The sequence below is a fragment of the Ascaphus truei genome, chromosome 6, assembly GCF_040206685.1.
Source record: "Ascaphus truei isolate aAscTru1 chromosome 6, aAscTru1.hap1, whole genome shotgun sequence".
NCBI lineage: Eukaryota > Metazoa > Chordata > Amphibia > Anura > Ascaphidae > Ascaphus > Ascaphus truei.
In genome coordinates this window covers 128,466,842-128,580,581 of record NC_134488.1, presented here as the reverse complement: position 1 = coordinate 128,580,581, position 113,740 = coordinate 128,466,842, and the positions used below count along the sequence as shown (strand labels likewise).

The 113,740-nt window shown below is 45.8% G+C and overlaps 1 protein-coding gene across 1 annotated transcript; it reads left to right on the top strand.

Annotated features, from left to right (window-relative positions):
• The first annotated feature begins 54,339 nt into the window (after positions 1–54,339).
• Positions 54,340–87,727, top strand: LOC142497884 (phospholipase A2 inhibitor and Ly6/PLAUR domain-containing protein-like). The gene is made up of 5 exons (XM_075606285.1): positions 54,340–54,481; positions 62,729–62,848; positions 68,448–68,594; positions 83,937–84,077; positions 85,390–87,727. Exons 1-5 carry the CDS (start codon positions 54,430–54,432, stop codon positions 85,578–85,580), a joined length of 651 nt encoding a protein of 216 aa, XP_075462400.1. The 5' UTR covers positions 54,340–54,429; the 3' UTR covers positions 85,581–87,727.
• Positions 87,728–113,740: the final 26,013 nt, after the last annotated feature.

Here is a 113,740-nt window from a genome sequence, read left to right as displayed (position 1 = left end):
GCCAATCATGGTGTCAGTTAAAGTGGGAGATACGGACCAATCAGATACGTGTTCTATGAGGGCAGATTGCATGGCGCCAAGTTGGCGGTCAAGAAAATGGCTCTGCTTTTAGTCCATGTGCAATTCCAGCGGGTCCAATGTACCCATCCCTGGACACTGGCCTTTCTTCCTGACTCTCCGAAGTCCTGGAAAACACACCGGAAATGCAGGCCTACATGCCAATACATGGGTACCCTCTCCCTTCCAGTCTAAGAAAATGGATGTCCAGCATGGGACATGGCTATGAGGGTTAAAGTGTATCTGACCTAGCCCCCTATGCCCAGCAAGGTGAAACTGCAGCCCCACATGTGTAAAAGCACGACATACAATACATGGAACCACTGCTTTCAATTACAATAATAAAGAGTACATTTTGCAAGATTTGGGGAAATGCAGTCATAGGCCATCCCAGTGCCTTACAATAACCATTGAGACCTGGGCAGGGACCCTGAGTAAAGAGACAGTATCATCAGGCTTAACTTTTATTTTAGCAAACATCAAGGAGAAGCACTAACCGCAAGGATGTCTATAATGCTAAATGAAACAATATGTAAGGTGCTGCTGGGAAAAGACTGTTCCCAGTCCAAGAGGAAATTGTTCAAAGAGTATATCAGTGCAACCTCACAGCAAAAAAAGAAATATATATATAGTGATGTACGTTTTTTTTTTTAAAATAAATCAGGTCTGTACTATGAGAAAATACTTGTAGCATTTACAAAAAATGTTTTAAGGACATTTTTAGTGTTTCTAATGTAGGAAGCATTTCCAAAGTGACATCTCCTTTCATTCTGATAGTGCAGCCTCTCTCTAGCAGTGCACCAATTGTATCTAGTAACAGCCCAGTCACATAATATTGCTGGACAACATTGCCCACAATGCTGTGCAAGAACTGAGTTAAAGAACCCGAGCAAGTGATCGATTACAGGAGAACGGATCGATCGGCAGCTTAGCTAATCACTTGTCACTGTGCAGACTGTATTGATGCACATATTGAATGGGGGGAAAATATATATATGTATACTGTATATATATATTTTTCTTTTTTTAAACGGCAGCTTGAACTGCAGCTTTAGAACATCAGAAGTGATGGTAAGAAATACACTCAAATGGAGTGCCCAGACCACAGGCACTTGAAAAAGTATCTCTCGTGGTCCTCTCTACTTTAGGATTTCTCCATAGAAGTTTTATATGTTAAAAAAAAAAAGGGTAGCCTCATTGTGCAAATATGAAAAACATTTATTAAAAAAGTTTAAAAGGGATAAGCACTAACAAATTGCTAGTTCTTTTAGGCTTAGTACAGAGTTTTTTTTGAAGAGCAGCTGGTCTCGGTATAGGGAAGGATCCCTGTCACTATGTTGCTGTCTCCGGATGGCGTCTGAAGTCACTTCCGGGATTCACCATCCGTCACTGGTTCTGTCATCCTACGCGATTCACAGGGGTTTGTATTCTCTATCCATGAAAGCTACCTTAAAAAGCCCTCTCTATTAACCCTATCTGTTCTATTTTTATTACATGTTTATCACCATTTATATAGGGAGGTTCTAGCATTGTTCTACACATTAATTAAAAAAATAATACTAAAAAATATTTATAAAGACAATTAATTACAGCAATTATTTTGAACAACTCTAAAACATTCGATATTGCAGATTAACCCATATAACATTTCAATTCCTTTCTAAACCTAGATGTGTATCAATAAAGGAAACCGGTATGTATTATATATTACGTTTGTTTTTGTGGCCACTAAATAAGAGACCAAAAGATATCTCTTCATTCCTGAATACTTGTCAGTCTGCTGATACTATTTTGCATATTTTATAGACATAAGCAACTTCAAGGGAAACGCCCTATATCATGTGATGTATTATTATATACTATTAACATGAACCCATATTTTATTTCCTTATAAGTTATATGATGTCATCCCCAAGTATGGAACAGTTATGCAAATAGGGGAAACTACAGAAATCGGGTGCCTATTTATTTATACCTCGAAACAGCCCAGGTCTATGTTTATATTGAGATCTGTAGGGATTAATGTTTTAAATTGGTAAATCCCCTTAGTTTCCTCTTGTGAAATGTTCTGTATCCTGTTTCCTCCTTTTGCATTGTGTTCTATTTGATCTATTCCTAGAATGAGAGGTTCACTTAAATGGCATTTCTTGAAGTTGATAGAGACACTATGCGTGTCCAGCCCTCTCTTCAATGTTCCTTCCTCTCTTCAATGTTCACTGATTTTTTTGTTTCAAACATATTTTGGTGTGGCCCACGTATAGCTTGCCGCACGGACATTGTAGCAAGTATATTACATATTTACTGTCACAATTGATAACTATTTTAATATTGAATTGTTCTTGGTTTTGTTCCCATATTTGCAATATCTGCATTTTCCACACCTAAAGATTCCTAATGGTGTTCTATTTGTTAACCAAACTTTTTAATCGTCTTATTTTTTTGAGTACTTGGTGCTACATTCTTTTTGATGCTTTCAGATTTTGTGTAAATTATTCTAAGTGTGATGAATTATTTTAACAAAGGATCTTGTTGTAGAATGTGATGGTACTTTTTTTTTCTTTATACACTACTCTAATAAACAATCTCTATTAGTTTCCAAAGCTTGTTTTTGTGCTGTACGCATGATTTTATTTTCATAATTTCTTTCTTCACATTTATTTACAAGTATTCTAGATTTTTCAATGAACACCTTTTTGTCAACACAATTCTGTGTAATTCGTTTGAATTCACTAAAGGGAATATTTTTAATCCATCTAGAGTGACGGTTGCTGTAAGAGAAAATATAGATATTACAATCAACTTTTTTATAGAAGGTTTTGGTCTTGCTGATTGTCCATAGAAATACCTAGAAATACATAGAAATACATTTGGTCCAAAAATTCAATTATTTCCTGACTGAATTTTGAAGTAAAATTAGATTTTTTTAAAATTTGTATTCATTATTAATAAAAAAGACTCCAGACTTTCAAAGCTTTCACTCAATATAAAAATTACATCGTCTATGAACCTTTCAAGAGCACCAGGTTTGCACCATGCACATCGACACAAATGGTATCCTCCTCCCACTTCCCCATGAACAGATTGTGCAAACCTGGCTCCCAATCACTGAGCCACATAACTGTAATTAAAAATCTTCTTTAAAAAGAAACAAATTGTGGATTAAAATGTATCTTATGCTATCCAGAACACATTTCTTTTGGTCTGTGGAATTGTATTGTATGTCTTTATTTATATAGCGCCAACAGTGTACTCAGCGCTTCACAAAAAATACAGTACAGGGAATTATAATTATACAATATGTGCAGCAAAATCAGACAATAGGAACGGAAATCCCTACCCCGAAGAGCTTACAATCTAAGAGGTTTAATGGGAAACTTACAGAGACAGTAGTTGAGGGAGTAAGAATGTCATCATCTTTATCTAAATAGTACTTAACTGCTTCACATCTTGTTTATGATTTATATATGCGTAGCACCCTTGCGGTATGCTCGACTTTTCTTACTAAATACTGGTCCCTTCAGGGAGGTAAGGGGTTAAATCCATTACAGGCCCTAGTTAATGCAGCTAATGTGAAGTTACTTATTTCATTGATTGCCCAATTTCTATTCTTCCAGAATGTGCTGGAAAGGTCAACCCTTTAGGGAATGACTTAGTATTAACGCCTTCTCTTTTCCTGCCCAGCAACAGGGGTAGGGGAAAGTTATAAATATCTGTGACCTGAGAATATCCTCAGATCATAAGTGGACTCGGGTTGAGTGGATCTCCAGGGCTCCTTGCCCTGTAATAGGGGTAAGCAACATTTCTTGTTTTCTAAGTTAGGGTAAGACTCCAAGTTTAGGGGAGAGACACTAAATCTGGATCCTGCCAGAGCAGGAAGTGGGTTCTTTACACAAAAGGAGGAGACCTGTAAAAGTGGCTGGGAAATTGCTGGGAAAGGTTCTGATTCTGTTTCTAGTCGCAGAGGAAAGACTTTCTTTTCTATTTTATCTAGTTTTTCTTTCATTTCATCTCTAATAGCTGCATTTCATCTGAGAATTTCATTTCCTCCAATCTATTTTTAATTTAAAACATGTGATCTATTAAGAGATATTAGAAACTGCATGATTTGAAAGGAAGAATTATCTAAAGTACGGTTCCACTCATTTATAAAACATTCATTATTTAGATCAAAGGTTGTGAATTAAAAAATGTGTAGCCCCCTATGTATCATTTAAGTAATCATACTGTTCTAATGTGGTCGTATCCCACCACTGTTTAACTTATATCATTATATTTTCCAAATATATATAGTTTTGAATTGTTTTAGGATTTTTACAAGTGCTTTCAGTGTTTTCTTCCTCCGTGCAATTTTTTCCCCTTAATATCCCCCTTAGTGATATTACTTGGTTGTTGATGGTTAGAAGGCTGGAATATATTGTTGATAACCTTCCAGAAGTTTGCTGGGTTTGATGTGTTCTGGAGAAGATTGTCAGAGTAATATTGTGCTTTTGCATGCCTTGTTTGCCTTGTGCACATATTCCGCAGGCATCTGTAGTGATTGAGATCCTTGGTAGTGCCAGTTACTTTGTAGCTTTTCCACAAGGCATCCCTGAACTGGTAAAGGGCTATATGGTCAGTTGTAACCCATGGAAGGTGGGCCCCCCATACCCTTATTCTGCATAGTGGAGCATGGGTATCACAGAGTTTTAAGAACTCGGATTGGAAATAGCTGAGTGCAGAATCAGGGTCGGGAATTAAATCGATTCTGTGCCAAGGGCAGTTGGTAAGGTCAGCCAGAAACTACTGTGGGTTAAAGTTTCTAAATTTTCTAGTGAGGAGAACTTTAGGGCTTGATTGGGCCAGTTTAATTTTCCTTACACAGTACACTATTGCATGGTCATTGAAAATATCAGGAAGGATGCTAGAGGATTGGATTCTGCTGGAATTTGAGGAGAGAATCCAGTATAGCAAGGAATGGTTGCACGATTTCAGGTTTGTCCATGTGGGTTGGGAAATGAGTTGCGATAGGTTAAGCTGCTTGATTTGTATCTGGATTTTGTGGTTTTTAGGGTCAAGCCAATTGAAGTTGAAATCCCCAATAACTAGCACCTCATTCAGAGAGGAAATGGATCCAATAAACTGGGTGTTATCAGTCAGGGATTGTATAGGGGCTTTAGGGGGCAGTAGATGCCAGCAAGCAAGATGGGCTTAGAAAAGGGGAGACAGATTCTGCCAACTAGGATTTCAAAAGATGGTGGGCTTGAGGGGCAATTTAACAGTGTAAATTGTAAGGTGTCTGCAATATAAAATAACACCCCTCCTCCTCTTTGACCTATCTCCTAGAAATGGAGTATCTCTGAATGACAATATTTGCATCAGGGGTTTTAGAGGATAGCCATGTTTCTGTAAGAACGATGGCTTTGGGTTTATGCATAAGGCACCATGCTCTTAGTTCATCCAGTTTGGGCAGGAGGTTCCGAATATTTATATTGGCGACAGATAGCCCCTTTTGGAATTTAAAGGGGGTATTCTTATGGGTATGGACAGAGTTGAAATGGGAAGGCCTGTGTTAGGTTCAATATCACCTGCTAAAGAGAGTAATTTTATGAGTAGAAATTTGAGTAGTTGTTTGGAAGTTGTACATTTGTGGTGTTTGCCATTAGAGTGAGCGGTGGATGGTGTGCTGGTTTTTAGAGTTCTCCACCAACATTCAGTAGATAGAGCAAGGCTTTTTAGTAGTCCAGGGTGTATGGTGATATTGGGTGTGGGACAGGAGGGAGGAGTTTGTAGTGGATAGTGTATTTGCAGCATACATTGATCCCGAGAGGCTTGAGGGTCCAAGTCTTTCCTTCCTTTGACTTCAGTAATCAGCATCTTAAACAATAATGGGAAGAAACATTAACAACGTGTTCGTCAAAATTGATGAAACTTCTGATTATCAATGATGAAGCAACTTTAAAAGATATTAACACTAAAATGGAAACAATAATAAAATATGTTGTAGTTATTTAATTAATAATCCCAAAGAACAAGGCATTACTGGCCAATAATGCCCTGGCTGGAAGAGTTGAAGGCTCGAGGCGAATCACGCTGTGATTGGCTGTAGTATTTTGTGAATGAACTCCAAAATAATATAAGAAGCCCCTAAGCCAATCAATTTTGAGATTTCTGGCGCAAGAAGACGGGCAGGCATTTCAAAAGTGCTCTTGCGTGAATAGCAAGGCATCGGCTTCAGAAAAGTCTGCCCGGAATATTTTCTAAGTCCCACTTTTTGCTGCCAAGTTCTGAGAATTGAACGCAGCGGTCGCGGCTGGAATTTCAAGCCGATTTTAGTTCCAGGACGTTTGGAGCTAAGTCCTGGTTAAGCAAAATCAAGTCCTCTGGACAGTGTTTGCTCACTTGCATGTCGTTTCCCAGAATCCCTAGTTGCAGTGGAAGCATTGTATGCTAAGATATAATGGTGAAAAGCCGGGTTGCAGACCTGTCTGAGATGTGAATGTGCGCACAAGGGATATTTTTATTTGCTACAGATGCAGCGGCCGTTATTGAAACACTTCACGCGGTGTATACCTCGGAATACCCATGTGATGGCGCGCAATTTCTTCCAACCGTACCGCCTTTAGAAGCGAGTGCAGGCGAGTGCAGAAAATGGCATTTTAGTGTTCTGGCTTTTAAACACCTGAAGTTGACACAGTAGCACAGTAATGTACACATTAAAATTCATTCATTTCCTTGCATTTAATTGCACACAATCCATGAAATTCAAACAAAGCAACCGCGATAAACACGTGTGCTTGGGGCGATTGGCCACGTTAATGCTGTGTGGAGTACAGCAGCGCAAACGAAATGGCTCCGTGATTTGTTCAAATAACGTCCGCTGCATCTATATAAAGAAAAAAACTGTAAGAACAGAACATTTTCTGAAGTTTCCAGCAGGTGGCGCAATTACCATACAGACTGTAAGAGAAGAAACATTCTCAAACCTGCAGCAGGAGGCACAATTATCATATACACATTAAACAGGGTGTTACTCAATAGTCATACAGATAAGGAAACATATTTTGTCTAAAGCTGATAAGTAAGACTTTCTGGCCATTATTTTTACCAAAAGAAGGACAACATAAGATAAACAGGCACCACCATTGCAGCTTCCTATTGGCACGTATGGAGCGAGAGATTTGAACCACCATTTTGTTTCCACAAGAGGAGACAGTACCAGCGCAACCTTTACAGGTATGTCATGTGACTCAGGGATCAGGGGGTGCCTGAAGCTGGAAATATTGCATTTAAGATCCCCCCCAAAAATAGAGTAGGACAAGCTCTTTTTATATAGTGGGCACTAATGTATATAGGACTGAGTACTTAGAATAGGATCATACTTTCTCTTGAAGACATAAAGGTCAGTAAAAGAACTAAACTGAGTCCTGCATGTTGTGCACAAACAGAAGAGAAGACCGAGTATTAGAAATATGAGGAAATACTGTTGCGGTCATTTTATTCTCCTACATCCCGTTTTTTTTTCAGGATTTTTTCCGAATGTCACGCATTTTGCCGCGTTCATGCCGCATTCATGGCGAGACAGCGCTAATAGCGCTAATACAATGAAACCGCCCGCGGCGCCTAAAAAAACCGGAACATGCCGCATCAAACACTGCATCTGCCCGCGGTTTTAAAAGTCGCGCTGAAACGGCTGCACGATGCTGAAGGCAGCCGCCACTGCATATGAAAAGCAAGAGACAGAGATTGTAGATCGTAGCAATTAGCAAAAAGGGAACAAACATTGAGGCAATAAGAGATGGATACAATATATTGCAATAAGTGTATAAAAGAGATGATTACGAGCAGTGAGAGACATCATGTTATACAGGCATACCCCGCATTAGCGTACGCAATGGGACCGGAGCATGTATGTAAAGCGAAAATGTACTTAAAGTGAAGCACTACCTTTTCCCACTTATCGATGCATGTACTGTACTGCAATCGCCATATACGTGCATAACTGATGTAAATAACATATTTGTAACAGGCTCTATAGACTCCCCACTTGCGCACAGCTTCGGTACAGGTAGGGAGCCGGTATTGCTGTTCAGGACGTGCTGACAGGCGCATGCGCGAGCTGCCGTTTGCCTATTGGGCGAAATGTCCTTACTCGCGAGTGTACTTAAAGTGAGTGTCCTTAAACCGGGGTATGCCTGTACGAAACTGAAGATTATTTATTTATTATTCAACAAGCTTCTGGTTTGCCCTATAGCAAATAAAAAAAAAAAAGCTGTGTGTGCTGAGCACGCGCATAGTAAGTTAAACTTCTTTGACTTTTGTCACAGAAATTGTATTTGTATTGGTGATGTTTTAATTAAAAATCAAAATACAATTTCATTGACAAAACGCAAATACATTTGACTGACACACATACACACACACACCGACTGACACACACACACACACACACATACACACACACACACACACACACTGACTGACACACATACACACACTGACTGACACACATACACACACACTGACTGACAAACATACACACACACACTGACTGATACACATACACACACACACTGACTGACACACACACATACACATACATACACACTGACTGACACACACACATACACACACTGACTGACACACATACACACACACACTGACTGACACACATACACACACACTGACTGACACACACACACACTAACTGACACACATACACACACATACACACATTGACTGACACACATACACACACACACACTGACACACATACACTGACACACATACACTGACACACACATACACACTGACACACATACACACACTGACACACACACGCATACACAGGGGGCCCGCAAACGCCCGCGTCAGTAGAGGGGGGAATGGCGCCACTGTCAATGGGCGTTAGGAGCGTGTGGGGGGAACGGCGCCGCTGCCAGCCGCTTTTGCGCATGTGTGGCGTCTGGAAGTGTTGCCATGACTACTACGCATGCGAGGCGCTGGCAGCGCAGAGCTTGGTGGTAGCTGAACAGCTCCCCTTGCTGCTTGTACTCCAGTGAGCCCAGCAGCGCATGCGCATGCGCAGGGGGGCTCTGTCTTAGTCTCCACTCCAGCCCGGCAGAGCGCGCAGCTGGGACAGAGAGCGGGCCGTTCCCATCTCCACCTGGGGGAAATTGCGGCCGTTAGGAGCAGCGCCGGCGGATGTCGCGGCTGGGACAGAGAGCCCGGGGAGCCGCTGTACAGTAGCAATGCACGTGGGGGGAATTGCGGCCGTGTGGGGGAAGCGGCGGCGGCGCTGCCGCATCTGATTTTTGGAGCGGTTGGGATCATGTCAGTGTTGGGGTCGGGCTGAGCCAGAACACAGCCCGGCCTCAACTGCCAGCACTGACGTCACATCCGTTTAATTTCTGTCTCCACAATCCATTTTTCCCCAGTTCGAATGCGGTGCCACTAAAGAAGTTTCACTTCAAAAATAAATGGTGAGCCCATTCACATCTCAGACAGGTCAGCAACCCTGCCTTTCCCCATTATCTCTTAGCATTAAGTGCTTTCGCTGCAGCTAGGGATTCTGGGAAATTCATAGGATTTAATTCACTACAAATGTATCCTATCCTGTTTCAACTCTGCACTCTCCCGGCTAAACAAACCTACTTTACTCTAATTCAATAATCAACACTCACAAGTCTAACCCATGCTGCCTTTTCTCTGTCTTTGTCTCTCTATTCAGACCACCGTCTTCTACCTATTTTTCTTCCTTCATTTCATCTCAGGATTTTGCTGACTATTTAAAGACAAAGGGGGATTCCATAAGGCAAGACATCCCCTCCGTATGCTCCTCCATTTCTACAAATCTTCCTAACTCTTCTCCTGCCTTCCTTAACTGTTTTTCTGCTGTCACAGAAGATGTGTCACTGCTGATCTTCTCCCTCTTCCACTTGCCCTCTTGACCCAGATTTCCTCCCATAATCTGGAACCTCTTGCTCCTACTGTATTCTAATCCCTACACTGACACATATTTTCAACTCCCCCGTCTACTCTGGTACCTTTCCCTCTGCCTTCAAACATGCAACAGTTATACCATTACTCAAAAACAGCAAGCCTGACCCTACCTCTCTCTCTATCACCCTGTCTCCTTCCTGCCTTTTGCAACAACTCCTTGAACACTGTGTATTCTCTCGCTAGCTCTATTTTCTCATCTCCTATTCTCTCCTAGACCCTCTACAATTTGGCTTCCGCACTGCTCATTCCAGCCATCACTAAAATAACTAATGACCTGAATGCTACCAAAGACAACGATCAGTACACTCTGCTCATATTGCTTGACCTCTCTGTAGCATTTTATATACCACCCTATTCTCCTTCACATTCTCCATATTCTTGGTGTCCGTAACAAAGCTCTATGCTGGATTTCATCTTATCTCTCCTATTGTACTTTCAGTGTCTCGTTTGCTAACACCTCCTCCGTTGATCTCTCTGTGGGGGAACCCCAGGGATCTGCCCTGGGACTTCTTCTCTTTTCTCTTTACAAAGTCTCTCTACTAGGTGAATTTATCACATCTCTTGTTTTCAAATATCAACTCTATGCTGATGACACACAAATGTACTTTTCAACCCCTGACCTTATACTGCACCTGCTGCACAGACCAAAAGTTTCTGAATGTCTCTCCACTATATCATCCTGGATGGCCCTCCGTCGACTTAAGCTTACAAGTCAGAAACAGAGCTCCTCATATTTTCTCCCAAACCTGGCCTTACTACCTCCTTCTTCATTACTGTTGGAAGCGCTATCATACAGTACACCCAGTATCACAAGCACGCTGCTTATGGGTTACACAACTCCTCTCACATTCTCCTCTCACATTCAAACTGTATCTAAAACCTATAGTTTTTTCCTCCGCAATTTTGCAAAGATACACCCTTTCTTCTGTCCCTCTACTGCTAAAACTCTGACTCAGGCCCTCTTTCTCTCATGTCTCGACTATTGTAAGCTCCTGATGTCCGGCATTCCTCCCTCTCACCTGTCTTCCCTACAATCTATCTTAAACACTGCTGCCAGAATCACTTTACTCTCTCCCAAATCTGTCTCAGAGTCTCCATGATGAAATACCTCTCCTGTCTTCCTATCAAATCCTGTATCACACACACAATTCTCCTCCTCACTTTTAAAGCTTTACACTCTGCTGCTCCTCCTTACATCTCTGCCCCAATTTCTCGCTATACACCATCCCGACTCTTGTCTTCTGCTCAAGAATGTCTTCTATCTACCCCTTTTGTATCTAAAGCCCTCTCCTGCCTTAAACCGTTCTCACTGACTGTCCCACACCTCTGGAATGCCCTTCTCTTCAATATCCGACTAGCAACCTCTCTATCCACGTTTAAGATCAATCTAAAAACCCACCTCCTTAACGTAGCATTTGGGTATCTCTGTGCCAGTTACTATACACTTCATACATCGATCTTGGCCCCTTGCAGATGCACTTACCAGAACACCTCACTAGTGTCTCTGTCCAATACTTACCAATATTATTGTAAGCTCTTTGGGGAAAAGATTCTTGTTCCTAATGTTACTTTTATGTCTGAAGTGCTTTATGTGTTTCACGGAAGACCAGGTTATGTACACCTTTTTACCGGGATCATTCATTGAGCAAAACAAGGTAATTAAATAAATTGTAATTTATTTGGCATAAATTAGTTTACACACAATGATACACAAAATATCTCCTGAACCCAAATCGGCATAAAGTTCCATATGCCACTGCTTTGTTCTCTTCTGAAAACTTGGTCCCTCTGGACTGAGTTAGTCCAAATCTCCTGGCACTCAAATTGGCATAAAATCCCAGCCACATCCGCTTTGATCGTTTCTGAGAACCTGGTCCCAAAAAACTGGACTTAGACTCTGGCTGGCAGGCTTTTAGGCTCAAAATCGAAGCCGGTTGCACTGCTATTCACACAGAAGCAACTTTGAAAAGCTCGCCCACGCTCTTACTACCGGAGACCTCGAATTTGACTAGCTCCTCGATTTTTATAGTATTTTCAGTTACATTCACAAAACTGAACAGCCAATCAATGTGTGGAAACTTTCCCAAGCAGCCAATCAGAGCCAAGCCGGCTAGAAAAGCCTGGTCAGCGGAAAATCCAAAATAGCCAAGAGACATGCTTGTGAGGAGTGACCTTAGGCCCCGCCTCTGTGATGCGACCCATGATGAGACAAGTGACGCATGCCACACTACCAGGCTTGGGGACACCGCATGCACCATGCTTAAGCCCTGCCCCGTTACACGTCCCATGATGTGACGGGCGCCCCGTGCCGCACTACCATGCTGGAAGACACCGCACGGACCACACTCAGGCTCCACCCCTCTGACTTCACAGGTGATGCGCACCACACGCAAGCTACGCACTGCCGCCGCATTATCAAGGGTAAGCGAGGAGTTAATTCCATCTACAATTATCCTCCTCCTGCACTTTTCCCCACCCCTGCCTATTAGTGGACTGAATATGTCAAAGGGGCGGGTTTCATTCATTACCCTGCAGCTGTCTGCTATACTACCATTGGCTACCTGGTCTTTTAATGCTCAGCCAACCCTGCAGTAAACTGTCTGAGCATAGACTTCTGTTTGTGTTATTAGTGTTTGCCTCAAACACCCTGCGGCCATGCTGTTGCCTTGTCTGAACTTGTCTTGCTTCTCTTGCTCCTGTTTGACCTCGGCTTGCACCTGGGCCTTTGTTTTCTCTGACTCCTGAACCTGGCTTGCATTTGGACTTCTACCCTCTGTATTCCTGGACCCAGGCACCGCTCATCAACTATCCAATCTCTCCAATCCTAGACCATGCCAAGTAACATGACCATTCTGATATCTCCTACCCGGACCTGGTTACACGACCTTCACTCAGCACTACGGACTTGGTTGCTCGGTTGCAGGTCAGTGGTTACCAACATTCCCACCTCAGCTTTGCGGTCCTGTTTGAAGTGAGCACTCGTTACAGTATGCTCAGCCCCGCTGAGATGGGTCGAGTCTTGAATCCTTCTGACCTGTTCAACAAATTAGAGAATTAGATCGATCAGAACAGTCGGCGGATGAATAAACTCCAACGGACTGTGCAAAACATTACAGATCAGACACAATGTATCCCTAATGGTCCCCTCCCCTCAGTGATGTCGCCCCCGCAGCCATGTCCATAAACCCAGCCTCCAAACCCCGAATCCCCAAGCCCATCCGCTACGGCGACGAACCGCTTGGCTGTCGTGGGTTCCTGAACCAATGTGATATCCAGTTCGAATTTATGCCATCTCACTTTCTTTCCCAGTGTCCAAAGGTGACCTATATCATATCGCTGCTGGTGGGTGACACCTTGGCCTGGGCTTCACACATGTGGGAGCAAAGGCCGGACCTCACGGGTGACATAGTCCACTACATCATGGAATTCCGCAGAGTATTTGACACCCGGGCGCAAGGTAACAGCTGCTTCTCTGTTTCATATATCCCAAGGCAGCCATCCCGTGGCCCGGTATGCGGTCAAATTTCGGACCATAGCAGCTGAGGTAGGCTGGAACGATCAGGCATTGGCAGTGGCATTCTGGCAATGTCTCTCAGAGAATCTTAAAGATGAACTTACTGCCCAGGAACGCCCCACGGAGCTCATCGGACTATGCATCCGAGTGGACGTGAGGCTTCAGGAGAGAAGAGTCGAGAGAGGTCGATGCAAGCCAGGTACACAGTCTTCCTGCAACCTCTACACAGGCTGCCTTAAACCTCCACTTCCGGATCCGGAGGAACTCATGCAGCTCACACGCCACAAATTGTCGCCAGGAGAGAAACAGTGCAGATGTGATGCCGGACTCTGCCTGAATTGTGGAAATGCTCTGCACCAGGTACTCGCCTGTCACCACAAGTTGGGAAGGATCTCACTGGGAACTATATCTGCCTCTCTACCGCAAATGTCTGCCAGGCTTTTGATACCCATCACCCTAACCGGTGACACCTTCAAGGCCAGCGCTCGTGCCTTTCTGGACTCTGGGTCAGGTGGGAATTTCATCGACCTGGCAAAGAATAAAATTCTGTTGGTGCATTAAAGTCACCCAGCCAGTCTGGAGGCTACAAACTATCCCTGTTCAATTACAGACCAATGACACTCCGGCCGGAGCATCATAATAAAGAGCCTCTCTTCATTTTCCTCCGACGCAGCCTCAGATTCTATTGAAGGGGAGGATGACCAGCGCACCTCGGCATGTTGACGGCAGTCAGCAAGCATCGATCCTGCTCTTGCACCACCAGCAGCCACCTCCTCCGGGGCGGTCATTTTTCCAGGTAAATAAGGCTGTAGGAAGTGCAACTGCTCCGGGGAAAAATACGACTGGGCTGCTATACTCATGTAAAAAAATTGCTTTCTTGGCACATTTAAAAGAAACAACAATGGAACAAACCCCTCTAATGCGTTTCGCGCAGCGTTTTCTCTTTATTTTGTTAAAGCGCAAACGCTGCACGAAACGCATTAGAGGGGTTCCTTCTCTTCTGTTTCTTTTAAATGTGCCAATAAAGTAATTTTTGTACGTGAGTATAGCAGACCAGTTGTAGTTTTCCCCGGAGTAGTTGCACCACCATTTTGGCTGGAGCATGCCGACAGTACAACGATGAAACTCACGGAACAGAGTGAGTACATTTTTATTCAACAACCACTCACTTTCATCATGCTTTCACACATGCAGAGCTAACATTCTTTGCCCTCAAGATAGGGCTAGTTAACCTGCTAGAAATCTGTGCAATATTATTGTTGCAGGGTACATGCAACCACACACGCGGGTTCTCTTGATAAGGCTTCTTTATTGAGCCTTTAAAATATACAGCACACAAAAAGAAAATAGCTTCTCTTCAGCATACAAAAACAAAATAGCTTCTCTTCAGCAGACAAAAACAAAATAGCTTCTCTTCAGCATAGCAAACAAGGCAGCTTTTCTTCAGCATGCAGGACACAGACAGTTCATCACACATGTACTTTGAAAAACAGACCTTATAGCAGTAATCTCTTCAGTATTTCAGTCATGTCTCCTGACCAGCTAGCCTGCATGCGTGTACAGCCTGGGGGTTTTAAAACACCTTGATTATGCAGCTGGGGTCAGACTAATTAAGCAGCCCTTCTCAACTGAAACTTAACCTCGTCAGTGCTGCACTGCAAGCCTAAACATAGGTTTGCCAGGTATATGGCTGGTGACGTTCATTCACCCTGTCACAATTATACATCATGTGATTGCAGTATTGATTACTGACACCTTGGGACATTGCCTTTAAAGTTTATTATACTGTCTTTGGGAACTTATTGCACAGAGAAACTGAACTCAAAGTATTATCATCTGGATTGTCCTCAGGGAACCATCGCTAGGGGGTTCACTACACACGGTTCCCTTGGAGAGTCCACTCACAATTCTGCAGTCCAGTCCGCATACATTTGCAGATAGTCCACGCTGTCTTGTCTCCGCTCAGTGTGGCACAAATTGTAGATAGCCATCAAACAACTCTGCTCCTCCCTGGGGGAAGCTTGTCACATAAGGCTGCGCTTATAGTGCTGGCGACGGCGACGCGTCATAACAAATGCATTGTCACCGGCGCTTATAGTGGACACAACGGCGACGGCGTGACGGAGCGACAGCCCTACCAAAAATCTGGTAGTCAGTTCTATTTGATTTTTGGAGAGACGTCTCCAAATGTGACTGGCTATAAGCCAATCAGGGAGCTTCTCCACCTGTCTGCTTTCCCCCTTGCTGATGTCACTGGCTTTGCAGCCAGTGACGTCTCCAAAATCTAAAATACAACTTTCGCAATGGCAACGGCATTGGATGACGTCATCGGTCGCGTCGCCATCGCCAGCTGTATGAGAGCAGCCTTAGTCTCTGCAACTCACATATTGTGTTGTGGAAGGCCCACACCTCCGTCTGGTCCGGCACGTGTAGTGGCAACACCTTGGGCCTAAGGTAGGGTGTCCCACATCTCCTGCATTTTGAATTCAGGCCCACGTCTCCGCCTGGGCAATCACAGTTGGGACAAATGCACTGGAGGAAGTCTTCTCTATTCACTTGTACTACCAGGAAGCCTCCTGGTGTGTGTATACTGGGATATCGTACACTCCACCATGTTCGTGGTGGTAAGCGGTAAAAGTCTTGAATAGCTCCTGCGACTCACCAACCATGTGCAATTGAAGGTGCAGCAGCTCTTGTCCAGCTACACCCCTAGTGGTGACACACAATAGTCTATTTGCACTGTGCCTCCTCCCCCTGGTGGATCCAGGATTCCAGGCACGAACTGTGGGCACGGCTCCAGCTTTCGCACCGAAACAAGCGATATCTATGGGTGGGGCTTTGTTTTCGTGCCGAACTCAGAAAGGTTTGCACTGAAAAATCTTGCAACTCTGCAAAGCTTACCACGCGGTTTTGGTGAAAACAGCCATTCCATGCTCTGTAGTTCTTTTTCACGGGGATTTGGTCCTCAAGATCCCATAAAGTCCCCTTGAGACACTACACATATGTGGACTATATGAATAAGATGGACAGCGCAAGCTGCAGTTCCATTGGTGGGGAAGGAGGTCCCTTGTTTTGCAAGAGTCCCCTTGCACACTCTACCTGCACTATTTTCCTAGCACATTCCTGGGCAGCCATGCTATAGTCCCCTTCAGGCAATTCTGGCCCCTTAAGACCCCAAAACCCCAGAGACCCTACACATACTTTTCCCAGGCACTTCTCAAGTCGGCATGAACTAGGATTACTAGGATTTTTGGTATTAGAGCCCCCCTGGACCATCAGGACGTAGCTCACACTGCTCAGGTATACTTAGCTAGGGTACAGTGACTGATTTCACTTCTCCCCCAGCTGATATCTCATTCTCTCTCTGGAAAAGCCTTTCCTGATGGTAATCTCAGGAGCGCATCCAAATATAACACATGTTCCCCCACCCTAAGTGAGATTCACTGCTGTAACCTGGTGTTGGTGCTACCTGTTAGGCTCACAGAAGGCCATGGTCATCCGCCGCTGTTGTTGGGGATGGACAGGACAGGCTTTTGGTGCTTGAATAGTTATTTATCGGTGTTGCAGAGCCTCCATTCCCACAGGGCCGATCACAGATAGTTGCAGTCCCCTGAGGAAAAACCTCTCACCCTCTCCCTGAAGAAACTGTAGCCTCAAGCAGGAGTATAAAACAGTAACTGAGTCTTTATTCTGGATAATACAGCAACAGCATACCAACATGTACATTCTTTTCTCTGCAAGAGAGATTACCCCCCACTGGACCCTTTATAACCCAGCGGAGTGTCACATTGCAGATTACTTTTCTCTTGGTCCCTGGACCCAACCCCTAGGGCTTGAGGCCCCAAATGTCTATCCCTGTCTCCCACACTCCCTGAGGGAGTATGGGGTAGGTGATCCTACTTCCCCGAGGGACGGGAAGGAAGGTGAACCAGAGCCCTGTCTCCATACTTCCACACCCAGTCAATTTGGTACTGCAGCTCCTTTTTGTTACCAGGGGAGGGGCTCCAGGTATGGGCAGTACCCAGGCCATAAGCCACCCTCCTGCCACTCAAGGGAACCACTTACTACAGTATGTAGAAATAACCATAACACTGCCTGTGCTGATATATGAACTTACGTGTTAGGCAAGGAATCTAGTAGCCAGGGGCTGCATGGATACACACATAAAAAATGGGAATAAGCCAAATTGATATTAATAAATGGTGGGGAAAGGAAGGACATGGGAAAACAAAGGATGCAGGGGAATAAGGGGGGCAACATTTCGGTGGGTGAGCCCCTTCTTCAAGCCTGTTTCCTATGGTAAAAATTACCAAAGGTACTTCCCTTTAGCCCTGTTCATCAAAAAAACCTCATTAATAACATTAAATAACTCTTGAGAGCACACACCATACTTATCTGAATCAGAATAAGTATAAGCCCTGCTGGGTATAGTGGCTCTATGGGGGCAGCACCTGGGACTGCACACTGTAGGGTAGAGAGCTACTACTGAAAAAAAGTCAAATGTCAGCCTATCTGGAGCAAATCGACCCTATACAAAATGGCACCCTACTTGTACTCTGAGCAGTAATCCAAATGTGGGGATAACCGAGTCAGTCTAACAAGCACAGGAAAGGTCTAAACAGAGCACCACACAAATAAGTCCAATGTACTACGAAACATTGCCCCCTTTATTTTCTTGCATCCTTTGTTTTCATCTGTTCTTCCTTTCCCCGCCTTCCCTTACCCTGTGTTTCTCCCTCCCCTCATGTTGCCATTCTATGCACTGTGCCAAACATATATGTTTACGGTTACCACTCCATATTTGTTGCATATAATCACAGTGAGTGTTTGATTTATTGTTGTTTTGCATCACCATTTACTAAAATCAATGTAGCTTATTTCCATTTTCCATTTTTTATGAATGAGTGCTGGGAACTAATCTATATTGTGTACTATACCAGGGGGGTGCAAATTTCTTCCCTGCACCCCCCTGCCAGCGGTCCCCTCACCCCTGCTCTGGCGTCGGCTCCGGCGTCATGACGTCACGTTGCCATGACCTTGCTGCGTCATTTGTCATCCCTTTGCCATGACGACGGGTGTTAGAAGCTGCCGGAGCCAAGGTAAGTAAGGTTTACAGAGGCCTTCGCCACTCCCCAGCACTTAATTTAAGTGCCTTCAGGAAGGGCGCAGGGCCTCTGTAAACCCCGCGCCCCCCTCAGTCAGTCTTGCGCCCCCCTTGGGGCCGTGACCCCCAGATTGCGCACCGCTGTACTACACAATGTTTACTGTTTTACTACTGTACAAGATGTTGTAATTTCTTTGACAGGGAGGAAGCGTGCTCAGACTTGTTATATTTTCACAATACCTTCCAGAGTTAGAAAGGCTCAATAATGAAATCATCATAGAGACTGATGTATAACAAGTCAGATTTTTTTTTTTCTGATTTATTTCCTGTCCATGACTGACTTCTGTTCTCTTGGCCCTTTAGAAAAGTGATTGTGAAGAAGTCTGCCTTTCCTGAAGCTCAGACCGTGATTTACATGCAAAATATCCCAGAATGCTGCGGGGTAATCCATGTAAGGAACGTCTTATGAAAAATGCTTTTACACTACTCAAGAAATGTCCTTCCAGTGCTGTGTATATAGCTACCATGATTGTACCTAGATTGTACATTTTAACCTCAACCTTGAGCTGCACATCCAAGTTCTGCTCTAGTAGAGAATCATTAGCAAATGAATAATGTTAAGAGCTAAGAAGAAAAGCCATACAGCTGGATGCTATGGGGGTTATTTAGTAAAATCTCCCTTTTTAAAAACTAGAACAAAACTGTGCAAAGCACAACAGTAAAATTATTAAAGAAAATTAGTTTTTCCCTTTGATAAATCTGGTTCTCTTGGCCCGTATTCACAACCTTATATATAGTTGGATAACCCCAAAACTTCTACACTGGTTCTGGGCATTTACTGAGTACCCCACTTAACCTAGGGACCCCTTGACATGTTCTGGGACACCACACATCCCTATGCCCCATTTACTTTTCTGGTTTGTGTTGAAGCAGGGAATCCTAGTGGTGAGTAGCGCAAGCATTTTCAATAGGAGATATTGTCGGAACAATGTGCTTCTATGTATCCGGGAATCAGAGCTGATTCCTGGTTACATTTTTGGAGTATCCAGCAACTCTGGACCCCTGCTAGCCAGACACATTCTGACAAAACTTTCTCCGCAACCCCCCCCACCTTGAAACTCATAGCCCAGCAATCTATCCTTGCTGTCACACTCCGAAAGGTAAAAAACACAAAAATTCTTTATTGTCGCACAATTACTGTTTATGCAGATACATTGGTTAGGTTCAAGAGCTGACACTCTAGAACCCTAATCAAAACATGGATCAGAGGTAACCTCTGCAGTTAAGTGTATGTTTCCTCTGATGGATTTCAAGAAATTCAAATTGCTGCAGATGAACTGGAAACCAGTTCTGCTTTACTATTTCTTTCATATTGAGTGCGTAGTAAACATGTGCTAACTGGTACAAATCTAAATACAGTGGGAGAAAAGTAATACAATCGTAGGTGTGCCCTAAGTTTGCTGTAGGTAAAATACCCAAAAGGATGTTCCTTGAATGATCCAAAACAGAATTAGATTTCTTAATGCTCCTGTTTGTTGCAGCCTCTTCCTTTTCCGTGAAGTACAAATTTGCATGTTGTGAAATGGTGTACGCATCACTGGTTAACAATCTGGACCAGATGTGAAACTTTACCAACAAGATAGGAACATGTGCTGACTAGGTTGGCCAAGGGGTTCTTATCTGCCATCATATTATGTGTAACTGTAGACAGGTCCCCTCTTACTGGACCATTCGGGGTGCGCGCTCGAGCTGTGTGAGGGGCGACTGGTGGCCAGTGGCTCTGGAGTGAACAGAGTGGAGGGCGCCGCCATTTCAGTGGGGAAGCGTCACGGCAGTCATAGGAAATAGGCTCAGTGGGGACTACAGTTCCCAGTAGCCCCAGGGCTGCAGATCACATGGCCCGAACGGCCAATAGGGCCCTTAGGATCTCGGTGCGAAGCAGGAGAGACATTTTGCGCCCTTCGGGGACACGCTGGAAGTCGGGATCCGGACAGAGAGGGTGGAGGTAGTGTCCAGGGAGCAGTGCTCCCCTGGACTAGGCAAGTTTTCCCCCAGGTCCAAGGTAGATCCCCAGAATCACTGTAGATGGTGTATGCTGTGTATGCTGTAGGGAAAGGCCTTAGGTAGGGGCCCTTTCCCAGTAGTGTGTCAGTAAGGGACAACAGCAGCAGGACATTGCTTCTGAAGGGGAAGTGCGGCCTGCAGCCTATGAGCAGAGTAAAGCCACATTAACAGAGACTATCTTAAAGGAGTACAATCCAGCTGGAGGCCTCTCCAGAGGCATCCGCCTACGGATCAACCCAGCAGAGGAACCGGTGGATTGCGGTACAGAATCATGTCGCGGATCCACAGAGTTATTTACATGTTAACCTGGTCTGGACGGAGACCAGGGTGGTATTGTTCATGTGCACAAATGGGCCCCACACACTAAAGGAAACGCACTATCCCACACATACTATTTGGGGGAGGGACTAGCTTGTGGACACTATGGGGTTAAGTGCCCAGGCACTCCAGGATTTTGGGGGTTCCACCCGGGAGGTGTTATTGTGTGGGTGAGGTCTTGCAGGGCCGTGTCATGTTGGATGTGTACTACATGTGCTTAGTAAACACTGTTATAATATACCTGTGTGTAATTATTTTGTATATTGGTTCCGGTGAGGGGCTCCTCCCACTACACTGCGATCCCTCGCCGGTGGAGGCGCTGCACCGAGACGATAAGTATACCCCAGGCTTAGGGTGACCAGATTTTGAAAATGAAAAACCGGGACACACAATTATATTATTATTATTTTTTTTTTTTTTTACATTAACAGTTTATTTATTGTATTACACTTATACTTTACTACCATCAGTCTTTGTTGTGTGTGTGTGTGTGTGTGTGTGTGTGTGTGTGTGTGTGTGTGTGTGTGTGTGTGTGTGTGTGTGTGTGTGTGTGTGTGTGTGTGTGTGTGTGTGTGTGTGTGTGTCGGGTGACCTCACTAAATCGAAAAAAAAAAAAGCCAGATGTGAATGATTCTGAACCCCTTAACCAGTGTCAGGATGCCCCCTCTTCACAATTTCTAAAGCAGCAATCCCACCTGGGATCTTACCTGATCCGCAGTCCCTCAAGGTACTATACTGGAGGGGAGGTGTTCCCTACCTGTCTTGCTATGTCTCCCGTGTGAAACCTGAGCCAGATCTGGAAGAAAGCAGTATAGGCTATTTTGGTGTAGGTACAGTATACGGCAGTTAAGAAAAGACAGAGAGAGTGGGTGACAGACTGAGTGACAGATTTACTATAAATCATTCTTCCTGTTATTACACAGGTTATTAAGAATTTATATTAGCGTTAGGGACCCCTGATATGTGGTCTGCCTTGGCGTTGGCTCAGGGGCTTACAACAATTTTGGCCAAAAATGTCAAACTAAAAGACCATTTTACTTATTAGATATTTATACATATATATTTAGGCACTGTACCGTGTATGAGTCTCACTGGATGTGCTAAAAACTGAGCTTTGTCTGTGTTTTATGTTCTGTCTCTGGTTTTAAGTATATATTGCCATGCTCAGTAGCACTCCTCTGTGACACTCATATGCTTATATATATGTTGTGGTCATTTTGGGGGTTCAATAGGAGCTTGTTAGGTGTCCAGTATGTTTTACAATTCTTGTCCAGCTAGTCATGGCTGATTGGAGGGTGGCAACCTCCTTCCTAATTTAAGCTCACCCCCTCCCACATTTAAATGGTTATGGGCTCACTCCATAGCATCTTCCACTCAGGGGAACTCGCCTGCTTGCAGTTTGGCTGTGACATCTCTAATACAGAGTGCTTTTCCTGGTAATGTACAGGTTAATAAAAGCTTCAGTCAGACTTAGAACTTTGCAACTAATATTGACAGATTTACTATAAATCATTCTTCCTGTTATTACACAGGTTATTAAGAATTTATATTAGCGTTAGGGACCCCTGATATGTGGTCTGCCTTGGCGTTGGCTCAGGGGCTTACAACAATTTTGGCCAAAAATGTCAAACTAAAAGACCATTTTACTTATTAGATATTTATACATATATATTTAGGCACTGTACCGTGTATGAGTCTCACTGGATGTGCTAAAAACTGAGCTTTGTCTGTGTTTTATGTTCTGTCTCTGGTTTTAAGTATATATTGCCATGCTCAGTAGCACTCCTCTGTGACACTCATATGCTTATATATATGTTGTGGTCATTTTGGGGGTTCAATAGGAGCTTGTTAGGTGTCCAGTATGTTTTGACAGACTGAGTGAGACAGAGAGACCCAGAAAGACCCAGAGAGACCCAGAGAGACCAAGAGAGACACAGAGAGAGACCCAGAGAGAGACCCAGAGAGAGACCCAGAGAGAGACCCAGAGAGAGACCCAGAGACCCAGAGAGACTGAGGGACCCAGAGAGACTGAGAGACAGTGAGAGACAGAGAGACAGAGACAGACAGACAGACTGCAGACACTTGGGTGGGTGGGTGACAGATTGCCTGACATAGACTGCCTGATGGGTGGGTGGGTGACAGACTGACAATTGGGTTGACTTCCTGACACTTGGATGGGTGTGTTGGAGACTGCCTGACACTTGGGGTTAGACTGCCTGACACCTTAGACTGCCTGATACTTGGGTAGGTGGGTCTTGGGAGACTGCCTGATACATGGGTGGGTGGGAGACTGCCTGACACTTGGGTGGGTTGGTTGTCGACTGCCTGACACTTGGGTGAGTTGGTGGGTGGGAGACTGCCTGACACTTGGGTGGGTGGGTTGGGAGACTGCCTGACACTTGGGTGGGTGGGTTGGGAGACTGACTGACACTTGGGTTTGGGTTGTGAGACTGCCTGACACTTTGTGAGACTGCCTGACACTTGGGTGACTGCCTGACACATGGGTGGGTGGGTGACTGCCTGACACATGGGTGGGTGGGTGACTGCCTGACACATGGGTGGGTGTGAGACTGCCTGACACTTGGGTTGTAAGACTGCCTGACACTTGGGTAGACTGCCTGACACTTGGGTGGGTGGGTGGGAGACTGCCTGACACTTGGGTTGGTGGGTGCGAGACTGTCTGACACTTGGATTTAGACTGTCTGACAGGTTGACTGCCTGATGGGTGGGTGGGTGGTAGACTGCCTGACTTTGACTGCCTGACGGGTTGGGAGACTGCCTAATGGGTGGGTGGTTTTGTGGGTGTGAGACTGCCTGACACTTTCAGACTGCCTGACCCTTGGGTGGGTGGGTTGACTGCCCGACACTTAGACTGCCTGACACTTTTAGACTGCCTGACTCTTGGGTAGACTGCCTGACTCTTGGGTGGGTGTTAGACTTCCTGACACTGCGTGGGTGGGTGGGAGACTGCCTGACACATTTGGGAGACTGCCTGACACTTGGGTGGGTGGGAGACTGCCTAACACTTGGGTGGGTGGGTTGACTGCCTGACACTTGGGTGGGTGGGTTTTGGGAGACTGCCTGATGGGTAGGTGGGTGGGCTACTGCCTGATGGGTGGGTGGGAGACGTGCCTGACGGGTGGGTGAGTGGGAGACTGCCTGATTTACTGCCTGATGGGTGGGTGGGTGTTAGACTGCCTGACGGGTTTGACTGCCTGACACTTTTTGACTGCCTGACACTTGGGTGGATGGGAGACTGCCTGACACTTGGGTTGGTGGGTGGGAGACTGCTTGACACTTAGACTGCCTGACACTTAGACTGCCTGACACTTGGGTGGGTGGGCTGGGAGACTGCCTGACCCTTGGGTTGGTGGGGGGGTGATTGCCTGACACTTGGGTGGGTGGTAGACTGCCTGACACTTTAGACTGCCTGACACATGCGTGGGTGGGTGGGAGACTGCCTGACACCTTTGGGAGACTGCCTGACACTTGGGTGGGTGGGAGACACTTGGGTTTGACTGCCTGACACTTGGGTTTGGGAGACTGCCTGATGGGTGGGTGGCTGGTAGACTGCCTGACGGGTGGGTGGGTGGTAGACTGCCTGACACACACACACTGGGAGGGGGCACACACACACTGGGAGAGGGGCATCACACAGTGGAAGGGGCAGACACTTGGGTGGGTGGGTTTTGGGAGACTGCCTGATGGGTAGGTGGGTGGGCTACTGCCTGATGGGTGGGTGGGAGACGTGCCTGATGGGTGGGTGAGTGGGAGACTGCCTGATTTACTGCCTGATGGGTGGGTGGGTCTTAGACTGCCTGACGGGTTTGACTGCCTGACACTTTTTGACTGCCTGACACTTGGGTGGGTGGGAGACTGCCTGACACTTGGGTTGGTGGGTGGGAGACTGCTTGACACTTAGACTGCCTGACACTTTAGACTGCCTGACACTTGGGTGGGTGGGCTGGGAGACTGCCTGACCCTTGGGTTGGTGGGGGGGTGATTGCCTGACACTTGGGTGGGTGGTAGACTGCCTGACACTTTAGACTGCCTGACACATGCGTGGGTGGGTGGGAGACTGCCTGACACCTTTGGGAGAATGCCTGACACTTGGGTGGGTGGGAGACACTTGGGTTTGACTGCCTGACACTTGGGTTTGGGAGACTGCCTGATGGGTGGGTGGCTGGTAGACTGCCTGACGGGTGGGTGGGTGGTAGACTGCCTGACACTTGTGACACTTGGGTTTGCGTGGGAGACTGCCTGACACTTGGGTTAGACTGCCTGAGACTTGGGTGTGTGAGCAGGTGGTCGGCTGCCTGAGACTTGGGTTGACTGCCTGACACTTGGGTGGGTGGGAGACTGCCTGATAGACTGCCTGACACTTGGGTAGACTGCCTGACACTTAGACTGCCTGACACTTGGGTTTGGGTGGGAGACTGCCTGACACTTGGGTTAGACTGCCTGAGACTTGGGTGGGTGAGCAGGTGGTCGACTGCCTGAGACTTGGGTTGACTGCCTGACACTTGGGTGGGTGGGAGACTGCCTGTCGGTTGGGTGGGTGACTGACTCACACTTGGGTGGGTGTCTGACACATGGGTGGGTGGGTGACACGTTTGACTGACACGTGGGTGAGTGGGTTGGTGTCTGTATACATGATGTCACTGATCCACACAGGCACTAGGAGGGGGCAGTCACACACACACTGGGGGGGGGGCAGTCACACACACACACACACACACACACACACACACACACACACACACACACACACACACACACACACACACACACACACACACACACACACACACACACACACACACACACTGGGAGGGGGAACACACACACTGGGAGAGGGGCATCACACAGTGGAAGGGGCAGACAGACACACACAGACACACAGACTGGGAGGGCGCAGTCACACATACACACAGACTGGAAGGGGGAGCAGTCACACACACACACACACACAGGGAGGGGGGGCAGTCACACACACACACACACACACACACACTGGGATGGGGGCAGTCACACACACACACACACACACACACACACACACACTGGGAGGGGGGCAGTCACACACACACTGGGGGGGCAGTCACACACACACACTGGGAGGGGGGGCAGTCACACACACACAGACTAGGAGGGGGAGCAGTCACACACACACACACACACACAAACACACACACACACACACACACACACACACACACACACACACACACACACACACACACACACACTGGGAGGGGGGCAGTCACACACACACAGACTGGGAGGGGGGCAGTCATACACACACAGACTAGGAGGGGGAGCAGTCACACACACACACACACACACAAACACACACACACACACACACACACACACACACACTGGGAGGGGGGCAGTCACACTCACACAGACTGGGAGGGGGGTAGTCACACACACACAGACTGGGAGGGGGGCAGACACACACACAGGCGACATGGGGCTTACCTGTAGTGCCACTGTAGGGAGCCAAAAGTAGTGAGGCTTTTTTCCAGTCTGCCAGCAGTTTCAGTTGCCAACTGTGAGCCTTCCTTCTGGTGAACACACACACACACACTTCAACTCACTACTACTCACTACATACGTCCCCGATACTAAGCCCCGCCCCCAGCATATCCTGACCTCCAACCAATCCCCGCTTCTATTCTAAAGCCCCGCCCCCCGGCATCCTGCTATTGGGGAAAAAAAATACTCACGGCCGCCGCATCCTCCTCATGCTGCCGCCTCCGCGCACCGCCGACGACTCGCACACGGGACCAGTCACCAGGGGCAAAACCCGGGACATTTTCGGGACAGACTGTCACAAGGGACAGCCCAGAAAAAAACGGGACTGTGCCGGCAAAACCGGGACGAATGGTCACCCTACCCAGGCTCCCAGTGGCAGAGGCTCAGACCTCATGGTAGACAAACAGGTGACTACAGCACGGGTTGTCTCTTTACTCTGGGGGTACAAGGGCTACGTAACTATAAATGTAGTGCCCCAAATCTGCAGCTAAACGACTCTGATACATTGCACCCTAAATATTCTAGTCTCCTTCGTCTTGCCATTAAGGTGAATGGTCTGTTGGCCTCGTTTGTTTGTCTAAATGCTACTGTTTTTTGTAAGTTTGGGAAGCTTACAGGACCCCCTTAGATTTTTATGACACATTAAACCTAAACATGAACATTATAACTGTAAAAAAAAATAAAAAAAAAATATGGCTAAACAATTTAATGACTTTCTTGCTGACAGGGTTTGTACATGGATATTGTTTTGCAATGTGCTTCATTTATTGCAGTCTATGATGTGAGGTACAGTATGGTACTTTTAGAAAACCGTTTTGCAGTGTCCTGGAATAGGATTGCTTATTTTCTGTGTACCTTTGCAGCTCTCAGGCTACCAGCTCTCCCCAGTTAAGCTACATGCTTACCCTGCCGGTGCCTGTGTATATTGCAACATTATGGTTACAAATAATCCCCTTTACACAGCCACTAGTCAGTTGCCCTGGCAACCTCCCAATGCTTACAGTTGAGATTGGTTTAGCCCTCTCCCCCTGCCCTTCTCTGGTATTGTTATGCCCCTGGGCTTGTTCCTGTCTGGAAAGGAAAGTGCGCTCTCTCTTTTCAACAAGCAGCCATAGTCAGTAGACACTGCTCCCTCAGAAAGGGATTCCTTTTCACCTTCCCCTCAGAGAAGCACTTCCCCCAGAGCAGAACACCTTCCTCTCATAAGGTTATTCTCTTAACAAGAGAAATTTGCAATCCACATACAAGAACCTTTATATTTCTGTTAACTCCACTCAATAAAGTTGAAGAAAATAGAAGGACTTTGTGTGCTTTAAAAATGGGGATGACTTAAGCTACATGGATCTTCTCACATGCTACAAGTGAGCCTGGATCCAGAATAGTAAAATGGATACCTTGTGCTTAGGGATCCAGCACAGGAAAGTGTCAGCTTCTATAGCCATACTGCTGGGAAGCAAGCAGCAATACTACAGCCTTTCTGGAAGATCAGATACTGCGGTCCAGCTTTAAACAGCTGCAGAATACAGAGCAGCACCTTTTAAACAGCTACACAAAGCAAATAGCTTTAATAGGTACACAGGAGCTGCTGCACGCCACACAGATCAGTGCATTATACACAACACAACACTCTGCTATCCTGCCTGAGTCCACACTCTGCACAGCTACACAGTGAGGTACAGCCATCACACCTACCCCTGAGCTGCGTCCACACGGCTAGGGCTGCCAAGGGCCACACCACTGGACATCCGCCAGGACACAGGTCAGAGCCACGGACACCTGTAAGTATAGCTACCGCTGCGCTGACCGTTGCAGGACACCGACCGGTACCATCTGAGACAGTTGTCCATCACTGACACAGACTGCACGCCACATGCACTGGCTAAAGGCCTACATACACCTACAGCATGGCAGAACTCAAACCCTCACCAGACACCAAGCAGGAGAGTGACAGTTCAGACACCACGCAGAAGAGCGACAACTCAGACACTGAGACCGCTACACAAATGCAGCAGACGCAAGAAGGCACAAGGCCTAAGTGGACAGTCACACTGACACAAAAGGGCCGCGAAAAATATGAAGTTGACATTGACGCGAACAGAGACAAGCTAGAGAAGGCTTGAAAAAAACAGACAATGTAGAAATCTGCCATGCGCTCCAGGTTAGATGGAATGGAACAGGATCTGTGTGATCAGTGTAGATCAGAGGGGGAGAGTACAAGGGGAGCATATCAAATAGGCGACATCCAAGGGGAGGAGGTGGGGTAGAGAAAACGGGAGCAGTGTAAGTCCTCTATATCCTCCATAAATACCCTCCAGTGTCCTCCTCCCTCACAGAGATACAGTGCAATGATCTTGATAGCATCAAAGGTACTCACAGGTTCAGGCAGCGGGGAAAACACCTCTCACCGCTAGAAATATATCCAACACAGAGCTACCGTGGTGGGTCAGGCAAAGGGAAAAACCAACCTCACAATGCTCTATATGTGCTCTATTTAGAGCTCCCGCTGCAGGTCTGGCAATGGGGAAACAACCTCTCACAGCTCCCTGTGTGCTTCACTCTGTGATCCTGCTTCCATCTCCTGCAATCAGTAGCACTGCACATCCGCAGTGTAAGCTCCTCCCTCTCACCCCAAACGGGTGCCTCCAGAGACCAAATGCAGGCACAGAAAGAGACAGGCTCCAGGGCACTCACAACTTGATCCTGATCACTTGTTTGATCAAATGAAATGAAAAATTGTGGTCCCAATGTAGAAAAAATTGAAAAATCTTTATTGCAGCATTATGTATGTATTTCTGTGCCTAACAAAAACCAGGACTTGAAATACACAATGTTGCTAGCATTGGCAATTATGAAAAGCAGCTTGAGCAGGCAATAACTCAATTAAGGTCTGAACACTCGTGCTACCGAGCGCTGTCAGAGACATACATCAATTACTTGAACAGGACTTATACCGGTGAAAGCCTGCAAGAACGAGACTTACAAAATAATATTGATCTGACATGTGACAGCCATGTGTGGACCGCTATCGCGGAAGCTGAGAGTAGGAGAAAGGACCTGGCGCAGGAGACCGCATCACAGCGCTCCAGCGCATCGAGCCATTAATCAAGGTCAGCAAAATCAGTGTGGTCTAACGCATCTAGCGATCTGGCTGCTCACGCATACGTAGGGTGACCAGGTGTCCCGTTTTAGCCGCGGACAGTCCCGTTTTTTTAATGGCTGTCCCGGTTTCTTAATGGCTGTCCCGCATTTTTTTTAAATGGCACACCAAATCCAATTTTTGATATCAGGACGCAGTTCACATTTTGTGACAATTGTCAAATACAGGACTTGATTGAGTTATTAAATGATCATCCTGAAACAGGATATGATCCACAAAGCTTTTTGGGCAGTCAATCATCTTAAAAACAAATCTATGTTTCATCCGATGCACTTTACAGGTCATGCGATCAATGTGTTTCAATCAGCTGTAGAACGGGATCTACTACTGCTCTCCCAAGGCATTACCACAACCCAAAATGCTGTCTATAGTTCAAATAATTTGAACTTTACACAAAGACAAGCCATTAAATCTTTGAAAGAAAATAATCTAATTGTGGTTAAGAATGCCGATAAAGGGGGAGCTGTGGTGGTCCTAGACTATGCTTATTATGTTGATGAGGCTTGACGCCAACTCCAGGATAACACATCTTACACTAAGTTACACGTGGATCCAACTCAGTGTTTCCTATTGGAACTATATGAATTATTAGAGTTTTGCAGAATCCTTCAAGTACTTTCGGTACAAGAATATGAATATCTACATACTGTATTACCAATCCGGTTTTACCCATATTTCATCACCTTCCTAAAGTCCACAAGTCCCTTTCTCACCCCCCAGGTAGACCCATTATTGCTAATGTCGGCTCACGGGGGGAGCACTTGTCACAATACGTTAATTATTTTCTTCAACCTTTAGTCACCGCACTTCCTTCTTATCTTTTAGATACCTCACATGTTCTTTCCATTTTTTCTGATTTCACTTGGTCACCCACACATCTTTGGGTCACGTTAGATGTGTCTTCACTGTACACTATTATTTCACACGAAGAACACGGTCTCACAGCTGCACGACACTTTTTGGAATCTGATGCAACACTTGCTCCAGCACTGATCACCTTTTTGCTGGATGCCATCAGATTCCTCCTTACTCATAATTATTTTATAATTGATGGGGGGGTTCTATCTCCAAACACGTGGGACTGCCATGGGGTCATCGTTTGCGCCTTCCTAGGCCAACCTCTTCATGGGGTGGTGGGAACATACCCACGTGTTTGGAGATAGGAACCCTTATCGACATCAAATTATCACATATCACCATTATATAGATGATCTCATAATAGTTTGGTCTGGCACTGTTTCACAACTGCATGCTTTTTTCACTTACCTAAACACTAACACTTATAATTTATCATTCACACACCAATATCACCACCACCGCATACATTTCTTGGACTTGTGTCTTTATGTGGGTATGGATAATCATGTCTATACAAATATTTATCGTAAACCTAATTCAAGGAATACACTTTTGCATGCATCGAGCTGTCACAGCCCCAGTCTACTTAAAGGACTACCATATGGACAATTCCTTCATTTACGAAGGAATTGTTCGACTATGGAACATTTTGATAATGGTTCTTATGACCTTATCCAAAGATTTGTGGATAGAGGCTATGACCCACGATCTGTACAATGGGCATATACTAAGGCCAGGAATAAATCAAGAGATGATCTTATCAATTCTGACCCTTCTAGTTTTATTCATGTGAAACAGAATAATAACTCTACACAAAATGATATTAATAAATGTGAACCGCCATTTTTTATTACTCAATACAGCCGTCAGGCTATGAACATTAAATCAATAATCAGGAAGCATTGGACCATTCTTAATACTGATGTTCTTTTAAAGGACATGGTTTCCATGGACCCCAAATTTGTTTTTCAAAAAGCACATACATTGGGTCACTTGGTCTCACCTAGCATGCTTTCAGATACGAATGAGCACAATACAAATATGTTATTTCCAGATCTTAGGGGGTGTTATAGATGCGGGAAATGTAAGATATGTAAAAATGTCCAAAAAAGTAAAAGTTTTACTAATACAGAACTCACTAAAGAATATAAAATTCTGACATTCGTGACATGTAACACAGACCATGTGATTTACATGATCACTTGCGGATGTAATAAACGGTATGTGGGGTTAACTACCCGCCTATTTAAAATAAGGATGGTGGAACATATTAGACATATAAAAAGTTTGGATATCACACATCCCGTGTCTAATCACTTTAAGGAATGTCAATCTGGCAGTCTTAACAACTTTAAATGTATCATTCGTGAGCATGTCAGATCTCATAAACGGTGGAGATAGATCCAGAGCTCTTTACCAGAGTGAAGCATTCTGGATCGTCACCATAGGCACATTAATACCTAAGGGTCTCAATACAGAATGGGACCTGAAGGTATTTCTGTGATCCTTATAGGTTACTAATGGATATTACTGTATTTTCTGTTTTTTTGCCTTGTTTTTTACTTTCCCTTTTTTATGTTTTTTCTTTTTCTTCTCCTTTTTCTTCCATTGTTTCTTTTCTTTTTCCTTTCCTTATCTTCCTTTTCCCTCTTCCTTGTCTCTTATTCTTTTCCTTCCTCCCCCCCCTCTTCTCTCCCTTACCTTCTCCCTTCCCCTTCCTTTCCCTTTTCTCTTTTTCTTCTTCGTACTGTTTTTATCACTATACTATATTACATTATTCAATTATTGATTTATTTTATCATATTTGCTGTTATGCTGTTATAACATTATGTATTATATCTGTATAAAAAAGATGAATTATACGAACTGTAACAGTATATTTGCAGCTATTTAAGTGGTTGGAAAGATCATCTGTATTCTATAAATTGATTATGATTTCACATGCGTTTTTTCTGTATGTATCAAATGCTCTTTATATTTTTTTTATTTTTTCATTTTATGCATTTATCTGTGGTTATTAGACATATTATATACATATACAATGTTATTCTGCAAGGCATCATGCTAGTACAGACTAATGTATAATGAGATCTTACTATGATTCATATATTAACACTTCTTTCATTAAATTATACCTTATGTGATTACTTGGTATGAGCTCAGTGTGTTGAAATTTGCATAAATGTCTCTTAATCAGGTGCAGCACATTAGTCAACCATTAGAAGGGAGTTATAAATAACACCCTTCCTTCATGTCTTGTTATACTCCTTGAGAAAGGGCGAACTCGCCCAAAATGCGTGGGAGGAGGCCTTTTTGTTTTGTTCCCTAGTATCCGTTTTATGTAGTCTTAATAAATTATTTTTATTCTACCTGTGAGTCTGAATCTATCGGAGCAGCGCTGATATCGATCATCCTACCTTTTGTCTACAATTTCGATCGTGGTTGCGCAGGAAGTGTGTCATTCATCCCTCCAAAGGAACACACAGCCGGGAGCAGCAGAGGGGACGGACCATTGTGAGTTACGTGAACTCTATCCGTGGGCTGCTGCAATTGCAGCCGCTGGCCCCATATGGAAGGCGGGTTTGCAAGGGGCTCTTACCCCGCTTCTCCATAAGGCTATTTTCCTGCACCATATATCTTTTCATCATGCTGGACAGCTGTGGGAGTCGTCCAAGAGGGGACAGACGGTTTCCTTTGGCAATCCCCCAATAAAGGGGCCTGAAACTCGGGAGGCAGGGGGTACCCGGACCTGAAATCAATGTGGTTCAACTACGCAGACCCCCTATTACAATAATATGTTATGAAAATAAAATGAAAGCCTCGCAATCACCTGTAAGGCCGTGGCCAGGCTGAGAGAGTAAGCATGGGCGATTTATGGCCAGTTGAAATTAGCGGAAGTCTGCGCAGGGATGGCGTGTCATGGTGCAAGGCCGTGACGGAGCTGGTCCACCCTCATTGGGCGAACCGGTCACGTGATGCGCCATTGAGCGGCAGAATCAAATATATTTGTTTCTGCAAGAAGGTGAGTGCGGAGAGGTTACGGGCACATGCGCACGCTGCACAGTCTCATTGTGATCATGTGTTTGATCGCATGTCGCATGAGTGCTCAAGCGCGGTCAGCTTCACCCTGGACAAGGCCTATGAGGCGCGCAGGGAGTGTGACTGATTCAGTCTCACTCTTAATCCCGGTAGGATTCACACAACGCAAGTCCCATTCAAAAGCAAGGACCCCCGCTGTGTTGATTCCGATGGGCCATTACACCCTGCTATGGACCATCTTGTGAGTGACCACAAGATGGTCACGGATTTTCCTTGGCAAGCGGTCAAAAACCGGCAGTTGCACCTGTATTATTCCATAGTTTAATTTTAATGCGGTGTATGTAATGTATATTTATTTATTTATAAAATATTTTACCAGGAAGTAATAGAGTGAGAGTTACCTCTCATTTTCAAGTATGTCCTGGGCACAGAGTTAAGACAAATAATACAGGTTACAAATACAGTTATCGATATATGGAATGTAATACAAATGGTTGTATGCAGAGAGCGCTCACAAGTCAACCGCTTGGGAAATAAGTTTCCAGTTTTTACAATATTGTTTGTAATGGTTTAATGTTTTGCACATGTACAGTACAGTATTCACAACGGAGACTGGGACGCAGCAGAGTGGCAGCAGAATTTACAGTACATGTACTGGACAAAGAATGAATACACTTACTGTATGTGAACTAAATCCACGTTATCGGTACAATTTTAATCACTCCTGGGTTTTAAGTATTCTGTAATTGAACATTTATTGCCTTGACTAGGGTTTGCCCGATAATCCCACCCTAACCAATAAAGACAGCCAACAACGAAGTGGATAAAACATTCCACAGATTTTATTCATCAAACAACATAATTCCATCTACTCCATTGCTATTCTGTTTGTGAATAAACCTCACATGTCTTTAACTGGTATGTAAAATTGAACCATCTACCTAGTGTTTTAATCAGAGGGGTGTGTACCGTAGCTTCCTGTGGGTGGGAGGTTGTGATGGTGAGGGGGTAATCAGGCTCACTATAAAGGTTTAATCCATGTATTGGGGTTCAAGAGTGTCAGCTCTTGAGCCCAGTGATTGTACACGCATAAACTGTAATGTGCGACAATAAAGAATTGTTTGTGTTTTTACCTTTCCGGGACTGCCAGCAAGCAGGGATTGCTGGGGTATGAGTTTCAAGGGCGATTTTGCTGAGAAAGTGTTGTCAGAATGTGGCTAGGTAGTCAGGGTCCAGAGTTGCTGGACTCCCCAAAAATGTACGATACATGTAGGCATACAGCCCCGGCAATATCTCCCCTTGAAAATGCTTCCGCGACTCACCGCTAGAGTTCCCTGCTTTAGCACAGACCAGAAAGGTAAATGGGGCATAGGGGATGTAAGGTGTCTCTGTAACTTTCAAGGGTCCCTAGGTTAAGTGGGATACCCAGTTAATGCCCAGGTGACCCAGAACCTGTATAGGGGTTCTGAGGTGCTCCAACCATATATAAAGTTGTGGGGGGATTTTTAAAGTCCCGGTCAGGGTGAGATTCTGGTTTAGGAGCCTGTGTACATATGAAAGTCTAGTTTTCAACCACAGACCCCCAGTAATTGTGTCTTTTCTTATGAAGTTTGTGTATCATTGTGTGTATGCCCTTCATGCGAATAAATTTACAATTGATTTCACTTTCATGTTTTGCTCAATGTATCTTGGTAAAAAAGTGTAAATGCCTGGTCTCCTGTGACTAGGCCAATATATTGGGAATATCTCTCGGGACGGATCTGTGAGGGATTCATTCCGGTCCCTCAATGAAGTTGGCCGGACCGGATCACCGCTGCTTCTGGCTGTCAGTGCGTGGAGAACAACATCTCCTGCCTGTCTCGGGGACTTTCGAATAACAGTGAGTCCAATCTCCGTCGGTGCAGCCAATCATTGAGTGAGGCAGACCTCGCATTGACACCGCAGACTCTATTTGGTGTATTTATTTGGACATCTTCCAGCGATAGTGATAATATTCATTATTTGCTTGATATTCTAACACTTTTGTGAGTGAGCCTTTGTCCCTTGATTTTAATATTAAAATGTGAAACAGTATAACGCTATGATCATGCGCTTTCTTCTTTTTCTTTTTAAGTATCTAGAGGTGGTTCTCCCAAAAGAAAGCAGCAAGAGCCTGGAACTAGATTGGACTTTTCCACGTGGGAATTTTCAAAGGGACTGGCATTTCACAGGTTATTACTGGTTGTATCTGACGCCATTGTTTTCTTTTTTATAACAAAATTAATTTTAGATTTTTATGTCGAGATCCAATTGGTAAATTTGTCTAAATACTAGTGTGTAGATATATATGTATATTATATCAGATAGAGTTGGTGGATATATTTAGTTCAATATCATTACTGGCGCAGTTTGTATTATATATATATATATATATATATATATATATATATATATATATATATATATATATATATATATATATATATATATATATATATATATACAGCACATATGTTATAGTGTAAACACAGAACATACCTGTTGTGTTACACAAGAATGACAAAGGGAGGATGGGACTGCTTTGTCCTGCTGCCATGCAGTTACAGTAGTGGTTACATTTCTCGCCTCACAATCCTTTTCCTCCTACACTCCCTGCCCCTAACCTTTCACCTGATATACACCATCTACTAAATTGTGGGTGCCCTGCCCACCCCATTATGATGCCCCAGCCTAACTGCTAGAGATATTCTTTATATTAAAAATCCCAGAATTCACCAGAACTCACTCAAACTGTACTAAGAATATGGAATCGGACAGCAGGTATTAATCTACCATTTAATTTAAGAAGGGTGAGTAGTCAACAATACATTGAATTACTGGGCACATAAATCAAGCTTTCAAGTTCGATTAGTATAAATACTTTATAACCCAACCATCAGCTGAAACATTTTATTCACTTACACAAAATACTGAATAATACATTTGGTACACTATTTGTGATCCTGTTTTACACCAGTCTTGCAGTCAGTAGACTTTGATACCTAATCCCGTTAATAGTAAAGAAATATAAAAATTCAACATATAGCTTATAGTCTTTTTTTTGGTACAGAATGCATCTCCCACCTCAATTCCCAGACAAAGCTAGTCGTGTCTAGTTAAACGCGTTGGAGAGGAAATCCCTGGTAATCGGCATCTGTGCTAGTAACACCCCCATCTCACCAGCAGCCCATATCCAAGTGGCCCATTATAAGTGGCAAGACAACTGAACAACTGAAGTTTAAAAGGAAGGGCCCCTTACCCTAACAAAAATCATCTTCTCTCCTCAGGTAATATCCCATATCTGAATCCTGTTTGCTTCAACTGTTAATTAAATTAAGCATTGACACCTAGGCAGGGAACACCCTGTGTAGGAAACAATCTGTTTGAATGTGCCTCAGATGTGCTAATTAAGCAGACAGAACCACACTGTCAGGTGACTTTTTAGGCCTATATAAACCCAGTCAGAACAGCTAGTCTGCTTGCAGCCCATATCCAAGTGGCCCATTATAAGTGGCAAGACGACTGAACAACTGAAGTTTTAAAGGAAGTTCAAAAGAAGTGAGGAAGTGACCACCCCAACTGGCCCTGATTCCTGCATGTGAACTACGCTGGAAAGGAGGATATCATCTATACCAGACTGCATCATTACTGCTGTGATGCTGCCTTTACCATTTATATTTGCTGTGACTTCACTTCTTCTCAAATTATGCACTTCTTTTTACCAGTCTCAGTATGTCTCTAACTATTCATATATCTCCATCTCTCCTTCCTTCCCCACTTCTCATCTCACATGAACTCCTTTCTTAACTGCGTCCTCTGACACCACACAGCTATATCCCCTACACTAAAACACCCCCCTACAAATCATCCTCACACATCCTCTTTCTATCCATGCTTCTCCTCCTTGCTTCTGGGGATATCTCTCCCAATCCTGGTCCCTGCCTTATTTCTACTTGCTCTCGTCCTCGCCTGCCAAATGCAATCTCTACTCCTTCTGGTGTTAACCCCTCTAACCTCATACCCATCCCCTGCCACCCTCCCTCCTCTCTCCCTTTCTCCTGTGCCCTCTGGAATGCTCGCTCCCTTTCTAACAAGTTCCGCTCTGTGCATGACTTCTTTCTCTCTCACTCCCTGCTTCTCTTTGCTATAACTGAGACCGGGCTCACTCAGTCTGACTCTGCTCTGGAAGCTGCCCTCTCCTACGGTGGCCTTTCCTTCTCCCACACTCCGCGCCCTGATGGCAGGGGTGGAGGCGTGGGGCTCCTGCTCTCATCTCTCTGCCGTTACCGAACCCTTCCTATTCCCCCTCTCTTGCTTTTCCCTCCTTTGAGGCTCACACTGTCCAGATCTTCTCTCCTCTCCCTGTCCATGTGGCGGTCATCTATCGCCCACCTACCTCTACTCATTCCCCTTCTGCCTTTCTCTCTCACTTTGAATCCTGGCTCTCTTTCTTTCTCTCCTCAGACTCCCCTGTTCTTCTCCTTGGGGACTTCAATTGCCACATTGATGACCCCTCTCTCCCTTGGGCTTCCCGCTTTCTTCCTCTAACCTCTTCTTTTGGCCTTCAACAGTGGACTGCAGCCAGCACCCACAAGGATGGCCACTACTTAGACCTGGTTTTCACTAAAAACTTTTCTCTCTCTGATTTCTCCATTTCCCATTTTCCTCTCTCTGACCATCACCTCATCTCATTCTCTCTATCTCGCTTCTCCCCTTCTCCACCTCCATCTACCCCCCGGTTCTGCAGAAACCTGCGCTCTATTCACTTACCTGACTTTGAGTCCACTTTAAGCTCCTCCCTCTCCTCTCTCAGCTCTGCTACAGACCCTGACAACCTGGTCAGGAACTACAACTCTGCCTTGTCCTCGTCTCTTGATCTACATGCCCCGCTTTCTCTCTGCCGCACTCGCCCTTCTAACCCTAGACCCTGGCTAAATTCCCACACGAGCATGCTGCATTCCTCCACTCGTTCCTCTGAACGCCTCTGGAGGAAGTCTCACACTCTCGCAGACTTCCTTCACTACAAATTTATGCTATCCTGTTTCAACTCTGTCCTCTCGCAAGCTAAACAAGCCTATTTTTCTGCACTAATCAATATGCACAAGTCTAACCCACGCCGACTGTTCTCTGTCTTTGATACTCTACTCAAACCACCCTCAGCTGCCTCTCCTTCCTCCATCTCCGCTCATGACTTTGCTGACTATTTTAAGGAAAAGGTGGAATCCATACGGCAGAACATCCCCTCTGTTTCTTCCTCCCATCCTACACCTCTTCCTAACTCTCCTCCTGCCTTCCTTGACTCTTTTTCCACTGTCTCAGAGGAGGATGTGTCGCTGTTGATCGCCTCTTCTCCCTCTACCACTTGCCCTCTTGACCCCATTCCCTCCCATCTCCTAAAACCTCTATCTCCTACTATAATCCCTACGCTCACATACATTTTTAACTCCTCCCTCTGCTCTGGAACCTTTCCATCCTCCTTCAAACATGCAAAAGTCATACCATTACTCAAAAACAGCAAGCTTGACCCTACCTGTCTTTCTAACTACCGACCTGTCTCCCTCCTGCCTTTTGCCTCTAAACTCCTTGAACGTCTTGTATTCTCTCGCTTGCTCCATTTTCTCAACACCTATTCTCTCCTAGACCCTCTACAATCTGGCTTCCGCACTGCTCACTCCACCGAAACAGCCCTCACTAAAATAACTGATGACCTCCATGCTGCCAAAGACAGAGGTCATTACACTCTGCTCATATTACTCGACCTCTCGGCAGCATTTGACACAGTGGACCACCCTCTTCTCCTCCACATTCTCCATACTCTAGGTATTCGGAACAAAGCTCTATCCTGGATCTCATCCTACCTCTCCCATCGTACTTTCAGTGTCTCTTCTGCTAACACCTCCTCCTCCTCTATTGATCTCTCTGCGGGGGTACCCCAGAGGTCTGTCCTGGGACCTCTTCTCTTTTCTCTGTACACACTCTCTCTAGGTGACCTAATAACATCTTTTGGGTTTAATTATCACCTCTATGCTGACGACACACAAATATACTTTTCAACACCTGTCCTTACACCTGCCGTACAAACCAAAGTTTCTGAATGTCTCTCTGCTATATCATCCTGGATGGCCCTCCGCGGCCTTAAACTCAACATGGCTAAAACAGAGCTCCTCATACTTCCTCCCAAACCTGGCCCTACTACCTCCTTCCACATTACTGTTGGAACTACAATCATTCACCCAGTAGCCCAAGCACGCTGCCTAGGGGTCACACATTCGCCCCTCACATTCAAAACATTTCTAAAACTTGTCGCTTTATCCTCCGCAATATAACAAAGATACGCCCTTTCCTCTGTTGCTCGACTGCTAAAACTCTGACTCAGGCCCTCATTCTCTCCCGTCTTGATTACTGTAACCTCCTGCTGTCCGGCCTTCCTGCCTCTCACCTGTCTCCCCTACAATCTATCCTTAACGCTGCTGCCAGAATCACTCTACTCTTTCCTAGATCTGTCTCAGCATCTCCCCTCATGAAATCCCTCTCCTGGCTTCCGATCAAATCCCGCATCTCACATTCCATTCTTCTCCTCACTTTTAAAGCTTTACATTCTTCTGCCCCTCCTTACATCTCATCACTAATTTCTCGTTATGCACCATCCAGACTCTTGCGTTCTTCTCAAGGATGTCTTCTTTCTACCCCCTTTGTATCTAAAGCCCTCTCCCGCCTTAAACATTTCTCACTTTCTGCCCCACACCTCTGGAATGCCCTTCCCCTCAGTACCCGACTAGCACCCTCTCTATCCACCTTTAAGACCCACCTTAAGACACACTTGCTTAAAGAATCATATGAATAGCACTGTTGATATTCTGAACACGATACATAAAGCTTGGCCCCCTGCAGACGCACTTACCAGAACTCCCTCCTACTGTCTCTGTACGTTCTACCTTCCAATTAGACTGTAAGCTCCTCGGAGCAGGGACTCCTCTTCTGAAATGTTACTTTTATGTCTAAAGCACTTATTCCCATGATCTGTTATTTATATTATCTGTTATTTATTTGATTACCCCATGTACTGCTGCGGCCAAGTTTATTCGAGCATTTGCCCGTTCTTGGCCGCAGCAGTAGCCTGGCGCGCGTCCGAGGGTGACGGGCGCGCGCCGAAGCAGCGGAAGAGCGCCCTCCGATCGGGGCGCTCTCCCTACCGCTGCCGGGTCCGCCGGGTCCCCCGGAACCCCCTGCCGCCGTCCCGCGATCGCGGGACACCAGGGCTCCCTCGGGGAGCCCTGGACGCGCGTGCAGGGGGCGCAGGCTCCCGAAGACGCGTGACCGCGCGTCTATGACGCGCGGCACGCCGAGGGGCGGCCACTAGCAAGCCGGGAAATCTCCCGGCTTGCGGATCTGGCCGATGCGCAATAAAGCGTGTCGGCAGTGTATTACTACTGTGAAGCGCTATGTACATTAATGGCGCTATATAAATAAAGACATACAATACAATACAATACCACCATGCTCCATTATGCTCCATGGCACTGCAGGAGACACTCCAGAACCGTTGGATGCCATGAGGAGTGAGGACGAAAAGGAAAACACTGTAGTGTGAATCAGAAGCATTGGAGGGGAGGGTAAGGACTTAGGAGATGGCTTCAGAGTGGGCTAAAATGGCATTTATTGCTAGTACACATTGTGAGTTCATTTTACTTATTTTTATCTTTTTTATTACATTGCTTGATATGCTACACTATTGGAGCATTTTTCTGCGCTTTGTTTCGGGGTCTTTTATTCTCTAAAGTAGGGCTGAACAGAAGGAAATATGAATCATATCCCACAGCTTTGACATGCTCACATACTATCTATGTGAAAGGGTACATGATCCTGGTTAAAGAAACATACAGTATAGCAAAATTCAGAAAATTTATTTTGGCGGTAAGCATCTGAAACAGGCAACCTTACCAATATGTTTAATGTTACAAAACTGCAATAAAATCAGTGTTAAACGAAAAACGGAATTTTGATTTGACATGGATTGTATTCTTCCAGACAACCAGTTTCACAATGAATAATTCATACAACAAATTATATAATATAAATTAATTAACATGGTAACACCAACCGGGTTCCAAAAATTAATCGATTAATCATGAATACAATTTATTGAAGATAAGCCAAAATATATTTTACTTAATAAAGTCTCCACAAGACACTCTGGGGTGGAGACAATGACAGTTCAACATCAATCTGTGCCAACAGGCATTCATAAATGCAGTGCATGAACACAGACACTAATAATAAGTGAAACACAGAATAAAAAGTGTATACACAAATGTACAGAAAGTTATCAAAGTCATTAAACAAATGATTTCCAAATAGAACAGTGATATTTGTATTTAACAATAATTAAATAAAAAGTTCTCAAATATTTACATAAGATGGACCACTTCAGTGTTAATGATCCTTCCACCATACTTACATTTATTATATATTCATCAATATATTTATATATTTGGATAATCTACATGTTTAAAAAGTAGATAATTATCTGCAGATCATCCTCTAGCAGTTATAGCACTTTTTGCTATTTGTGTGTTATGAATGTAAATAGAAACAATGGGAGATGGAGTCTTCTCAAAAGAGTTTACAAACTTGGCAGTGTTACAGTAGCTGGATACAAACAAATACAATAAGATATCATGTACTGTAAGACAGGTGTGCTCAACTCCAGTCCTCAAGCCCCTCCAATAGATCAGGTTATAGGTCAGGATATCCCAGTTTCAGCAAAGGTGGATCAATCAGAGGCTCAGTCAGAGACAGTTCAGCGCCTCCATCCCATGAGGATCCTTCGGATTGCAGGATGGTCCCCACAGGCCATGCATCTTCCCAATAACCACACAGCATATTGGGTCTAACAGCAGGTTTATTGCATGTACAGGATGACATATCTCATTCCCTAGAGCAAACCCCCAAGGCTTGAGGCCCCAATAGCCTCTCATCCCTCTTATTAGTGTAGCCCCTTGTAAACAGAACGGGCTATATATCTTTCTCCTACTGTGGTAAGTCCTGCTAAGGGCAGGCCCCAGTAGTAATCATGGGTTCCCCCCCTTCAAGCCCTGCCTTGAATGATAGATTCAAGCCCCTGACTCTGCTGCAGGCCTGAGACAGAGGGGAGGTTCTGCTGACATCATGAGGGGTGGGGCTGACTCTATTTAGTTGCCAGTTCCTGTGAGTGACAGTGAGTCTAGTCTGTGCTCTCCTGGGAGTTGGAGGTGACAGTCAAGTCTGTGTTGTCCTGGGAGTTGGAGGTGACAGTATAGCTGTTCTGTCCTGGGAACAGAAGAGAGAGAGAACTCTGGCCTATGAGTTTGGAGAGTGAGCAGAGGCTCCAGTGGACCAATGCCCCTCACCCTGATGAGGGGGTGATGGGAAGTTTCTACCCCCATCCGGAGGAGACCCTCTAAGGTGGGCATTGGGGTATTGAGGCCCCCACAGACCATCCTGTCGGAGTACACACTTGGAGGGAAGGAGAGGAGGAAAGGCCTGTACACAGTTGGAGTGTCGTGTGTACTGTTGCTGCTGTGTGCTGTCACTACTGCTGGAGAGAGCTAAGAGACAATAAAGAGACCTTGCTGATTTTACTAGAGACTGTGTGATTCTGGAGCATCCATCCTGGGACCAGGGTTATTTCTTCTATAAGGGTCCTACCCCATATCCCTGGGAAGTTATAGAGGATGGAGGCGCTGCACCACCACTAAAGAATGAGGCAACTACCCCAGAAGCCTGGTCCTGTGTCCCCAACAACATCGCGGGAAGCTCAGGCCCTCCTGTTACTGGCAGGTACGCACCACTCACGCACGTCTAGCCAGCCCTCACACACCCTAGATATAGCATCTGTGTCTGGGGGGAGGGAATATGGGTTACATTTGGAGGCGAGCTGCTGAGATCCAAAACAGGACAGGCTTACAGCGAAGCGGAACGGGAAGAGTAGAGTGCACTCTCCTTGCAAGTGCTGAGGAAAGTAGGGCATGTCAGACCGGGGGTAGTCATAGGAGCGTGAATTGCCGCTCCCGCACAGTACGCCCTGGGTGCCCTAAGCGGTTGGCGTAAGATGGGTGACTAGCTATAGCTGTCCTAGTCCCTTGAGGCAGATAGTTTGAGGCAACTGGGGGGGTTAGCCTGCTAACGTGTCCAGGGACCATGGCCCAGGGCCCGCACTATGAGTGGCCAAAAGTAGGGACGCCAGTACTTAGGGAGATGCCCGCTACACTAGCCAGCACCCACATAAAATGCACCACAGAGCACTTGCAGGAACAGACACCGAGTACAGTAAACAGAGGAGGAGTTCTGCCTAGCCTGGGGTATGCCACCTCCTACTAGTGGGCAACAGACAGAAAAGAGCATGCAGAGAGCACCAGGGGGTGTTAAGGAGCAAGGAGAGGTCAGTCCGTGTCTAGGGACGAGTTACACCGTAGACACTGAGAGTAATGCACATTTACATGTGGTGGGCTCAGCAAAGATGGCGGCCATCACTACATGTGCTCCGCGGAGCAAAGAAGGATCCAAAATGGTGACAAACGCGCCATCAGTGGCCCAGCAGTTAGCAGCCGACCTAAAATGGCGATTCCCGCCAATCCTGGAGCACGCACGTGCCACGTGCAAAGAGACTGTACGAGAAATGTGGCGGGAGATGTGCAGGGGTTTGGCGCCAAACCCAGATCCCCTGCAAGAGGAGCGGAGCGAAAGCCGAAAGCCCACCCACCTGTGCTGTGACTGGCCAACAAACCAGGCCACATCACACTGAAAGAAGGAGTGCCCCGCCTCTTGTTTCCACCAGAGGGAGGGGGCACAAGGAGAGCCAATCAGGAGCGTCCTCCCCAGCGAAGGGAGGGACAGGAAGCGAGAGCGAGGAGCTTCACTTCTGCCTGGCATTTGAGGAGCAAGGAGCTGAAACATTGAACTGTCCACCCCTGAGCTAAAAATGTCCGAACTGAGCACCACGATTTACCAGCTACCAGGAGGCTTACTGATAGTGGAGGTGGAGGGCCACGAATACCTCTGGTGTCTGTGCGTCCACTGCGGGATACCCGGAGCGGTCCCAAGCACTAAGGCACGATGCCCTCAATGCGGCACGTACTACCTGTGGCCTAATGAGCCATGGCCACTGATCGAGACCCCGCGGGGTGCCTCTCCGGGAACACTAACGGAGGTGGCGGAGACGAACGACGAGGCTGCCCTAGTTCTCCGCTTCAAGCACGCGGTAAGAACCAAGGCCCAGCCAGCTACAGAGCCGACAGGATCGTCGGCAGAGAAGAGCGCGACCGCAGTGGAGGTACCGGAGCGAGCCAGTTTCCCGGTGACTCCCCTGAGGAGGAGCCGATTGTGATATCTTCCGAGGAAGAAGTTGGCGTACCATCGGTGGCAATGCGCCTACCGGCAAACCACCCCAGCGGTAACACAGAGGAGCATACGAGTCCAGACACCTTCCAAAGGCGAGCACTGGTGTGGCCTGAGGCCCGTAGAAGTCCCACGGCCGTAGTGACTCCCAGTGCGGCGGAGACAGCGTCCGAGATGACTCAGGAGGACCCCAAGATCACCAGCCAGCAGCGGAGCGGTAAGGAGACACCACCACCCCCTTACTCCTGCCAGGCGAAGACAGAACCTGCAGAGGACGAGAAGGAGAGGCTTGTGGCCTACTTGCCCGTTCGCGGACCGGATGGTCCCCCACCGCCCCTTCCGGTCTTCGACGCACTTCCGGTGCGTGACCACGGAGCAGATGGAGATTCCGCGGGCACCGGTGAGGCCGTCACTTCCAGGTCCGCCGGTAAACGGGGCCGGGAGCACTGTTCTCCCCATGGAGAGTAGCCATGGCAGCTGCAATGGCCACCCTGAAGAGCCAAGGCCCATCCAGAGCAGCAAGAAGTATGGCAGAGAAAGCACCCAAGAAAGCGCCCATTGGTCGCGGTATTACCCGCTTGCTGGACACTGATTTGAACATTGCCCCAGCCCCAACCCCTAGCTCCATCGCCCCGGCCATTGCCCCTGCCCCATCACGAGTGTTGCCACCGGGACCTAGCGGGGATAAATTGAGCAAGTACCCCAAATATTCCAGAGATGTGCGGGACTGGGAATTGAGCGACGAGGGGTCTGATGGAGAAATACCTTATGCCAATGTTATACGTGTGCCTAACCCTGTGCCTTTTTCTCCTGCAGCTAGAGGGAGGGCCCGAGGGTCCCACACTCCAGCAGAGGCTGGGCCTGTCAGTGATGTGGTTCACAAGATGAACCCTACAGTGTGTATCAACGCCAAAGGGAGGAGAGATTGCTTGCGCTCTACAGAGGCGGGGACGTCTGGTGTCTCATCCCAGGCAGAGTCCGAGGTAGAGCACACTAGCCATTCATCAGAGTACGAGCACCGTGACAAGTGGTGGGCACCCCTGTTCACTGGGTACCACGAAGGTATGGACCGTACGCGGTTCCTGCTCATTAAAAACAACATAGTTGATTATTGGTGGGCGGCAGGTGCCTTTACTCCACAGGAGGTGGAGGACGAGATAGAGCAGAAAATCATTCTGCCCAAGGGCCCCAGTATATTGTATGACGAGATTGCTCCTTTAGAACCAGAGTTTTGGGTACTGCCAAGCAGGGCGGGTCACCGAAAGCTCACTAAGTTGAGCCGAGCAGACAGAGCCATAGTGGCTAGATATAGGCAGTCCCATGGATATGAATACCCGTATGTGCCTGAACCCATAATACAGGAAATAGAGGAGAACAGAGACAGTTGGCTCCGAGAAGCCGTACAAGAATATCTACGAACAAAGTTTGGTAAGGCAGGTTACCATAATGAGGACAGGATCAGTGAGTTGGTCAGGATCTGGAGTATAGGACGGTGCATATACATGCACAGTGTGATATATCGGCCAGAGCATGGGTCGGTACAGTCTTTCTTTGTGCCTATCACAGACCACAATGGTAGAAAAGTAAGGAAACCTGATCCAAAGCATTACTATTAGGGTTCTCCCCGTTGGGAGTAACCGGTTGTATTACTACCTCATGTGAGCATATGTTATGACTAACAAACTGCCATGATGTGTTTTGTTTCCCAGGTTGTTCACCGCAGGATGGTACTGCTAAAGTTAGGTCCAAGTGGGGACCATTGGATTCCACCAGAGGGAGAGTGTAGCCCCCTGTAAACAGAACGGGCTATATATCTTTCTCCTACTGTGGTAAGTCCTGCTAAGGGCAGGCCCCAGTAGTAATCATGGGTTTCCCCCCCTTCAAGCCCTGCCTTGAATGATAGATGCAAGCCCCTGACTCTGCTGCAGGCCTGAGACAGAGGGGAGGTTCTGCTGACATCATGATGGATGGGGCTGACTCTATTTAGTTGCCAGTTTCTGTGAGTGACTGTGAGTCTAGTCTGTGCTGTCCTGGGAGTTGGAGGTGACAGTCTAGCTGTTCTGTCCTGGGAACAAAAGAGAGAGAGAGAACTCTGGCCTATGAGTTTGGAGAGTGGGCAGAGGCTCCAGTGGACCAATGCCCCTCACCCTGATGAGGGGGTGATGGGAATATTCTACCGCCACTCAGAGGAGACCCTCTGAGGTGGGCATTGGGGTATTGAGGCCCCCACAAACCATCCTGTCGGAGTACACACTTGGAGTGAAGGAGAGGAGGAAAGGCCTGTACACAGTTGGAGTGTCGTGTGTACTGTTGCTGCTGTGTGCTGTCACTGCTGCTGGAGAGAGCTAAGAGACAATAAAGAGACCTTGCTTATTTTACTAGAGACTGTGTGTGATTCTGGAGCATCCATCCTGGGACCAGGTTTATTTCTTCTATAAGGGTCCTACCCCATATCCATGGGAAGTTATAGAGGATGGAGGCGCTGCACCACCACTAAAGAATGAGGCAACTACCCCAGAAGCCTGGTCCTGTGTCCCCAACAACATCGCGGGAAGCTCAGGCCCTCCTGTTACTGGCAGGTACGCACCACTCACGCACGTGTAGCCAGCCCTCACACACCTTAGATATAGCATCTGTGTCTGGGGGGGAGGTGGGGGGTTATGGGTTACATAAGGAAAAGGGTATACACGGTACCATAACCACCCACCTCAGAACACACTCAGGGAAATGTGTGAATTTAAGTCATTTGAATATATTGCTTATTTATTACCACATCGTATGTGTTGTATAAATCAATGTTTTGGAGGTATATGTGTCAATGAATACTCTATTAAATAGACAATATGGGGCTTATGTACTAAGGCAATTCTGGAGTAAAAGTTGTAAATTGCATAATTGTGCACCATATGTGTCAACTTGTTTTTTTGGGGGCATTAAAGGGGGTGTTACATAGTGAACTAATTATAATAAGAGGTTTTCAATTCTGCACCAATGTGCGTCCATTTTAAATTGCGCTAAAAAAAAAAAATATCAGCCAGGTCGGGAGTCACTTAACTTTTTTACTTAGAAATCTGTGCCTTATGTAAGGAACTGGAACAACACATTTGGAACATACTGTATGAGGCAATTTTGGAGCAAAACTGGATCAGTGCATCAAAATAAGTTTTTATCTGCAATGATATACAGTATAGACCCCAAGATCTCTCTCTTCCTCTCCAGAAGACGTAGTTTTCCCGGGTTTGGATGGCAGTAAGGCTAAGATATAATGGCACATTATTGGAACTAATGTAATGCTGTGCTACAATAACGTGACACTAAGCCCATCCATGCTAATAAGATATACAGTACAATGGCTGTGGTTTTTGTATATGTAACAGGTTTTCCCCCACCCTCTGGGACTTCTCCACTGCTGCAGGGTGTTATGTGCTGCTCACCTGCTGGTTTCCAGGATGCTGAGTTGTCTGCGGTGGTATTGGTACTCATAGGACAGGCTTTAGAGTTTGGTCTTCTCATCATGGTGCAGCGCCTCCATTCTCCACAGGCCCCAGTAGAACTGGGTGGAGTCCCTGCAGGAAAACTCTCTCTGTACTTCCCCTGAATAACTGCACACCCAGGCAGGAGTATATAAAAGCAGGAACAGTGTTTATTCTCTCTCAGAATACAGCATACAAACTGGTAACTGAATTCCCTCCTCTGGATGGTCCCTGGAATCAACCCGGGAGGCTTGAGGCTCCAAGTGTCCATCCTCAGCTCTTCCCTCCACCCCTGATGGGATGAGGGGTAGTTGTCCCACTCCCCTAAGGGAAGGGATGGAAGGGATCAAAGCCCTGACTCCACACTCCCAGAACTCCATCAGCACAGAGCTGAACTGCTAAATTTGGCTGTGCAGCCCCTTAAGTACTAAGGAGGGTAAGTACACTAGACACTTGAGAAACAGCTCCCTATATGGTGCACCAAAATCGTGCTAAGACGTAATTTTTCATTACGATTAATTTCAAAAGAATTGGCACTAGAAGATATACCAGCTTAATAATTCATTAAAAAAAAAAAAGATCTACTGTAGGCGTTACAATAAATAGACCTGTCCGGCTAAGTAAACATCGCTAAGGGTGAATGATATAATTACGTGCATGTGCTGCACCCAGTAATGTTTTTAAGGGAGTTTTACGTATGCAAATAATTTCTAACACACCTCATGGTGATATGCTAATAAAGCAAGTTGATCCCAATCTGCTATCTTGCATTAAGGGCGCTTGTGAGTGCTTGTTTGATCCCATAGTGTAACGGGTGCTCACCACAAATAGGATGGGACCGCGAGGCTGAGGTGGGGATGTTGGTATACACCGACCTAAACCACGAAACCATGTCCGGAGTGCAGAGTGCCAGTCGTGTAGCCGGGTCAGGGTAGGAGAGGTCAGAATGGTTGTGATACTCGCCGTGGTCTAGGATTGGACAAGATGGATGGCCATTGTGTGTAGCCAGGTTCCAGGAGTAGAGAAGGTGGGAGTCCAAATGCAAGCCGAGGTCAAGGGTCAGAGAAGGCAGCAGTCCAGGTACAATTCGAGGTCAGGGTACTTGAAAAAGGCCAGAGTGCACAAGGCAAAGGAAATGCAGCAGGGTGCTTGAGGCAAGCACTACGTCACAATAACAATGGTTATGCTCAGCCATTTGCAGCAGGGATGGCTGAGCATAAAAGGACTGATAGCCAATGGAAGGGCTGCTCTAAGCTGTAGGCAATGAATGATTAGACATATTCTGTCCACTGGTAAGCAGGGGTGTACCGCAGGCGTGGAGTCATTGTGAATAGCATTAACCCTTCACATGTCCATGGCAACGCGACACCGCACGTAGTCGCCTCAGCACGAAGAACGTTCTCTGTGGCATCAAAGGATGAGCCTTAGCCCGGTCCTGGTAGGGGTATCGTGGCACTTGCACGCAGGTTCCGTGTTAGGCGCATCACCAGAGACATCATGGGGTGCATCACAAGGGCGGAGCCTAAGCCTGATCTGTATGGTGTCCATCAGCCTGGCAGCACGGCGCCTGTGTGCAACCTCAGTGTGCGGCACGTCACCGAAGCCCAATCCGTACACATTGAAGGCTTAAACCGGATGTCTCTGTTCAAACCTCCTTTTGAAAGGGCTGCCTTAAGTTAGTTTGAATTCAAACCCATATACTGGTGTATAGATATATACCATATACAATATCCGTTAGCCCAAGGTATTTGCTAAGTAAGCTAGTTCCCCTAAGAGTAACCTCAGGGGAGACATATATACAGATTGGGGAAATATGACAGCATATAGTCCTAGTGAATCAACCTGTCAATGCCACGTTCAAGGCATTTCATAATACGTTATAATGATAGTGTAGACATATGACTATATACTGTAGCTCTAATGTGGCCAATTTAACACCTATTATGTCTATTGCATGTATATTGCAGGAAAAGTATCAGCCCATTATTCAATAAGAAAATCCCTTACCTGTAGTGAGAAATAAAAACGGAGTGTTTAGCTCCTATGGCCAGTAGAGCAGCAGCTCAATAATACCCGTTCAGTGACTTGGATGAGAAGTTAAAGTCCTACTTTGAGTCAAATACTACCATGATGGTGCTTTAACTCGATCACGCATCTCAGAGCTCCCTGCGGCAAACCAGCTTGTGTGAACGCTGTACCTGACGTACGTTTCAGCGTGGAACACACCTTTTTCCTGGGGTGGGCGTTTCGGCGTCACTGTCCGCCTCTTTACACAATGGGTTGCTATAGTAACCCGTGTGGCGCTTAATATGGTGAGTTAAACTACAGTGCCAGTACTTGTTTGCTGCGGGGGTATATTAAAGTGCTGTCTGCACCAGACCAAACGTCTCCTTACAGATAAACAAGAGATGCTAGTACCGATACCTGGTTAATGATATTGGAATGATTCAAGATCAAGAGATACTGTGTACACAGAGAATACCAATCACAGAAAAGGGCTAGATACAAAAGCCTTTGTTTAATCCCATAGGGCTCAAAGTATTGAGTATAGATCGATTGCGACTCGCATTGTAACAGTGCCTTGTCCCAATCACCCCTTCTTATGGATTGGGGGATATGATCAATACCTTGGAACGTAATACAGCCTGTGTCCTCGGCATGTTTGTACCTAACATGGCGTGACAATGTGTGTCAACAGTTTCTAATACTGTAGTTCCCAGATGTTCAAGAATCCTTGTTCTATATTCCCTCCGTGTTTTGCCTACATATTTTAGACCACATATGCAAGTGGCAAGGAAGATGATGCCAACTGATCTGCAGTTTATGAAATATTTTTGGTGGAATATTTTGCTGCCGCCCCACCATGGGGGGGGGCTAACCTGCTCACCGTGACGCACTACCTTGCGGCCCCATGGCCGAAAGCTGCTGCCCTGCATGCGGGCCCCGACTACCCCTAGTGCATTGTGCTGCTGTACCCTACACGGCTGTGCCCAATCCACCACACGGACGCAGGGGGCAGCCTTGGCACCTGACGCCTGTCTAGCGCATGACGCTGCAGTGATGCCAATGCCCTGTCCGCTACTCTTCACTCGCCTGTTCACAAACAATGCGCTCAGCTGGTCTAACCAACCCTCATCAGGGTTCACCGCCTCGACTTGAAGCAGACTAAACTGTTCGGCTATCGACGCCATCGCTGCTGTGGAAGAAGCTCTCTGAACTGTGCATGCTTAAGCTCTCGGAACTGTGCTCATGCCTATATAAATCCGCTGAGATGCACGCTTGCAGGACAAAGACTGATCTAAATGCAGCACTAAGCTAGTGCAACTAGGTTGGCCACGAATCCAAAGAGGGGAAAAACGGAGAGATCACAGCTAAGCGAGAGGTCCAGTCAGGAAGGTCTGGTCAAACATCTGGAGGTCCGGTCAAATGTCTGGCAGGCAGAAAACAGGCTATGCTACCTGCCAGCCTGGCCTTAAGTAGGCCCCATGCAACCCCTCCCCTGGGCAGTGGAGGGAGAGGTGGAGGTGGGCCAGCGAGGAAAGGTGTAAAGATACCACGCCTGGGATTGGCTGGAACTCATCCTTACAGAGCTTTTGGGTTTCCACCTGCAATCAAGTAGCACCTGCTTCTTGATACCTCCTGTGCAGCTTTGGCCTGATTGGCTTCTTGTGCTATTTAGCTGTTGCCTTTCCCCCGGGAAGTTGCTGAACATATAGCAGAGATTGCCAATGGTTTGTGTTAGAATGCTTGCAATCGACAAAAAGACCCAGGTACACCCAGGTACATGCTGGATACATGCCTTAAACTTGCCTTAAACTAGTAGCCAAGAAGTCTGTCCTGCACTTCAGTGTATTGGGCAAGTCACCTTGGGTGTCTCAGACACTGGGGCAGTGTACGAGGGAGCTCAGCGTGGCCACAGAGTTGACCGGTGCAGGGGGATGTTAAATCTTACCTCAGCTGCATCTCCGGTCTGGGACCCGCTCACCTCGTCTGCTCCTGCGTGCTGCCGTCTGGAGTGTCAGGATACAAGAGAGGTTCCTCTGAGGGGGAGATTGCGGTGTAGCCCTTGTGTGTCATTGTTACAATAAAGTTGATTGAAGAACATCCGGGAGCTTCACTGACTCAGGCATGCGCAGTTGCGCCGAAACCTCTCTTGTTGCCTTAAACTAGACCCAGCATTTCTGCATTGATTAATGGTCCATCAGATTAACAGCGGGGGTCCATGGCAGTCCCATTCAAACTGAATAGGACTGCCAGGGACCCCTGCTGTGTTACTACTATGGGTCATTAGTCAATGAAAAAATGCCTTAAACTTGCCTTAAACTAGCCAGGTTACACCCAGCACATACCCAGAATGTAACCGGGCTAGTTTAAGGCAAGCTTTAGAATAGTCGTGGTCTTGTCTGTAGCTACATAGTTACATAGTAGATGAGGTTGAAAAAAAGACGTACGTCCATCACGTTCAACCTATAGACTTTGCATTCTTTCTGCAAGTAACTGTGCTTGCCACAGATGCCTCTGTGTGGCCTGACTTGGCCTCGTTGTGCCCTAGTGTCTTCCTTATAACCTCCTGCTTCCCAAGGCCTTCCTGCACAGTATCCCCAGTGCTACTTACCTTATTCCTGGCAGACTTTGCCTTTGCCGCGCTGAAGTGGCTACACTGACGTCAGACAGAAGGTAAGTTTTGCAGTTGCAGGGGCCTCACGCGATCCCCCGGCATTTAATTGAAATGCCTGGGGAAAGAGTGCGGGGCCCCTGCAACTGTCCGCGCCACCCCAGAAAAATCAAGCGCCCCCACTTTGATCACCGCTGTTCTATGGGATCAATCAAGCACTAAGAAGTGCCCTTAATGCAAGATAGCAGATTGAAATCAACTTGCTTTATTACCATTAAATGGGAAATTATTTGCATACGTAACACCCTTATCAACATTATTGGGTGCAGCACATGCACGTAATTATATCATTCACCCTTAGCGATGTTTACTTGGCCGGACAGGTCTATTTATTGCAACGCCTAGATTTGTTTTTTTAATGAATTATTAATCTTATAGCTTCTTGTTGCAATTCCTTTTTTATTAATCGTAATTAAATATTACGTTTTAACACGTTCATACATTATATCTTAATTGGGATTTTGGTACACAATATAGGGAGCTCTTTCTCAAGTGTCTAGTGCACTTACTCTCCTTAGTACATTTCCTCGCAGGCAGCACATTTTCCTTATTTGGATAGGTTAGAGAGAGGCTACCATATTTTACAGTCCCTTAAGTACCATGGGGAGGGTCCTAGGTCTGAGCCTCTGATTTGGCAGAACACAGACCTTAGGCCCAACCCCCGTCACTCAAGGGAGCTGCTTACTGCAGTGGAAAACCCGGATAGATCCTAACACTGCCGGTGCAGGTACCAGGTTTATGTGTTAGGGAGGTCAGATTAGTAGCCAAATAAAGACACATTGCTACATATATAATTAGCGTTGAGAGTACACATTAACCTCAAGGGGGAAAATGTGCTAGTGTTTTAGATATTGTCCTCTTATGAGCCCTGATGTAAAGTAGCTTTGTAATTCCATTCCTACACATTAAAGCATGTGAGTTTTTTGTCTCCCCAATATTAACCCAATTTTAAATGAGAGTGTTTGGTTTCAATGAAATAAGGTGAATGTTTCTAAAGGTTCCTGCACATGCTCCTCTAGCACTATTTCTAAATCAATACCGAAAGCTTCCTGCAATCTCTTACTAGAGAACTTGTTTTACTGGTCCACGTTTAAGTTCCACAAATTCATATTCATCATTTGTATCCTCCTCTGCATGTTTGTGATCTCTTTCCTTCTCCACCTTCTTTACCTGTATAAATAAAAGATCCTCTGACTAGAGTTCTGGCTGCATTAATATCACACCTATCTGCAGTGACCTGTCCGGAATCCTCTCATAATGAGATCCCTTCTGCAAGTTCTCTGTGTCCTCTCAGCTCTTGTAGCGACAGGTAAGTCTGTTTCTACTAAGAAGGGACGTGCTACTGTGCCTGAATTTTGTGCTGTTTAACTATTTCAAAGGGACAGATTACTAGTAAGCATTATACAAAATACATAATTAATCCCTTTGTTGCTGGAGCTGCATTTAAGAAGTATGGTTTGTGCTCCGGTACAATAAAGTTGGCAAAAAGTATTATTTTATAATCTGAGATTAGCATTTTCTGATATTCTTATAAGAGTAATAATATTATATATGTAGGGGCATTGAACAGCCGTGGTTAACACATTCCCTCCATTACAATGTATAGGAGATAATTATACATGAATGTGCATAAAGGCAGATAATATATAACTGTGAATAGTGTATCTCAGGATGCAGGTGATTTATTATTACCCATGTTATGGATAGGAATGTAAGAGCCAGTCCTGTTACGGGATGCAACACATTCATTAAAGATCCCACCAGCAGTGAAAAGGTTAGTTTTGTTACCATCATAAACCAAAACCACCAAACAAGAACCAACACATGAGTTAGAGTTAATGGTGCACGAGATTTACAGGTGGGGGAGAAGTTTTAGATACAGATACAGATATATAATAACACAAATAAATTCTATAGAGGAGCACACGGGTTTACCAATGAAAAGTTTATTAACACGAATGATAAAAACCGGGGAGAAAAAATAAAAGGGAGGGGAATCCCACAAGGCTAATGCAGTGGGAATAATTAATGAGCAGCTGACAAAATACAGTGTCAATATATATGGCAGTCAAGGTAATCTTCATATAATACAAATATGGGACTAATAACTGGTATAATAATAGTTACCATTATAAGTAAGTAATTAAACCAGAATAAAATGTGCATATTAATAATGCAGAGTAAGGCACGGGGACCAGGCGCACACAGAGTATGTGCAATCAATGTCCCTTAAGTGTGTATAGTGCCCATAAATAAGAAAAAAACTCACATACAAAGTCATAAAAACAACTGCAGAAATCACAGGGGAGGTGCCTGCAGATGAAATAGTCTCCAAGCTGGAGTCAGGGCAAGGAGAAAGCTTTTATATGTTCTCTCCTGTTTTTATCATTCGTATTAATAAACTTTTCATTTTTTCATTGGTAAAACCGTGTGCTCCTCTATAGAATTTCTTTGTGTTCTTATAGTATGCCCTTCTTGGGAGCACCACCAGCATACACCACTTGGTGTTGACTAGCTGGTTCCTGGTACCTCATATGCTGGCATGCATGCGGTATCTCCTCTGTGTGTGTTACATATATCTATAGATATTATGATGTATTTTGCATCAGTTTAGCAGCAAGAGGACTTTTGATAAATAGTGCCCATTGTTTTTAATAAATTTCACACTCAACTTTACCAGCTAAACAATTTGATAAATGATCCACAGGGTGTTGTTTCCAATAGATGGCTATGTAGAAGTTATGATATTGTATGTATGTCTTTATTTATATAGCGCTATTAATGTACATAGCACTTCACAGTAGTAATACTGTACACATGACAATCATATAAATAACAAATAGTACAAATAACAGATCATGGGAATAAATGCTTTAGACATAAAAGTAACATTGTAGAAAAGGAGTTGCTGCTCCAAAGAGCTTACAATCTAATTGGTGGGGAGAACGTACAAAGACAGTAGGAGGGCATTCAGGTAAGTGCGTCTTCAGGGGGCCAAGCTTTATGAATCGTGTATAGTATTAGCCACGGTGCAACTCATACTGCTGCAGCAGACTTTATTCTAACAAATCACCGGTTTGTCCCTGGCTTGTTCCTGGAATGCGATACTGTTCATGCCCGGCTGACGCGCGGTCGATGTGTTAATTGATAATGGTTCAGGATTTAATAGGCTGCAATGCTTCGTGTGTCCGCCAGATGGCATAAATTCATGAATTGTAATGCAGTATATATATATATATCTATATATATATATATATATAGATATATATATCTATATATATATATCTATATATATATATCTATATATATATACACTGTATAACAACAACCCCTATAACCCCTAACATACAGTACTGTACACATACTGTACAGTACTGTATATGCACATCAATGATACTATGGGCCGGCGGGGGCGAGATGTGTTTGTAGCAGAGAGAGATCCGCTGCTCTCTCTGCGCAAACATCGGCACATTCAAAATTATTTAAAATACATTTTATTCATAGTGTAGATGTGCAGGGGTCTCGGGAGCTGAACCACATTGGTTTCAGGTCCGGGGACCCCATGCTTCCCGAGATACAGGCCCCTTTATGAGGTGCCGGTATCCCTCTTCATTTAAAGGTCCCGATCACGTGACCGCAGCCTGTAAACCAAGCAGAGGGATACCGGCACCCCCTAAAGGGGCCTGTATCTCGGGGAGCAGGGGGGCCCCAGACCTAAAACCAAAAAGTTTCTGCTCCGGAGACCCTCTGCACATCTACAGTATAAATAAAACACATATATAAATAAATACTCGATCCTTACCTTTGCGGCTATGTGCTATGGTAGCGAAGCAATATTTCTGTATTTTTAATAATATTGTACAGTGAGCAGGGGGTTCCCTGAGCCAGAAATCAAAACTCAGGGGACCCCCTGCTCCTGCACAATATTATTAAAATACAGAAATGCTGCTTCATTACCATAGCTGATAGCCGCTAAGGCAATGAAGGGGTTAACCCACCGTGCCCGCTTTATTGTGGGTAGCGGGGGTGGGTGAAGGGGTATTTGGCCCTTGGTGTGAGTTTAGGACTTGCGGGGGGGTTGCGAGTGCACTTAACCTCTTCACGACCATAGCAGTTAATACCGCTACGGTCATGAAGGGGTTAACCCCTCCCGCTACCCCCCCGCAAGCCCTAAACAACCACCGTTGGGGCTAATACCCCCTTCACCCACCCCCGCTACCCACAATTAAAAAAATTCACACACAGCAGCCGCCCAAAAAATAAATAAATAAATCTAAATAAATAAATAAATGAATATAAATAAATACATTTAAAATACATTTTTATTCATAGTGTAGATGTGCAGGAGGTCTCGGGAGCTGAACAGCACTGGTTTCAGGTCCGGGGACCCCCTGCTTCCCGAGATACAGGCCCCTTTATGAGGTGCCGGTATCCCTCTGCATTTAAAGGTCCCGATCACGTGACCGTGGCCTGTAAACCAAGCAGAGGGATACCGGCACCCCCAAAAGGGGCCTGTATCTCGGGGAGCAGGGGGTCCCCAGACCTAAAACCACAGTGGTTCAGCTCCGGAGACCCTCTGCACATCTACAGTGTAAATAAAACACACACATCAATAAAGAATCGTTCCTTACCTTTGCGGCTATGTGCTATGGTAATGAAGCAGCATTTCTGTATTTTTAATAATATTGTACAGTGAGCAGGGTGTTCCCTGAGCCAGAAATCAAAGCTCAGGTGGCCCCCTGCTCCTGCACAATATTATTAAAAATACAGAAATGCTGCTTCATTACCATAGCTGATAGCCGCTAAGGCAATGAAGGGTTAAGGCAGAATAGCATGTTTAATTGGGGACGTTTGCCCCCAATAAACATTGCAATAAACAACATACAGTACACCCCCTGTGTATTTAAAATACATAAACAATAAATACATTAAATACATATTTTTAATGTGTGTGTTAAACCTCCCTGCCTTGACTGTAATCTGTGTAAGACCCCCTCCCCCTATTGTGTCGGTTAAGCTTCCCTGTTTTGACTAATCTGTGTAAAAAACCCTCCCCCTTTTGTGTCGGTTAAGCTTCCCTGCCTTGACTAATCTGTGTAAAGCCCCCTCCCCCTATTGTGTCGGTTAAATCTCCCTGGCCTGTGTTTCTGTGAGTGCAGTGTATGTAAATGTGGGGAGGGGGAGGGGGAACCCGTGTAAATATAATGCAGCGCCTCACTGCCAATGGCCCAACCCGTGAGGCCTAACCACACCCACACCCACACCCACTACCCACTACTCACTATCCACCTGCCCATGGCCCCTCCGCTGCTGCAAAACAGAGACAAAAATTAAAACATCCAAAGTAATGTCCCCTAACCCCTTAATCACCATAGCGGTTATTAACTGCTACAGTCATTAAGGGGTTAACCCACCCTCACCCTCCACTCGGGACGCCTACAGTACATACCCTCCCACACTAACCCCCCACCCCGTCAGGCCTAACCACCCTCACCCACTAACTACCCACAAGGGAGGCCTACCCACATACCGTTGGGGAAACCCCCACCCCCCCCCACCCCCAGTACCCACAATAAAAACAATATAGAGCCCCACAATAAACATCATTATATTTATTAAATACATTACCCACCCCCTGTGCCCCCCCATAAATACAAGATTTATCCTTTTACAAACAGGGTTCATAACGCAGCTCCACGCGAGTCCCCGGTGGGTTGGCGGGGCACCTGGAAAGACTTACAGTGTACCAGCAGCCCTTTTCAAACAGGTTCTGGAGGCCTGCTGGTGGGTCCCGCCAGCACCATGGCCCCCATGTGGTCTCCTTTGGTCACCGTGGGCCACAATTGGGTCCCCACGGTAGGCCCGCGGATGTCTGGGAGCCCTGGGTCAGACCCACAGGTGTCTGCGGGGCCTCGGGTGGTTCCCACGGGGGTCTGGGGAACTCACGAGTGCTCACTACGGGTCCGCGGTGCCCCCACAGAAGTGAGACCACACATCATCATCCCTGCACCTACGGGTCGGCGGTGCCCCCACAGAAGTGGGACCATACAGCTTCATCCCCGCAGACTACGGGTCGGCGGTGCCCCCACAGATGTGAGGCCACTGCTTCATCCCCACACGTGTCACCCGTGGAACCACCAGCCTGATACCCGTGGGATACCCGAGGAGATCCACAGGTGGTCTCCAGAGGTCCTACGCAGAACCACGGAACAAACCCTGAATGTAAAAAAAATAAACCTGGCCTATACATTCAATACATACACACACACCCCCCCCCCCAACACCTACAGTACAATAATGTGCAAAATAACTATTATCCAGATATGGATAATAGATTAATTGCCCATTATTAAAAACAGTAACTAGCATATTCAAATAAATAAACTACTACTGACCTCATAAATACGAAGTGTCCGTAGTCTGCGGGGATGAAGATGTGTTGTCCCACTTCTGTGGGGGCACCGCGGACCCGTATTGAGCACTCGTGAGTTCCCCAGACCCTCGTGGGAACCACCCGAGGCCACACAGACACATGTGGGTCTGACTTGGGGCTCCCAGACATCCGCGGGCCTACCGTGGGGACCCAATTGTGGCCCACAGTGACCAAAGGAGACCACCTGGGGGCCATGGTGCTGGCGGGACTCACCAGCAGGCATCCAGAACCTGTTTGAAAAGGGCTGCTGGTACCCTGTAGGTCTGTCCAGGTGCCCCGCCAGCCCACCGGGGACTCGCATGGGGCTGCGTTATGAACCCTGTTTGTAAAAGGATAAATCTTGTATTTATGGGGGGGCACAGGGGGTGGGTAATGTATTTAATAAATATAATGATGTTTATTGTGGGGCTGTGTATTGTTTTTATTGTGGGTACTGGGGGTGGGGGGGGTGGGGGTTTCCCCAACGGTATGTGGGTAGGCCTCCCTTGTGGGTAGTTAGTGGGTGAGGGTGGTTAGGCCTGACGGGGTGGGGGATTAGTGTGGGACGGTATGTACTGTAGGCATCCCGAGTGGTGGGTGAGGGTGGGTTAACCCCTTAATGACTGTAGCGGTTAATAACCGCTATGGTGATTAAGGGGTTAGGGGACATTACTTTTGATGTTTTAATTTTTGTCTCTGTTTTGCAGCAGCGGAGGGGCCATGGGCAGGTTGGTAGTGGTTAGTGGGTGTGGGTGTGGTTAGGCCTCACGGGGTGGGCCATTGGCAGTGAGGCGCTGCATTATATTTACACGGAATCCCCCTCCCCACATTTATATACACTGCACTCACAGAAACACAGGCCAGGGAGATTTAACCGACACAATAGGGGGAGGGGGCTTTACACAGATTAGTCAAGGCAGGGAAGCTTAACCGACAAAATAGGGGGGTGGGGTTTTACACAGATTAGTCAAGGCGGGGAAGCTTAACCGACACAATAGGGGGAGTGGGTCTTACACAGATTACAGTCAAGGCAGGGTGGTTTAACACACACATTAAAAATATGTATTTAATGTATTTATTGTTTATGTATTTTAAATACACAGGGGGTGTACTGTATGTTGTTTATTGCAATGTTTATTGGGGGCAAATATCCCCAATTAAACATGCTATTCTGCCTTAACCCTTCATTGCCTTCGCGGCTATCAGCTATGGTAATGAAGCAGCATTTCTGTATTTTTAAAATATTGTACAGGAGCAGGGGGCCCCCTGAGCTTTGATTTCTGGCTTAGGGAACCCCCTGCTCACTGTACAATATTATTAAAAATACAGAAATGCTGCTTCATTACCATAGCACATAGCCGCAAAGGTAAGGAACAATTCTTTATTGATGTGTGTGTTTTATTTATTCTGTAGATGTGCAGAGGGTCTCCGGAGCTGAACCGCTGTGGTTTTAGGTCAGGGGACCCCCTGCTCCCCGAGATACAGGCCCCTTTTGGGGGTGCCGGTATCCCTCTGCTTGGTTTACAGGCCACGGTCACGTGATCGGGACCTTTAAATGCAGAGGGATACCGGCACCTCATAAAGGGGCCTGTATCTCGGGAAGCATGGGGTCCCCGGACCTGAAACAAGTGTGGTTCAGCTCCCGAGACCCCCTGCACATCTACACTATGAATAAAAAATTATTTTAAATGTATTTATTTATATTCATTTATTTATTTATTTAGATTTATTTATTTATTTTTTGAGCTGCTGCTGTGTGTGAATTTTTTTTATTGTGGGTAGCGGGAGTGGAAGAAGGGGGTATTAGCCCCAACGGTGGTTGTTTAGGGCTTGCGGGGGTGTAGCAGGAGGGGTTAACCCCTTCATGACCGTAGCGGTATTAACTGCTACGGTCGTGAAGGAGTTAAGTGCACCCGCAACCCCCCCGCAAGTCCTAAACTCACACCAAGGGCCAAAAAACCCCTTCACCCACCCCCGCTACCCACAATAAAGCGGGCACGGTGAGTTAACCCCTTCATTGCCTTAGCGGCTATCAGCTATGGTAATGAAGCAGCATTTCTGTATTTTAATAATATTGTGCAGGAGCAGGGTGTCCCCTGAGTTTTGATTTCTGGCTCAGGGAACCCCCTGCTCACTGTACAATATTATTAAAAATACAGAAATGCTGCTTCGCTACCATAGCACATAGCCGCTAAGGTAAGGAACGAGTGTTTATTTATATATGTGTTTTATTTATACTGTAAATGTGCAGAGGGTCTCCGGAGCAGAAAAGTTTTGGTTTTAGGTCCAGGGACCCCCTGCTCCCCGAGATACAGGCCCCTTTAGGGGGTGCCGGTATCCCTCTGCTTGGTTTACAGGCCGCGGTCACGTGATCGGGACCTTTAAATGCAGAGGGATACCGGAACCTCATAAAGGGGCCTGTATCTCGGGAAGCAGGGGGTCCCCGGACCTGAAACCAACACGGTTCAGTTCCCGAGACCCCCTGCACATCTACACTAGGAATAAAAATGTATTTTAAATAATTTTGAATGTACCGATGTTTGCGCAGAGAGAGCTGTGGATCTCTCTCTGCTGCAAACACATCTCGCCCCCGCCGTTCCATAGTATCATTGATGTATATATATACAGTACTGTACAGTATGTGTATAATACTGTATGTTAGGGGTTATAGGGGACGGCTTCAAAGACAACAGCTCGCAAATGCCCCCATGTGTTTTTACACGGCATTGCAGTATTGCAGCCAGCGGGAATAAAATGCTTAAATCACAGCCGGGAAAATAACGCAATACACCCCGGCCAAAAACGGTACAAAACCGCACATCACCGGGATATTCCGAAATTCACGGAACTAGCCGAGTTAGAATAAAGTGTGTCGCCTCTGTATACTTCTTTAAGCAAAGGTGTCTTAAGGTGGGTCTTAAAGATGGATAGAGAGGGTACTAATTGGGTATACAATAACAAATATACAGTTAAGTAAAAGTTGTACGCTAAAAATTTTTTTTTCGTGGTATGTGCACTATGGGTTGGGGGGCTGCTCCTTTTATTTGTCCTGGGCCCCAAGATTTCTGTTGGTGGCACTGTATAAAGTTATCGACTCTGCCTCTTTCTGAGATTTCAACTAATGACAAAATATGTATCTTTCAGGTTATTCTCTCTCATGTACAGTGTGTTCAAGTTCTAATGAACCGGCGTCGTGCACAGGCCCCTCCATGACCTGCCCTGCTGGTAACGTTTGCGCTACTTTGGTCAGGCTTTCCAACCTAGGTATGTTGTATATGTCAATTATTTTAATGTGAGGTTCTTTCATTTTAGAGGAAAGAAAATTAGATATATTTCATATATCAGTCAATTGGAGATTAAACGAGACAGAAGATGTTTAGTTACAGTGAGATTTCTTTGAGAAACGGGAGCGATCTCAAAACCCTGTGACAGAATAATAATCAGATACATAGCACAGCTCTGAGGAAATAGCAAGTGCCACATTATATTAAGTACATAGCCTAGAGCAGGGGTGGGGAACCTTTTTTCTGCCAAGGGCCATTTGGATATTTATAAAATCATTCGCGGGCCATACAAAATTATCAGCTTAAAAATTAGCATGTTATATTTGGTCAAACATTTAATTAACTCACCACTAATGTGATGGCTGGAACTGCTTCTCTTTGGGTGACTGACTAACTGGGTGACACTTGGGTGGTGGTTACTCTCTCTCTCTCTCTCTCTCTGACACACTCTCTCAGAGACACTCTCTCTCAGACACACTCTCTCAGACACACTCTCTCAGACACACTCTCTCATACTCAAGCAAAATCCTACTGAAGGTTCCAAAGACAAGTGTTAAACTTGAGTGGCACTCAGTTGAAGTGAGTGATGCTTGACAGGACTGCGGACACGGCAGTCAAGTTCAATGCACCGAGTGAGTGCGACTTAGTCTTCCTGAAGTAGAAAATTGCAAATTGAATACAAATACTCCAAATACTACCTGCACCGAAATCCATCACCAATGATGCTAAACAAGAATGACAATCAGCTGCAAGAAGTGACAACTTGAAATGCATGAGGGACGGTCTGACAGCATAGATCACACTGAGTCATTTTACGGGGCACAGATCATTGGGGGGGGTGTCTGCAAAAGTTAATCATACAACAACATGAATACTACCTCCATGGTAGTATTTTCTGAAATACTACCAGTGCCATGCGCTACCGCAAGGAGACCCAGTGCCATGCGCTACCGCAGGGAGACAGTCAGAGATCAGGGAGGTTAATGCATGGCTAATAAAGTGGTGCAGGAAGGAGGGGTTTGTGTTTTTAGAGCACTGGGACTCCTTTTCTGAGAGTTGCCATCTATATTCTAGGGACGGATTGCACCTCAATGAATAGGGATCTTCTGTGCTAGGGGAGAGAATGCTAAAAAGGTTGGGGGAGATTTTAAACTAGGATGGAGGGGGGAGGGGAATGAAACAGATAATGAACTAAATGGAATAGATGAGGATACAAGGTGGTATGGAGGTAGAATGAGGGCAAGTGCAAGTTTGACCAGCAGTGAGACACCCATAGTAAATACAGATAATACTAGAAAACTTCTAAAGACTAAACCAAGTGGGAGCAGAAAGGAAGGAGCAGATAAGATAATAGTACAGACCGAAAAAAAAGTTAAATGCATGTTTGCTAATGCAAGAAGCCTGACAGATAAAATGGGGGAGCTTGAATTAATAGCTGCAAGGGAGCAGTATGATATAATACTGTAGGCATTACTGAAACATGGTGGGATGAAACTCATGACTGGACAGTTAATTTAGAGGGTTATTCTCTTTTTCGTAATGATCGAACAAATAGAAGGGGAGGTGGAGTATGTTTATATGTTAAACCAGATCTAAAACCTATTATAAGGGATGATGTTTATGAAGGGAATTATGAAAATGTAGAGACTTTGTGGATATAAATTAGAAGTGGACGTAAAAGTATTAAGAAAACGTTTGTGGGAATATGCTATAAACCACCAAATATCTATGAGATTGAGGAAGCTAAAATACTTTTGCAAATCGAAAAGGCATCAAAACTGGGTCATGTTTGCATAATGGGGGATTTTAATTATCCAGACATAGACTGGGGCAATGAGATTAGCGTTACAACAAAAGGAAACAGATTTGTGGGGGTGCTTAAAGACAATTATATGACCCAAATTATTGAGGAACCAACCAGGAGAGGGGCAATACTGGATTTGGTCATATCAAACAATGTAGAAGTAATAACAAATATTCAAGTCCTGGAACATTTGGGTAACAGTGATCATAACATGGTCTCATTTGAAATAAATTATCAAAAAATAGATTTCTTGGATTCAACAAAGACTTTAAACTTTAGAAAGGCAGATTTTAATAAACTGAAGTCTAATCTAGTAGTAATACAATGGGCTGATGTTTTTGGAGGGAAAAATGTAGAAGATAAATGGGCAGTCTTTAAAACATTGTTAGAAAAGCACACTTATCAGTGTATACCCTTGGGTAATAAGTATAAAAGAAATAAGTCAAAACCAATGTGGCTAAATAAACAGGTAGGGGAGGAAATGGACAAGAAGAGGAAGGCGTTTAGATTCTTTAAGTCAGAAGGGACGGAGACATCGTATCAGAATTACAGTATAAGGAATGTAACAAAAATTGCTAAAGGGCAATCAAATTAACAAAAATGTATAATGAAAAAAGGATTGCAATAGAAAGTAAGGCCAACCCTAAAAAGTTCTTTAAGTTCCTTAACAAAAAATGAGAAAAGAAAATATAGGACCCTTTCAGTGTGAGATGGGTAGGCAGATTATTGGAGATAATGAAAAAGCTGAGGTATTAAACAATTTTTTTGCCTCTGTGTTTACCAGGGAAGAATCAAGTTCAATAGTAGTGCCGCAGGAGGAAGCCACAACCTCCATATTAATGAACAATTGGTTAACTGAGGAAGAAGTTCATATGCGACTTGAAAATATTAAAGTAAATAAGGCACCTGGCCCCGATGGCATACATCCAAGAGTTCTCAAGGAGTTAAGCGCAGTAATAGCAAAACCATTATATTTAATATTCAAGGACTCCATTTCCACAGGCTCAGTACCACAAGATTGGCGTAAAGCAGATGTGGTGCCTATATTTAAAAAGGGAGCTAGAACACAACCGGGAAATTACAGACCTGTAAGCCTGACTTCAATAGTAGGGAAACTACTTGAAGGTATAATACGGGATAATATTCAGGAATACCTAATGGAAAACAAAATTATTAGTAATAGTCAGCATGGATTTATGAAGGATAGATCTGGCCAAACTAACCTTATTTGTTTCTTTGAGGAGATAAGTAGGAATTTAGACCAGGGTAATGCAGTTGATGTGGTCTACTTAGATTTTGCAAAGGCTTTTGATACGGTTTCACACAAGTGGTTGGTGTACAAAATAAAGGAAATTGGACTCAGTAATAATATATGCACCTGGATTGAAAACTGGTTAAAGGACAGACAATAGAGGGTTGTCATAAATGGAACTTTTTTAGGTTGGGCTAAAGTCGTGAGTGGAGTACCTCAGGGATCGGTACTGGTACCCCTGCTTTTTAACTTGTTTATTAATTACCTTGAGGTTGGGATCGAGAGCAAAGTCTCCATCTTTGCTGATGATACTAAATGGTGTAAGGTAAAAGTATCAGAGCAGGATGTAATTTCTCTTCAGAAGGACTTGGAGGGACTGGAAACGTGGGCAGGTAAATAGCAAATGAGTTTTAATACAGATAAATGTAAGGTTATGCATTTGGGATGCAAGAATAAAAAGGCAACTTACAAATTAGATGGAGATATATTGGGGGAATCCTTGATGGAGAAGGATTTAGGAGTGCTTGTAGATTACAGGCTTAGCAATAGTGCCCAATGTCATGCAGTAGCTGCAAAGGCAAACAAGATCTTATCTTGCATCAAACGGGCAATGGATGGTAGGGAAGTAAACATGATTATGCCCCTTTACAAAGCACTAGTAAGACCACACCTTGAATATGGAGTACAATTTTGGGCACCAATCCTAAGAAAATACATTATGGAACTAGAGGGAGTGCAGAGAAGAGCCACCAAATTAATAAAGGAGATGGACAATCTAACTTAGAAAAGAGGCGTCTAAGAGGGGATAAAATAACCAGTGGTCGACAAATCACCAAAAAATCTACTCGCCGAACAAAAAATCTACTCGCCACCTAGTACCACACGTGTGCTGCTTGGGCCAATAGGAGCTCGCCACGATGTTAAATCCACTCACCCGGGGCGTGCAAATGTATAGGTTTGTGTAACACTGATGATAACTATATAAAATATATTCGGGGACAATACAAGGAGCTTTCAAAATAACTATTCATCCCACAGGCAGAACTAATGACTCGGGGCCATCCCTTAAGGTTGGAGGAAAGGAAATTTCACCTGCAACAAAGGAAAGGGTTCTTTACAGTAAGGGCAGTTAAAATGTGGAATTCATTACCCATGGAGACTGTGATGGCAGATACAATAGATTTGTTCAAAAAAAGTTGGACATCTTTTTAGATGGGAAAGGTATACTGAAATATACCAAATAAGTATACATGGGAAGGATGTTGATCCAGGGATTAATCTGATTGCCAATTCCTGGAGTCAGGAAGGAATTAATTGTTCCCCTTATTGGGGTTTTTTGTTTGCCATCCTCTGGATTTTAAGTAAGTATAGATATAGGAGAAAGTATCTGTTGTCTAAATTTAGCATAGGTTGAACTTGGTGGACCTATGTCTTTTTTCAACCTCATCTACTATGTAACTATGTAACTATGAAGTCAAAGAGACCAATGATGCTGGGATTAGGTGTCACTCAGTGACTAAATCACAGGGCTAGCGGTGTGCCAGGGCCCTCCTGCCCTCCCCCTGTCAGGGCCCTGCGTGGCTCCCTCTCCTCTTACACTGAGGAGCAGGTGCCATCCTCTGCAGCTGCTGCCCGGTGTGGGGAGGAGAAGGAGAGTCGGTAGGGAGGTGTCTCTCCCTCCGCAGACTTGCTCTTCCATCCCCCAAGCCCCACTCCTCTTAAACCGCCCCCCCCGGAGCGCTGCTTACCCGCGCCACCCTGGTGATACTCAGGTCCTTCATCACCACCTCGAAGGCCGCAATCTTCCCCTCCTACTATTCCGCCTCCTCCTCCGGTGGCTGCTGCTGTGGACGTGCGTCGAGGGGGGATCGGAGCATTGGGGGAGAGTGTGGAAAGACAAGCTTGTTCGGAGCAGGGGGGGTGGAAATCAGAGTGGGGGGAGTGTGGACAGGCACCTGCTTGTTCGGAGCAGGGGGGGGAATCGGATCAGGGGGATTGGAGCATTGGGGGGAGTGTGGACAGACATGTGCTTGTTCGGAGCAGGGGGAGGATCGGAGCAGGGGGGGGGGAAATCAGGGCAAGAGAGGCATGGAGAAGTACTTTCCACTTGCTCCATTCAGGAAGAGGCGAGCCTCACTTTGCAAGCTCGGATAGAGCTTGGTGCAGGCCCCCAAAAAAAAAATCTTGTCAGCGTGCCAACATGCGGCTGCCAATCTGAAGAGCGGAGTTTTTTTCCCCTCCTTTCTTGCAGGCGCATCGCAAGCGCGCTAAATCCTGTCACCCAGTGGTAACCGGGCGACGGGATTTATTGAGGGGCATGGCCGCGCAGGGGGCCCATGCGGCCAGGCCCCCTTACTCATGGGGGCCGGACCAAAATATTTCAGGTTCCCCACCCCTGGCCTAGAATCTACATGTTAACATTAATCATGTGTAAGAAGTGGTTAACCAATTTACTATAAAAGTTTTTTGCTGTATCTATTTCAGTCAGTTAATAAGAATTCTATTTTCATATTTTGTCTATAGGTGGAGTAGAGGATTTATCCTTGTCCAGAGGTTGTACGTTACAAAGCAAGTGTGGAATAACTGGGAGTTCTACCATTTCTGGAATGAAGATCAGGTCGGGCACCTCCTGTTGTTCTACTGACAACTGCACTCCGTCAATACCCACCTGTAAGTGCCTCCGTGTCATTATTTACCTAACTATATGTGCTATCACCACGAGATCTCAAGAGATATTGAGTGAAGAACCCCACTTGTCTGCACTCTTTACCTAAATATTGGTGTATTACTCCTAATTGCCAAAGGCTGCACAAAAAGTCCCTGTCGGGGTTTTCCTCTTCCTAACGGGCCCGTATTGCCCGTTTCCCCTAAAAAAGAGGCAGATCTTTGGGGTAATGGGAAGGGGAGACCTGTACTGGTACTACAGTAGGGTATTCTGGGTTAACTTCACAATGTGTGGTTTCAGTTTCACTCTCCGAAACCTCACAATCAGTAGAGGTTTCCTGCGCTTGTGAGAAGTTACGTTTTGTTTGACGTCTTGATTTAAAGTTAAAGATTTTAACTCTACCACCAGGTACAGGTCACGGCAATGGGGACGACGTGTGCCCCAACATATGCCAACCTGTACCTGGGATGGTGGGAGGAGACAATTGTCTTCATGGAAGACCTTGAAAGATATCTAATATTTGTGGAGTTGTGGGTCAGATATATAGATGACATTTTGCTAATTTGGAGTGGGACAGAAGATTTACTGAAGGAATTTGTCAAATGTCTTAATCACAACAAACGAAATCTCACATTAACATACCAAGTGAGCAAAACTCAACTGGATTTTCTTGATATTACTTTATCAAAAACAGATACAGGCAGCTTGGCAACTAGTATCTATAGAAAACCAACTTCCACCAACACGTTACTAATGGCAACAAGCCACCACCCAAGACATATCACGGATAATATCCCAATAGTACAGTTTCTGCGCCTTAGAAGAAACTGTTCATCTCTATCCGAATTTAAGATACAAGCTAAAGATATGACAGCTAGGTTCAACGAACGAGGTTACGCAAATAAAATCATAAAGAAGGCCTATTACCGTGCTCTCACATCTGAAAGAACAGCATTACTTGCTAATAAAAATAAAGAAGAGGCAACAACAGATAACATAATTAGGTTTATTGGCAAATTTAATAGTCAATTACACGAGCTCAGACAAATTTTAAAACAACATTGGCATGTTCTACAAGAAGATCAGGATTTGTGCAAAATTTTACCAACAACTCCAAGCATGTGCTGGAAACGCAGTAGGAATATAAAAGATAGACTAGTCCATAGTCATTTTCAATCCAAACCCAGCAAAACCTGGTTGGGAGAAAAACCAACAGGTTATTATAAATGCACAAGATGTAAAGCATGTTCTGTCATGAAAAATGCCAAAACCTTTTTGAAACTCACAAAAACACAGACCTACCTGATAAAGGAGTTTATTAACTGTCAAACCTGTGGAGTCATTTATTTAATGACATGTGAGTGTGGGAAGCGGTATGTGGGCAAAACACACAGACTGTTTAAAACTTGTGTCCTTGAACACATTGGAAATGTCAGGAATTCGGTAGATACACCATTGGCCAGACATGTTATTGAATTTCACCAAGGGAATCCAAATGTGATGAGTTTCACTGCAATTGAACATGTCAGCAAAGTCCACGGAGGGATGACTGGGACAAAATACTTCTCCAACGAGAATGTCGATGGATATTTCTATTACAGTCCCAGTCACCCTTAGGACTCAATGAAGGATTTCTATATTCACCATACCTTTAATGATTTCCCTCCATAAGGGACAATTCATCCATTTTGTGGGGACCCAGGGTATACAGTATTCATCACAGGATCCGTATTGACCCTAGGGGCGGATCATATAAAGGTGCATACATTCCTACACCCTACATTCCCACCCTAAACAAATATTATCTAGTAACAAATTGATTCATTCATTTATTTATTTATTTATTTTCACTGGTCAAATCAGATGAGTGCCTGTTTGAAGAGGGAAATTACTACACTAAAGATAGGTCCGTGACATTAAGTCATTTATGTTAACCCGTTCTGAAAGGGTTAATTTACCACTGAATGTATTTGACTAATTCCTACTAGCCAATAGCAGCCAAGCGCTTCCTTTAAATAGTTGGTTCAGAATTTGAGGAACAGACTCCTCCCCCTGAAGAAGCGCGTTAATCGCGCGAAACATATGTTGGGTCGGACGCCACGCGAGTGACGTCATAGAGGAGCGGCAGTACATGCGGCACATGCGGCTGATGCGGAATCACACCAGCTACACTAGCTAAACACGGCTTGTATACTCTCTCCTTCTGCTGTTTGGGTTCACCGCAACCCTTATCTGTATAGGCACAGGCTCTAACATATGCTGGTGACCTATTAGGCTGAGGATTGTTCAGTGTATACATACACAATCCCATTGCAGGACCAATAGTTCTCTATTGTGTAGCTAAACAGAAGCTAAATAAGAGACCAGTTATACTCTTAATCTGGGCATATTGTGTTACCCTGCATTACTTGGTCAACTGTATTAGTACACACTGGGTAGCATGGTAGTTACAATGAAAGGTACAGTATGTGTATTCACTGGCCACTGCAATTCAAGTGGTGATTCTTTGGCATTTATCAGCTATTATAGTGCATATGTGTGGTCTTTGTGCATCTGTTGCAAATTTTGTGTTGCTTTGAACGGATACATCTACTACAGTTAATTTATCTGTGTCAGTTGATGTCAACCTAACATCATTGTATACGTTTATGAGATTAGCAACATTTTGCATTTAAGTTACTAATACCGCAGAGCCTATGTGAACGCAGTAGGGGAAATGTAAATCTCTGACTACAGCACCACAGTAGTAAATTAATCAAACATTTCTTTTGTTCCCACTCCCCCGCTACCACATGGGGATTTTTTAACATTTTAACATTTATTTTAACTATTGAGTGTGATATTTTGATGTATTAAATAATTTTTTGTTTTTCGTCGGTTCCATACCCTGACAGGGACTTTTTGTGCAGCCTTTGGCAATTAGGAGTAATACACCAATATTTAGGTAAAGAGTGCAGACAAGTGGGGTCCTTCACTCAATATCTCTTGAGATCTCGTGGTCATATATGTTACACCTCCATGCACCTACCTTATTATTTACAGGACCGTAATATATGTATAGGTGAGCGGTTGAATTTCTCTTCTATGTCTGTGCTATCGCCAATAATCTATCTGTGCCAGATTGTATTTCTCTTCCCTTCAGTGTGACTTATGTGGCCAGGTCCCCTTTGGCTTCTTACCTCTTTGGTGGCTGAAGTCAGAAATGGAGGCTTGGGAGAGCGGTAGCGGGTGCGTCCGCCAATATGCCAGGAGTTGCGGTGGGGGCTAGAGTGGCAATCTGGTCACAGGAACCCCTCAGTGCAGGCTGCGGCAATCTTGTTAGAAGCCACGAATGCACAGTACACATTGCGCATGCGCACAAGGGTACAACAGCCCGGCGGCCATTACAGAGCTTGTGCATGTGCTGAAGCACAGGAGTAGGGGCGGCCATTACCTGATAGGGCTCCGCAGGGACTACAGCCCCATCATGCACAGGGGCTGAAGAGCATGTGAGACAAAACAGCAAATCGGGCTGCAGCAAGCCCTTGCAAGCAAGAAAATACATTTGGTGCGCTTGGAGAGCCACACCAGTCAGAAGAGAGAGCTGGATCAAGCATGTAGTGTCTCGGGGCTTTGAAACTAGGCCTAGAATAGCCTCCCTTAGGCCCCAGATAGGCCCTTACTTACAGTAGCTTGTAGTTGTTTCAGAGAAGGCCCCTTAGATAGGGACGCTTCCCCATGTGCTGCCTAGTGTCAGGGACACAGTGAAGACACCGCACGGTGATTACGGTCGGTTGTCTGGGACCAGACCACCTCCATCTAAGATACTGTGTATGGTGATATTATCCATGCCGGAATTCACCCCACGTGGAGGCAGACACCATCACAGACGATAATGTTGGATTAGACGGATCCCCTTTATTAATCTGCATTAACCGTGTGCTGGAGCCCTGGGCAGGTACCAAACTAAGTGCACCAACACTCCATGGGATAGTGGTATCTCCTACACTTTTGGGTGGGCCCTGACATTGTGGGAAAAGGACATAAGTGTATTGGTGCCAAGCACCCTATGTACTTTGGGTATTATACTGTGTGGTACAGGGTACTGTTATTGTGTGTTCAGTAACGGTTGTTAGTATATACTTGAGTGTGTGTCTCATTGGTATTGTTCCTGTAAGGGGCTTATCCCACCAAGTTGGGATCCCGTGCAGGTGGAGGCGCTGTCACCAGACATATAAGACACACCCCAGGCTCGCAGTTGCGAAGGTTCAGGCCTCCTGTGAGCCACAGGTGACACACCACACACACCATAGCTGCCTTTTCTCCTTAAGGGTGGGGGAAAGTGCGTTACATTATGAGGCGCTGCTGAGATCTCAGAACAGGGGTGCCCTACTCATCAGTCAAATTGTCAAACCAAGTTAACAAGGTGGTCATGGCTTCTCAGCAACAGGTCCACAACTGGTCCTTAGAATATTGCATACCCCTGCGCCATGTGATCGCAGTGGGAGGAGTCCCCATCATTACGTCTATAACTACTGTCTGCGACCACGTGAGAAACTCCCCGGGTCTGGCCATTACCAGAATCCTAGGATGCAAACTTGATGCCGATTACCTTGCTAGTACCGTATTACTGGTCACTGACCACAAGATATGCTTGGAAGATGCCCCTCAGGCCCTAAACCAATCAGAGGTCCTGCCCGAGGTTTACCCACTAATATACCCCAGGCTGTCACCTTGCATGGCCGCGTCCATTCCGGGGACCCTCCTCAGCGGTCCCCTATTATGCTGAAGCGTCCACCTCTTCCCACAGCCCGTCAAGATGGATGGCCGCAAGTACACCAGTCCGAGCAGACTTATCCATCTCCAGGGTCACTTTCACCTTAAGTGTGATACCCGGGACATTCACAGCCAGCCGCTACCAGAGTAGCCCTGTGAAAACTCCTACTCAGAGCCATGCAATGATCCCCAGCTGCGTGGCAAGTAGTCTCATTCCTGTCTTAACTCCTGCAGCCTATCCCAGTTTATGCTGGGGCCGCGCCTACCCTCCGCCCACTGTCCTCATTGGCTAGTCCAGCCTTTAAGTACTTCCTGGTTACTCTCATGATTTTCTCAGTATAATCCTATGTAGCCTTGTGACGCTCACTTCAGTTGTGCTTTTCTCTAAGTTTTTGACTTGCAGTTAACCTTTCGTATACCAACTTGGCTTGTAAGTGAACCCCTTTGGATCTTGGACTTTGGCTTACCCTCGACTACGGACATCTCTCCAACCCTTTTCATGGCATAAGGACTCGGACTACTCTACTCTCTACAATCCCAGACCACGCTTACGTCCCCCTACTATCCTGCTCACTCCAATCCAAGGACCCGGCAAGCATACGGCATATTCTACACTCTCCAACCCAGACTCGGCAACGCTAGACTATCTGCCTTCCAGGCATGCAACCGCTGCTGCAGGTGTGTGGTTTTGTACTTTCCCACCTCAGTGCCGGGGTCTTGTCTTGTTTGTGGGCAGCGCGAGCGTTACAGAATGCTGAGCCCAACAAACATAGACCTCCCTGAGTTGGGCCCAGCCCTGTCCTCCATTACTGAACACTTCCAGAATTTGGATAAACAAGTCACCTCTGTGGCCCAAAAAGTTGCCACAATCTTGCTCCATCAGTCCCAGTCTTGAATTCTCAAACCTTCAACTTTGTCCACCTCTTGTCCGGAGCCCAATGTTCCACTGGAGCCACAACTCCCTACTCCTAATCGCTACACTGGTGACCCAGATGGGTGTCGAGGATTCTTAAATCAATGTGATATTCAATTTGAATTAACGCCTTCTCGCTTTTCTTCCAACAGAGCTAAAGTGGCTTATATTATTGCACTCTTAACTGGTGAGGCATTGGCCTGGGCTTCTCCCATCTGAACTTCCACAAAATTTCACAAATTTAAAAAAAAGAATTCAAACAGGTGTTTGATACCCAAGGTCGTAAAATTACTGCTGCATCTTCTTTGTTCCACATTTCCCAGGGCCACAGATCCGTTGACAAGTATGTTCTAGAGTTCCGGACCATCGCTGCAGAGACGGGCTGAAACGATGAGGCTTTATCTGCAGCCTTCTGGCAAGGAGTCTCGGAAACTCTGAAGAATGAGTTAGCCACTCAGGAAAGACCTTCGTGGTAGAGGATCTGATAGCGTATGTATTAGGGTGGATCAACACCTTCAGGAAAGGCGGCTTGAACGTCTTTATTCTCATTCCCTCACTCCTATGCCTCCTATCCGCAGTTCTACTCCCACCGATCTCCCAGCTCTTGAGGCCCCAGAACCCATGCAGTTAGGAAGTCATCAGCTCTCCTACTCGGAGAAACAGCGCCAGAGAAATTAGGGTTTTTGTTTCTACTGTTGGACACCTGGTGCGCCGCTGTCCTACGGAGCCGGAAACACCAACACCCAATAAAGGTGTGGGGGAATCTCATTGGGTACAATTTCTTCTACTCCCCCTACAAAGGGTAAACTACCGAAAAGGATTATGCTTCCAATCCTCCTTGAGGGTCCTGGCTACAGAGTATCCGCGTCTGCATTTATCGACTTCGGGTGTGGGGAAATTTTGTGGATCAGGATTTCGCCAACAAGCACAACATCCCTATGATACAGAAGTCTGAACCTGTCGGTCTCGAGGCTATTGATGGAAGACCTCTCCAGCCAGCCTTCATCTCCTTGGAGACAGCTGTTCTTTTACTCTCCACGAATTATGGTCATAAAGAGGAAATTTCCCTGGACGTAATTCTTTCCCCTTCTGTGCAGGTAATCCTGGTTCTACTTTGGCTACAGCGACACAACCCTCAGATAGATTGGACTGATAACAACCCTATACAATGGGGTTCAGCCTCTAAGAGACTTTCTACGTCTCCGGTTCAAGGCGTTGCTGGTCTAGAGACCACTAAACCTGGCAACCTTTCTCTTCCTAATGTAAACACAGAATTCCTTGATGTATTTGATAAAGTTCGATCTGAGTGTCTGCCCCCATATCGTCCTTTTGACTGTCCTATTGACCTTAAGCCCGGTGCCATTTTCCTAAAGCAAGGTCATATCCATTATCTCTCCCGGAGACTAATTCTAGGTCTGAATATATTCAAGAGAATGTAAAGAAAGGCTTTATAAGAAATTCTACTTCTCTCGCCGGAGCAGGCTTCATTTTCGTTAAGAAGAAGGATGGGTCACTTCATCCGTGTATAGATTACAAAAGTTTGAACAAGATCACTCTGAAAAATCGCTATCCGTTGCCTCTTATTTCAGAACTTTTTGATCGCCTGCAAGGCGCTACCATTTTCTCTAAACTTGATCTCCATGGGGCTTATAATCTTATACGCATACGACAAGGAGACAAATGGAAGATGGCCTTCAATACACCCGACGGCCATTACGAGTATTTAGTTATGCCCTTTGGACTTTGTAATGCACCTGCGGTTTTCCAGGAATTTGTGAATGAGGTTTTTTGTGATGTCCTTAACACTTTCGTCATTGTGTACTTTGATGACATTCTCATCTTTTCTAGGTCCTTCCTGAACATATTCAGCACACTAAGTTAGTCCTTTCTCGTCTTCACGAGAACCATCTCTATGCCAAAATGGAGAAGTTTATGTTTCACCAGAGACCTCTTTATTTGGGTAAATTTTTTCTGATAAAGGTTTCGCTATGTATCCTGAAAAACTCTGGCGCTCTCTCTCACGATCACTCTCTCTCGCGCTCCCTCTCTCTCACGCTCCCCTCACTTGCGCGCTCCTCTCTCTCGCGCTCCCCTCACTCGCGTGCTCCCCCTCTGTCGCGCGCTCCCCCTCTGTCGCACGCGCTCTCTCTCTCTTGGGTTCTTTTTCTCTCGCTATCCCTCTTGCACGCTCTCTCGGATGGGCTCTCTCACGCATGACCTCTCTCTCGTGCTCTCTCTCGCATGCTCTCTCGTGCTCTCCCTCACTCTCTCACACTCTCTCTCTCTCGCGTACTCTCTCTCTAGCTCTTGAGCACACTCTCTCTTGCGTGCTCTCTCTGTCTCTTGCGCACTCTCTCGTGCTGTTTCGTGCGCGCTCTCTCTCTCTCGTGATCTTTTTCTCTTGCTCTCTCTCTTGCACACTCTTTCTGATGGGCTCTCTCTCGCATGAGCTCTCTCGTGCTCTCTCTCGCGTGCTCTCTCGTGCTCTCCCTCACTCTCTTGCTCTCTCTCGCTCACTCTTTAGCTCTTGAGCACACTCTCTCTTGCGTGCTCTCTCTGTCTCTCACGCTCTCTCGCGGTCCCCCTCTCTCATGCTCCCCCTCTCTCGTGCTCCCCCTCTCTCTCTCTTGCGTTTGATCTCTCTCTCTCTCGGTCGCTTTCTTTCTCTCGCTTTCTCTCTTGCACTCTCGCATGGGCTCTTTTCTCTCTCGCGTTCTTTCTTTCTCTCTGTCTCTCTCTGTCTTGTGCGCTCTCATGCTCTCTCACGCTCATGCTCTCTTGTGCTCTCTCGTGCTCGCGCTCTCTCGCATTCTCTCGCGCTCTTTCTCACTCTAGCTCGCGTTCTCCCGCTCTCTCCCGCTCTCTCTCGCAATCTCTTTCTTGCGCTCTCTCGCATTCGAGCTCTCTCTCTCATGCTCTCTCAAGTGCTCCCCCACTCTCTCGCACTCCCCCTCACTCTCGCGCTCCCCCCTCTCTCGCGCTTCCCCCCTCTCTCGCGCTCTCTCTCTCCCCCTCTCTCTCTACCCCTCTCTCTCTCTACCCCTCTCTCTCTCTACCCCTCTCTCTCTCTACCCCTCTCTCTCTCCCCCTTTCTCTCTCCCCCTCTTTCTCTCCCCCTCTCTCTCTTCCCCTCTCTCTCTCCCCCTCTCTCTCGCGCACCCCCCTCTCTCGCGGTCCCCCCTCTCTCGCGGTCCCCCCTCTCTTGCGCTCCCCCCTCTCTTGCGCTCCCACCCTCTCTCGCACTACCTCTCTCTCTTGTGCGCTTGTGCTCTCTCTCTCTCTCTCACTCTCTTGCACTCTCTCTCACATGGGCTCTTTTTTTCTCTCTCGTGTTCTTTCTCTCTCACTCTCTCTCTTGTGCTCTCTCTCGTATGCGCTCTTTTTCTCTCTCTCACGCTCTTCTCTATCTCTCTCGGCTTCTTCTCTCTCTCTTTCGTGCTCTTCTACTCTATCACTCTTTCTCTCTCTCCCCAAACTCTCTCTCCCTCTCTCTCACTTTGTCACGGAGTGCTCACCACAAACAAGATGGGCCGAGGTGGGGATTAGATAAACACCATCCCACAGCCGTGTGTGCACATCTGGAGTGTAGCCGGGTCAGGTTAGAGAGGTACGGATAGTCGAGACACTTGCCAGGGTCTAGATTGGAGAGGTTTGGGTCGTTGCAGGTACTATTAGCCGAGGTCAGGGTTGGAGAGATGAGAATAGTCGTTGTACGTATGCCAAGGTCAGGGTTGGAGAGATGCGGATTGTCGATGTAGCCGGGTTCAGGGTTGGAGAGATTAAAATAGTCGTGGTACGTATTCCAAGGTCAGGGTTGGAGAGATGAGAATAGTCGTGGTACGTATGCCGAGGTCAGGGTTGGAGAGATGTGGATTGTCGATGGTAGCCGAGGTCAGGATTACAGAAGAGCGGAGTCCAAGGGATAGCCTGGTCAGGAACAGAGATCAAGGAACAGGAGCGCAAGGAAAGACAGCAGGGACAAGAAGAGTGGTGAGCCAGTGGGCTGGCTGAGAATATAACAGGGAGAAGAGCCAATGAATGAGGAGCAGAGCGGAAGCGCGCCGTCAGCGCGGGCTGTGATTGGTTGCAGTCACGCAGGAGACAGGTGAGAGCCGTACAGCAACAGCTGGTTGATGATGTGGAGCAGCCACTTGTTGAGCATTCGTTACATGCGCGCGGCGTGCTGACGTCACCCCCGCATGGGCACAACATAGATGCGGGACCAGGAAACTCTGTATATATGTCTGCGCGTGATGCGCACGCAGTCCGGCAGCTGAAGGAGGATGGATCCGGTAGTGCACTGCAGGGAGAGGGAGCAGCAGAGCACCCGATAGCAGAGTGAGGCAGACAGGAGGTGCGCAGAGGTTGGTGAGTCTCTCTGTCTCTCTCTGTCTCTCTCTGTCTCTCTCTGGCTCTCTCTGTCTCTCTCTGTCTTTCTCTGTCTCTCTCTGTCTCTCCTTGTCTCTCCCTGTCTCTCCCTGTCTCTCCCTGTCTCTCTCTGTCTCTCTCTATGTCTCTCTATGTCTCTGTCTCTCTCTCATGCCCCAAACTCTCTCCCCCCCCATAAACAAAATATCCCATACTCACAATACCCCTCTCCCATACACATAATACCCCCATACACATAATAAACTCCCACACAGATAATAAACACCCCACACACCATAAACACTGCCCCCCCAATAAATATAGAAACCCCTCTCATCAATCATAACCGCCCACCAGGGCTCTACCACACACATACATAACACCCCGCTTTCAGGGCCCCAAAAAACACGTGCATACCTTGGGAGAGACATCTGCTATGGTGCAATGCCAATTCGTATGTTGGGCCCAAATCCTGGCGCGCATGCATAGACAGCTTATAACGGTGGTTGGGCCCCAGCAGTCTGAAATGCCTTCTGCGGGAGTGGGGTGAGGGGGATGCAGAAGTTGGGCCATACCTCTGGCCAGACCCAAACTCCAGCACCTGCTGGCCAGGCCCCCCGCAGTCATCTATTTTCATAACTCTGTGCCCAGGACATACTTGAAAATGAGAGGTAACTCTAAATGTATTTCTTCCTGGTAAAACATTTTCTAAATAAATAAATATAATGAGTAACTTTCCTCACTTTGTAAGAAGCTGTCCATAAGAACTATTCTAAGGTGACAAGCCTGAGGCACCCAGTGACTGGAATGAACTAAAACCGCTGATGGATAGCAACACTGTCACAGCAAACCTTGCTGATATCTCTATGTAACTGGTATTCCCTGTGAATACAGACGCAACTACCTGCTGTGTAACCTGTGTGGCTCTCAGGAGCCTAAGCCTCCGCTTGGGGAGCCTGGGGTACATACCTATAATACGATCTCGTGGTGCAACGCCTCCACCTGGGAGGGATCCCAACGGAGTGGGAGGAGGCCCTCACAGGAAACAATCACGTTAAGCAAACAGTTGTAAAACAGAACAGGCTTTACTGCATATATATAAGCATAACATTCACTAAACACATTAACGGTTAGCACTGCATAAGGATATTGCATAATCCCCTCACCCACAACCGTGTACCCCCACACCGTGTCCACAGAATAACCCCCCCTTGTCCCGTGGTCAGCGCTGCCACTATGTGAGAGTACTCTCGTGTGTGCACGTGCGTAACGTTACCTGCCCAGTGCGACGGCACCTGAGCGTTAAAGACTCTTCACAAAGGATCAGACGAGCTTTGGAGTGATGTCCGGTTCCTCCGGTGAGAAGATCTGTGAGGGCGGTCCACCTTTGGTGCGGTTTCGCGCTCTCTGCTGAGCAGGCTTGATCCTAAGCCTCTGTATGGAAGCGCAGCGTCCGCTGTGTCCCTAACTGGCTCTGGATAGTAAGGGGCAGGGTCCCTAACCTGGGGCCTGTCCCTACAACACTCAATACTACTGGTGGCTCAGGTCTATCTGGGGCCTAGGGGGCTGCTGGCCTAGTGCAGGGAGTCACTGACTCCTGAACCCTACCTCCTTCCCCTAGCTGCTCCTGACGCCGACTGACGTGTTCCAAAACCCCGTGAAATTTATCTATCCATGAGCAGGGAGATACTGTAGCCCTATTGGCTCCCTGGGGTCATGTGGGCTGCTGAGGCTCATGGTACATGTAGTCCCCTCCAAGAGCCCTCTTCTCATTGGTCCGGGTTGCCGCACTAATCACTGCGCATGCGCGACGTGTCTGTGGGCCTCCCGGCGCTTCTGGCTCCTGCGCATGCGTGAGGTAGTGAACAATGGCGGCGCCCTGTAGCGGGAGACGCCGGGAGCCTCGCAATGTGACCACGTCCCCGGCAACCGGCCGCACGCATCCCCAGCAACCGGCCGCATCTGAGGAGAGTGCGCTGAGCGCGCAAATGCCCACACTTCCCCGCGAACGGCCGCAGTGAGTACCCGGAGGGGGGGCTGCAACTGAAGGGGGGACCTGGCTACATCTACAAAGCACTTTACCCTCTTCTGGGATAGAAAAATGTATGTAATAATCAGTCGTCTGACATGAGACAACTTCTGATGCAGTAAATCCCTGGGATAGGCTATAATGTACTGTATACAGCACCGAAGGTGCCTAATTGTAGAACACGCTGTGTGTATGGGATATAATCCCAGTATTCAGGGCTCAGCTGTTTGTGGTATACATTTGATTATACATTTAATCACAATCCATCCAGACGCTTGAGCATAGATAAAGCTGTATGAGACTCACTGTGGTATATAGGCAGACAGGTGTACAGGTTATAATGGAGGAGTCAGAAAAGGTGAAGGGAAACACAAAATGGATGTGCCCCCTAAAAGAATTCACTTAAATGCACACCAAAACAGTGTAAAATTTAGCTTTTAATAAATTTACTTAAAACATATATTACCAAAGTAATGTGTAATGTGAATTAAAAATATATTAAATCAACATTATCAGGCAACCGTGTCATCTATTTTAAGTATATACTATCCCATTGAACCACTTGATAATGGTGGGATAAGAGGACACAGGTTGCTAGAAGTCAGGATGTTAACCCCTCTGGAGCAACGATGAGACCCAAAAATAAAAGTATATAAATGTACACAAGTGAGTGGCCAGTGTGTTAAATGTCCAGCTACCTGGCTAGAACAACCAGCACTGCGCACTATAATAGAGACTTTAGTGTGTTAAAGTAAGAGTGCTAGAGTGATAAAGCTGGCAAGTGCAGTGATAATGGTGATACATACACTGCAGCATAGACCTGCCAGAAACAGCAGTGCTGTGCAAGGAAAGCAGGCACACTCACTATAAATAAAGAATAAATAATTAACTAATGGGATCAACAAAGTTAGAGCCAGGAGACTGCTGACACTACATTAAACAGCTCCAAGTAGGAGACTGACAACATTGCACGTCCAACGCGCGTTTCCCTCCAGCAAAGGAGCTTCCTCAGGGACAAATTTTACTGGGGCAGTGAGCTCTGAACCTTTTTATACCCTGTCAGTACCCTAATTGCAAAATCAATTGTTAACAGCTGTTGCACATGCGCAGTGTCTTTACACCTAAACTAACTCCATAAGGTACTTATATACTGATTAGACACACTATCAGTCAATTCCTTAGTGTCATACCTTCAGTTAACACTTTTCCCAGTGGTTTTAGGGCTTTGGGAGCAGTTTTTATAACTAAAAATCGTATTCTCCGGTTGGGGTGGCTACTGTGCATGCGCGGGGACTTAGAGATGATTACAAACGGTCTTTATCCGATGCGCATGCGCGACATCTTAGAAAATATTGCTGTATCGTTCCATACGCGTAGTTAGTACCGCGCATGCGTGGGGACTTAGAAATTATACCGTTAGGGTCTATGCTCATTGCGCATGCGTTGACACTTAGAAATTTTCGCAATCTCTGTTAGTTAGTCCCACGCATGCGCGGGGACTTAGAAATTATACCGTTAGGGTCTATACTCATTGCGCATGCGTTGACACTTAGAAATTTTGCGCGATCTCTATTAGTTAGTCCCGCGCATGCGCGGGGACTTAGAAATTATACCGTTAGGGTCTATGCTCATTGCGCATGAGTTGACACTTAGAAATTTTTCGCAATCTCTGTTAGTTAGTCCCGCGCATGCGCGGGGACTTAGAAATTATACTGTTAGGGTCTATACTCATTGCGCATGCGTTGACACTTAGAAATTTTCGCAATCTCTGTTAGTTAGTCCCGCGCATGCGTGGGGACTTAGAAATTATACCGTTAGGGTCTATGCTCATTGCGCATGCGTTGACACTTAGAAATTTTCGCAATCTCTGTTAGTTAGTCCCGCGCATGCGCGGGGACTTAGCAATTATATCGTTAGGGTCTATACTCATTGCGCATGCGTTGACACTTAGAAATTTTGCGCGATCTCTATTAGTTAGTCCCGCGCATGCGCGGGGACTTAGAAATTATACCGTTAGGGTCTATGCTCATTGCGCATGAGTTGACACTTAGAAATTTTTCGCAATCTCTGTTAGTTAGTCCCGCGCATGCGCGGGGACTTAGAAATTATACTGTTAGGGTCTATACTCATTGCGCATGCGTTGACACTTAGAAATTTTGCGCGATTTCTGGTAGTTAGTCCCACGCATGCGCGGGGACTTAGAAAAAATTCCTAATATCTAACAGAGCATGGTATACATGCGCAGAGACACAGTTTGAGTCTATTTGAACCAAATAGTAAAGTGCATATATAGGGTACTGAATAAAAATGGAAGTTATGGGTATATGTTATGGTTATAAGGGACTTATATTGCACATATATTAATAAGTGATTGTGCAAGTAAGGATGTTAGCAACCCCCCATAATTATATTATGTTACACAATGAGTCAAGTTGTAATGCAATGGTTGATAATTAAATTGATCAATTCAAAGATATAGAATGTATATATGCTCGTACTATTTATTATCTTAATTTTATATTTTTAATTCACATTACACATTACTTTGGTAATATATGTTTTAAGTAAATTTATTAAAAGCTAAATTTTACACTGTTTTGGTGTGCATTTAAGTGAATTCTTTTAGGGGGCACATCCATTTTGTGTTTCCCTTCACCTTTTCTGATTCACTTTTCAGTTCACAGTTTGCACCCATTACTTGATTACCACATTGATGTAATTGACCACTTTATTCAATTAGTATGGTTCTGTGATCACTCCCTATCCCTTTGTTGTTTCTTATACTGGAGGAGTGACACAGAACTCTATATATACCATAAAGGCACTGTCTAAATCCCCATTAAAACCAAAGTACATACCTTGTAATGAACAATGCTTTGTTGGAGCCTCAGTGGAACAGCTGCTCAGACTTTAGATGAATGCGTGCATCACGCCAGTGACATAGATAGGTGGTGTGTGGTCCCGTGGGATCCGACGGCGGAGCACTGCAAATGTAAGCAATGGGGGCTGCAAACCAGTTCCGGATTAAAAAGAATTTATTGGGTGGTCATAAAGAGTACAAAAGAACACTCTGACGCGTTTCAGGACCTGACGCAGCCCCCATTGCTTACATTTGCAGTGCTCCGCCGTCGGATCCCACGGGACCACACACCACCTAATTGTAGAACACTGCTTAGCGTTTTGTTCATGATGCTTAATTATCCTGCCCATGAAGTGCTCACAAAATAAAGGCAGACTGGAATATTCATAGCATCTGATTCTCTTCCTCTTTCCCACTTAAAGTGCCAGCTGAGAACAATATAAAGAATGGAGTGACATGCCCAAGCTGCATGAATATTGTCTCTGACAAGTGTTCCACTTCGAAAATCATAGAGTGCACTGGGGATGAGGAGAAGTGTTTTGTCCAAACTACAACAATAACAGGTAATTCCACTATAGTCACATTGCACAGACTCTCCTTTACTGCACACACATTGCTCACTGTCTCACTGCACTAGGTTACACTATAACGTACAGTATGTATTTTTATATTTATATAGCACCAAATAAGTACAGCACACTTTACAAAATAATACATGGAAAAATAATGCAATCAGTGCAATAAATAAAATCAGCCAATAAGAAATGTAATTACTGTCCAAGAGAGCTTACAATCTAATAATCAAACTTCACAGATATTTCCCACTGCGTACTTTACTGCAAAAACATTGTCCTCTTCATGATTTAGGATTACACCCTCAGCATAATAACACAATCCCAATCTGGCTCACTGCCTCACTATAACGCACAGAAACGCTACCCTACCCTATGTTTTCAGTATAGCTGCACCACTCCCTGCGTCACTGTAACACAGTATTAGTAACACTGCAAATGTAGATTTTGTTTATAGAACATCTTTAAATCCTGCACAATACTGGGTTAGTATAGGTGTTATTAACATCTGACATCTCCAAAGGTATAACATAAAATAGAAACATCTGTATGAAGCCTTTATTAAAATACTTTTTATTTTTGTTTTAACTCAATATTGATAAAGTTTCTTAAGAATATAACAAACCTTAGAATTTCTTTATAGCTTATTGTCACTGTATACTGTAACTGTGTAGCCTAATATTACGTTACTGGTGTGCAAGGCAGAATCTTATATTTTGATGCAGTTCCCAAACATAAAATGCTGCCTTAAAACATACAGATGCAGCCACGAGTAGTTCCAGTGTAAGTTGTGTCAGGTGATGTCCAGTTTCTATGGATACATCAAGGCAGTCAGTCAAAGTTATCTTTTTCTGCACTGTACTTTTAATCTGTTGTTGCCAGAAGGGCCAGTGATGCTTTGCACATTAATGCTTGTAACTGTGGCTCGCCCTGTAACATGATATCGTGAAGATTATCTATGCAGCGTTATTACAATGTAACACCAGTGTAGTAAGTAACACCTATGCTGTGACCTTACAATGTAACTGTAATGCAGGGAGAAAAAGAACAGTTACAATGTGCAGTAAAACTCACGTGTAAATGCATCAAGCTGTCACTGTGCCTTATAATCAGAGTAACACTCGTGTTTTATCTGTAGTGTGTACTGTAATTACTCAGTAACCTCAGTGTAGAATAATACAAGCAGTGAGCAGCGTGGATCAGATGTACTCACCCTGCTCACTCCACTGAGGTTCAACTGCAAGAATAATGTAAATGCGTTTCTCTGTTGTTACACTGTATTTACTCATGTTTTTCTCCTTAGAATCCAAAATAGGCAAAGAGATCCTAACTGGTTGTGCCACTGATAGTTACTGCAATGCTGGTAGCCAATCTTGGAGCGACGGTGGTATATACACAGAGATGATAGTTAAATGCTCCAATGGAAGTATTGGTCTCCACAAAGGCTTTTTCTTTCCAGCTGTTGCTCTTCTGCTGATGAAACTCTTATCTTAGTACAATCATAAAGAAGCCTATAAGATTTATTCCCCTTTTTACTTAGAGTATTAGGTGATACCTTTTTTTAATTTGGATTTACAACAGATATTATAAAACATACTAATATTGTTTTTCTTTCTGTGTAAATATAGATTCAGATTATTAGATGTTTCTGTGTACATATAGATTCAGATTATTAGATGTTTCTGTGTACATATAGATTCAGATTATTAGATGTTTCTGTGTACATATAGATTCAGACTATTAGATATTACTCTGTACATATAGATTCAGATTATTAGATGTTACTCTGTACGTCTACAAAGATCCAGATTTGTTGCATTTTCTCCTGCAATTAATTCTTGTGATTACAAAAATATATAGGGGCCTATGCACTAAGCAGCGATAAGCCACTTCGCCAAGAAAGCCTCCTGCTATTCAGTAAGCAGCAAAAAGTCGGCGATAAGAGCAAAAATCGCAGTTTTTTCTTGCAGAAAAAAAAAATCACCAAATGCGCGGCAACAAGCCACTTTTCGCCACTGATCGGTAGTTTTTCAAAAGCGCTAAATTCTTGAGCCCCGATCAGCTTATCGCCGCTCTAGAAGTGAGACTTCCTCTCAAAATCGCCTTGCCACAAAAAGTTGGTGTGAGAGTGGTGAGAAGCTGCCGAGAAGTAGTGAGACGTCATTTAGAAAAAAAAAAGACTTTTTCCTGCATCGGATTGATGCCGGGGGTCTCCGGAGCTGAAACCCATTAATATCACCACCGGAGACCCCCGGCATGAATCCGATGCATGAAAAATGCATTAACAGGCGACTTCATTACCTTAGCTGCTAACCACTAAGACAATGAAGGGGTTAACCACCAGTACCATGCTTATTGTGGGTAACGGGGGGTGGTGTTAAGGTGTATTTGGCCCTTTGTGGGTGTTTAGGCTTTTCGGGGGGGTTGCGGGTGGACTTAACCCCTTCATTACCTTAGCGGTTAATACCACAAAGGTAATGAAGGGTTAACCCCCCCCCCTACCCACCCGGTAGGCCTAAACACCCATCCTTGGGGCTAATACCACCTTCACCCACCACTGCTACCCACAATAAATAAAAAATACACACAACAGCCCTACTAGCCACCTCCTAGGCAACCAAAAACCATTACAATATTTAATAAACAACAATACACAACCCACCCACACCTTGTGCCCTCCCATAAAACTATTTTTTTTATACACAGGATTAATATCACAGGCCAGCATGGGTCACCGGGTGGGCCTCACGGGTGTCTGTAGGCCCCACACGGCACCCTGGGTGGTTCCCACAGGTGTCTGCGGGCCCCCAGACGCCCACAGGGACCACCCGATGAACGTTTGACACCTGCGGGGACCACCCGGGGACCCCAGTGGGGCACCCAGACAGTGCAGTGGGTCTCAGGAGCAGAACCGCATTGATTTGAGGTCTGGGGACCCCCTGCTTCCCGAGATACCTCCCCGTTATGGGGTGCCAGTATCTCATATGCATGTAAATATCCCGTGTCACGTGATCGGACATTTCGATGCATAGGAGATACTGACACCCCATAATGGAGCCTGTATATCGGGAAACAGGGGGTCCCTGGACCTGAAACAACACGGATCTGCTCTTTAGACCCCCTGCTCATGTACACTAGTCATAACATTTGAATTAAATATTTTTTTTCTGGTGAGATTTGCGCAGGGAGAGACGTCTCTCTCTCTGCAGCAGATTGAACTCGCCGGGTGAGCCGTTTTAAAAGCACCGATCACCACGTCGCGGTTACTCGCCATTTTTGTAAATGTTGCTATCAGTGGTATTTGGGACTTTCTGCATATCGTGATAGCAACGCTGTCAAAAATTGAGATTTAAAAAATATGCCGAATTTTTTCGCCGCTTAGTGCACTTTAACTTGAATTATTTTATAGAACAGTTATATTCAACATTGTAAGTACTTTGAAACTGCGTTAAAGTGTACAGTATTGTGACCAGGGCTGCCAACAGAAATCTTGGGGCCCACAACAAATGTAGGGATAAACACTCCCTCCCTCCCCCCCCCCCCCATAGCGCACCTACCATGGGGAAAAAAATTGGACTTTCAAGTAAATGTTCTCTGTGTTATTGGAAGACTGAAAAAAAAATATTATATCACATTGCATTCTGTTTATTTTAATATTTTATTAAGCTAACTCAAACTTTCTAAGATATGGGCAAGCAGGGAGATATGGGCCTGGGAGGGAGTAAATGCATGGGCCTGGGGGGTGGGGTGGAGAAGGTATGGGTCTTGGGGGGGTGGGAGAAAAGGTATGGGCCTGGAGTGGTGGGGGGAGAGCTATGGGCCTGGGGGCAAGAAGATAAGGGATGGGGGGGGGGAGAGAATGTATGGGACTTGGGGGGCTTGGGCTGCAGGAAAGGTATGGTCTTGGGGAGGGGTAGGGAGGAAAAATATGGTGGTGGGGAGAAGGTATGGGCCTGGGGGGAGAGAATGCATGGGCCTGAGGGGGAGAAGGGACAAATGGTACGGGTGATAGGTTTGGCTCTCGTGGGGGACAGGAGCAGAAGTTATTGGCCTGGGAGGAAGAGGAAAGGTATGGGCCTGGGGGAGAAGGTAAAGTATATGCCTGGTGGGGAGGTAAGTTATGGGCCGAAGTTGTGCAGAAATGTATGGACTGAGGAGTATAAGAAGTATGGGACTAGAAGCCAGGAGATTACCTTGATGGCTGAATCCTGGAGGTTGAAGGAGGGATCATCAGACAGCCCAAGGAAGGGCCTTCACAGGCACATGGGGGCCTTTGAGGGGCTGCTGATTGTCCACGGATGGGAACCATTCAGATGGTCACCTTAGGGCCTTGGTGCTACCACCAGCCACGGTTCGGGGTGGGGGGATGGGTTTGGGAGGTTGGGAAACCCACACACCTTGATCCTGTATAAGTAGCTGCACAACCAAAATATTATAGTTAATGTAGGCTTTGCTAGGCTATTTTTATTAAAAGCTTTCTATATTTATTGAGGAATTGTCACGGGAGACCAGGTACTTACACCATTTTACCAGGATTATTCACTGAGCAAAACTAGTTAGTAAAACAAATAGTCATTTATTCCATTGAAACAGACGTACACACAGTGGATCACAAAAAAAAATAAGAAAAACACACTTACTGGTGGTCTGGGATAGAAAACGAGACTTTCCTAGCATCCGTAGTACATAAAACAAAGTCTTTAGGTTGACCGGGACTTAGCCCGAAATGTCATGGAACTCAAATCGGCACGTGGTGCCACCGCTAGATCCGCAAGGAGCCTTGAAATAACTTGACCGTGACCTAGTCCCAAACGTCCTGGAACTGTAATCGGCTTTAAATCCCAGCCGCTACGTTAAATTCTGAGAAGTTGGGCCTGGAAAGTGGGACTTAGAAAATATTTTGACTTGAAATTTCTGAAGCCGGTGCGCTGCTATTTCTCCAAGAACATCTTTTGGTCGATTCAAATTTCCCGCTGCTGTCTTGACGCTTGAATCTTGGACGAATCTCAATACCTGATTGGCTGCTGGGTTTCTTATAGTATTTCAGAGTCATTCATGAAATACTACCAGCCAATCTGAGCGATGCCAGTCTTCTGAAACTGGGCAAGCGGGACTTCTGATTCTTACAGGGGCATGCGCTAACATGGCACCTCTGCCACTTGTTAGTCAGGGGCCACCCACTGATTTAGGCTCCACACAGTCTGCTGAGTCAATGGTAGTCCGAGGACTTCAATTCAGCCCAGGTGTCAAGGATTGAACTTCGGCTGAAGTGGATCCCAGTGGCAGGAACAGCAGGGAGCGAAGTAGGGGTCACAAGCAGAGATCCAAGGCAGGTGGCAGGTAGCGAAGTCCGGTAACAAGCAGGGGTCCGAGGCAGGCGGCAGGTAGCGAAGTCAGGAAACAAGCAGAGGTCGGCAACGAGGAAACTGGAACAGGATGATAGCAAAAGCTAACACAGCAGTAAACACAAGAACCTTGCAGGTGCTAAGGAACCAGTATAAACAGGCAAGGAGGAACAGGAAAGGGAGGTTTATATAGGCAGGCTGAGAGGTGGAGCACAGGTGCAGAGGTGTCAGGTAACAGGTTCTGGAATGTTCCTAGTTTAGCAGCAGCAATCCCGGTGGACAAGTTTAGGTACTGCAGGCTATAACAAGACATTAGAGTGGCAGCAGTCCCGGTGGCGAAGCATAGGTACAGCAGGCTAGCTGAATATGACATTACTCCCCCCTCCCAAGAGCGTTCTCCGGACGATCCTTGCTAGGCTTGTCTGGATATCGTCGGTGGAAAGCTTTGACTAGTCGCGGAGCATGTACAAAATCTTTGGGTTCCCAAGACCTCTCCTCTGGGCCATAGCCCCCCCAGTGAACCAGGTACTGTAGTTTCCCTCGGTGTAACCTGGAATCCAAAATTCTTTCCACAATGAATTCCTCTTCGTTATCCACGAGGATGGGTTCAGGGGGAGGAAGTCTCCGTCCAGGAAATGGGTTCTCACGGAAAGGTTTCAGCAGAGAAGAGTGAAACACAGGGTGTATTTTGATGGTCTCAGGAAGCTCTAATCTGAAGGACACTGGATTTATTAGTGCTGAGATGCGAAAAGGCCCGATGTATTTTTGGCCCAATTTAATGGTTGGAACCTTTAGACGTAGATTTTTTGTAGAAAGCCAGACTTTATCCCCGACTTGAAATTCTGGGGAGGGTCTGCGGTGTTGGTCTGCTGCTCTTTTGTACTTTACTTGAGTCTCACGAAGCGTCTCTTTGAGGGTCTCCTGGATGTCTCGCAGAGTCTCCAGTTTCTCTGTAACTGCCGGAATGGGGCCCGAAGATGGAAAACGAGGAATAAAGGTTGGATGAAATCCATAATTTGAGAAAAAGGGGCTCTTCTGAGTCGATGAATGATGTGAGTTGTTGTATGAAAACTCAGCTAATGGTAGGAAATCAATCCAGTCATCCTGGAGATGACAAACAAAACATCGTAAGTATTGTTCCAAAGTCTGATTGGTCCTTTCTGTTTGGCCATTGGATTGTGGATGATAGCCAGACGATAAATTTAAACGAATTCCTAGAGAGGAACAGAAGGTCCTCCAAAATTTTGAAGTGAATTGTACCCCTCTATCGGATATGATCTCATCAGGAGCCCCGTGAAGCCGAAACACCTCTTTCACAATCAACTTGGCTGTCTGGTCTGCAGAAGGAAGATTCTGTGCTGCAATGAAGTGAGCCATCTTTGTAAGTCGATCCACCACTACCAGGATGGTATTATGTCCATTTGATCGTGGCAGGTCAACAATAAAATCCATTGATATGGACCCCCAAGGACGAGTTGGAACCGGAAGAGGCTGCAGTAAACCCACGGGTGATGCTCGAGGGGTCTTGGTCCTAGCACAAGTTTCACAGGAGAGGACATAGTCTTTAACATCTTGTGCTAATTTAGGCCACCAAAAAGAGCGAGACAACAGTTCCTGTGTCTTGAGGACACCTGGGTGACCCGCGGGTCGGGAGTCGTGCATTAATTGGAGCACCTCTAATCTTACCTCCTTAGGAACGAACAGACGATCATTACAGTTCCAGAGACCATCACATAGAAATAGTTCTGCTTCCGGAGGAGGGTTTTTAAGAAAAGTGTCATTTGAGTAGGCTCCCTTTATTCGTGTGAGGAGATCGGCAGAGAATGTGACGCCCAAAAAATTTCTTTTTGGAAGAATAGTTTCTTCTTGCTCTTTGTCTGAGCTAGGATTCGGAAAGGACCGTGACAAGGCGTCGGCTTTCCCATTCTTGGAGCCAGGGCGGTATGAAATGTGGAACTGAAATCTTGCAAAGAAGAGAGCCCATCTGGCTTGTCGCGCAGACAGTCTCTTTGCGGATCGAATGAATTCTAAGTTCCTATGATCCGTAAAGACCGTAATTGGATGATTTGCCCCCTCCAGTAGATGTCTCCACTCAGAGAATGCAGCTTTTATAGCCAAGAGTTCTTTGTTTCCGATGTCATAATTTCGTTCAGCTGTTGACATTTGGTATGAATAAAAAGCACATGGATGAAGGAGCATCTTGGGTCCAAGTCTTTGTGACAGAATGGCACCAACAGCGGAGTCGGATGCATCCACTTCCAAGATGAATGGTAATTCTGGATTTGGATGGATGAGGATAGGGGCAGATGTGAAGAGTGACTTCAATTGTTCGAATGCCGCATCCGCTTTAGGAGACCATTTGAAGGGGAATTCCTTCCGTGTGAGTTGGGTGATTGGGGCAATAATGCCAGAGAAATTTTTAATAAAACGTCTATAGAAATTGGCAAAACCCACAAATCTCTGAATGTCCTTTTCATTCCGAGGGATTGGCCATTCCACCACAGCTTGAATCTTGCCTGGGTCCATACTCAAACCCTCGGGAGAGATGATGTAACCGAGAAATTGCATGCTGGTTTTTTCGAATTCGCATTTTTCTAACTTGATGTATAAATTGTACTTACGGAGACGCTCAAGGACAATTCGGACATGTCTCTGGTGATCCATGATGTTATCTGAGAAGACTAGGATGTCATCCAGGTATGCCACTACGAATTGGTCCAATAACTCTCGGAGGACATCATTGATTAAATGCTGGAAGGTAGCAGGGGCATTACAGAGTCCGAAAGGCATCACCAGATATTCATAGTGCCCATAACGGGTTCGGAAGGCTGTTTTCCATTCGTCACCGGGTCGAATGCGGACCAAATTATACGCTCCTCTGAGATCTAATTTGGTAAAGATCTTGGCTGACCGAATTCTTTCCAATAGTTCAGGAATCAGAGGTAATGGGTACCTGTTCTTCACCGTTATCTTATTTAGTTCCCGATAGTCAATGCAGGGGCGTAGAGAACCATCTTTTTTTCCCACGAAGAAGAGCGCAGCGCCTGCTGGAGAAGTAGAGGGTCTGATAAAACCCTTTGATAGGTTCTCTTGTAGGTAGTCATTGAGGACCTTCAATTCCGGTTCTGAGAGGGAATAAATTCTTCCAAACGGAATAGCAGCACCCGGTAATAATTCAATGGGACAGTCATAAGAGCGATGTGGGGGAAGCGTATCCGCGTTCTTCTTGTCACACACATCTAAAAACTCAGAGTAAAGAGCCGGCAGAAGATTTTCTTGAGACGAGGAAATCTTATGTATTCCTACACACTCTGGTATAGGAGTTTTAGGTAGACAGGCTAGCTGACAGTGCTCCGAGGGAAACGTGAGTGTCTTGGTCTTCCAGTCGATTAGTGGGTTATGGATCATGAGCCATGGAATTCCCAGAATCACTGGAAACAAAGGTGATGGAATGAGACCAAATGAAATCTTCTCCTGGTGATTGGGCTCCATGATTAGTGTTAAGTTTCTGGTTTCATGGGTAACAGGTCCAGAGCTCAAGGGAGAACCGTCAACGACTTCCATCCTTTCTGGCGATTCCTTGGCTACAAATGATACCAAATTGTTCTTGGCGAATTCTATGTCCATAAAATTCCCTGCCGCCCCTGAGTCGACCATTACTGTGGTTGAAAAACGATGTGTTCCTTCCTCGATGATAATAGGAACCAGGAGGTGAGGGTGTAGCGAAGGAGGGTTATCTTTCCTTTGAGAAGCAGAGAGAACAGTTTTTGAAATAGCGTGCAGCTGATTTCTTCTAGGGCTCTGGAAAGAAGACCGCCTGGACTTGTTTGGGCAATCAGCGAGATAGTGCCCATCGTTTCCGCAATATAAACAGAGATCTTCTGTTCGGCGTCTATTCCTTTCCCCGGTTGAGATGGGTCCCCGCAGTGTATTTACTTGCATCGGCTCCTCCTCCGTCTCCCTGGAACGTCTTGGGGTACTGACATCTCTAAACCCGGGGGTGCTTGGCATGAACCCCTGTCTCTCCAATCGTCTTTCCGTAAGCCTACGATCAATTTGGATGCATAAACGGACAAAGTCCTGAAATCTCTCTGGGGTCTCCACCCGGGCTAGTTCGTCTTTAACTTGCTCCGAGAGACCCTGCCGAAAATGATATTTCTGCGCGGCCTCATTCCACTCAGTATCGTTAACCCATCTGCGGAATTCAGCGGCGTACTCAGCTGCCGAGCGTCTTCCTTGACGAAGATTGTTCAGAGTTGCCTCAGCGGTTGCACTACGATTTGGGTCATCAAAAATAAGACTCATGGCATCGATAAACTCCTCCAGGTCCCTTAGTAGTGGGCTATCCTGTTCTAACATAGGGGAGACCCAAGCAAGGGCCTCATCCTTGAGCAGGGTTATGATCAATCCAACCCGGGCTTCGTTGGTATTATAGATGGTAGGCTGAAGCTTGAACACATGTCTGCATTGATTAAGGAAATCCCGAAAAGATTGTCTTTTTCCTCCAAATTTTTCCGGAAGGGTTACACGGGGTGCGGTTTGCACAGTCACAGTGTTTTGACCAGACAAGGTGATTAAGGCTGCACGTAGTTCACGATTCTCAGCTTCCGCAGTGGCGGCTTTTTCTTCTAAGCGGCCAAGACGATTAAACACGTGTCTTTGTTGTTCCTGGTAACCAACCATGATATGTTGCAAGTCATGGAGTGACTGAGCCTGAGTCGGGTCTGTTCCAGCGGAATCCATGGTAGGGCCTGTTTATTCTGTCAAGGATTGAACTTCGGCTGAAGTGGATCCCAGTGGCAGGAACAGCAGGGAGCGAAGTAGGGGTCACAAGCAGAGATCCAAGGCAGGTGGCAGGTAGCGAAGTCCGGTAACAAGCAGGGGTCCGAGGCAGGCGGCAGGTAGCGAAGTCAGGAAACAAGCAGAGGTCGGCAACGAGGAAACTGGAACAGGATGATAGCAAAAGCTAACACAGCAGTAAACACAAGAACCTTGCAGGTGCTAAGGAACCAGTATAAACAGGCAAGGAGGAACAGTAAAGGGAGGTTTATATAGGCAGGCTGAGAGGTGGAGCACAGGTGCAGAGGTGTCAGGTAACAGGTTCTGGAATGTTCCTAGTTTAGCAGCAGCAATCCCGGTGGACAAGTTTAGGTACTGCAGGCTATAACAAGACATTAGAGTGGCAGCAGTCCCGGTGGCGAAGCATAGGTACAGCAGGCTAGCTGAATATGACACCAGGACGTGGGTACTCCGCTTAAATCTTCTGCCCAGATGGTCTTCACACCTCTGGCATCCTCTGAGGCTTTCATGTCCAGGACCTGAGCAGACTTGCTGGCACCAAGCCTGGTGGCCAAATGGTCTCCCGAAACCTCGGACCTGGAAGTCCCAGCTCATATACCGTGCACAAGCATATGTACCTTAAACACACTGTTTAATATAATATACTTTACATTTATATTTTCTAAGTCTTTTGGTTATGCAAAAGAATCATGTATTATTTGTAATATTAACTATCTCCAGGACATACTTGAAAACGAGAGATAACTCTCAATGTATTACTTCCTGGTAAAACATTTTATAAATAAATAAAGAACCTGCACGTTTATTCTTACTAGCCATAATGCCCAAACTCTGAAAACCTGACGTAGACTTTTAAAAAACCTCACTGCCTTATAGATGTCTGGGGTACCCCAGAACCCCTATACTGGATTCTGGTGACCTGCGCATATCTTATTAACCCCATTAACCTAGGGACCACTTTGACTGTTGCAGAGACACCTCACATCCCTATGCCTTATTTACCTTTCTTGTCTGTGCTGAAGCAGGGAAACCTGGCGGTGAGTCATGTAACTGTTTTAATGGGAAGACTTTGACCGGAGCAATGTGCCTCAATGTATCAGGGATTCTGACCTGATTTCGGGATACATTTTAGGGGTCCCAGCAATTCTGGAAACCGACTAGGTAGACACCAACTGATAACACATCCACCGTAAAAAAAAAAACCTTGAAACTCATAGCCCAGCAATCTCCACTAGCTAGCACTCCTGGAAAGGTAAAAACACACACATTCTTTATTGTTGCATAATTGCATACAATGCATGCACAATAGTTAGGTTCTAGATCTGACACTCTAAAACCCCAACACACGGAATAGAGGTAACCAAATGGGCTTACCCTTTTTTTGTGAGCCTGGTTACCCCCTCACCATCACAGGAGTGAAAAGTAAAATACTTGCCATTACCAAATATAGCAGTAGGAAGGAACCGAAGATTCCAGCGGTGCACAGCTTGTAGAGATGAGAGACCAGCAAGGTGTAGATTAAGAATGAAATTTTATTGAAAAAACATATGGTATGGGGGACACACTCTGACGCGTTTCGGACCTGCGTGGTCCTTAATCATAGCTCTATGATTAAGGACCACGCAGGTCCGAAACGCGTCAGAGTGTGTCCCCCATACCATATGTTTTTTCAATAAAATTTCATTTTTAATCTACACCTTGCTGGTCTCTCATCTCTACAAGCTGTGCACCGCTGGAATCTTCGGATCCTTCCTACTGTTATATTGCACACCGAGCGTGGATGCACGCACAGGAGAACAGCCATATGTGAGTATTGTATGTCTCCCTTCATTGAGACTGGATGACCGGTAACAGTGCGGCAACACAAGGGTTATGTAGGGCGCAATCCTACAAAGTAACGGTACGTTAACCCTCATTCATGTTATTTGTCATATGTGATAGATTCATGTACTAAGCACTGGGTCCAATACCAAAAAAGTTATGGTTATAAACTGACTCCACAACAAAATAAGGATTTTTATTATCTACTGAAGTTCTGAACGAGATTGACCACTGTTTTTGGGACTCTTGCCCCATAACCACATTACCAAATATAGGATGCCTCTGGTTGCCTGCCACTGAACCCCGTGGGTTCCACAGAACACAGGCTGAGAATCACTGATGTTTTGAATGTCAGTAATATTATTATTCTCCCTTCATGTACACGTGTGCACTGTGTGAGGTTTCAAAAGCTCTGTGCTGCACATTGTAACTTCATCTATGAAAAACTGGTTGGTTCACTAAAAGGTATCCCAACCTACAGTACATCAAATCTACTTTTCTCCTGGGCCAATATACAGTAGCTACTAGAACATCAAACTACTGTACATTATTGTGCCGTCCAAAGTTATATAAATCACTTATCCACCACTTTACCTCATTAGTGCTGTATCTGTTTTGTATCCTGTACCTAATGAATACAGCTACACCTATTATACTGTACCTCTTTCTTCTACCAGTGTGTGTGTGTGAGAGCGGGGAAGGGATCTATCGTCTGTTTCCTGCTCCTATTTATTGAAACCTAAACCTTTCACTTTTTTATAGGGTCAGCGGGTATGTATTAGCGCTCAATATACATGCACACAGATATACCGTATGAAAACATTTAAATATTTTATTAATAAAATATTCCACAGAAGATTCTCATTTGTATGGAAATATATGATATAGCGCCACCAATATGCGCTGAGCTTTACAGAATTATAATACAGATAATGCATGGAGGAGGAAGTTACACAATGGGAATTTTGGAGTCTCTGCCCTACAGAGCTTACAGTCTAAATGTGTCATCCATCCTACACTTATCTGACAAGGAGTACAAAGTGTATCAATTTTCCATTGCCGAGTTTTAGTGGCTCTCAACCTGAAAAAGAAGCAAACATGTTGCATTGTGGGATTTCATCTTTAAGTATGTATGTATGTATGTATGTATGTATGTATGTATGTATATTTTTATTTATATATACAGTATAGCAAATATAAATTTCACTTGTAAGCACATTCACATGTTTTAGACAGGCTTTTCACCATTATCACCTAGCATAGAGTGCTTCCACTGCAGCAAGGGATTCTGGGAATTGACATGCAAATGAGCACACAATTTATTTATATACAAAAGGAATGTATTGTCCATTGATAAGTTAGTCATGTTTCTCAAAAATTTTCTAACCCATGCCCTCTTTTGATAAACATTAAAATCTCACCCCCTTCAAACCTGCCTCCCCCAATAATTATTTTCTTTTACATTTGAAACATCGCGACTAAAAACAAATCAAAGCATTTGTAAATTTAGCAAAAAAAAAATGATTTTGTTTTTGAATTGATTTTTTTACATTAAACAAACATGAATTACTTCAGTTGCTATCAGTGGGACAATGTGCGCAGTGAGGCTGCGCGCTCGCCACAAGCTTAGGGATACTGGGCGCTGTGGAATATAGAGCACAACGGAAAAAAGTATTTAGTTATGTATTTATTTTGTATTTGACTACATCCGCCAGAGAAGGGCTTTGCTGGTTCTGAGTTCTGAGCATATTCCTAATCTGTGATAACAAACCAGTAACATGAGAAAACAAACACTTCTGCTGACATCACGTGACGGCGCAGGTGTGTTGCGTCCCCGCCTGGGTCCCACCTCTGTGCCGCTGCCACTATGTGTGCGCGCGCATCTCCAGCCGTGCGCGACTCCCTTCCGCGTGACGTGCCCGAGGGGCGGGGCTTATCGGCGGACCTTACAAGCATAAACTTGTTTTCATGTGTGTGCTTACCTCCAGCTTCCTGTTGCCTCGTCTTGTTTCACTCCTTGTATTTTGACTTCAGCTTGCACCCGGACTCCTGACTTTTCTGACCCCTGGACCATGGCTATGGACTCGACTATTCTACTCTCTCTACCCCAGGACACCGGCACCACATCACCGACTATCCGATATCTCCATTCCTTGACCACGGCAAGTCCCTCGACCAATCTGACCTCTCCTACCCTGACCCGGCTACAAGACTACCACTCTGCACACCGTGTCTGCTCGGTTGTTGGTCGGTGGCTATCAATATCCCCACCTCAGCCTCGCGGTTCCACCTTGTTTGTGGTGAGCATTCATGGCATGGAGTGACCGGGAAGATATTACCAACTAAGTGCACCAACAGCCAGACATACTCTGGGTAGCACTACTTAGCACACACACTTTAGGCGGGCCTGGTCTGTCGACACTATAGTGTTAAGTGCCCAGGCACCTCAGAACTTTGCGGAATTTCACAAAGGTGGTGTTACTGTGGGTGGCAAAATATTGTATGGTCATTTATATATGTTGTTGTGTATGTTTTGTGTCAGTAAATATAGTTGTTATATACCCGGTTGTGTGTATTTACTGTCCGCATTGGGTTCCTGAGAGAGGCAATCCTACTGCGTTAGGATCTCTCCCAGGTGGAGGCACTGTGTACTACGAACGTGATCACCCCAGGTTCCCAGCGGCAGAGGATCAGGCCTCCTGTGATCCACTCAGGTAACGCACCACACGTAGTTTCCCTAGACACGGGGGAAGGGGGGCTACATATACAAGAAAACTATAAGAACAGAACATTTTCTGAAGTTTCCAGCAGGTGGCGCAATTACCATACAGACTGTAAGAGAAGAAACAGTCTCAAACCTGCTGCAGGAGGCACAATTATCATATACACATTAAACAGGGTGTTACTCAATAGTCATAAAGATAACGTAACATATTTTGTCTAAAGCTGATAAGTAAGACTTTCTGGCAATTATTGTTACCAAAAGAAAGGCAACATAAGATAAACAGGCACCACCATTGCAGCTTCCTATTCCAAAAGATACAGTATGAGCCACCATTTTGTTTCCCCTAGAGGAGACTGTACCAACGCTACCTTTACAGGAATGTCACGTGACTCAGTGATCGGGGGGGGGGCCTGAAGCTGAAAATATTGTATTATAGCTCCCCTTCCCCCCCCAAAAAAGAAAGGAGACTCTGCTCCTTTTAAAAGGAGTATGTAGGACTGAGTAATGAGAATAAGAAAATATGTTCTCTTAAAGATATAGTGGTCGGTACAAGAACTAAACTGTACAGTATATGAGTCTACAACCTACATGCTAGAGACCATTTACTGTTTGGCCATACATATTTGTTCTGGCATCTCTAGCTGGTGTAAGGTTCTTGGTGTATAAACCTGCCTCAAGGGCTTATTCATTGCCTGCAGTAATATATATATATTTGTATCTACATAACAATCAAAATAGCCAAGGATACTAGTCCTGTTGCTATTTAACTAAGTGTAGCTTGGAACACAAGAGACTTCACATACACTAACAGTAGTGTGTGTCTAGCCTCATATTCTATCTAACCCAACACCCTCCCTTTTTAAAGTTTTTAACTATTTAAGTGTATTTATTCCCAATATGATGTATTAAAGTTTATTTTAAACTTACCCAGACGATCCATCAAACACCCCATACACCAAGGTGTTTGCGCTTCACTATTCAAACTAATACCATTCTGGGATTTCTAGCAAAGGTTGCTCTTGTAGTATGAGAAATACCCATGGGTACTATCAGTACAAGTATTTCATTCGACACTGATAGGTTTAGGGATTAACTAGGTGTGCACCCTAAAAGGACGTTTCACTACTCCCATCTCACCTCTCATCAAACTTCAGAGGTATAGTCTACACTCAGTCTCGCCCGGAGGGAAGAGGACTGGAGAGGGCCCAATCTCAGCCTTGCCACTGTGTGACCTGCCTTCAAGTGGGGGAAGGCACACCCTCTATTTTTAAGGTGGTCCTGCCTTTAAGTACTGCCAGGAAGAGGGCACCAGGTCTGGCTCATGATAGGTCATGCCCAGGCCTGATGTCACTCAAGTGCAGTTCCGCTGAGGGGGAAAACTCCATGATGACTTTTGGCAACCTGATGGTATCAAGGTTTACTGCCAGCCCAAGGGCAGAATGGTAGCCATACCCAGCCATGGATACACTATATAGAAGGAAACTATAAGAACAGAACATTTTCTGACATTTCCAGCAGGTGGCGCAATTACCATACTGACTGTAAGAGAAGAAACATTCTCAAACCTACAACAAGTGGCACAATTATCATATACACATTAAACAGGGCGTTAATATTCATAAAGATAAGGAAACATATGTTGTCTAAAGCTGCTTAGTAAGACTTTCTGGCCATTATTGTTACCAAAAGAAAGGCAACAATAGATGGACAGGCACCACCATTGAAGCTTCCTATTGGCACGTGAGGAGCGAGAGATTTGAACCGCCATTTTGTTTCCCCTAAAGGAGACAGTACCAGCGCAACCTTTACAGGTATGCATGTGTCTCGGGGATCAGGGGGTGCCTGAAGCTATAAATATTGCATTTTAGACCCCCCCCCCCCCAAAAAAAAAAATAGAGTAGTATATTTGGCAGTAATAGGAGTAGTAATAGGAGTATGTAGGACTGAGTACCATATTCTCTCTTGAAGACATAGAGGTCGGTACAAGAACTAAACTATGTCCTGTACTGTATATTGTGCACAAACAGAAGAGAAGACTGAGTATTAGAAATATGAGGAAATATATGAAAAGCAAGAGACAGAGATTGTAGATCTTGGCAATTAGCAAGAAGGGAACACACATTGAGGCAATAAGAGAGGGATACAATATATTGCTGTACAAGTGTATAAAATGGATGATTGAGAGCAGTGAGAGACGTGCAGTTATACAAAACTGAGGATTATTTATGTATTATTCAACAAGCTTCTGGTTTGCCCTAAAGCAAATAAAAAATATCACTTGTGAGCACATTAATATCTCAGACAGGTCAGCAACCCTGCCCTTCCCCATTATCTCTTAGCATTCAGTGCTTTCACTGCATCTAGGGATTCTGGGAAATTCATAAGACTTAATTCACTACAAATGTATACTACCCTTTGTGGTTTGGGCTATAGATCTGCCTTCCTCCTGTGCAGTAATCACTGTTAAGGGCAGATTGCCAGGAGTAATCATGGGTTTTCCCCACACACATGTGCTGTGCAGTGAGTTAGTAAAGATAGTGTCATCAGGCTCTGTGTCCAATCATAGTGACACAGGGGTGGTGCCTATTGGAATTACTTAATGAACAGCACTTCCTGAATTTAAAGTTCCTCTCCCCCTTGAGAGAGGATAGTCTACCCCAGTAAGCTGCCAGGGCTCTGGCAGGCGTTGTGGCCCCCCATCTGGGAGAGGTGGGAGACTATTCCTTTTACTCCACCAGAGAGTAAGAGAAGAGCTGGGACAGGGACTTCCTTCAGGTGATCACCTACCGATGTGTGGCTGAGTGACCTGGCGGCTGCAAGATGGGCAGTCTGCCTGTGGAAGAAATAAAGTATATCCTTGAATCAGAACACTTCTTGCCTGAGCCTGGAATAATTCAGGGCGAAGTTAAAGAGAGAAGTTCTCCTGCAGAGATTCCTCCCTACCAATCTGGGGATCTGCTGGAGATGGAGGCACTGTACCAGTGAGTATTACTCAGCTCTACATCAAAAGCCTGTTCTGATATCCCCCATGCCATTGCAGGAGACTCAGAGCCCCTTTTTACCAGCAGGTTTGCACCATCTTATACACAGTAACCAGGACACAATTTCCCCTAGGGTATCCGACATGAGATTGGGGGGGGGGGGGAACAGAGTTACACTTAGATACAACCGTTTCACAGCATACTGGTGGTGTTCATTGCTGGTGTCAGTAGCAGTCTCAACCAGATGACGTCATCATCCTGACATCATCCTACCCGACGGCCGTTTTGCGTAACCTGTGCGCTTCTTCTAGGGGAGAGGAGTAATAGCAAGTGGCAAAAAGGAGGTTTAAATACCCCTCTCAGAGTGAAGTGGGGGCGTGTGTCAGGGTCGCCTAGACCTCCTGCCTAGCCATAGCTACTTTGTCCACTGGGTGTGCTGCAGCCTTCTGTTTCTTGTGGGTTCCTCTGTCTGCCTGTCTGTCTTCTTGTTGCTCCTGTCTCTGTCCTTTATAGCTCTGCTTCCTGTCTGTTGCTTTTGCCTTTGCTTCAAGTCAGACTCCTACAGTATGCACATGCCTCTGTCTTTGATTCCTGATCTGTTCCTGTACAGAGGCGGCACATTTTATTTGAGTGCGGCTAGCTCCGCAAGCCGGGGGATGCCCCGGCATGCTAGCCGCACTCCCTCGGCGTGCCGTGCGTCATCGACGCGCGGTCACGCGTCATCGGGACACGCGGGACATCGGGACATCGCGGTCACGCGTCGCCGGGTTCCGGGGGACCCGGCGGACCCGGCAGCGGGAGGGAGAAAGCCCCGATCGGAGGGCGCTCCTCCGTGTCTTCGGAGGGCGCCCGGCACCCTCCGGCGCGTGCCAGGTTACTGCGGCCGAGAACGGGCAAATGCTCGAATAAACTCGGCCGCAGCAGTACCTGTACCTGTATTTGAGTCTGTTCACAGTAAAAGCCCTTGCTAGTAATCTGGCTTGTCCCTGTTTGTTCCTGCTCCCCGGTCTCAGTCCCTGCTCCCTGTTCTCAGTCCCTGTCCTGCCCCTCCTGTCCTGTTCCAGTCTCCTCGTTGCCGACCTCTGCTTGTTACCTGACTTTGCTACCTGCCGCCTGCCTCGGACCCCTGCTTGTGACCCCTACTACGCTCGTGCTGTTCCGGCCACCGAGATCCTACCCGCCACAGGAGTCTCCCGTGACAGCGTGTTGTAATATATACACACACATTATTTTAACCCCATATGTGGTCCCTCAGATCTGGTGGGGACTAAACCAATTAATTAGTGAGTCAACAATTTTATGAGTGTGAGAGATTACAGTTATATACACTAGTTGGAATGGTGACATTTACAAATGGTCACATAAGATGAACATCAGTGGTAGACAGTATATACATAAATCTTTGGAAGATGGTAGTATAAGAACACATACATATGTGCATATATAACAAAGGACAAAACAAAACACTCACACATACTGTACAGTGTCAAATGATTATATAGCTAAGAGACCAGTTTGGAGGGCAAACTGTTCTAAAAAAAATCAGCAGAGCTACAGTAAGTGTCCTGCTCTGTACGTGTGTTCACCTGCAATAAATTCAGGTTTTCAACTTCATTCTCACTTAACACCCACTATTTTTGATAGGTGCTCTATATCTGAATATTTTATCGCTTTCGAAGTCATTTGTGTCACAATGGTATTTTCACTGTTTCCTATCTTTTATTTCTGACATTAATTTTTCAATATCTAGTTTAAGTTTCTTGTCAAATTTGTCAAAGTCGGTATGTTCCTTCCATGTGTGCACAGTAGTTAGATGTTTATCTATTTGCAGGTTGATGTTACCCAGTTTTTTGGATTTGAATTCAATTAATATTTTCATTAGTGATAAAAATAAAGGATGACTGAACATATACTAAGCGCTCAACCTATTAACAACCTAAACTATACAATACAAATTAATGAATGAAAGTGACGTGAACTGAATATAACTTCTATAAAATGTATACCAGGTGTCAAGGGATCCCACAGACACGTGATAAGGAATGAGAGAGTGGCTGCCTAAGGATTAACAACAAACCTATCCATAAGGCTAGTACAAATGGTAACAAAGAGAAAAAAAGAAAATAAAAAAGAAAATAAAAAAGTCCTTGGCGCACTATCAGGTATATAAACCTGATACAATGGAAGTCCCAATTCTCTGAATGTAGGGGCGATTTGTGGGTCCGGAATTTGATCTCTCAGAGTCCCTTGGATGGTGGATCTGAATCTGCAATTATACAAAACAAAACGACCATTGCGCAGTAACCTCTGATAAATCGTTCGCACCCACACCGCTGCTGGCTACTTACTTAAAAGTAGAAGATAAAGGGCCTTGAAAGGTATCTTTAACTTTCGCTCCGGTGTGCAGGCTGGATATCAGTAGATTGCCAGATGGTATAAACCAACCATAAACCAATGGTATGATACCATATAAAATGTAATAAAACAAATAAGGACTTACAGCAGTATACTCACATGCTGACGGCCCTATAAACAGGATACAATGTGACGTCCGCTAGCTTGAGAGGATAATGAAGCGGTGCATATGGAGGTGAGATCTTGCGTTAACCTCCTCTTCGTGGCTGCGGCTCGGAGCGCCAGGTCCACCTCCGATGACGTCACTGCTAGAGCGCCCCTTCTCCTCTACAAACACGCGCACGCCGTATCACGTCCTGCTGAAACTCCACCCTACGCGCGTTTCGTGACTGCTGACGTCACTTCTTCAGGGGTAATGAAGTTACAATGGGAATATGTGCTATTTAAGCACATACAGAGCTGCCCTCACGGATCCTATAGGACAGCTAATTCCAATAGGGAACTGCTAGATGTACAGCAAAGTGTATCACACACATACAGATTACGGACGTTAATCATGCATAGCAATTGAACATTAAAATGAATTACACATTATGTATTCCGCCTATAATTCATAAACAGACACAAAATTAATAAAAATAAAATAAACATACTAGCAAATTGGAAGAGATATTCTAACCAACCTGTACTAACCTGATTCAGCTATATTATTAACTATTAGCTATACATGAACAGAGGATGCAGAGGAAAGATCGGACTAGTGGAACAAATGACAAGTACCTCAAAAATATATAGAACAGACCTAGCCAGGGGTTGCTCAGTAGTTTGGTATACACGTCCATCCAGGAGTGTAATACCAGTACGATAGGGGTACCCGTTCCTGTTTTTTAGCGTCACCCCCGCTAGCTATTGGTACTGCTATTACTTTTGCCTTCGCCATTGCTATCTCATGTGAGAGCCCGCCCACCATTCTCAAGTGGGTAGACTTCCGGTTCCGGTTCAGGAACCCTGCGAGGATCCGCAGTAGGAGAGAACGGTTTGGGCAGGGGTAGTGACGGCGCCTAATACAGAAGAATGTGGGAGCCCCATCGTGCACGCATTTATACCTAATTGTAAGTTTTTACTAGACAGTGTACTAACCAATAAAGTGATGATTGTTTAACACCGAATTTTCTTTTTCTCTGCGCTCCAACCTTTTTTGTACATTATAAAATGGTCGGCTGCTGATATGGTGAAATGGAAACAAATGTGATAAAAATAAAGGATGACTAAACATATACTAAGCACTCAATCCTTAGGCAGCCACTCCCTCATTCCTTATCACGTGTCTGTGGGATCCCCTTACACCTGGTATACCTTTTATAGAAGTTATATTCAGTTCACGTCACTTTCATTCATTAATTTGTATTGTATAGTTTAGGTTGTTAATAGGTTGAGCGCTTAGTATATATTTAGTCATCCTTTATTTTTATCACATTTGTATCCATTTCACCATATCAGCAGCCGACCATTTTATAATAATTATGTCACTATTTTCTAATCGTGCACTTCGTAGTTGTAATTTAGAAAGCATCTTTGCAGATGAGACAGAGGTGGAGAATATAGATCTAGACACTGAAAATCTAGACACTCTATTTAATAAAGTAGAAAAACTCCTCACACAAGAAATGAGGCAAATTTGGGAAGTTGTAGCACTTAAGAAATATATTGAACATAAAAGAATACCGAGAGGGCTTAGGGTCCTCAAAGTACCGACACTTGAAACTGAGAATGAGGAGTTCTTAAAGGAGTGGAATTACATTCTTGATACATGTGCATTTGGTTTAGTTAATTTATCTATTCAGTATAAGACAAAATCCCTAGACGTTCTGGATAAAGAATTTGTAGAAATCCAAGAAAAACTAGGGAATTTTTCCGATCTCAAAGTGTACAAAACACTCGAAGAAAAGATCACTCAGAGAATAGAAAAATTAGAAAAGGAAGTTATCAATTCCAAACAGAAACAGTTCATAAGGGATAGGAAAGACTATGAACAAAACAGACAAAGGGACTGGAAATCAGAGTAAAAAGTCCTGATTTCAGAAGAAACTTCCAAATTGGAAGAGAAGTACTGTATACACCCATAAATAAAGGAGTGATACCTAAGGAAGACACAAAAACAAAAAAGACACTAGTATAACAACTAAATTGTCTAATAAAAAGATGGCAGCACCCCCCCGTCCCTATTTAGGTACTAGACCACAAGTACCATTTAGGAACGATTATCATAGATACCATGGTCCACCTCGTGGTAGATATACTAATGGCCATGGTAGATATGAACATCAAGAGCATTACCATGATGGACCCAGAGATGGTCCTAGAGGTCATGATAATAATGTGTTTAGACCAAATAATGATTTCAGACCATACAATGCACCACCTAGAAATCATGAGAATAATCATTACCAAATGTCTTTTTTAGTGTGAGGATTCGGAGGTCACGTCGGTTGCAGCGTGACCTCCCCTCACCTCTGTCCCCTCCCGCGGCTGTGCAGCTCACTCCTCGCCTGGCCTCCCTGCTGAGGGGACTTCCCCGTCCTCCCCATCGGGCTGCTGCTGCCCCGCGCGGGGCTGGTGCTCGGCTGCCTGCCGTTGCTTCTGCGCGCGCATCCCCTGCTGTTACGGAACACATTCCAGCACCAGCTAATTTATTCACTACTCTTGCAGTGAAGCCACACCTCCCTCCCACATGCTGGTTACTAGTTAACCCTAAACCTTATCACCTGGCAGCCTATTATGGAAACCAGTCCTGTACTGCTCCTAGGGCTCCTCCAGGCTTGCGTCCGTTACCCATTGGTCAGCCACAGTACTTAATGCCTGTCATACCTCTCTCACAACGCTCGACATAGTCTCTGCTACAGACGTCTATTCTGGCTCTTCCTTTGTCTTCGTGCATTCAGGTTACGACCCGGCTTGGTGGACATGCTTACCTGGCTCTGGATACCGGCTCCCTCTTGACCCTGCAGCTTCTTCCATCCCACGACCTCAGCTTGGACCTCGACCTTCCGGATCTCTCTCTCCCCGACCTTTGGCTAACGGCAACTACTTCACTTCTTCAGTACCGGTACCGGCAAGTATTGCTACACCTGTTCACACCTGGCCTTGCAACGCCAAAACACCACACTCCGGACACGCTCCTTCTGCTGTGGGTGCGTGCACATATATGTCCCCACCTCAGTATAAGGGACGAGTCTGGTCTGCGGGCAGCACCGGCGTAACATTATGTCGAGCCCACAAGACGCAGACCAGACTGACATGGTCTCCATGATGACGGCCATGTATCAACTAGTGCAGGCCCTAACTGACCAAATGGCTCTCCTCACTCAACATATACAGGATGTTTCTTGTCAGGCACCACCTGGGGCTGCACCGCCACTGTCGCCAGAACCGGGTACTGCCGCGACTTCCGGCCCGAAGATTCCGGCACCTAAACCGTATGCGGGGGATCCACACGCCTGTCGCGGTTTTCTCAATCAGTGCGAGATTCAGTTTGAGATGGCTCCACAGCAGTACTCCACTGGTCGCAAGAAAGTGGCATATGTGTACAGCCTGCTTACAGGGAAAGCGCTGGCATGGGCCTCCCCAATTTGGGAACTCCGTCCCGATATCACCCTTGATTACGCAGCCTTTAGACGAGACTTTCGACAGATCTTTGATACCCCCGCATGCCAAGAAACTGCCTCTGACTCTTTGCTTGAACTTTCCAGGGACGCCGTTCCGTGACCCAGTACGCCTTGGAGTTCAGGACTATAGCAGCTGAGACACGATGGGGCCAGGAGGCTTTAGTCTCAGTCTTCTGGCGAGGCTTAACGGATTCCGTCAAGGACGAGCTCGCCTCAAAACCCAGGCCAGGGCTTCTGGAGGAACTCATCTCCCAGGCCAATCGAGTGGATCAGCGCCTTCAGGTACGCCGCCTCCAACGCCAGCTTCCCCGATTTACACCCTTCCGTGCTCCTTTTCTGAGATTCTCTCCAACCACAGGACCTGCTGTCTCCCCGCTACCCGCTTTGAGGCTCCGGAGCCGATGCAACTTGGAGTCCAGCATTCCCGGACACCAATACAGCAAGCTCGCCAAGTCGGTGGATTATGTTATTACTGCGGATCCTCCGAGCATCTGATCCGTGAATGTCCACTTCGCCCGTGAAACAACTAAACCCAGTGAGTACGAAGGGGCTCTCTCTGGGTGCTAAATATCCTTGTCCCCTTTCCAGGAAGGAACTTCCCAAGAAATTGACCATTCCCGTCTCTCTCTCGGGTCCTACCTTCCGTACATCCATTGCGGCATTTATCGATTCCGGCACGGGAGGAAATTTTATGGACCAAGCCTTCTCTGAACAGAACCAAATTCCACTCATTAGGAAGAAGTCTCCCGTTGCCTTGGTCGGGATTGACGAGCGTCCGCTCACCCCGGCATATATTTCCTTGGAGACTTGCCCCATCACCCTTTCCTCTCATTCACACAAGGAGACCTTGGCCTTTGATGTAATCCACGATCCCGGAACTCCGGTCACTCTCGGCTTACCCTGGTTACAGAAGCACAATCCTCTCATCAACTGGACATCCCAAGATCCTATTGCTTGGAGGTCGAGGTCGGAGGAGCCGTTTCCACCAGCCGTACTTCCGCCTCGACTGCTGGCCAATGCATCCAAACCTAGGGGAGGGTTGCCCGCTCCGTATGCTGCTTTTCTGGATGTCTTCTGCAAAACCCAATCCGAACTACTACCGCCTCACAGATCTTACGATTGTCCTATTGACTTGGTACCTGGATACACATTGCCCAAGTCCAAATCCTACCCCCTCTCTCTTCCTGAGACGGAAGCCATGAACGAATATATCCGTGAGAACCTTAAACGGGGCTTTATTCGGCACTCCAATTCACCCGCAGGAGCCGGATTCTTCTTCGTCAAGAAAAAGGACGGTACTCTCAGACCGTGTATTGATTACCGGGGACTGAACCGCATCACGGTGAAGAACCGTTACCCTCTTCCTCTCATTTTTGAATTATTCGACAGACTTCAAGGTGCTAACGTGTTCTCCAAGCTTGAACTTCGCGGGGCGTATAATCTTATTCGCATCCGGGAGGGCGACGAATGGAAGACTGCTTTAACAACCGTAGCGCCACTACGAGTATCTCGTGATGCCTTTCGGATTATGCAACGCTCCAGTGGTTTTTCAGGACTTTATCAACGACGTCTTTCGGGTTGTCCTTAATCAGTTTGTAATTGTTTATTTGGATGACATCCTTATCTTTTCCAAGAATCTACAGGACCATATCATCCATACCAAGTTTGTACTCTCCCGTCTCCGAGAGAACTGTCTGTTTGCCAAAATGGAGAAATGTCTCTTTCACCAGTCTACCACCTCTTTTCTGGGATATATTATTTCCAACACGGGATTGGCCATGGATCCTGAGAAACTTAAAGCCGTAATTGATTGGCCGCAACCTAATTCCCTCAAGTCTATTCAGCGGTTCCTAGGCTTTCAATTATTACCGGAAGTTTATTCGTAACTTCTCCACAATCATCGCCCCGATCACAGCACTGACCCAAAAAGGAGCCGATCCTTCGTCTTAGTCTCCTGAGGCAGTCATAGCTTTTGAAACACTAAAACAAGCTTTAGTCTCAGCTCCCATCCTTCGACATCCGGACACCAATTTTTCTTTCACCCTAGAGGTAGACGCTTCGGACTGTGGGGCCGGCGCTGTTCCATCCCAAAAGTTTTCTTCCCAGGATAAACTTAACCCTTGCGGTTTTTTCTCAAAGAAGTTTTCCCCAGCTGAGAGGAACTATGATGTAGGCAATAGAGAACTTTTGGCCGTCAAGTTGGCTCTTCAGGAATGGAAGCATTTGTTGGAGGGGTCAAAAGAGCCGTTCACTATTCTCACGGACCACAAGAATCTTTTATACATCGAGAATGCCCGTCGCTTAGGCCCCCGCCAAGCCTTCTGGTCGTTATTTTTCTCCAGGTTTAATTTTATTTTGTCTTACATTCCCGGCACTAAAAACGTCAAGGCGGATGCTCTCTCTAGACAATATTCTTCTGATGAGAGACCAGAGAAAACTACAGAGTCTATCCTTCCCAAACAAGAATCTTGAGAGGATCATCAAGTCTCAAAGCCACCTTCCTAGCGATCTTTAGATCCCGAAGGATACCTTATAAGTGGAGCCCAAGTTTATTCCGGAGATTCTGGAATGGGGACATGCTTCCCGTTCGACAGGACACCCAGGCTACAAGAAGACTTTGGATCTAATCCTTCGTACCTTTTGGTGGCCCAATATGGCCAAATCTATTCTTGAGTTTACCTGGGCCTGTCCAGTATGTGCACGCAACAAGATACCTCGCCAGAGACCCCATTGTCTTCTTTTGCCCTTATCCATCCCGGAACGCCCCTGGTCCCACATATCCATGGATTACATTGTCGAATTGCCTAGGTCGAATGGCATGAATACCACTCTAGTAGTGGTGGATCGGTTTTCCAAGATGTCACACTTTATTCCTCTCAAAGGATTACCCTCCTCACCCGCCCTAGCCGATATTTTCTCCAAAGAAATTTTCCGGATCCATGGCATACCCACGTCCATCGTATCGGATCGTGGCTCTCAATTTGTTTCCAGATTCTGGAGATCCTTCACAAGAAGACTGGGCATTGCTTCCTCCTTCTCTTTGGGTTATCATCCTCAGTCTAATGGACAGGCCGAGAGGGTCAATCAATCTCTCGAGAAGTATTTATGGTGCTTCGTCTCTGACTCCCAGGATGACTGGACGGAATTGCTTTCCTGGGCTGAGTATGGTTTTAATTCCTCCAGGAATGAATCCACTGGTGAGACACCTTTCTTTATTAATTATGGCTATCACCCGGCTTGCCTACCTATTTCCAAGATCTCCTCTGGAGTTCCAGCTGTGGATGAACACATCTCCCTCCTACAGTACTCATGGGATAGAATTCAATCTGCACTTCAAAGGGCCTCCCTGTCTACTAAAGTCCAGGCTGACCGCCGTCGCCAACCTGCACCCAACTACAAACCAGGGGACAAGGTTTGGTTGTCTACTAGAAATATCCGCCTCAAAACCCCTTCCCCTAATTTGGCTCCTAGATTCCGGGGGCCATTTCCTATCATGGAGCAGGTTAACCCGGTGGCTTTCTGTCTTCAACTACCCCCAAGCATGCGAATTCCTAATGTTTTCCATACATCACTTCTCAAACCGTTCATCTCTAGCCCTCTGTTCCCGGACAACACTCTTAAACCAGATCCTGTGATCATACAGGGCAACGAAGAGAACGAGGTCCAGACCATACTAGATTCCCATCTCTCCAGAGGGAAAGTCAATTTCTTGGTTCATTGGAAGGGTTTCGGACCCGAGGAGAGGTCTTGGGTACCTCTTAACGACATCCATGCACCAGGACTTCTTAAACGCTTTCGGAAAAAGTTTCCATCCAAGCCATGGAAGGATCGTCCTGAGGCCGACCCTGAAGGGGGGGGGTACTGTGAGGACTCGGGTGTCACGTCGGTCGCAGCGTGACCTCCCCTCACCTCTGTCCCCTCCCGCGGTTGTGCGGCTCACTCCTCGCCCGGCTTCCCTGCTGAGGGGACTTCCCCATCCTCCCCATCGGGCTGCTGCTGCCCCGCTCGGGGCTGGTGCTCGGCTGCCTGCCGTTGCTTTTGCGCGCGCATCCCCTGCTGTTACGGAACACATTCCAGCACCAGCTAATTTATTCACTGCTCTTGCAGTGAAGCCCCACCTCCCTCCCACACGCTGGTTACTAGTTAACCCTAAACCTTATCACCTGGCAGCCTATTATGGAAACCAATCCTGTACTGCTCCTAGGGCTCCTCCAGGCCTGCCTCTGTTACCCATTGGTCAGCCACAGTACTTAATGCCTGTTCTGCCTCTCTCACATCGCTCGACATAGTCTCTGCTACAGACGTCTATTCTGGCTCTCTTTATGTCTTCGTGCATTCAGGTTACGACCCGGCTTGGCGGACGTGCTTACCTGGCTCTGGATCCCAGCTCCCTCTTGACCCTGCAGCTTCTTCCATCCCTCGACCTCAGCTTGGACCTCGACCTTCCGAATCTCTCTCTCCCCGACCTTTGGCTAATGGCAACTACTTCGCTTCTTCAGTACCGGTACCGGCAAGTATTGCTACACCTGTTCACACCTGGCCTGGCAACGCCAAAACACCACACTCCAGACACGCTCCTTCTGCTGTGGGTGCGTGCACATATATGTCCCCACCTCAGTATAAGGGACGAGTCTGGTCTGCGGGCAGCACCGGCGTAACATTTAGATCACGACAGGGAGTACGACATCCCTCCAAGGAGAAACAGCGAGACAGAAAACCTGATAGGGCGACAAAGCACCCCACGCTCCACAAGACGCAAGAAAACAGAGGATTCAGAGGAAAAAGAGGAGGAAGGAGGAAAGAGAAAAAAATCAGAACAAGGGAACAAACGGTAGGGGTTAACAATGTATTCAACATTAGTGGTTATCAAACCACTGAGGTTGAAAATAGGGTCCTTTCCAAGGGTCTTAATTTTGCCCCATCACAGGGACCCAATATGTTTGATCTTTATATTGACACTCATAAATTTGTGAGACGTCTCACCTTAAAAAAGTACTTTATGAAAGATGCTGTAAGTAGGGAAGTAATCCAGGAGACTAATAATAAAAATAGCACTGACCCCATTCCAAAAACTCAATTTAAAAGACCTTCTGTCTTTTATCCTAAACATGTTAAGGGCAATTTCCTAGACACTTTTACTGAATTAGTGATTCAGGACATGGAGAAAGCAACCAGTGAGTTCAAAATCCAAAATCATAATCTAAGTAAATTAGAGAAGGAAGCTGTTAAAAGTTTGGAGAGCAACACCCAAATTGTTATCAAATCAGCAGACAAAGGGGGGGGGGGATCGTCATCATGGATTCGGCTTATTACAAGACTGAATCCATGAGAATCCTAAGTGATTCAGATACATATCAAAAATTGACATGCAATCCATCTGCTGATTTCAAAATGGTTTTGAATAATTTTCTGCAACAGGGATTCACTGATGGGATTATTTCCAAGGGAGAATTGGAGTTCTTGGATGTCCAACAACCAAGGATTCCAATTTTCTACTTTATTCCAAAGATACACAAGGATCTTTGGCATCCCCCCGGTCGCCCCATCATATCTGGGATCAAATCGTTGTCATCCAATTTATCCCAGTTTATAGACTCTACATTACAGAAATATGTTGCTCAGATACCCTCCTATCTCCGTGATACAACTCATGTCCTTAATATAATCAATGATCTTAAATGGGAGGACCACTATACATGGGTCACGTGTGACGTGACCTCATTGTATACTGTCATAAACCATGAGTTAGGCATCGAGGCAATCAGGAGGGTGTTAGATCATAATGATAGTCTTGAACTGGGATTTAAAAACTTTATATTGGCAGGAATAAGGTACATCCTCACCCATAACTTCTTTAATTATGATAATAATTTCTACCTCCAGATATGCGGCACCGCCATGGGCACCAGGTTCGCCCCTAGTTATGCCAACATTTTTATGAGTATGTGGGAGGAGGATTATA

Excerpts from the sequence above, each read along its gene's own strand:
- LOC142497884 (XM_075606285.1), top strand. The coding sequence starts at position 54,430 with ATGAGATCCCTTCTGCAAGTTCTCTGTGTCCTCTCAGCTCTTGTAGCG. Across the intron at positions 62,849-68,447 it reads GGTCAGGCTTTCCAACCTAG|GTGGAGTAGAGGATTTATCC; the intron begins GTATGTTGTATA and ends TTTTGTCTATAG. Across the intron at positions 84,078-85,389 it reads CCAAACTACAACAATAACAG|AATCCAAAATAGGCAAAGAG; the intron begins GTAATTCCACTA and ends TTTTCTCCTTAG.